Raw genomic sequence first — 144,179 nt, forward strand, 5'->3', positions numbered from 1 at the left:
CTTTTAAATTGAGCAAAAGGCATAAAATTCTAATAAAAACTACAGTTCACCAGATACTGTACACAAAACCTGAACATTTGTCATTACTTACGGTTACTGTTAATAAAGATATTACATTTGCTCTCTTAAAATGTTCCCATATGAGACTTACAGTCAATGAAAACATTCTTTCACATCCTATTACGATACAAACAGTACTACTACAGTTGCCAGAACATTGAAATCCAACTGGATGTGTCATTCTGCTCAAATCCAATCTTGTGGACTTGGATTTGTTTGTATGAGAAAAAAAAAAATTATATATCTCAGTCAGTTGGTATCAGTTTTATTTAATGATAAGTTAACTCTCAATTCCCCCAGTAGAAGCCACCTACATGATTTAATGGCCATGACTATAAAGACTATGTGGGTAACCCCAGCTCTTATGTGGCAAAGTAATCGCAGGTAGGAAGAATTTCTACACCAAATGTTAGTGCCATTACTCTGACTCACTGTGACCTTGATATAGGAAATGATATTAAAACATAAATCCACACCTTAGGTTTTGTCATCACATGTATACTATATGTTTTGACCATACACACAAGAGAAGAGTAGTGGTTGTGATGGTGACTAAAGTAATTGTAAGTGTTTGGTAAGAGTTTATTAACATGTTGATGTGCAATTGTGATGAAAATGTATCACAGTTTTAGATTCAGCACATTTTCTGACCCAAATCACTATTTCTCCTCCTGGGCTTTTGCATAGGTGTCAAACTTAGAATGAACACTTATAATTGGCAACACAAATTAATAATTCAGTATGCTTCGACTCAGATCTTATGTTTACACTGTGCAACCGAGTCAGAATATGTAGCTAAAGTGGACTTGCTAATTCACACACCACATAAATTACTGACCATGACCATCAGACAACAAAACAACATTAGCAAAAAAGTTTTAGTTTAGGAGACCACAGCACTTTTTGTTGGATATGACTTTTACTTAAAAGGAAAAATACAAAACTTATCTGGAATATAAGTACACTCTTAAATCAATTGTAAATGCAAATGCAGAATTAACATTACATATTGAATAGTATCACTGTGGTGTTGCCCAACAATACATAGTGTTGTGCTTTATTATTCTGTGGGCATCACTACAAAGTGAACAAGATTCAGCTCAGTGCTTATACGGCAAGAATTCATTGAGGCATTCATCAATTTTTACATTTCATCCAGATGACACTGGCACCTCTGTTGAACGTGAAAACAAAAGCAATGAATGCATGCCAAAAGCAATCCTTTATATAAACCTTTTCATCAGTACTTCAGATTACTAGGAAAATAACCAATGTTCCAGCTGAGGCAACAACTCGTTCTGAAGGCCGACCAGTTAAGATATTAATACAGCACACTGTGTGTGTGTGTGTGTGTGTGTGTGTGTGTGTGTGTGTGTGTGTGTGTGTGTGTGTGTGTGTGTGTGTGTGTGTGTGTACGTACATGTTCTAGTCTTTTTTGTCTTCAGAACAAAAACATCTCTGTGTTCCGTAATTTTAAATTGTTGCAATTTTCATCAACATAAGCCACACACTAACTACTGCTTCTTTGATTGCAAGTTCAGTGATTTAAGTTAGACTGTAAAAGTTGTTGGCCAGCCTTGTCCATCCTGTGGGAAACTATTGCTGAGCCGTGTTACAACAGAATTGTGTATCTCACAGCTGTGTGTTATCAGAGAGCTCTCAGGTTTAGCTTGGTGGGCATGAGCAACACACTGTAACCTTCCTTCCTCCACATCTGACATCTTACCTAGATTATTCAGACCAAAATAATAAATACCTGACCCTAATTGATCGCAGGAACATTTGAGTCGATAAACGTAGAAGTTTGTAAATCCAACTGCTACCACAAAAACATACATTTTTAACTGACAATGTTGAAGTTGAGAATAATTACTTTTCACGCCCCTTTCCAGTCAACTTTAAACACAATGGAACATTCTCCCCTGTTTATTTCTTGTAATTGGAAAGTTCATCATGCTTGAGATTCATTACTCCTTTGATGTGTGTCTTCTGAGGGGAGAATGGGGGTTTCCCTTTTCCTAAAGAGCAGACAAGGCATATTTCATAGTTCACCATTGTTCCACATCTATGGTGCAATTAAAAAGTTACATCTGAGATGATTTCACACATCCTAAGGGCTTAAAGGGATTGGTAAATTGTAAGATAACAAACTACCGATAGAGGAGGAGTCAGAAAGGTTCTTTAATTTCAAATTGTTTGTAAACCTGAACTTTCGTCTGGGGCATTCATCATCCAGTAATCAAATGTTAAAAGAAGTCAGCAGAAGCTTTGATGGATTCATCAGACACACTTTGATGTAAGTCACACAACATTTTTTTCTCATAAAAAATCATTTCTGTTTGTCTAGAAGAATGAAACAATCTAATTAGACACTTCAGCAAAAGCTCACAGAGAAAAGGTCTCATGTAAAGAAAGACAGCAGGAAACGAAGTATAAAAGTGTTTAATCTAAAAGACTGAAAAACATGAATATCCTTTATTAATATAATATTAATAGAATATTAAATCGAATATTAAAACAACTGAAGGCTTATCATGCTAAAAAATTGCCAGCAAATTAAAATATTGATGTATCTCAAACATATGCCTTAAAGTTCCCATCCATGGACCATGGATCATGGTTTTATGAATCAATACAATTAATGAGACACCCACCTGGATATCTCATGGAAATGAAATCGATTTCCAAGCAGCGCATGATTAGAAAAAGATTTATTTTTACCATCAATCTAAATATAAGGTTTATGGAAACATGCTTTATCCTTAAGCTGTCCACAGGATTATAGGTCATTTTCAAATAAGAAATAGATTTTCCAACAAATTCACCATTCAAAGCTTAGCTATAATTAGTATATCCTTAGGTTATGCTGTCACAGTTAGGAGCATAGTTTTATAAGCAATGACAAAGAACTATGGATAAATAACGTTCAATGAAAAAAGGCGATGGACCGAAACTGGAGTCTAGAGAAATGTGGGACTCCCAACTGCCTGACTGCAGTGATGCTATTCCAGATACTACAACCTGCCATCCTGAAAAATGAAAAGCAGCTTGTTGGATGGGCCAGTGGTACAACATTACATTTAGTCATTTAGCAGAGCATTTATCCAGAGCGACTTACAGTAAGTACAGGGACATTCCCCCGAGGCAAGTAGGATGAAGTGCCTTGCCCAAGGACACAACGTCAATAGGCACGGCCGGGAATCAAACCAACAACCTTCTGATTACTAGCCCGACTCTCTAACCGCTCAGCCATCTGACCCCCCATGGAAATACAGTGTTACTTTCAGGGACCAAGTATACAGTATTGTGAAATTTTACTTTTTATAAAGTTTGTCTTTGATATAGGCTAAGTACTCTGTTTCTACACAATGCAGAACATAATTTCAGTTTGTATGACTATGATAGCACAAGAAAGTACATATTGCTATCTACTTCTATCAAATAGATGGTTTCTATAAAATGACTAAAGAGTACTATTTACTGCTCGTCATGACAAGGACAATATCTATGCATGTATTGTATAATCAGTTAAAGCCACTCTAACTGTGGATGTATAATTGTATAAACACAGCAACGAAAATGTGTTATGAAATATGACTTCTGCACCCGATTGTTATCATGGCCTATGTATGCACTAATCAACCAGGGATGTGCAGAATAAGCAAACACGTTCACAAGAAACATTTCCCTGGAGGACATGATCCCTGTGCCTATGCTGTGTATGCTACAGGGATATTCCTATATTGTCTGTGGGTAATAAACATGACTAATCGCTCCAAACTTGGCTGGGTCCCCTGATATGTGCCCTTTGCGTCTTGCTGCGAGCTTAGTTAGGTGCTTCTCATCCTTCTGATTTTGTACACAAACATCACATTTTCTACTCACAACAATCCTGGTCAATTAATTATTCATTGGCAAGCCTTCCTCTCTTTGGTGCGGTGCATACAAATCTATGCAGTAATGACCTATATTGCATTTTATAGGATAGAAACACAAGAGACTTTTTCATCTTCAGAGCCTACCAGGATATGAACGATTCCCTGGTGTGACCTCATCCCTGACTGTGTCCTCACCCCATTATCAAGAAGTGACCCAGATTTGGGAATCTACTTTTCAGTAGTTCAGAGCCAAAATGGAAGTGGTCCCTCATCAGTAGTCCTTCACTCTTGTCTAGATGGTAAATAAAGGAGCCAGCAGGGTAGCGATCAACTCCTACTGATTGATCAGAAGAAAAGCTTCCCTTGAGGTAAGCTTTAAATCTCGTCACAGTCTTCGATGCTTCTTCCAAAACACTCTCTCACACACACACACAAACACACACACCTGCTGTAAAGCTGGTGACAATCAGCTGCAACCCCCACGGGCAAGTTGGAGTGGGAGTTTTGTTTTTGTGCATAAGAGTGTGTGAGATCAGTGGTAAATCCAATGTAATCTCCGTCTAAGCTACAGACCTGCTCTAAAAAGCCCTCCTAAGCAGGAGATGGTCCGTTATGACTGGGCCTTTCATCCAGAGGAGGGAGATTACATCTGAGCAGCACTCTCCTTTCAAAGTTCTGCTTCGAGTTCAAACAGTGTTTTATTCCAGTCACATCCGCATGAAGGAGAGACATCAGAGGCCTTTCAAAACCAACACTTATATAATTCTGGAGAAGAGACCTACATTTCTCAAAAATAAACTGGGTGTATTAGTCACAACTTTTCCACCTTGAGTAACACCAGGGATTGATGAAAAAATAAGTTTGAGGTAGTGGAGATGTATGTACCATTCATTCACTGGGATTCAGAACATATTCAAAAGTCAGGCAAGTACTAGACAAAGCTCTATACATCTTGCACACCAAAGCACTTTGTAATATTATATTCTTTTTATTGACTTTTACCAACACACATAATCCCAAATCATATTCACTCTCTACACGGTCTGATGTTGCCCCTGGATCTGATGTGATAGAGAATAGATTGATCGTGTACAGGGGCACACGGAGACAGCGACAGACAGGCGCTCGCCGGGGAGCACCCATGGCCTGCTGTATTGATGGGAAGTTTTTTTTTCTTCTACGTGAATAATGACGGAGGCCTGTCGCTAATGATTGATGATGGAGCAGAGCAGCGGTCGGAGGGGTTTTCTCTGCTTCACCGCTCATCTGTCTCTCGAACAGCTGTCATGCGTCTGCCAAGGGGCTGAGGGTGCGGCAGGTCGCGAGAGATTCTGAACCACGCGTGGTCTCCCATCAGACCGACCGACAACATCGGAACCGGCTGTCGAGGGGAACTCGGGCTCAGCAACACCGTGTGGAGCTGCCCAGGTCTGTTCACTGACTGTTACTCCTAGCAATGAGACTTCTGCGGTTTTAGTTACAATTGTTCTGTTATGTCCAATTAGTCTTGTAATCACGCTGTTGTAATTGCAGCAGCAATTTCAGCTTCGACTACAAAGCAACATCCGTCGCAGCACATTGCTTGCATCTACACTGGGTGATCTTAATCTTTAGTTCTATAATACTTCTATTGTGTACAACGTTTTTAGTTTTAACCTCACTGGATGTAATTGTAAAACTGGTTTAGCCTATTTGGGATTAAGGAATACAAAGAACATGCCGTTTGCATAAAACTTGTAACCATATCCACATGGTAACAATTGTGTGCGCATCAGATAAGTGCTCACTGTCTGCGAGCTGGGTCGGACTGAATCATGTGGCGTTATTAGGAAACGTTACATCCACATCCTGAAACCCCATTTGCATCTCATTACAAGCCTCATATCTCAGTCAATTGAATTGCATTTCAACAGATTATTGACATTACCTGTAACAGTGTTTCACATTGTCTCATCAACTCTGTCTCCTCCTCATGCGGCCTGGGTGTCCTGTCGTACCGGAGCCGAGGTTGTGGTTTTTCCCAACATGCCGCCGCTGCGCCCAGGAGTCGTTAAGAAAGAGCTCTGACATGCGGGCTTTGTGTTGTGATATTAGCAGTGATAGCAGCGTGACAGCGTTGACGGATGGTATAACGAGAGTGTTGGACCAGTGACTAATGCACAGAATGGGGTGTGGCAGGCAGGTCAGAGATGAGTCGAGAGGCCTGCTTCTCACATAACCTTGAAGACAAGGCCGTAGCCATGGAGTCAACATTGGGGGGGACGAAATCTGCTGGGGAGTCTGAGGGTCACCCCCTGAACACTTTACGTTTAGTTATGAAAATGTTTCCTTTTTTTATGATAATTTCGGACAGCGTGCGTGGTTGCCTGTCGTAGCGTAGCACATTTATATTTTATTTATATTTTTATATCAATATATTGGGGGAGGCATTTTGACCAGATTTGAATATTGGGGGGGATGATATATATATCATGATTGCGGCCCTGCTTGAGGACAAGGCCAGCGACTTGGACGGCACTCTGAATATGAAACGCGCTTCAGAGACAGGAAACCAAGAGAAATCATCCCCTCTTGTCTGTTAAGACACAACAAAGCACATCTCTCCTTTAGAGAGTGTGTATCTCTGACATAGGGACAATGGAACAGAAAACTCATTAGCCTTGCATATACTGGGTCTTATTTGTCACCTTCTGGCAGCCAGCTACCTGTTCTCACCGAATACCCCCAGGTTGCTGGTGAAGATTATTTCTTTGTCTGAAGGGAGAAAAACACATTTGTGTGTGAAGCTTTTAGTCTCTTGGCCGTTCCTCTGATGGCAGTCTCACAAAGCAGTGCTGATGTCAGTCCATTTAACAATTTGCAGGATGTTTTACTGATGTGGGAATATTAAACGTTAAACTATAAAAAATGTATTCCCTTTCTTTCAAGATTTTTTTTTTTTTTCCTTGTTCACAGATTTTTTTGGTCTGCTTGCTGCCGAGTGTCACAGAGAGTCCAGATATTTCAAGTTAAGAGCACTGGTTTCTGAAGGAGCGCTCATGAGAGATTCCTGTGTAATTCTACCAGGCAGATGAATAGAATGTCTCCGTCTGCACTGCTGTCAATCCAGTAGCTTTGAAGTGTGCCAACTTCACAAGAAACCCCAACAAAAAGAGGAAAGGAGATGTGGGTGTGGATCTGGGGAGAGAGAGTTGATGTCTGTATTCAACATGAGAACACGAGCACTGTTTCTCCTTTACTTTTCAGCACAGACTTTATTTATGGCTGTAATGTACAACTGTGCTGGCAGAGGAAGAGATATGTGCCCAACAGCCTGTCAATATAGAGCTATTGCAAGCACAAAAAGTTATTTTTATTAGAGTTTGTAGGCATTCAAATGTGTTTGTGCTGGTTGTGGAAACATGAATGAGTTGGATAAAAGAAAAAGACAAGTTAGAAAGAACAGTTCACAACCTAACATCTGCAGTACAAATGCTGCAGGCTTCAGTCTCTCAAGAACACCTCAGACAATACTGTTCTAAAAAGGTCAAAATGACTCATATTTCAATCAATTCTCAACATTTTATTATATATACAATATTTGAGTATATTTGTTTCTCGGAACACAATTAATGAAATGGCATGCACACTTTTTACCAAAATATTCGAGCCAACTTGCAACAACACATAAGCAGTCAAAATCACAATGATTGCGTGTCAAACAGCAAAAAGGCTTACCTAATATGTCAATACAAATATATTAGTTTTATAGTGTGTCAAGTTGTCTTTGAACTCCAACTGAAAACACGGGTGTGGAATTTACCTTTCCTTAAAGCTGAAGAGGAAGAAGAGCAAGACTGACTAAAAGGAAAATACATCCTATCTAATATACCGATGGATCCCCAATGACACATTTGCCAGCAGGAAAAGCCTGGCATTTAACTTCCCAATTGACAGTTCAGAGGAGGAAGCACAATACAGGATACCACAGCATGAGCTGCTATTAATATTTGACATTTCCGTCTTTGAAATAAACACTGTTTGTTTTGCTTTGTTTTTGATTTCTTCCTCTCTGAAATGAAACAACACTGCGTTTTTCTAGAGAGGCTGAGAAGGCACACAGCAAACTGAAAGGCACAAATAATAACCTGCTAAACCCTGAAAGGATGGATGCAAATGGGAGTTTTAGTCCTAAATACTCATTATTCCTTGCTGAAATGAGGATCATGTCGGAGTTAGAGCCATTGCATCAAGTGTGGTATTATACTGAGGTAAAGTAGCAAGCCTCTTTCATGCGCTGTACAGTCAGAGTAAGGTTCATACTTGACCCACTACAAGGTGCCCCAATTACAGTCCCACAGTGTCTCTCACACCTACACGGAAGTCATAACAAATCACTGAAGGGAACAAACAGTGTCTCGTTGTCGGTCTAAGCCTGAGTGAACGTTTCCTACTATTTAGTGTCATTAGGACAGCCGGCATCCCTCTCCCGTTGGATAGCTCATCCCAGGGCCTCCTGTGAACCTGTCAGCAGCCTGGTTGATACCTCTGTTAAGTGACAGAGGTGGACTGAGACAGACTCGGGGGGAAGTGGTGCAGGGCTGCAGCAGAGTGGATTGGAGGGGCTGAGGCTGTTTCCTCCTTTCCCAGGGCTCCTGGGCACACAGGAGGTACAGATGATAGTGTTGAGATGAAGACAACAGCACTTACTCCACGCCCGGGTTCTCGGCTGTGCGGTTCAGTGGGAGGTAACGTGGCAAGCTGTCGCATCGGTCCGGAGATGCCCCAAGGTGACCAATCACGGGGCGAAAGGGGAGCTCGAAACAAGCGTCTCCCCTGCGGTGACAGGGTCTGTCTCTGTGAACGCATTCCAAGCCAAATAAAGGGACTTGCACACACCCTTGATGGCCAATTTACAACAGAAAGACCCAGTATGTAGCTGTGATAAACAAATACAACCAGAGGACCAAATGAGAGTTTGAGATTCACCTTCTCTTAGATAACCGTGACTTAATGACAGGGCCTGTGGAAACCGCACTTGTTCACAGGGTGAAATGGGATCCCTCCCTGAATTAACAAAGAAAGAGAGAAGACTGGAGAGAAAAAGGGTGAAAAAGAGAAAAAGGGAAGTAGAGAGGGAAATAAATCGAGCGTAAGAGGGAAGGGACAACACGTGGGGGTGGGGGTAAGGTGGGGGTAGGATGGGGGTAGGGTGGGGGTGGGGGTAGGGGTAATGTGGGGGTAGGGTGGGGGTGGGGGTAGGGGGGTAGAAGAGGTGCGCCCCAGCCCACACCATTTCAAACGGAGAGCTACAACTAATTGGATCGAGGTCCTTAAAATTCCAGTCAGACAGAGAGACACACAGCTTAGCAACCTGATGTGTTCCTCTGTCCCGCACTGTCATTTAGTATCCCTCTCAAACACGGGATTCAGGTGGATCCTATTGGGATGCTGAGGGAGGGAGGGGTTTCCATGCTGCTAATGAAATCATTTCAGTTCAGTCAATTCTACACTTCCTATCTACTCACTCAATTATCCTCCAGGTGGCCCATTCTCACCATTCACCCAGACCTGGCTTAATGGGCTGCCAACTCCAGCTCAGGCCAATGTTACATATTTTCTGCATATGTATCTGCCAGTTACTATTTTTGCAAGGTGTTTATCATGCGCCTGGTTCTGGTTTCCACCCCCAGTCTTGCTCCGGCTGCCAACAACTTGCCAGATCTGAAATGTCTCACTTTTTAATTTCACAACTGTTTCTGGCAGGAAACAAATTTCACAAGGTGTTCCATTTTAGCATGACCCCAAATGAATAACAGGGTTCAACAAACCGACATTCACACATTCCCTTGAATCCAGGGTTGACATGGCCCTCAATTTCAACTTCTCCAGTTAATGGATCCTAATAGTGGTTATACTATCACCAACCACTTATACTGTCTATCTACATAGGAATATACAACAAAAAAGGACAATAGTTCAGTTGAGTTTGGCAGCATTTTACATGAACGTCACTTTAACTACCATGTAACTACTTAGCAATACCTAGTGTAACAATATTGTAGATACAAATGAACTGCTATGTAGGGACCATTTATTTCTAGCTTTTACATTTCCACAACCCAGAGTTGTAGGTTTCTGAAAGCTACTGGGGAGTCAGGTGGCTGAGTGGTGAGGGAATTGGGCTAGTAATCCGAAGGTTGCCAGTTCGATTCCCGGTCATGCCAACTGACATTGTGTCCTTGGGCAAGGCACTTCACCCTACTTGCCTCGGGGGGAATGTCCTTGTACTTACTGTAAGTCGCTCTGGATAAGAGCGTCTGCTAAATGACTAAATGTAAATGTACTCATAGACCCAGTGTCATGACGGTACAACTGAGGAGATGAAGTCACACAGGTGAGGTCAGTGACGTTATTTTGGATATTCACAAGAGACAGCCGACCGTGAATGGACGTGCCACCAATTTAAATAGGTTTTCACGTTTTTCTTTAAATAAGAAGGATTGGGTAAACAACTCAAAGCCTGCTAAATGTATTTGCCTGTTTAGTTGCTTTGTTGTTTATAATGGAGAAAAACATGAAATCAACAGTTCTAATCATGTTATTAGCATACGCAAACATTATTTGGCATTGTGTTATGGTTTGCCAACACATATCCTTCAAATAGCTTTATTTACCTAATTTATGTTTTTTCATGTTTGATTACAAACAAATCAGTTGGCCCTCGTTGCGTTGTTTTCATGGGATTAGGAATTGATTTGATGGAAATGTTTTTTAAATTTTGATTTACAAGAAAGTACACATAGGCTGTCTTTAAAACACCCTCATTTGTTTTTGAGCATGTGTTTGGGCTACCCAGGGAGCGTTGTTCTCAGTAAAGTGAGGACGGCGCTGACAGCAGAGCCCGTGTGAGACGACCATCCTATCTCGATGGATAATGAGAGAGGGGGGATTACGCTATTTCTGTCCCGTTTACCCAAGTGGGTCAGAGGTATGTGAAAATGAGTCTTATCACAGCGAGAGAGAGAGAGAGAGAGAGAGAGAGAGAGAGAGAGAGAGAGAGAGAGAGAGAGAGAGAGAGAGAGAGAGAGAGAGAGGGAGAGAGAGAGAGGAAGTGAGAGAGAGAGGAAGTGAGAGAGAGAGAGACTGGCCTGGCTCTGTTCTTATAGCCTTTCATCAGATCTTATTCCAGTATTGATTGATAATGGTCTGAAGGACTATATTTGACCCCCCTTTCATCTGAGTTGATATGAATAACACATAAATTTTTTCGTGTGGCAGACCTTATATCTGTTTTGGAGCAATTCACGTGTTCCGTTCGTCAAGATGGGCTAGCTGATCCTCTTGATTGACTTCCTGTTAGCTTCCTAATTTCAGGCAACGTGATGGGACTCCATTTCAAGGGGATTAATTGTTACTAGGAATTCCAAGCAAGACTGAAGGCTCATGGTGAGGGAATATTCCTAGCAGGTCATATTAAATCCCTTTTAAGTGAGTCATTGACTTTAATTTTAAAAAGAGATAAAAGACACAGGTGAATAAAAACGTGAATATAATTCAGGTCATTGTCGCAGACAGTATGATCAAGATTGTATTCAAAAATGACTTTTTATGACCATTTCGGTTTTATGAATCTTTGAAGAGATACTGAAAATAGGTCTTTTGCTCATTTTATTACTGTTCTAATAAAATTTGGAAACTGTTTCTGGTCCTTTTAGAATTTAATCTGACTAAATATACTATTGATTTTAGTTCCTGACAAGCTGACTTCCTTAAGATGTTTTTAAGTCATACAATCTTAAAACTCCTGTTTAAACGCAACTGTCAGCCAAAACAATTCCCCAAATCCCGCTGTTTAGGCTTCTGTTTGGTGGTAAGATTTCCATTTTATTCATTTATATATTTATTTGTTTGTTTTTTTTAAAGTAAAAAACATCTCATCTCTGAGGGGGGGGGGGATTTTGACAGGGCCTTTGCACCACACTGGGGATGCCAAACCCCCACCAGCAGCAGCTCCACATAGGCGCACGCATTTCAAATTAAAATCACACCCTCTTCCTAGGGGAGGAGGATACAGGTCGCACAGGGGTCAGCTGCTCATCATCCTGCTTGTCTTCAGTTGACTTCAGCAAATATCCTCACAGTTAGTCTTGTCAAAAGGATACAGCAGAGATGTAAACATTTTGGGGCAGTTCTGCTTCTGAGAGTTGTGTCTTGTTTTGGGGGGGGGTTCTGGAAAAAAAGTGCTGCGGTCCAACGCTACACATTTTTTACGCAGAATATTCATTCTTTTCTCTTTCTACATTTCTTCGAAGACGTTCTAAATACCCACATTGAAAGTCCAACTTCAGTCCCGCTAAGTCACTGAACCCCAACAAGACACTATCAATCGACATGAGGCTCGTTCCCCAAAGCACACTCCCTCATTGCTCTCAACACAAAGATATCCTCATCTGCCTCGCTGTTCCATTCAAGGTTTCCTGTTAATTCAGGTCGTGTAAACCCCCGTGGAAGGTTGGCTACAAGCAGAGAGCCACACTTGAGTGTTAGAGTGTTAGAGGGAGTCAGGTGGCTGAGCGGTGAGGGAATCGGGCTAGTAATCCGAAGGTTGCCAGTTCGATTCCCGGTCATGCCAAATGACGTTGTGTCTTTGGGCAAGGCACTTCACCCTACTTGCCTCGGGGGGAATGTCCCTGTACTTACTGTAAGTCGCTCTGGATAAGAGCGTCTGTTAAATGACTAAATGTAAATGTAGAGAGGGAGGCCAAGCCACGAAAGACTCTTTGACAGAGGTGAGGTAGCTCATTTTGTCCACATAAAAGGTTTCTTCAAAAACATTTGTTTGTTGTAGAAGAGCTAGACAACATTTTGCTGATTAGTACGATTCTCCTCCAGTTGGTCTCCTCTGAGCTGAAGCCTGGACCTTCTCCCCTGTAATCCACTGGGACCGTTTGTTACTCTATTTAAGTGAAGTTCTTACAAGGGGATTAGCCAGGCTAGTTTAATCACTTTAAAAAAAAGATAACTTTTAATTAGTTTTTACTGCCTCAGACAATTGGTATAAGAATCTGATGGAATCTGTGTCTCGTCTGAACATCTGAAATACTATTAAACATCTGTAAATGATTCTGATTCTGATTGTGATCTAAAAAGCAAGGTCACTCTGGTTGTCAGGATTTCAGAAGAGGATAGGTGAATATGAAAATAATGACAAGAATTCTATGGGAAATCAAATCTTTGATCTATTTCATCTATTTAATTTACAACTTTAGTTCTGTCTTTCAATTTACCATGCAAATTGGTTAACAAACCACCAGAGACAGATCGTTAAACGGGTCCTAGAAACATTTGGCTATTTCAGATAGTCCCTCGACTATTTTATTTGGGTCTCAAACCATTAATTTTGGATGATTTCAGGACGATGTGCATTGGTATACACTGGTCTGGTGGGGAAACAACAATCTTGCATATAAGGCACCCTTATATAACTGCAGACAGTTGGGTGTGTGCATACTGCTTGAGATGGTGGTTGTAATCTTCAGTCCCAAGAAAATCCACTAGGGGGTGCACATTTAGTGTCATGGCCATAGAGTGGTTGTTTAAGTAGAGGCCCAAAGTGTACCTGTTTTCAGTTGTGCAAACAAATCAATTTCATTCACTAGATCAATACATTACACTATCCTTGTCACAGTATTTGGTAAATATACAAAATCAATAAAAGCAATATATTCTTTTTAAACTGATGAATGTGAAATGTTAGATCACACAGAACATCACACTAAGGAACAAAACTTGAAAGCAGAATACATTTGAAATAGAATTTGAGAAGACTTGGATGCATCTCTTTGCAAACAAGATAAATTGAAACGTTCTAATTTGCAAATTGAGATGTCTGGAAATAATACTGTCAACCAAATCAGTCGTTGGGTTAGTGGAATGAGAAAGAAAAAAAAAAAAGAAAAAAAGTTTGGCACACTGGCCGGTCCTCTGAGATACCAGCATTATCTCCTTCTCTGCCTTCCAGCCTCTGAAAGAGGATTCAATAAATATGTGATGAAAAAAAAAAATCTAACACCTTCCCCCTCTGAAATCCTTGATCTCCAGAGGAAATTAAATGGGTTAAAAATGTATGCTCTGTCCTACAAAGAGCAAGACTATGCACGGTCTATATACGTGCGGCACGTAAGTGCTAATCTCTCTCTGCTTCTGGAGAGAGACAACTTCCACCACAAGGCTCAGATCCTGGCCCTCAACAGACGTCACACACAGGAATCTCAATCTTTTTATTTTCCTGCACAGATACAGCCCAAGTCATTTCAGAATCAATTAGGGCCGGCGCCCGTCCGGTCCCATGTGCTGAGGGGATTAGTTAGCCACTTGTTCAGCGGCACTCAGCACTGCCTGTTCTCAGCTTTACATCGTCAGGCTTACTTTACACATGCAGCATGGAGAGGCAATTCGAGGCAGAGACAACAACAGATGGTGAACAGACACGGTAAAAGCAAACCTTCTTCTTGTCTCTCACTGTCAACACACGCGCGGCCAAATAACGTCCCTTTCTATGCGAAAGGAGCACGAGAGGGCGTCTGTCGTAGAATCTCGGTCTGCAATCGAAAGACTCTAACTTTTTTTCATGAATTATGTATTTTGTGTTAGGATAAATTCTTTGTGAAAACGGATTAGCGGATTACAGCTCTGTGACACTCGTCTCCGAGGCGGTGGGGGTCAGGAGTTCAGCTCTGCCCGGGGGAACCAGCCTGCCCGGTCCCTTCCAAAGCCTGGCCTGTGATTCTGTGCCAGTGAGGCTGGGTTGCCCACCAGCCAGCCAGAGTAAGAAGCTCGGTGCATGGCAGGCGATAAAGACACCCTGTTGTCGGTCGATAATAGAAGTGGATCCTGGGCCTGAGTGACTGTCCAGATTCCCTCCTCAGACAAGCACACACTCTGCCCACATGATCGGGTGAGAGGACAGGCACTTGGTCAGACATGCTCTATCTTTTATATCTGAGCTTCGATTTAACAGAACTTTCCAGAAAAATCCAAGGTGCCAGTTAGCTGCTGTTTCTGATTCTGGCTGGAGAGATTTAGCTTTTGGCCCACTGACTGTAATATTGTTATAAATGAAAACATACTAGTGCCACAGTGCTTGTTTGTGGCTCACAAGACCCATGTCTCCATTGGTGCAGCTCAACATGGCGGCGAAGGCGTTTATGTATTTATTCATAACAAACGCAAACCCCTCATCCAAATAACGTAACATGTGGCACTGCATGTCCTTGAGTCCTGAGCGACACACAGGCCGATCTTCAACTTCATACAACGCCTGATTCTCGAGATAATCGACTTGCGCACACAAAAACCAAAAAACGGAAGAGATTCCAGAAATTATAAGTTAGATAATGATCCAAACTGGCAGTCTTGGACAGTGTTATGAGGGAGGTTCTATATTTGTTCTTATTAATTTATTACATAAATGACAGTACGAGTACATTTCAAGGTGCAACCTACATAACCCAACAATGGAGCGTAGATTTAGCATGTGTTATAAAATCAGTTAACAATGAGTCAGAGGCATCTGCAGGTTTCTATATGTGTGGTTGGCAAGCATTAAATACTTCATTTTAAGTCTTTTCAAAGTTGGTGTTTTTTTGTAGGTTTACTCATAGCTTTCTAGCTGAAGGGCAGACCAGGCTTGGAGGAGGGTGTGAGATTTTGCCCATACTCAGTAAACCGACTGGAGGAGGGCCAATTGACATGGATACCATCGCTCCAATACTGATGGATTTTTCCATTTGAGCTCGTTATTGACTGTCTCTCAAAGTGGGTTTTCTGAGTGCTGTGTACCGGCAGAAAGGATGCGTCCTGTGATCACAGCATGGGATGTCCCTGCCTGGAGACCCCAGGAGGGCTGCTTTACCACGGGATGTTAAACAGCAGCGGACTAGGAGCCGAGCACCCATGGCATTTGGGGGAAACAAGGGAACCATGCAACAATTTGACACATTTACATTACATTTAGCAGACGCTCTTATCCAGAGCGACTTACGTCAATGTCCCTGTACTTAGTAAGTACAGGGACATTCCCCCTGAGGCAAGTAGGGTGAAGTGCCTTGCCGAAGGACACAACATAATTTGTCACTGCCGGGAATCGAACCAACAACCTTCTGATTAATAGCCCAACTCCCTAACCGCTCAGCCATCTGACCCCTGACACAACACCATGTTCACCGTTACTTTCAGTGTAACTGACGTACATCCGGTGTGTCTCGTGTCTCACCTATGCGTGCAACCACATGCTGTTTGGAACAAACTCTCTCCTTCTTAAGTGGGTTTGCAAGTCTATTTAGTTTCTCAATCCTGATTGCGCAAGACTCGACTGAATTGAAGCGCCACTCGGAACAGTCAATTAGCCTGGAGTACTTTCAGTCAGTCACCATGTTGCTGTGAGGTTAGTGCATTAATCACAGCTATGCCAGACGAGTTCTGAACATTAAGCAAGGGTGTCTCTCTCACAGACCGGCAGTGAGAAACAGAGCCCTGCAAACAATGACCATTCCATCAATACAATTTAACCCGCATGGCTCAAGGGACATCCATTAAAAAAAATTACAGACACCCCAGCTGGATTTGACATATGGCAATTTGTGAGGATTTCAATTTCTGCAAATTATCATGCATGGTTTCTTTCAGGTAAATTGCAGTTTTTCTCTACCCTGTGTTTAAGCTGTGTGTGGTCCGATAGCCTTCCCATCAGCCCATCAGTCAAACAGTAGTACAAGCTGCTTACTATTTTCATCTCGAGACACTTAGGTTAAGTAGCTGTTTTGGTTGGAAGTAAGGCTTAAACTCTTGAAAAGAAGGAGCCACCTGCTAACCATTGTTACCCTCGGGCAGCCCAGCAAAGCCATTGAAACGCTGGGCCACCGATGAAAAGGTGCCTCCACACAGCGAATCCAAACAAAATGACACAAGGATCAAGCCCATAACATTAAACCTGCAAAGTAAATGGTGAGTGGTACAGTATCTTATTATCTACCTGCTGCTGCTCCACACTGGGCAATACCTCTCCCTTAATCTGCTTATATCCGTGGGGAAATGTCTTAAGCTGCACTTGGAGTGCAAATTAAAGCCTTTCCCATGATCCCCAGTATGTGTGATGCCCTGCTTGTATCCTTGGAGATTCCCGTGTGGATCAGTATCTGGATCTGTAAACACAAGCTCACAGACTGGAGGCCTACTTCACTACCAAACCCAGCTCAGCATGTGACCTCACTCAGTGGGGATCTGTAAGTAAGAGCAACAAATTGAAAAATGGTCTAACGCGAATTAAATTGAAATCTGTATCAAAATCAACTAAAGCGTTGGTCAGGAGAACAGTGCCTTCTCTGAACCACAACATTTGTGTATTTCTAATTCTTGTGGTGTGTGTGTGTGTGGCCCATTTCTTAGTTAATGGCCTTATGAGTCATCAAAAGCCTGGCTGCCCATGTCACTCTCAACATGGCCGTGATCTCCCATCACCACGCACTGCAGTTTAGTAAACAGATATATGCTTTGACGAATCAGTCCTCGGAAACGGCCGTGTCACCTCAATCTGATGGTCCCAACTTCAGCTGCCAGACATCCCCTCAAGTGGCTCATATCAACTAATGAAATCGCGTAGCTGTTGCTGTCAATATTTGAGCATACATCCAGCTATAGGAACCATGTGGGCTGTGCTGCCTTGATAAGGGACCTTGGTAGTGATGTACAGCAACACTGAAAAACAGCAGATGAGGCCACACTCAAGTCTTTATTCTCCAGTCCACTGAACAAGCAGCATATGAGAATCATGACAAGGAAACATGGAATTTGAGAGGTTGTTCAAGGGACTTCAACTGACTCAAGATTCTGGGGGTCAGATGGCTGAGCGGTTAGGGAGTCGGGTTATTAATCAGAAGGTTGTTGGTTCGATTCCCAGCCGTGCAAAATGACGTTTTGTCCTTGGGAAAGGCACTTCACCCTACTTGCCTCGGGGGAATGTCCCTGTACTTACTGTAAGTCGCTCTGGATAAGAGCGTCTGCTAAATGACTAAATGTAAATGTAGATTCAAGCACTTCACCAGTAAAAGAAGCCTGGTTTTTACGAGGCAGCAAATATACCTAGACTTGTAAGAAAATAAATGTGTTTCACCCTTTCTCTTCCCGTCTGTCTATTCCGCCCCAGAAAACTAGCTGGGTGATGTTTAACATTTGAATTCATTATGGTACATATGGATCCAATCACTGAGATGACCACAAGCAAGGACGACCAAATGAGATCCGCTGCACTCTAATGTGAATATTAACTCAACTAATTGGATTTGGTTCTTAAGCCTTATTCACATGGGGATGGACAAAAAGGCAAGTTATGGACGATCTCTGTTTCTGAGCTGCTCCATGGGATTAAAGAAGAGGGAAAAATTAATTGAATTAAAATGATATGTGCTTTAATCTTCATGGGGAGAAAGCCTGGCAGTAACCTTGCATGAAAAACCTAGTACATTTCATGACAATAGAGTACGAGTTGTGCTAATTGGTAATTTGTGAACTTGCATAGAGAAGGAATCGTGTTGCATGGTGTGAGGATTTCTCACTGACAAAATTAGAGAAGCGCATATCTAAAATGTCATCTATATAGTTAAAACTTCCCATGCGGATCAGAGTTTGGGAGGAAAAACACATGATTAGATTGTAAGTGAACAGCAAGGATCTCAACAGTATGACATACAGTATCATGCAGAAATTAAACCTAAAGATAGTTTGTGTGTGGGTGATGTGTAACATGCTCTCTTTTAACACTGACAGAGGACGGCTACCACCTTAGAATCCCATGCCTTTACATGTTAGCTAACGATTTGATTTCCCACACTTCATAATGACACAGAACACAGATACAAGGCGTTGACTGACACTTCCGCTACACTGTCATTGTGTGCCAGTACTTTGACTGGCATGGTGCGTAATCCATAGAGCACCCACACTAAGGGTTTGTGCGTTCAACTTTACCACATACATTTATCTACAAAGTGCACAACCTGCCCTTCAATTATACCCATTTTGTCAGAATGTTCTGTTTCGTAATAAAGATATTACCCTCAAAACTTTAGACTTCCTAACTTCAGAGTTCAACTAAGATGAAGGAGTCAGGCAAAGTTGAGCGTCATATCTTTCTCCCACAGCTCAGCTCTCATTAATATCAATTTCATAGTCGCAGCCCAAGGGCAATGCTTTCCTAAAATGTGTGTTAGGTTTGCAGCCACATTTCAACAGACTTCCTCACATCCAAAAGGTCCTTAGAAAACACTAACAAGGTAAGAGAGGATTATCTTGTGACTGTTTGACCACACACAGTCTCACAGTAATGGAATATTAGAGTTAATATAAACAAATTTGTATGTGTCTGACTTCTGGTTGAGCGGAAAAGTTTATGTGAACAGAAAACAACATAAATGAGCTCTAACCTTGATGGCTTCGGAAGGAAATGATAAAACAGTAAAGCGTAAGTGTGCTTGTTCGTATCCATCCTCCCTCACAAAAGGTCATCACATGCCTGCTGCAGACATACACTGTAGTGCCTCAAGGTGAATAATACATGTGGAAAAATATAGCAAGGAGGAATGGATCGGTCAAAGTGTTGAAAGTTCATGCTTCCATTGTAGAAAGTATTGCAAATGTGGATTTCAGGCCATATGGGCATCCCTCCTTTGTGTGAGCCCGTTCTCTGCTGTGGTGAAAACCCTCAGCCTCACTTGTCTAGCGCTCTCCGGGTCAATGTTGCCCTTTTTCTGTCCTTTTATATCACAAGTGCTTTTAGCAAAGATTCATATTTTGACAGCAGTGCCTGCTGTGCATTCCAACGTGGTTGCCATGGACACAGTAAGGTTAGAGAACGGGGGAGGTTGCATCCTAGCTGCCACTTATCCTCTCGCAGAAGGATCTGACTAACGGGGGGAACATGTTGGGGTTTTTTTTTTGTCCTGAAACCTGTGTAGCTATGTAGGGCCAAGGGTGTGTAGCTGTGAAAACGCTCTCCAAGCACCAACTGCCTGGAAAACCAAACAGATTCACAAACAGCGAGCTCCGGAAACACATCTGAGGCTTGCTTTACAGGTCACGGCAAAACAAGCAAAGCCACACCAACTTGACAGTGAACCCCTCTGTTTCGATACTGCTTGTCGGATTTGAGTTATGCCTGGGTGGTTGGGTCACAGATTACTAACAGTTTGCACTTGAGATATTTAATGTGTAATAATATGGATAAAGGTGGATTTTCCTCTTTCAGTTCCTGCTTGAATTCTGCCTTGAACTCTGCTGTGATCCATCATTAAAAGGGAATTCAAAGGAATAGAGGAGTAAATAATGATATCTTCATCACAAGCCTCTAACGCTGCAATCTCTGCTGCTTGCCAATGAATGCTTACCCTCTTAAAGGACCTGTTTCCTTTTATATCTGTCCCAGAGAAATCTCTGTTTGAGTCTTACCCACTCATCCCCAAGTGATTATGTCAGAAGGTGAATTATTTTGCTTTTCTCATTTAACAATGACAGTTTGCACTTGATTTCACATTTAATTTCAACCTTGCAAATGGGCAGAAACGCCTAATCTAACATGAGAGCACAGCAAAACTACAGAATCTAATCTTTTTAGACTTCATTATGATAGATTGAAAGGAAGTCCTCTATGATGGGTTGCATGGCATGTAATGATAGCTAATTTAGCCTCCATGCTGACTGATGGGATAAAAACTCTTGAATTGAGATCAGAGTGGGATAAATCGTAATGGACATTGAAATAGAGAACAGAATTGCAATGCTGATTATAGGGTTAGAGCTTCTGTGCTACTTTGTCGTGATCCATAGTGGAGACTTTGCTTGTTACAGTGCTACAATACTACAAGCCTTTCATGTCCACTCCTTGAAATTATACAAATATGTATGTTGCTGTTTCTTTGTGAAATACTGCACTGACCTTTATTTTGAAGGGTAGAATTTAGTTTGTGGACTTTGTGTCCACCCATACACCAGGGAACCGCAAATGAGTTGGAATTGGTCAAAAGCTACGACATAAGAGTAACCATGGAGACGCTCTGAAAATTCGATGTTGTGAAGGAAGCTTGACAGAATCAAGGCTTAGTTGAGAGACAGACACTTGATAAAAATTGCTTTTTCCCCCATGTACTTCTATACGTCTCTGAATTATTCTTTGTGTTTCCCTGACCTCGATTCCTTCGTTTGCAGCTATGATTAGGATCCCCAGAGGAATTGGCTCTGATGCTGTCTGCTGTGAGCCAACAAGGCTCAAGTTCTCTGGGCTCTCTGGAGGCAATGGATCCCTCTGGATGTGGAAATAGATTTTCAAGTCTGGCTCTAATTGTAGCTGGTCTATGTCCTGCCTATGTCATGGCACAATTTTCTCCAATATTCACCCCAATGTCCAAAGCTGCAATTAGTTACTCAAACATAAATGCATCATACCAAAACCTCTGAATATGTGTCTCTTTTTAAAAGTGTGCGCAATCTCACTCAGGAACTTACAAGGTTACAGGGTTTGTGCTATACTAAGCGTAATGCATTGGAGGTCAGTGAAACCATTAGACCTCTAGACTAAAAACAGAATAGGGAAACGTGATTCTCAGGGCTGTGTTGAATAGCCTCTTTATTATTTCATATAAAATGCACATGTATTTTAGGCAGAAATTGAAGCATTGTTTCACGGGCTCACATTCAAAAACTATGCATATTGATTTTGATGTGATTTACATACTTGTAAACAGTCACCATAGAGATCTGTACAGGGCAGACAACCCTGTTTCATACTCAATACACCCAAGGTTGTTGATCTTACAGTGTAATACCTGGGTCTTTGATACTGGAGAGGGGTTCCATCTCCAAGCACTCCCTCCATTGCTTCTTAAGTGATGCAGTCAGTTCCAACCAGTGACTGCTAGGTTTCACCACCCATTGACAAATGACCAGAAGCTGTTGTTTATCAAGCAGGTAATTAGGCCATTACCCATGACACAGCTCTTGGTACAGCGAGGCTGGTGATACTGATGGTGGAGACACTTGCACGCCCGAAGCCACGCAATAACAACACAGGGAAAAAAGGGAGAGAGGAATCAATATGATATTACCTCAATTAAACTTGCATTACCAGTAGTGCTGGAGCCTGAGGTATGAGAACTGGCAGTGAACAGCAAGCAGGAAACATGCAGGGCAGCAGGTGAATACTTCATAAGAATGGAGATACCTTTAAGGGTAAACCCCCAATATATTTACTCAGCACTCAGCAAAGCTTCTGTCGTGGGCTAGAGTTGTTTGATCCAACATGTGGCTTGTTCAAAGAAGCACTGAATTAAATAGTATCCTCAATGCACATGCTATCTGACTGTTGGATCATTACATTAATTATAAATATGGAAACTTCACTGCCGACCAGTCAGTTTAACCATTTGAGGTCAATTTCATTCATTTACTGTACAAGTACAACATGTGCTAAATGAGTGCTTCATTGTACTGTGTGTATATGAACATGTATATATGCTGTATACATTTCCCTAAGAACCCCTTCTTTCTAAACCATGGAATACACCAATAACAACATTAATCAATATGATTTAGATGTTGTCATTTTCACAACAATATTATTCATGAGAAATTTCCAAAAAACCCAAAATTTACATTCATTAAAATGAGGTTCACCTTCTTTCACACAAGCCCTGAATTTTGTCCATTTCAAAATATTGCTCAACCTACAATAGGACTTGATAAATGGCCAATTGTATTGAATGATAAATGGTCCAAATTGGTTTTGGGTTGCAACACAATGGAGGTATTACTTTTTAATTTGATTTATTACACATTTCTCTGAGCATATGTGAGGACAAAACTAGGCTCACACACACATACGCACAATAAGTAACAATCATCTGTCTCTTAAGTGACAATACGTCAAAATACATGTAAATAACATCAAGTACTGTATGTTACCAAAATCAGAGACTTTTAAACAACTTTGAAACATAAGCAATTTATCCCCAAGACAAGCTGACTCGGCAGAACTGCAACTGCAGCACTTTACCTGTGTTTGTTAAAAGGCCATCCAGGGACTACAGCACAGGAAAACATCTCCCTCCACACATTTACTCTCACACCCCTCTCCAGCTACAACTCGTCAGCTTAATTTTCTCATGAGAGATAAGGCACGGGTGGTCCACTGAATAGCTTTCAAAGACAGTCCGTCGAGCCTGAAGGCAAAGGAAGGAACTGATGAGCTGACCAATGGGAAAGGGGGAGAGAGTGGACCAGGAGCTCACAGAGACCCACGTCCAGATTCTCCTCTCTCTGCTTTCCTCTGCCTTTGATAGGAGCTGCTACAAAGCAGTCAGGGAGCTTGAAACAAGCTACACATTAATATTTTAAAAAGGGCATCGGGTACTTTGATGTGCAGACCTTTATGCAAATTTAGTAGTAGTACGAGTCCCAGTAGAGATGGTTTAGCTTTATTCTTTGTTCCTGCTTTTTTTGGTGATAAATCTAAATGAACTTTTCACACTCCCTGGGAAACCCTGCGAGCAACAAAGAAGAGAAGTTGAATCCCTCCGCCTCCACTTTGTGTGTGTGTGTGTGTGTGTGTGCGTGGGGGGGGGGTCTCAGTCTATGATGTGACGAAGCTGCTGTTAAAGACACAGAATGATGGACTGCCATCGATAACTTCGATAATGAGTTCATGTGAATCAGGTGTACTTGAAGACATTCACTTGGCTCAGTATGCGAATGTCTCCCTCAATGACTCCTCTCAATCCTTCTTGGCAAGACAGCTTTAAAATCTATTTACAGGCATTTTAACCACAAGCTTGAGAATATATTATCTTAGCAGAGGCCACATTTTAACCTACTGTTATTCTGTTTATGAAAAAAAACTGAAGTCTATCTTTGAGAGGCTATGTCTAATGCAGTATATCTCAAATGTCAAACATCTCAAATGTCAATGTGAGCAACAGTCACTGATGTAAATGTGCTCTTTTCATGATTGGTTGAGGGAGTTGAGGCCCACCAAGAATAAACCACTTCCTACTCTTATTGAATTGTATTACTTATGTATGTATTTATGTAACTGCAAGGTCATGAGTCACACCATCTTAATAATCAGTTGGGGAAATCTTTATGGAATAAAATAATAAATATTAAAGTCCAGTTACATGCTAATCAGAAACTGTTTATGATTTTACAATTATCTGGAAAAGCTTGAAACTTTCTCTCTCTCTCTCTCTCTCTCTCTCTCTCTCTCTCTCTGTGTCTCTCTATCTCTCTCTCTGTCTCTCTCTCCATCTATACGTTCTCAACCCCCAAAAAATGGTGTTACAGAAAAATTTGAACAGTGTGAAGCCATGGGCATATGCAACACCCTTTGCTGAGTAAGGCTGTCTCAGAATAATTTGCTGACATGATTAGATCTGTGTGGGTTTAGGGTGCGATCCACGGCGCATCCTGTCATACGGAGCTCTCAAGGAGGTTTGAGGTTCAAGGAGTTTGTGTAGAGTGATAGTATACCTGGTACCATGGGGCCTATCTTCGGACCACATCCTTATTAACCTCCTGTCACCCAATGAAAAGTTAAGCAGCAGCTCTAGCTCCCTGCTGTGGGCAATGCCTGCCTGAATTCAAGCAAATCTTCTGATGTGCGGCAGTTTGACATTTCACCCAAGGACCAAGAATGACACATGAATAACTCAAATACTGTATATCCAACCCAACTGGATAGGCTTTGTTTAAATGGATTTGTTTAAATGCTTTACCTTTACAGCAGAGAATTGTTTGGGTGAATTAATGGATTTATTTTCTATCTGGAAAAAAAATCCTGATTGAGATATGCGGTAATAAGAGATTGCAATACGAAAGCACTGCAGTGATGGGATCCCATGTAAGAACGGCTGTCTCTTGCTCTGGCTGTCTCTATCTTCATCTCCCCCACTCACTGTTGCTCACTTAGCTCTATTTCTGGTGTTGCCAGCTCAATGATTGCACAATGTTCAGCTGCCTTACGCACACACATCAGTAAAAGGGGTCCTGATCAAAGGGAATTTGCTTCATGAACGCCAAAATCAAAATATTAATATGCTGTACTCTGGCAAGATATGTGGCATTGCTATATTTAGAACAGAATTTGAATTCGAATCAATGTTTAGCGACAGGGAGGCAGTGAAAAACACTATGCAGTCATAATTATCCATCACCAAAAACCAGGAGAAGATCCTGTCCCACTTGTCCTAGCTCTTTCATGCTGGTTCTGCTATGTTATCTTCTGCCTAAGTCTTTCACTACTAAGTACCATCCTTTCCGAACACCTGCTGTAGCAGGTTAGGATGATTTTCTCATTACAAATGATGGCGTGGAGACTTGCAGAAGAATTGCACTATATAATGCTTTTCATTCTTGTGGTATGCCTTTGAAGAAACCAAATGCCATTTGAGCACATCTGCATTGCTTACTTTTTTCCCTCATGAAGACAACAGACTAAACAGACTCCTATGGGCTCTGGCACAGACTGATAACTACTTTTTTCTTGTTTAGGACCCAGTGATCCTCTCAAGAAATCCTTGGTGTCACTGAAGAGTCACAACAAGTGGCATCAGTAGGAATGTTTGGTGTGGAGCTGGGTCTATACATTGGAGTTGAACACTAGGCATACATGTTGTATTCATCTGAAAAGTTCATTGGAGAAGGATATTATTCTTAAAATATGAGCTATGGCTTCTGGGACTGTTATAAAAGCTTTAAAGATGACAAACCATCTTTATCTTAACAAGCATAAGCTGCATGTTCTACTTAATCTTCAAAGCAATATATCTGGGGCTATTATTACTGACAGTATCTGAAGTACAACTGTTTGAACTCATAGAAACAGACTATTCACAGCTACAGTGCTAAGTTGAAAGTGTTTACTCATGCACCTCAATTTGATTACATTACAAGGAGGCACTCTCATAATTTCTAAATTGCTGAGGAAACTTGGCCTAATCTTTTGAAAGAGTAGCAATGCATAAAGAAAAGAGAGAATTGCTTTGATGTTCAGAATGAGATTGAACTCTCGTCCCTCCCTGAGGGAAATGCAGCATATCAAACATGTTTCTTGTTTATTAAATGTTCAGATTTAGAGCTTGAAGGTGCTCTGAGGTATTTGATCATTGACAATCCACATCTATGGTCTTGACATACTTTTTAGAGGGTTGACAAAAAACAATACTTGAGGAAAATGCTGTTTTTTTTCTTTCTTTCTTTTTTCAATCAAGTGTGGGCTTTTGAAAAAACATGCACAGACATTAACTGCAAAAAAGGTGCTCTAAGTATATAAATAGCAACGAGGCCTTATAGGCTACACACTTGCTGTTTCTGTTACGATGGCGTAATAATATCTTGCTGTTGTTTCTGGTCTGCACCATAGGCACACTTCATGAACCATTTTGCAAATCTGCAACGCAACCAGTCAGCTCAACAATTTTGTAGCTTATACATTTATATGTAGTCATTTAGCATACGATTTTATCCAAAGCGACTTCCAAAAGAGAGCTTTACAAAAAGTGCATAGGTCAGTGATCATAAACAACAAGATAGCCCCAACACATTGTGGGTAGCCAAAACATGAAGCATAGGCTAGTACATTGTGAAAAGTGCCAATGGGAAGAAACATAAGAGCATGTAGTTAAACAAGTTACAATTAAATATATAGGGATTCCAAGAGGCATATGAATTAAAGGATGGTTGTTTTAGTTTTACTAATCTAGTTTTTACAATTTGCTTAAATCTAACCACGGTAGTTAGCGGTTTGCAGTAGGCCTACATTTTGCCAGAATATTTTGACCATTTTAAAGTTATAATAATACAACTGAAAATGATTTATATTATATATTTTTTGCAATGGCACCAGAGTACTTATGTGCCAAAAGAAGAAAATAGAGAGAAAGGGCAAGGAACAGACATTTGAATTTCCTGCAATATAAAAGCCTACATTTTTCTTTAAATGTTTTTCTCTGATAATATCTGTCTTATACTACCTGTCATTTATTCTCGTTGCATTGGCAATATCTGTGTTGCATACTTGTACTCAAAGCAATTGCTCTGGGATTTATAAAATTGTGCTCAGAATCTGATGCTGTCATGAAAGTGCATCGAGTTCATTACTGCTGTATCTTCAGACAACGCCGTGATAACCTCTCTCTTTTGACTGTCCTTTACCGCTCTCTAGTGTCCATTAATGTCACCTACAAGCTTTAAACTAGAAGCTTATTTGGACCTCGTCGCTTTCCGTACTACGTTGCAGTTATGTTGACGTGTGGTTAGTTGAGAACTAGCGTTGGTTTAGGTAGCCTAGCTAGCTAACTAAGTAGACGAATGTGTGATGTTGTCGCTGTCAACTACTCAATTTACTATATCTGTTGTAGCATTCTATCTTAGCTTCTCCATTTTCATCAAACGGTAATTTATAGACAATTATCAACAATGGCAGAGGCCTGGGAAGAAATCCGACGACTTGCAGCCGATTTCCAGAGAGCACAGTTTGCAGACACTATACAGAGGTAGGTAGCGCCAACGAACTAGCTACATTACAAAGTACTTGTACACATGCTAGCTTGCTAAGTAGTCATGTTTATATTAGCTTATCTAGCTAGCATCAAATAAGTGTCATTCCAATAGTAGGCATGTCGTTAATCTGTAATCCGAATGTATGTGGTAGCATGCTACCTGGTTAACCAAATTCCCCATAATGTAGAGCAGATTTATATTTTGCTCAAGCATATCAAACCTAACAGCTGCTAGTTAGGCTAACGATGTCCCCAGTCGAGTTGACAAGTCAACTGCAACCTAGTGTCAAAGGAGCATGTTCTCGATGTCCACAGGCTGTCAGAGAGGAATTGCATTGAAATTATTGCCAAACTTGTGGAAGAGAAAAAGTTGGATGTGGTGCACACACTTGATGGAAAAGAATATATCACCCCGACTCAGATCAGCAGGGAAATTCGCGATGAGCTTTATGTCCACGGAGGTCTGTACTCAGTCGTTACCAACTCTTGATGATAATACGTATTGCCACAATTGTTATTGTGGCAATAACAATCTTTTTTCTTCCTCTTATTTTAGGCCGCATCAACATTGTCGACCTGCAGAAGGTGTGTCAGCAGTTGTATATGTATATATTATTTGTTTATCTATGTAAAACTTAAATAAGATTCTTACGTTTTAGGTTTCACATTACGTGTGTCATTGCAGTAAAATAATTACCTTTTATTTGTGATTGTTTGCAGATTATTAATGTTGACTGGGTCCATGTTGAAAGCAGAGCCAGTGACATAGCAAGATCGGATAGTGTTCAACTTGTGTTGGGACAGCTCATAGATGTGTAAGTGTTTCTGGATGTGAAAAGCATCAGAACAATTTCCTCTCAATTAAGTTATGAATGATTGTGAATGATTGTCTGCCCAAGATGTTTATGTGTTCACTTGCTTCCAGGACATACCTGGATCGTCTGGCTGAGGAATTGAACGATAAACTGCAGGAGGCTGGAATGATGAGTATAGCTGAACTATGTAAGGCCTATGACCTACCAGGGGATTTTCTGACTGAGGTGAGTCAATTAACTATTGTGTCATGTGCCACTTCTTTCAAGAAAATGAGCCTGTTTGCAAGTACTTGAACTACAATGCACAGATACATACCCTGAAGTCATACGCATCCTTTCATATTCTGTTTAATGTCTCTGGTCTGTTCTTGCTTCTCCAGCTCATTCATCAACGTTTCATTATTATAACTTTTTTTTATCTGTGTCTCCTAGGAATTGTCCAAACGCCTTGGGAAGATAATAGAAGGCGAGATGGATCAGTATAATAGGGGTGTGATATTCACCCCAGCTTTTGTATCACGCCACAAAGCTCGCATTCGGGGGCTGTTCAGTGCAGTTACAAGGTAGAGTATACATATTGGCTTGTATCTGCTGTTGTATTATCTTAACCTACACTTTTAAGTTTGTAACATAACCTTATGTGTCATGTCTTTGACTGCAGGCCAACACCAGTCAGTAGCATGATTGGAACATTCGGTTTCCAGGAACATCTCTTATATTGTAAGCAGGTCTAGTTGTCTTGTGGGGTATATATGTTTCGGAAATTATATTTCATGAGCCTTTTGTATGTGCCAGAAAACCTTGGTTGAACATGTTTTGTTGGTGGTTTCCCAGCTGTCTTGGAGGAGCTGGTGAACACGGGCCGACTGAAAGGCACAGTGGTGGGAGGCAGGCAGGATAAAGCCGTTTATATTCCCGACATCTACTCTAAAACCCAGAACTCATGGGTGGACTCCTTCCTCAGGCAGAACGGTTATTTAGGTACTCACATCTAACAGGATTGCATAAATGAATTTTGTCCAAATTGTTTAAATATTCATTACAGTCACGTCTTCCTGACTGAGGTCAGTCACACCGACGATCTTTCTATGTTTCTCATATTTTCTTCTTTTTATTTTAATCCGCTCAGAGTTCGATGCCTTGATCAGGCTTGGGATCCCTGAGCCAGCGACCTACATCAGGAAGCGTTTCAAGTCGAGCAAGCTGCTGTTCCTGAGGGCCGTGTGTGTGGGCCAGGTCATCGTGGACCAGGTGGAAGCCTCTGTGGAGGAGGCGGTCAACTCAGCCACCTGGACTGACGTGCAGGTCCGTTGCCCAACTTAACTTGTTGACGTTTCTTTAAGGAGTCACATTAGGCTGACGAATCGGATTTTCAACTGACCAGCTCGCCATCTTTTTCTCTTTTGTTGTAGTCCATGTTGCCCAGCTGTCTGTCTGACGAGGACATAGGCATTTTGATCAACCAGGCCATGAGAAACACCAACGTTCACTCCTCTGCCCGAGTGCTGGGAGGCACTGTGGTCGTCAGTGAGAAATTCATTAGCAACTGTCTCTCCCTCTTTGAGGAGGCCATGCAGCATAAAGCCCAGAAGGTAGGCCTGGTTATATTATGGTATTGTAGGGATGCTCATAATTAACCGTTAACCGACAATACAAATGTTGACATGTTAATACTAGCGGTTTTATCGGTTTAACAGTTTTGCCAATTTAGTGACAGTGTTGCAAGATTTAGCAACTTTTCACCTCCCCTAGTGATAATAATAATAGTCGTGACTACCGTGACTTTTAGGTACTTTGGCAACCTCCGTTTTCGTTGAGTGGCAGCAAAGTAATTGTAGGCTTGTTCTGTGTTGTGTGTTTTAATGGAATTTTTTTAAATGGGTTAAATATTGTCGTTTAATGGTAGTTAACGAGCATCGATTTTCAAAATGAGCATCCCTATATTGTTGTATTATTGACGTAATAATCCGACGTGATAAAGTTCACAAAAAAGCAACCCGGCGGTCTTTCAGGAGGTGAAGAACAACCCTGTGTTCCTGATAACCGAAGAGGATCTCAAGCAGTCGTCTGTAGTAAGCGAGGGCACAACCACTTCCAAAAAAGAGAAGAGGGAGGCGGAGAGACGGAAAAAGGCCACAGGTAGAGATGACCTATTTCTAGATTCCCCTCATCCTTTATCTTTCTGTGCCATTGGCATTGTGGACTATTTTGGTTGAACTCTGCCACTCCTAACGCATACTTTGCTGACAAATGAAGATTATTAAGTTATAAAAAATAAATAAAAAGTTTGCATCCTAGCGTGATTTGAAGATGGATGAAAAGCTGACCTTTTTCCTAGCACATGTCACATTTGTTGGTTTTCAGAGGGCAGCGGCAGTGTAAAAGGTGGTGGAGGCGGCAATGCCAGAGAGATCCGGATACGAAAGACCAAGAAAAAGGGCAAGAGGGACGATGACAGTGATGAAGAAACAGCAGTCACCCAGCAGAGTACGACAGAAGCTCTTTGACATTGCTGCTGTGTGTTATCAGTGACCTAATGACAGAGAATGTGAGCTTGTTAAGCCAGAACACTGTAACAAGTTCTTAATGGCTGCTTTGGCAAATGTTACTCCCTTAGGTTATTAATCCTGTCATCAGAAGACAAAGGGAGGTTTAGTTCCTCTGGAGTCTAATTACATTTTGTGTAACTCTTTTGCAGATCGTAACAAACAGACAGAGGTAGGGTTTATGACAGCGGAGGAGATTGCAGCTGTCTTAGAAGAGCGGGTTTGTGACTGCCCTGAAGACATCTTGTCTGAACTGGCAGAACAGTTAATAAGGTACAAGTCCCTATTAAGCTGACTATGAGTGGTTATTCAGGGGTTGACATAAATTTTTTGGGCCACTTGTCCTTCGGTCAAGTTAGACATATTTTTACTTGTCCAACACCAACATGTACTTGTCCAAAACTAAAATATTTGCTAACGTATAAAAAAGAATTGATCAATGTTATTTTATAACTGATTTTATAACGGCTGACTGATTTAAATCTGAATAAGTTAAGAGACTTAAAGTTGATATATTCGCGAGGACACGATTGGTGCCGGCGGGCTACATTCACGGCACGAGCAGTAGAACGCGTGGATCCATTCATAAATGTGAGGATTCATTAAATGTCAGACTGTAGTTGCATTATAGAAAGACAATTTATATTTTTGCTTGCACTGATACTAAGAAAGTATTTTATTTATTTATTTATTTATTTTTTTTGCTTGTCTGTTTGGGCAAGTTCAGTCTTCATTGTACTTGTCCCTACAAGTATTTTTACTTGTCCTGGACAATCGGACAAGCCTTAATGTTGATCACTCCTACTGTTGTCTGCCTCCCCTTGTGAGAAACGGGTTGTTAGTTATACACTGTTAATCTTCATCAATGCCCTTCTCCTAAAAGTCAGTGTGCCTGCCTTTCAGCATCATGTGCCTTAGCTGTGTGTGGTTCTGTTTCAGGCCTTTGAAGAAGACTTATCAGGAAGTGATGCGGGCCGTGTTCCTGTCCTCCACCTGCTCCCCGTCTGGACCCACGAAGAAGAGGAGCGTGAAGGAGCTGCAGGAGGAGCTGGCCAACCTGTACAACAACATCCGACTCTTTGAAAAAGGGACCAAGTTCTTCTCAGGTTGGTGAATCTTTAAGGGCAGGGTACGGAAAAACTCCCGTTATCGACGTGAACGTGAACCGAAATATCCCCAAACGTAAACATCACCTGAAATGCTTTGATCGCACAGATGAGACCCAGCTCACTATAGTGAAGCACATCCTGAAGACCGTGTGTACAGATGTCACCAACATCCTGGTGAACTTCCTGGCAGCAGAACTCATGATGTCTGCAGAAAGCCCAAGCTCCATCACCAATGAGGTCAGCTCTCCCCGTGACACCCTCCTCACCCTCGCCATCCTAGCAGAGCTAGTTGGCGGTCTTGGCAAGGCTGTGGACACATTCTTATTCCATGTGTCTTTTCCCTGTAGGTTAGAGCGAAGATCCTGGGAAAGCTGCAAGAGGAAACCAGAGCACCTTTGATGAAGCTGCACAACTGCTTGAATGGCAAAGTGAGCACAACATTCAGTTGTGAAAGTTGCAGAATGCCCATGGATCTTTAAGTATTGACGAACAGTACTTGACATATCTACAGCTGAATGTACTTTCCTCTAATCAATGTATTTTTCCCCCCTCCCTCTAGTCAGTTGAAGATTTTCTAACCAATTTAGAAACTTCTGCAGAGGTGTGTGGATTCATGCTGAAGAAAATAGACAAGAAAAAAGAGAGGTAAAACTGAACGCTGTGAGGAAATGTTATTCAGATCAAACGCATCCATACTTAAACAGATGTATCCCTCTTATCCTCCATGGCCGTGTCTGAGGCTCCGCTGTGTTGACTGTGTGCACTCTCCCCCCCTCAGACAGGCTCTGTTCATGCACAGGCAGGCTCTGGTGGAGCAGCTGAAGGACTCGGACGACCCCGCCCTGGTGCTGCACCTGGCCAGCGTGCTCCTGTTCCAGGGCAGCACCAGCTGCATGCTGCACGCCCCCGGACGCTGCGTTCCCCAGATCATCGGGACCCTCACCGGACGCATACCTGACGTACGAACCCCCCGTCCCGTCTGTCTGTCTGTCTGTCTGAGTAGCAAACCTTCAGCTTCCGTAGCACCCAAGCATTTGGATTGTGTTTCTGTTTGGTGGTTTTGACGTTTTGGGTTTCCTTTGGTGTTGTGTTTCAGGAGCAGCAAAGGCTGCTGTCCAGATGTCAGGTGCTGGTGGTCAAGCAGCTGGTGGGCCAGGATCAGGGCCAGGGAGGTAGCCAGGGGGACCACCCAGAGGAGGGGGACGAGGCACAGGCTATCCAGAAGGAGTTGGTGGGGCTTGTGGCGGAAGTGAAAGATCTGGTCATCACTCCGAAAAAGACTGCCCCCACAGAGGAGTGACCGAACCTGTGTCGTGACAGAAATGTTGCAAATGAATGATCACGTTGAATCATTCAAAGGTTGTCTTAACAGAAAAAAATTGTTAACTGTTTTAACTGTTCTCTATAGGAAAAAATATATGAAAATATTACATGGTATCATTGAGAAATGTTAATGGCCCAGTCATTTAAAATGTCCTCTAAATTCCTTTGTGGGATGTTTCTTGTCATAATTAACATGAAAATCCTCAGTGAGGTAATAATGTCACTAAAGATTAAATAAAATGTTTAAAAAAACTGGACCCCATCAATGTGTCCATGCATCTGTTTTTTGTGGAATATTGACTGACAACAACTAGACGACAACTATATCATTATTTTTATGTTCTTGAGCATTACTTTAAATATCACTAGTGCCCTTCACAGGAGACAAGTAGGCTACTCATTACAAAAGATGATGCTTACCTGGCAGGGAATGGTTATTATAGGTATGTAACTTCCCCATCCCCCCCAACAATGAAAGTAAACTCTAAATAAAAAGTTACAAAATATTCAGGAAATAAAATAAACGATTTACGTTGCCTCATTACATAATCATCTCAACAGTGACGTTTCATCAAAAGGCTTGAACGTATTGTTCATCTCTGTTTCTGAACAATTGCCTGGAAGCTGTTTTTCTGTGGAGATAATTAACCGCACTGCCACACGAGTGGGTGGCCTATAATGTATACATTTCATACAGCCTCTTACTGCATCAACAGAGGACAAGGAGGTATACACAGGCACGTGCCTCACATTGCCATGGAAACTGTGAGATGGCACTGTCTGGAGCAGTCTTGTGAGAACCGTATTATTTATCTCCCCTCTACTAGTATATGGCCTCTTACTAGGCCTTAAAATCAATGTCTGATACCTGGACAAGCATGTAATGGGATATCGTTGTTACATCTACAGCAGAGTTTGGTTATTGGGGTCAATTTACTGTAGGTCTAGCCGCTGTCTGTAATGGACCCGCCTACAGTAAGTAGGAGAATGCATAGCCCATACTTATTTAACTTGATTGAAGCGTAGTCAGTACTTCAACTTTTACCAGTCTTTTTAAACATGAGTATCTGTAGCCTACTTCCACTTGTGTGAAATATACATTTCACTGTGTGTACGTTTGCCATCTCTGGCGTGTAGTTAGGTCTAGGCGTACTGTTCACCGGGGCTGCAGCACGAACGATTACAATGACCGTTGTCTATTTTGACTGAGGAACTGTTACCGTATTAAATGCACGTTTGTCTTTAAGAAGAAAACCCTCCAAACTCGATAATAGCACATCTACCGTCCTCACACCGCATCACTTGAGACACCCCCAAGTTGCTGTTGCTTAGTAATAATGTTCTAAGCTATGATTAAAGTGAGCTTCAAAGCCCTAGGCACGCTCATTAGTCACCGCAGGCAGAGTAATGAATTCCATAGAGGAAGCTGATTAAGAGCACCATCTTTTATATGCGCGAAGCTGAAAAGAATCACCGTAGCCCAACAGTGAATTCATTTGAGTTATCTTTATCTAAGTGGACCTGGTCAGGTTGCAAAACACCAGCAAGCCCAGTCTCTTTGAGGTTAAATTACGACCATCTAATAATCCACTGACCTTTCCCAGTCATCAGTTTAGGGTGATGTTGGAGCCAGTCTGCAACCTCAGTTGCTCTTGATGTCTCCCATGTGTCATCAGAGATTACCTCAGCTTTCATGTGTCTTTTAACATGACATAAAAATACAAAGCTTTGAAAGCTCATCTAATGACCTGTTTACTATCCATCCCAGTCAAATGCAAGCAGAATTCCAATCCAATATCCAAAACCTGTTTTGCACATCAAACAGAATAAACCTCCCAAAATAGTGCATCATCACCAGATATGACTACTAATAGTCTTCCTCCACCCTTTCCATATTCAACATGGTATTTTGTAACAGGTGTGACCAATGCAATATTAAAGCATGGGATTTTCTGAGGCAGAAAAGGCAGACTTATGGAAATTAGCTTACAGGGACATCATGCATTAATGCACACTGGAAATATGTCTTCCATGCACAGCCCCTCAGGGGAGAAAAACACAGGATGTTTTGTACCTCTGAGTTAAGACAAACCATTTGTGATCCAAATACTAATTAATGCTAAGCCTGTATTGGAAAAAAAACAAACACTTGGCTTAAACAAAACTGCCTCATTGTATGTAAAACTCGTACTGCCTCAAAATATTAAAACTTTGACAACTTCTTACAGTCAAAACAGTTAGGCAATAATGATTCAAGGACATAATTTCAAAAAGTTTTTTTTAAATACAAATCCAGAGAATTTTCACCATTCAAGTTATGCATATCAATCTGACCATGAAAATAATCGGTTTTCAAGGAGGGATATTTTATTAATGCTCTAAGAAACATTCATTATAATTGAGTCAGAATGTCCATGAGAAGACAGAAGTAAACCAAACATGAGTTAACATAACCAGAAGTAATCACACAAGACTGTTAAGGTAAGAAATGTCTACTTTTTATTACAGTTAAGTACAGTACACTGAAATTGCACGTTTTTCACCAGATATAGCAGCATTCTGACTGGCATAGACTAATTAATAGGCACATACAAAACATTTAAATAGAAATACCAATGACAAAATGTACACTGGCTGTCTGAATGTGACAATATTCAAAACCACTTAAGCTGTTAATGTACATGCTTTGTAAACAAATTCTACACAGCAAAAATTGTACTGTTGTAGTCAAACAGCAATATCACAACTCATCTTGATTTGAAAGGCGAGCGAGAGCAGATGAAAAAAAAAGGCGAAATTATACTTTATTATCCTTTTTTTGGCAGTGAAGTGTATGTCTTCCTAGTCCAGTGTTAAACCACAGAGCGGTGCTCCCCACACACGTATACAGCGCTGGGCCGGATCCTCCTCTTAGTGTGCCCTGGTAACTGAGGGAGAAACTTAAAGTACTTGGGCATCATATCAAGGCAGGCGTCGCGGAACTTCTTAATCCGCCAGTAGTAGATAAGAGGGTTGAGGGCCGACTTGAGGTAGCACAACCAAAGGAGCCACGTGCTAATTTCAAAGAAAGTGTCCTTCAGGTAGAAGCCGCTGCTGAATGTCGACACCAGGCTGTAAGCAGCAAACGGAGCCCAGCACACCGTAAACACAGAGAACAGGATGAGGATGGTGGTGAAGGCACGCGTCTTAAAGCTCATGTCTATCTTCATCTGGAAGGGCCTCTGCAGGCTCATCAGGCCCAACTTGCTGGCCTGGCTCAGGCAGATGCTGTCTGGGTGGCTGTGGATGCGGATCGCGTTGTGGCGGATAGTGTTCAGGATCCCCATGAAGGTGTACAGCATGACCATGAAGGGGATGAAGAAGAAGACCAGCATCAGGACCAGCACATAGGCGTGGTACCCTGGATGACTAGTGTAGCCAAACACGCACTGAGGGGCCCTGGATGGGATCTGAAGGGATGGATGACCTATGGCCAGAGGGAAGGACAAACAAAGAGAGAGGGTCCAGGTAATCACTATGAGCACCTTGGCCCTGTGAGGGCTCAGCTTGTCTTGTTTCTGGACTATTATAAGGAACCTGTCTATACTTATTATAAGCAGTATAGCCACACCCTCCATGACGAAGAGCCAGAAGAACATGGCCGACACCCTGCAGAAGACATCCCCGAAGATCCAGTGCGTGGTGATCACTGTGACCAGGGCGAAGGGCATGTTGAGGATGGCCAGCATCATGTCAGCGAAGGCCAGACTGGCCAACAGGATGTTGATGGCTGAGCGCATGGCAGAGCGCTGGTAGACCATCAGGCAGACCACCACGTTTCCCAGCAGGGCCACCAGCAAGATGGAGACGATGACGGTGCAGAAGAACACCTGGAGAGGCACGCTCACACCCTGCACTCTCTCCAGGGCCTCGGTGGTGGGTGTGACCGGCTGCAGAGGGGCTCCAGAGCCCAGAGAGACATTCTCCATGTCCTGCTGCCGGCCCTGGAGCAGCTGCTCTGAGAGGTTCAGCAGCCCCACTGTGACCCAGCAGCAGAGGCTAGCGTTGGTCTCCCTGGCCTCCACAGGGTGAATGATAGTGGAGTAGACCATTCTTCCCCCGGATGAGCAGGCATCATCACAAGAGCTCTCTCACCAAACATGCCTCAAGTGCAGGTTCTCCAAGCTGGACCAAGGAAGCCAGCATCTTCCTACGCATGAATGATCCTGAGGAGAAAGAAATTACGAAATCACCAAGAGATCTCAAAGAAACACACGTCTTTATTCCTTTGCACACCTCTTAAGTGTTTTAAAATGTATTTTTGTTTATAATATATGCAATACAATTTGTCAAAATATAAAAACATGTCTGCAGTCTTAAAATTCCATTATATAATTTATCATCCTGGTAAAAATCATCAGGGTTGTAGTAAATCAGTCGCTTCAGGATGAGGAATGTCCCAGTTCCATTGCAACTTCAGCACACACACTACCACACAACACCCACACTACCACACATAAAAACAACCTAGATAAGTCATTAATTAAGTACTTCAAACAAGAGCACCGTCCAGGCACATTCTGTGGTTCATATCTTTCAACAGAGAAAAGAACGATTGAATGCTACAGGACTTTGGTTTAAAATCACAAAGATCCCTGTAAATCTGAATTATTCAACATTGAAACAGCGAATGGAGAGATATGTCACGCTGTCACGGATCAGAAGCCAATGTTCATCTGGGGACAGGTGAAGACTGCAGTAAAAAGCTTATCACTTGTATAAACACTGAACACTGTTGTTTCAGACCTGCTGGTATCATTTACAATGGCAACACAGCAAATGTCACACAGTAAATGTTTTAACCATTTGCCCTCTGGTGAAGTGCATTGGCTTTAGAGGATGTGCTTCTACATTGTATGGAGTTCACTCTTTGACTGCGACATTTAAATTGTTCATTGTATTTTGTCATTTGTTCTCTCTCTCTCTTCTAATTTTAGTCCACGGACGTGGGTTGAAAAGACAGCGATGAAGGGATTATTATTAGACTGGCACACAAAATATTCAATTGGATGTATTTCAATGTCTTTAATTTGCCCACTGCAGGAATAAAAATGTATTGACAGTCTGTCTGAAACATGGCTGGGAGTATATCTATCCATTTCAACATTTCAAAACACAGTCAAAAATCTCCCAACCACTGAAAGGAGGCAAATAACCTGTTTTTATTAAGATCAACATGAAAGAATGATAGACTAGGAAACACCAGATTTGTATCCGCCAATACAGCTTAAGTAAACATGCAAGTTTGTTTTGCTGAATAGACTCTACCTTGACAACAACAGACACCCTTGAGTGGTGAATAATAAAGCCAAGAGTGAGGACGGAAACATGGATGTCTGCTTCCTCAAAGCAGTTTAATCAGGAGTCTCTCATCCTTCACAGCCCTGTTTATTCCATTTTAACTCTCAAGAGGTTGCGAAGGCAGACCCAGGATATAGAGATGGTTGATAGCTACTTCATGTGTGTGACTTCGAACCTGAATCAATCCCAGATTGTGATGTAAGTGGTAAATTGGCTTGTCTGTTGACACACTTGCAAAGGTAAATAAACCCTTTTTCCGGATTAATACAAAGGTGTGCTTCCTTTTTTAAGACCAATGAACCCAATATGTCTGTCAGCTTTATGAAGCTGAACAATTGGGTCAACCTTTTTTAGGCTGCATTGGAAACATGTTTGGTCTTCCTGCGGTTATTTCTGTCCACATTAGGGTTACTTTTCAAAGCTTTAGATGAATCACACAGGGTCAAATGAATGCAGTACAGTAAACTGAGTTGAAAGCCTTTCATGTCTAGTCGCTCTACCTGTATCCACAGAAACCATAGTAACTGACAAAAGCCCTGTACCTTGTAAGTCAATGATAACCCTGTATGTAGCCGAGCAGGCACAGAATATAGCAACTGGCACCCTCTAGATTTTAGTGTAACGATATGTTCTGCGTTTTGTCTTCCAAAAACCTTTCATTAATAACAATAACTACTTTTGAATAACAGAACCCAGTGGATTCATTGGGTTTCATCAGTAGGGATTGGGCTGGAATGTTGGATGTGTCAGCCAGTAGAGCAAGAGTCTGAGTTTAAACAGAATATTAAGGCTTCTCTCAGATACACTGTTTGCCTAAGGATGCTGATTGAAAATGTGGAATACTGTTGAAGAACAGCATTGTTAATAATAAATCAACACTGGTTAATGCAATGCAAGTCCAATCACCAGTCGTCTATGAAAGGGGTTGTGGGATTTAGAGAATACCAACATCAACATATTTTATGATCAATGAAGCATGAAGTCTGCATTTACATTACGATATTACACACAATAGCTTACAGTAAGGAAAACGTATTAAAAACTTTAGATCTACATTTTGGCTGTCCTATTTCTAAGCAATACGGCTATGGGTCAACAAGATGGAATACGAGTTTTTTGTCCCTACTGATAAATATTGGGTTAACTACAAAGAAGGGAAATTAAATGTGGGCATAGGTTTACTAAAAAACGATTGAAGTCCAACTTCCTTAGCACCACTAGAAAACGATAACATTTAGATATTTACCTCAAACGGTGTCCAGAATTGCCCGCTGCTGTGGTAAAAATTTTGCAGTTTTTTTCAGTCATTCAAAAGCCCCCCTTCGGATCCTAATATCTTGCCACCAAGTTGTCAAAAACTGTTCGAGTCTGTTTTAACACGCATATTATTTAGCCCTAATCATTACATAGAGGGAAAAAAAAAACATTAATAGGGCGACAATCGGCGAAGACACCCACACAATTTTACCGTGTAGAGAAAGCCGCGTACCCCTCACGCAGGCTTTGTCTCTCTATTGAATGAAAAATAAATTGATAGCGTGTTGGGAAAAGGCGATGAATCGCTTTGAAATAAACGTTAAAACACTGCACAAATCCAGGTTAAGAATATTTTGTCATCCAGCACAATCTGAACGGGTTTCTTCCACTACAAGGGTAGGCTACGATGTACTAGTTACGGACTACAATCCCTGCAGCCCCTAGCTGACGTCCCCGTAGCCCAGTAGTATGGGAAAGATCGGATCCCCTTCCACGCCCATAACGGTGAACTCCAATCGAAATCCAAATACGGCCTCCGGAGGCGGAAGTTTGGTTGCGGTTGTCTACAGGGCACGTGCAGTGATGTTGTTACCATGTAGGCCTACAATATAATAAATAGAATTCATTATGTAAAAAAAAAAGTTAAGTTATGTAAATAAGTTGGGTGTTCACGTTGTAGGCTACCTTATAGACAAAAGTGTCCTATCTGTTTGTTTTTTTCACTGTGTTCTATGCTATTGTTTATATTTAATGCCTATAGACGTCTAAAAAGATCTATGCAAACTACAATACATCGTATGGGGCAAAAACACAGCTTTAAAATAGCCTAAGAAAAGCGTGTCTGCCAGTCAGAATGACATCATTCTCTAATGGCGTTCCATTCTCCTCCGCCACCATCTCAGAAACTTCACCGGGGAAAGAAGTGTGATGATACAATCTCTTGTTTCTAGGCAGCTGTTCACTTCGTGCCTGTCATGTTCACACGCATGGTAGCTTTGCAACTCGCACCAGAAATATCGCGCACACATGACATGTAATGCCCTTATGTCACATCCTATATAAAACACAATTACAAGGTGGGCTATTATTGAAAATATGATATATTCCATTGATACAAAAAATGTATGTACATCTAAATTCTAATTGGCTTTATATGTTCTTTAGTTATATCAACAGGATGACAGAACCACTTTCCGAGAACATGCTAAAAGGAAGACAGTGGTAGTATCAGTCGCATTAAGGTATTATTCCATTATAGTTCGATTGTCGTCAGTGAACTCATCAAAGTTGTTTAACCATGAATATGTATCATCAATTATGGTTTCCTACAGTTCATTAATTGCATATTTCTCACATTCTGCCTACGTATTGACAACCCAAATAGATGACATGCAGTAAAATCTCATTAACCAACCATTAAATACATGTTGTGCAAGTGATTCCTCAGTTTTAACAATATGTCTAGAAACATCTGAATTACTTACTCTACCATAACATTAAATGAAAAAACTAAAAAGCACTACAAATTAAATAATCTTATGGATTCATTAGTGTAGAACTGAACTGAAGAATATGTTGTAACATTTTCGGTGACCAAACCATTTCTCATTGAGACATTTTGTGACAGAACACTGATATAAAAATTGTGAACATGAAACAGAACAAAACTTAAAGTTTAATTTTTTCAATGTTAATTTACAGCAAGGATCATCCTAACTTTGTAGGTTAAATATGCAAAGGCTCTTTAAATTATGTTGCAGGATACACTGAGTAATACCATGATGTTTGGAATAAATGTCTGTAAATAATAAACATTTGTACATTTTAAAATATATTCTTACGTCTTAGCAACAAAGACAACAGCGCACCGATGATTCAAACACTAAACCTTGAAGCAAGGCAGACAACCTTGGTTTTATACATAAATAAATAATTCATAAGACACTTGACAAACAACTTGGGTGGTCTTGAAGCCAGGAATAATGCATGTTGGTCCTAATTATCTTTGATCTGTTTTGTATCCTTAGTCTTGGGCGGTATGATCTTCACTTCGAAGGGGATGAAGAATTCTAAGAGCGCTTGTGAGTCTTTTGGATCAAGACAGTACTCCTGAGCGATCTTGTCCGGAGTCCATCTTTGGGGTTCTTGTTTGTGATTATTGAGAACCGTGAGGGCTTCAACAATGGACAGTTTGCCTTTGGCAACGTCTGTGATTTCAACAATGCCATAAGGAGACCCTGGCAGGCTGAACTTTAACTTCCTGCGATCCTTGTCTTTCTCCTCAGTGACTTGCTTGGGATCCTGTAGGGGTAAACAGTTATAAAAAAACAACTACAGCAACAATGCAATTACATATTGATTGTTGCCATCTAGATCAGCTAGTTCTAAACTGTTGTGTCTATAAGACAATTAACTTGAAGAACATTACGATCTTATTAAAACTACAACAGTTTTCCTTAAAGTGATGATGCTCGTCGCATATAGCAGACACAAGGTTTCAAAGTTGACATTTCTGATCCACTGAAATGTGATTCGGGCGAACAAAATACAATTTGTAATAGTTTCGACAAAGAGTTCGTTGTCTTTTAGTCAAGCTGACCTCTGTCGTTGGATCTTTTGATTCCACATACACAGACTTCAGCAACGATAAAAGTGGATCATTCCTTTTATGGATGTCTTCCGTTATGTCTGTGACTGTAATAAAAGAATACACAACACAATTACCGTAAAACAACATTACTTACTATACTATATTTGGGGGATGGGCATGGTAATGGCTTAAGTTATGTAGCCTGACATGACCCTCCGATGCAGATAGCTAGCTTCGTGTTGCTCAAGTTCCCCAATGTCAATACGCTTACTTACCCTCAGTAGTTGGAGCAGGAACAATGTTGACAGAATGCCGAGGTGCTGCAAGAGGCTTTTCCTTCGATATTTCTCGGTGTGCTCTGTTTTCTAGATTGAAATTTCTAAACATGCGTGTTACTCGTGCACCCATGTTTGACATGTTGTTACCAAATCTACTGCTGCTGTAGTTGAACTCCGGTGTTAATAAAGCTTGCCTGACGTTTAAAACGGAAGCCGAGAAGCTTCTTCATATACTTTGTAAATGTTACAGCGACATCTGCTGTTAAGAATTAGAAAACGCATAGACATGTGTGAAGGAATCTAAATGGCAACAGGTGGCAGTATTTATCAAATATTTTGGAATGATTCAACGTAATTTCCTTGATTAGCTTTACCGTACTTCATTCTGAGCGACTGTTTATTCAAAAAATTACAAAAAGAATGTAGGCCGATTGTGGATGAATGTTTGCACTTAGTTGTGACAAAACAGTTTTCAATTAATGGAGAGATGTAATTAATCGAAACTCAATGTATAAGTTGCGTTAAGTCTTACAAAGTAGGCCTATTACATTACATGACCGGGCGAGCGAGAACGTATGGCCTTGATCATCAGCTAAATTGCTGATGATCGCTGCTCTGGCAATTTGGGCTATGCTGAACATGGGTAAGGAATTTATGTAGTTCGTGACTTTTGATTCCTTAACATCATTATTTAATGACGATACAACACAACTGTGAAACTTTAGAGTTTATTCACAGAGGACAGTTCAATATCTTCTGATTGTTTCTTTGACATACTTGATTGACATTTTAAGGACTTAATTCACGATAGCAGTGGGATAAAACAGCTTTGAGCTTCACTCCGCTCATCTAGTTAACAGCACCTCGCTCACTTGCATTTGGAGGATTCAAGCGTCAGTCTAGACCGTGTTGACCTGCACACTTTTTTACAGACAATGTCTGGGAATGTGAGACACAGAGTAACAGAATCACATGGAGCAAAGCCGTCTTCTCACTTATGCAAATCATTATTTCTCATGTTTGGCTTTGGGTGGTGAATAGACTTCATGACGTATTTATGAATGATCAGGGGGAGATTAAAACTGCATTATTCAAATACTTCTTAATTGTTGGGAATTAAATGTTTGCATGCATGCGCCTTCTTGATGTCAGTAGGTCTGAATGTGAATAAGCTGTATGTGAATAACAGCTACTTTGGTCACTATTACATTGTACAAAATAATATGTGAATACATGTAGTTGAACACACAACATTGTTTTCCTGTTTATTACTTACCAATCCTCAACACTTCTCCCAGAAATCACTTCTCCCTTCCAGAATACATTTCTGACAGTGACTGTTAACCGTTTCCATCCCAACCAAGATACATATCCTAATTGACTTGAAAAGCAAGAAGTGAATATTCCTTGCGTGCAGTTAAGATCATTTGGTTGAATGCTACACCAATAGCATGGACCCCATAGAACACGTTTCTGAGGTAAACGCTCACATCCACTAGACACACACACATACACACACACACAGCAGGACATACACAAACACAAAACACAACACACGCACAAAGAAAATTGCAAACTGTAGCCTGCATGGGTTCTTTATCAATTACAAAGCGTAGAAAATATCACCACAAAAATACATTTTGTTTAAACATATATACAAATGTATGCATTATACAGGACGGTGACGACATACAGAGGGACATATCTCTGTATTTTAGTGGCGGGCCTTGAGACTTTGATATGCGGCAGGAAGTCTAACATACTGAACACATTCAAGTTCACACAAACTCAATTCTACAGCTCCACAGAAGCTTATCACCTCAAAGATGTCTGGCTTTATCTCAATAATCGATCAATTCCTATTTGGAATCAATTTTCTAGCTCAGAGTGAAGTGTGATTTGGCATATTCACCCATTGTGTATAAGAAACAACTGTCAAGGAAGATTATCTGTTGACATGACCCCTTGTCTGAGCATTTTGAGGATATCAACACTGATAGTGAGAGCAGGAGGAATAGAGATACAATAAAATGAGACTGTCGACCAGGAGGACAGCATAAAAACACCTCTGGGTGTGTAGACTTCTACCTCTTTGGAATCGTGTCAATAATACAGTCAAGAGCAGAAAGAAGGTGACTATGTTTAGGATTAGAAACAGCCTGATGTAGGAGGCTGTGCCAGACAGACTGTCACTCCTTGCGGTGGCCACCATGTGAACTTCCTTGTATTTACGTCCCTTAATGAAGCCCCCTTTTCGGCCTTTGCGGTTGTCTCCGTAATCCATAAAGGCCCGTGAGTCCCCTTCACCCTCTTCTGGACTCTCTTCGTACACTCGCTTGTTTGTCTTCTGTCTCTCCTTCTTCTCACTCACCTCGATCTGAGCAAAGATATCTGGCATGTTCTCAGAGAGCTTGTCCCCGAGGTTCATTTTCTTGCCCCCTTTGCCTTTGCCCTGCTTCTTGGAGAGCGTGAACATCCTCTCGATCGCCTCCTCCGTCTTCTTCTTGTCGGAGAACTGGAGGAGGCGTTCCGCGGTCTTTCGGAAGCTGGCCGTGTTGAGCACACGCCCCAGGATGTGTCTCTCCAGCTGCTGGAAAACAGGCTTGGCATGCTGGAGGTTGTCCTCCACGACGTTGACAAACTCTTCCACCTCCTCCGGAGGGCTGTCCTGCACTCCTGCGGTTTTCTCAAAAACAATCTTCTTCTGGTCCACCAGCACCATCGCGAACAGAGGCTTACTGGTGACTTCTCCGGTGAGCAAGTAGATGGTGTAGGTGTGCTCCTTGGTGGCCAGGTAAATGTCAACCCTCTGGGCGTCGCCACGCAGGCTGAAACTCTGGACGTCCACCCCAGGCCCAAAGAAGATGTAGGCCACCCTGGTGTGGGGCTGCCTTAGTGGCATTGTCACATTCACATAGTTGGAGCCATTATAGGGGTATCCACGAGGGTAATTCCAGTACCCTAAAACTGCTTTGTTGCTGAAACCTGTGTCATCCATCCAGAACATTCTATAAGAGTCCTCTCCATGTTTGACAAAGGCTCCGTGCACACCATCTATCTTACTCTCCTGGAAGGGCAGGTCTGTGTTGTGAAAGAAGGCGCTCATGGCCCTGGTGGGGCTGTCGGGGTCCAGGTGGATGTGATCCACCAGCACCAGCAGCTGGGGGTGGAGGAGCAGCAGGTTCCTCTGGAAACCTCGGATCTTGAGGTCAGGGTTGTAAGCCGACTGGGCCTCCCCCCGGATGAACACCATCCCCTGCCTTTCCAGCGCCGCCTCCACCCTTCCCTGAGTATCCGCTGCCAAGCCCACCTTAAACTTCAGCCACTTGGAGTCACATGCCTCCGTCACCTGCCCCTCCCAGGGCTTAAAGCAGGAGTCTGAGACAGCAGGGCCGAACAGAACCGCGTTGTTGAGAAACGTGTACTTGGGCCCGTACAGCGCTTCCGTGATGAAAGGCACACCGTTGGGGGCGAAGGTGAACGTGTTCTGATCAGGGTGCTCATGCCCTGCGTTGAAGTTCCGCCACCCTTTGATCCAGTCTTTGTACTTGTTCCTGTGGACGATGTCAAATATGGCACGTCCTCCCAGCTTGCCCGACTTAAAGGAGAGGAACGAGCGGTTGGCGCCGGAGGGTTGAGCGCTTCCGTAAGTGACCACCCCCCAGTCCTCGAAGTAGTGGAGCCTGGGTGTGCCAAAGTCCGGAGGAGGCTGAGGAACCAAGGTAGGGTCATACCTGCAGACAACACACAACACTGAGTTTGAGACTTTTTCGTATTTCACACAACAAGGATAGTTCATGGAGACAGAAAAACGGATTGTTCCTGAATTTACAGAAGCAGTGTCGACCAGCGGAGAGAGAGGGAGACTCACCAGATGAACTCTGTGTGCAGGGTGCACCATCTCTGGCCTCTGCCCGCCTGGCCCGGCCCCTCCACCACACGGTTCTGGTGGATCTTCTCAGCCAGCCAGTTACCGCTGCCGTTCCGCATCACGTAACGATCCAGGAACACCAGCTGGCTTTCAGGCCCGTAGAACCAGTTATAGTTGGAATCAGCTATCGCCACTGTCCGCTGGAACCCTGTTTAGACGTGGAAGGTCCAGGTAAAGAACTTTACAAAATATAGGTAGTATGGTATTTGGTGTGAACACAGCATTATGCTTCTAAAACGTCAGTGGCATTTCAACATTGATACATTTTCGCGACACAGCGTCATGCGAATTTTTCGCTTGAGTTGAAAATCGCGATAGAAAATCGAATAGCGTCATTTGCGCGAATTCGTGTATTTGCATTGACTTGTGATCTCACCATGCAAAAAATTCGCTTCACGTTCGGTGTGAACACAGCATCATATTAAAACCTCGAAGTTGGGGTTTGCTTTAGTGATGTGCAGGCTATGTTCTCAGAACCCAAATGTTGATTACATCTTTATGGTTGAATTGAAAGGAACCTGCGGCCCTGCTTGTATCAACCAATCTCGTTTTACTGCACATCAGCCGTTTTTGTTTTGCTGCATTTCCAGAAACACACGGTTCTCATTAATTTTGCTGACGCTAAGGACCTCTAAGAAAAGAGAATAGCATTTAAGTGTGAAAAAAGGATTTGAAACCTGGTAACTGGTACTAAACATTTGACCACAGTAATTCCCTTGTTAGGATAAAACAACAAGAGCACTGACCAAAAGCAGGCCTGGGAGTGGGGTACAAAACATTGAGGAGTTCAACTCATGATGCAGGGGGGACAGTGTTTACAGTCTGAGACGCATCATCCACCCCCTCATTATCTGCACACAAACACACACACACATGCTGTGAGAGCAATCATCCTGGAACTCAGGAGGTAGTTTCAGGATAATGTTCCCCTTTTCTGTCTGTCTGAGAGAGAAAGCTGGCATTGTAGGTGTGGGTCCAGGGCTCCCCTGGCTGAGGGCAATTAGAGCAGCTCTCCGAACGCCGTCAGAGCCACCCAGTCACAATACAGAAACTGTTGGCAGGGGGCTGTGAAACACCCAGACCCGGCCTCCGGGTCTCTCCCCTGCTCCTGCCCTCCCCCTAACCTTCAGACCAGCCTTTCAGGCCCGCCAGGAGAGGAGCAAAGCCAAATCTTTGCACTGCCTTGACAGGCATCGAGGAAGGTTGTAACTGCACGCATGCTTACATTTACATTTAGTTATTTAGCAGACGCTCTTATCCAGAGCGACTTACAGTAAGTACAGGGACATTCCCCCCAAGGCACACAATGTCATTTGGCACGGCCGGGAATTGAATTGGCAACCTTCAGATTACTAGCCCGATTCCCTAACCGCTCAGCCACCTGACTCCCAAGCTTCCCCCATGTGAAGACAAAAGAGTAGTCACTCTCCAGCAGTGGGCTAATGCTTGTTTGATGCCTAATCTGTTCACCACACAGGCAACATGGATGATGCTGGGTGCAGGCCAGCTTTCCCAGATGCTCACAAAGGAATAAACACTTATTCACGGTCTGCTGACTGGTGAAGTATTTATTTGCACCTCCCCAATTTAGTCCTATGAGGTTACTACAGTACATCATGTAATTAATTAAATAAAGGTACATAGGTACAAAGGTTCCTAAACCCGTTAATGAGTAGCGTCACAAATATGTGATCGTTCGAATGTGGGACCCACAGCGTAACATCACAAATATGTGATTTGAACACTTCCATTGATTATTTTCCAACACATAAGCCAGAGAAATGAGGGTACCTGGCAGGACGGTTCTGTAGAGGAAGGCAAAGTGTCTGTGGAGCCAGGGGTGGTCAAAGTGTCCGATGGAGAAGTGGCGTTGGACCAGGAACATGTACTGGAACAGAGAACGTGTGGTGTAGGTTCCGTAGGCCACGCCTTCGTACAACGAGCCGTCCGTCACATCCTGCAGAAGAACCATGGATTTCTCCATGATGGCCAGGACCTGCTTGGTCCACAGGTAGGCCTCCTGGAGGTATCCTGGAACAAGAGAGAGAGAGAACAGCGTGAAACATGAAATACTTTCGACCATGGGTAGAAACTGTAGAGTTATAGTCCTTAAACCTTGGTGAATTCAACTGTTTCCACACAGCTGAAACCCAGAAGAAGATTAACTGTGACTAGTACTGTATGTTAACCTAGCTGTCTCTAGCTACTGAGACGTGAGTCAGTTATGGTACTTATTCAGCACTAATTCCTATTTAAAAACACGACTCCTTGAGCAGATTCATACTGGAAAATCGAATTCCTCACGGCATGCAACGCACACTGCCAAACTCTTGTCATTTGAGGAAAGTATGACACTACCACACCAGTAAAGTAGTACTGAAAAGCTGGATTCAAAACATAGTTTACTATGAGAAAAAGAAACCACATAAACACTCGAACCACAGTTCCTTGAGGATTCCCTGTACCTCGATGGTGGAGACTGGCCACGCCCACTCTGAGTAGTCTGCCCCAGTGTGTGGTTTGGGCTAAGAGACCAAGGGCGGACACAGAGCAGGTATTTACCATCAAACAGGAACTCCTGGGACAAAGTCCACATTTACACAGACACCGTTTCACTACGCTCACACACAGCTCCACACTGTTGGGACTGTTCAGCATTTTCCATTATTAAACTACAAGCTCAAGTAAGTCTAGAAAACACACGCAAATCAAATTGAGTCAACTAAATTTGAGCAAAAGTTTAAAAAAACGTAATTCCGCTAAATGTATTTGATCATCCGTGTAATATAGTTAATCAAAAGCTGTGGCAAACTCTATGAACCTAAAACATTGTACCCACGGCTTCACCACTAACACTAACGCTCGGTTTTGCAGTCCAGCAAATTCCTCAAGCAGCGATGTTGTTGGGTCTAATGATGTGGCTAGTTTGTCTAATGACTAGCAGACGGAATAATGCTGCTGTCATACTGCCCCCGTCCAAGCTGCTAGTGATGGTTGACCCTGTGGAGACCCGGAGTCTCCTTCGCTATACATTAAGCCCCCTACATGCTGAGAGCCAGGGAAGGCCTTGTCTGGTCGCTCCTTAGCAAACCATCACGCTCTGGTCAGGAGGAATGTGAGAGGTCGGGGGATTTGCTATTTTCGCACTGCTCTTTGCCCTAGTCTGTTGCTCAAATTCTCTCACAAGTGATGCATGGAAACAGGCAGGAAATGTCTGTATGATTCAGGATGTGTGATATGATATGTTATACAGAGTTTTAGATACCTAGTAATGTTGCAATAGCGTGAATGTGAAAATAGTTTGGGAGTTAATAGGCTTTACCCAGCTGTAAAATCTGGGTGGCCATAAGGCAGCAGGTCTCTACGTCAGCCTCTCTCAGTCCTGGTCCTAGGGACCCCCTGTCCTGCATGTTCTAGATGTTTCCCTCTTCCAACACACCTGATTCAAAAAGAATGGGTTGTTATGAAGCTCAGCATAAGCCTGATAACGACCCGTTCAATTGACGAAGGTGTGTTGGAAGAGGGAAACATGCATTGAGAAAGGAACCAGGATTGGGAAAGGCTGGTCTAGGATATTGATGGATAAATTGCAAGCATCACTGTCCATATAATATAATTCTAATATCGTTCAAATATCATTCTGTCAGGACCTCTGGATAAGTGAAGCTTTGCCAGAAAAAAACAGCTGTTAAAAGTGCAAACTTTCTCTAAACAAATGAAATGTTCTAGAACTTTTCTATTGTACATGTCTACAAGTTTTAGAGATTACCACAGCACCTAACTTTGGTTTCTTTTATGTGTTTTTATAAGGGATGGATTGTATTTTCTATCCATCAGTAAGAATGGTAAAACAGCTCAGTATTCAGGTTAAGCTCCACTCGTCAAGGAATTTCCACGTAAGACAGTTGTGAGCTTTATCCATATTGGCTTAAAGCTAGCTTGGATCTACACAGGGATCTGTCTTGTGTGATCAACTTAGGGAGAGAGTGGATCAAATGATAAATCCCAATGTTTCAGATTGCTGTAGCAGTGCATTCCTTTTCATGTTGATGCTTGGCGGCTGTCCCCTAAATAGGGTTAGGGAACCCTAACCCTAACATCATACCTTTTGCACAGAAAATTAATGATGAATATGTGACAAAGGATGGTTGTAAGTTAATACTGGCATGAACATAGGGAAATATTTTGGTCTTGAGTTCAAAAAACAAAAAAGGTCACTGGTGATTTCTCCTCAGTCTTCCTTTTCCTATCCCCTCCCCATCCTTATCATAAAAGAGCGACACTGTTACCAAAGTGATCTCAATAAGACTGCTATCAATTATTTCACACTCAGTTCTTCTCATCCCAGAAACGCTTCCTCATCTACCAAACTGGGACTTCTGGAAACAGCAACAACACTTCACCTTCAGTTGGCCTCTGACAGAACACACAGTCCAAGATATTCAGGAAATTGAAACTAAACAATAAAAAGGAACCACTTAAAATAAGCAGGAAGTCATATAAAGCCTTTTCAACAGTCAAATACTCCACACAAACTCAACGCACAGACGCACGGTGAAAGAAATGTCCCTGTGGAACGGTGTGGAGAGAGTCAGTGCTGGAGAAACAATTAGGAGGGATTAGGAGCAGCTGGGATAACCCCAGGCTGGCTCAACTGAAATTCCAGTCAAGAATGTTATAGTCCTGAGGGACAAGGGGTTGGCAAGCCCTGAGGAACCAGTTTCCCTTCTGTCAGATCAAGCTGGAAAGCTGCCCTCCATTTTAGCCCCACGTGATATAGGAAGTAGACTAGAGGAAGGAGGATGTGACAGAAGAAATAAAGTTGCCAAGACAGGATATTCTACAGTACAACGAATAAGCACTGTACCGATTTATTGGTCTTGTTTATACTCCCGAGTTGGCTTTCTTACTCCCTGTATCTTGACCATACAGAGTTCACGTTAATCTTCTAGCCCAGTAAACCTTGAGGCCCAGTTTCCCAGACATGGATTAAGCCTAGTCTTAAAGTAAGAGCAAAATTCAATGAAGATCTGCATTGAAAAGGTGTTTAGTCTAGGACTAGGTTTAATAGATGTCCGGGCCTGAGTTCTTAGGTTGGTTTAGCCGCAGTTCTATGGGGCGTATGTTAAGCCCTGTGTGACACTGCTAAAAAGGGCTATACAGGTCAAATCTGTTTTGATTGAAATGGGTTATACTGGAGGTCTGTACAGGTGATACTTACCCTGGGTCATGTAGACCAGGCTACCCGTGAGCAGAGCCACACAGTTGGTGGGCTGGTGGTTGTGCAGGTACTGGAAGCCCCAGCCACGGACGTACGACTTCTCATACATGTAGCGGGTGGCGTTGCCGATCACCTGCAGGAAACGCTCCTGCTGCACCTTGCTCAGGTACTCGAACAGGAAGTCGTAAGCTGTGGCGAACCCGACCAGCGAGTGGGCCATCGGAACCTCATCCCAGGGGGCGTCCTTGACCAACCTGAACGACAGAACGCGACAGACTACTGAGTCATGAGAGCGTGACACAGTGGTCTCATGGTGTTGATACAACTAAACACCCTGATGTCACCCAGGGTGTCAGGTGGCTGAGCGGTTAAAGAATAGGGCTAGTAATCAGAAGGTCGCTGGTTCGATTCCCGGCCGTGCCAAATGACGTTGTGTCCTTGGGCAAGGCACTTCACCCTACTTGCGTCGGGGGAATGTCCCTGTAATTACTGTAAGTCGCTCTGGATAAGAGCGTCTGCTAAATGACTAAAAATGTAAAATGTAAATAATGTGTGAAGGGCTGTTACAAAAGCGCCGTATGCAACTTCTGTCTGCCTTGTAAGACACTGACAGAATGCTGACTCCACTTGTATTTTTAATAGCTGCTAATTGTTCTACGGGTAAAATAGTACTGACCCATGCATTACTACAACTCCACACCTGTTTAAAGGAGTTTTTTTTAAAGAGTTTTTGTGTGCGTGATTATGTATAGATTGACTTCAGATGTGATCATAAAAGTACCCATGCAACCTGTAGACTCAGCATTTGCACCACTGTGTGCTACTGTTGGTTTGTGCATTTTCATCTTCAGTTCAAATATCTAAGGAGCTTCCTTTTAAAGCGTATTGTTCACACATAGCAAAAGACATGGGGTTATACACCAAATCCGTCTGGCTTCAATTTGCCCATATGATGTTGCTCATTCATCCTTTTATATCTGTCAATAGCTACTGTTAGTTCAATTAATCTGCCTATAAGATGGATGAACCTGAAATGTAACAAAAAGGACCAAAGATTTTTAAGCTATAGTACGAATCCATCAGAAATGAGTCATAGATTCTTTCGACGACAGGCCTTGGTTCACCCACCAAGTTTAACGCACAATAAAAGGACTTCTAATGACAGAAGGGTGATTATGTGGCACTGCTTTGCAGGGAATTGCATTATGCCAAAACACACAATATCTCTCTTCGGTATGTTTGCATGAGGAGTGTGTAAAATCTGAACCAGGAACCAGAGCGCCACAAACTGAAGTTTCCCTGTGGTTGTAAGGTTCCCCTCCACAACTTGTTGGAAACGTAATTGAAGGCCATGATTACCACAATTGAATGATTTCTGGAGCCACTTTCAAGGTTCCCTGTGAGTCTTGAAGACCATAATGAAAGTATGGGTGAAGCAAGAACTCACACTGTGTGGTTAAAACGTGAAAGCATATGTTCACTGAGTGTTTATTCCTCTACTGTGGCACAATCATCAATATTGAAGAGAAATGTTTGCAAATTGCACTAATACTAAGCTGTTTGTAGAAGTCCTAAAAATAAATCTAAAGGAGGCTACAATGCTTTGAAGGAGGGCCATGATATGGATTATGACTGGGGTATGACTGGGGTATGAATTGGCTGAAATATTTCATAAGCACCATGACTAATGCTGATGGCGACATAGCAAAGCCTTGCTCTGTGTGTCATCCTTATACAGAAATTCAGATTCAGATTTTTTTTCCTTTTCTAAACTCTGACTAAGGTCTACTAAGGAAGTGAAAATCATGTTTGTAAATGATGCGTCATTATGTTAAGTCAGCAAAGAGCCGAAGGCTTGGAATTAGAACAAAAGATCCTTGGAAGGGACTTAGAGGTGTGGTTATTTCTTAGATCTTCAGTATAAATGTAGGCTTTCTCAGAACTTAGATTTCAGGAACACACACACACTGACGTTAGAGCAAAGCAAGAACTTCCTTGGTCAGGTTTGTGTGTGTGTGTGTCTCAGTGACCCGATACCAAAATCCTCCATCAACCTGCCTACACCAGGCCATTCAGCTCACATATGAACATTTCATTTCCTTTGAACGGGGGCATGTTCCGCAATGAATTCAAACAGCTGCTAAACATATTTCCTGGACCACAGGCCTATCAGACCACAGACACATGAACAGTCGCACTCCTGAGTCTGGACGGACAGACTGTTAATCCACCGAGGCAGAGGGAGGTTCTGGTATTCAACCTCAGTGGTCAGATCCATAACTGGAGTACTAGGTGAGGAGAGATATAGATATATCAGGTGTAAACTCTCCAAGTAGATCAGTTTCATTCACGATAATGCTAAATACATATACAGAGCTGCCGCCTGCGAGAGAGAATATAATAGATGTCTCCAAAGGTGGGGGCTGTATTTTGGGGGAATTTAAGGGAGAGACACGAATATCCACTCAAGCCTCTGGGTGACTGTCTCAAATTAAAAACTCAAAATGAATTGATTATAAACTTGGTAAAAACATTCCTGATACGTTTTGGAAAAGTTTATATTCTTGTGACGCACTGATAGCTTCTGAAATAGACTTGCCTTTGGGTTAGGATTACATCATTTACTTGGAGTGCATGTTGATACATGCAATCCTTCTCATGTTGCAGTGAGCATGTTACAATGAATAGAACATAGATTGTATCGCAGCAGCAACAACAACAAAACAGGACTGTGTCGTTAAGGTGACGCAGAAAAATATTAGAAAACAAAGACAGAAAATATACCAACTAGGCTGAGCTGCCATCCTCTCCATATAGTCTTTGGCCAGGTCCAGAGCTCCGGAGCGGTGTGGGTAGAGCAGGCAGAACATGGACAGCACCCCCAGGTTGTTCCCGTAGACCTCGTTCCAGCGGGCGCTGAACTCCGCCGGGCTCCAGGGGGGCAGGTACTCCTCCGGGTGCTCCAGCATGGCCTCCCCGGCGTCGCGGATCCTCCGGGCCATCTCCCGGTGTGTCCCTGCGGCCGCCGCCTGCAGCTCCTCCACCTCCGCCTGGCCGAAGTACAGCATGGGGTGACCGTCGTAGTTCCCACCCATGAAGGGGATCCCTGCTGCGGGGTCCAACTCCACCAGGACCGGGGCCATCAGGGGCCACAGCAGACTTATGAAGAACACTGTGGGGGCCCCACGGGTGTAAGCTTGCATCCTCACATCAGAGAGGGCACCGTGGCATTTCCAGAGGAGCTCAGCTGAGTGAGGACGGGGAGAAGGGGAGAAGGGAAAAGGGAGAGCAGGAAAGGGTTTGAGAAGGCCTGCCCATATTCTCCCAAGATTTTCTTACAAAGGCACTGCATTCCTGGAATAATTGGATACAGCTGTATTCCGGATCATTCTGGCCTTCCCTTCTGTTCTTAGAGGTTAGAAAACTTCCAGCTCAAAATCCTCGCAACAGACGACGCGACACTGTCGTAACTAAAGATAAAGTTCAGATCTCTGTTACTAAAACACAATGCTTATATTCTCATTCTACCCTAGAGAGTAGAGGAAGGTGTGCTACCTCACCATGAACAGTTGCTGGCATATCATCCTGAGGCCTTATTCTTTGTCCAACATTAGCCATGTATATTTAAAATGATAAAAGCCCTGGTTGTCTAAACGAAACATCCTCTGCTGGACTGGCTAAAGCAAAAATAGTGTAGGCTATGTATCAAATGACACAACACACTACAGAGAAAGAAAAAGTTAGTCATCTCAGTAAATTCCATGACATGACCTTAGTAGTCCTCTTGGCATTTCCCTGATGGAAATCATTTGGTAGTGATTAGAGAGGTGTCTAGACATTGGTCCACTTGAATGGCAAGCGTTTTCTTTGGTTCAGTTTGTTACACTGTATACCACTGCCTATAGAGGAACTAAAAGATAACATATCGATCGTTCCACAACTCTAGATTTGACATTTAACCTCACGAGGTGTCACATTCCAGATAGAGGCACACAGTATGTTCACCTGGTCAACGTAAACCTTGTTGGGTGGACCAAGTTGTCTTTGAGATAACGCCAAACACAAATTAATTGAGGTAATAAAGGAATCCAAATCTATCTTTGAGAGAACGTCACAACGGCATTGTAAAATCACCTTGGAATTATACACAGTGTAGAAGAAAGACTCTTCTTCAGAGCACCAGTGGCTCATGCATTAAGCGTTGTTTGACAAAACCCAAATTGCAGGGTTTACATCAACCACCGAAACCCATACATTGTACTAGCGTTTCCTTCGCTGCCACTAAGCCTTACCTAAACCAAATAACAGCATATAGTAGCCTGTGGATAACAAAGTTTCAGAGCCACATCTCTTTGATACCTTCAGGAATTCAGATACATGTAGGTTATCTCGGGAATTAAAAGTGATTTGCTCAAATGTTCTGAATATTAAATATTGTGTGTCTGTCCCATAAACAGACAGATTTACGGAATTTATTTCATTATTTAATTTATAGTCAATATGTGATGAGTAAAAACGAAATGGCAAATACTTTATAGATATTTTATCATCTATAGCCTACACCTAATCTCAACCGTTTCGTCTATGAAAATGATATTGATAATTTTTCCGTTAGAAAATGTGTGCATTTCACGCAACAAATAAGCTCGGTCGGGGGCTTTCCAGAAACTGGAAAATTACTTACTTTACCTGTCAAAACAGTTGCCTTGAACGTGTGCTCCAGGCGTAGTACTCCCCACAAGACGTTTCCTGCATATCAGAAAAGTAATCCTCGCAACATTTATCGATATGATGGGACTTTCTAATACTGAAGAAAAGTTACACTAAGTGCAAGGAGAAAGCTTGCGGTTCTGGAAAGGACGTCATGAGGAGGGGCAGTTGAGGAAATACTTAAAGGAGACAGAAAAAAAATCACTGGTTGCACACTTCCAGCCCGTCAGGTAGCATGGCAGGTCTTTCCAATCTCACTGCATTAGACATAATCATGTAATCAATCACTCGTGCACCTTTTGAGTGCATGATGAGTGCATTAACTACAGTATGACAGCCTTAATGAAATAACGTGGGTTTTTGTGCCATTGTAAATAATCAGCACAAAGCATTATGGTAATTGTTACAAAATTGTAGAACATCTTTATTTCATACACAGTACATTGAACACTTTCCCTAATGACTGAAACATAAGGCAATGGGTTAAAGTTTTACAGGTCAGATACGAAAGAATGAGTATGTGAAGTACAATCACTAAAGCTGCAATGCAACCTAAATAATAACCTTTTGGCTGCCACTCTTTATCAGCTAATACAGTTCTACCTGTCAGAACAATAACGCCAAAAGAATATTTAAGACATGTCATACAAGAAGTATGCTTCTAACAAGTGCAACCATTCAGAAGTCGGTTTGAGCACATCTCCAATTGGTACTGCATATGAAGCATAAGTATTCTACATTTTTTACACAATCACTCAAAAGACCACAACATGTACTGCTGGACCAAAATAACATACAGAAAACAAAGAGCATAGTCTTCTTTACCATTCAGCATTACAGTTTTCATACAGTAGGAAGGACTTATTATTGTATTCTTTTAAGAGAAAGGCGACACCAAAGAAGAGCAAGATTGTGCCATTTCTTGTAGGACAATACCTTTAAGAACACCTTCCACCAAACTGACACAAGGGTACACACCTTGAAAGGAATATCATGTCACTGACCAAAATCCATACAGTTAAACAAGAACCCTGATAATACATACAGTAGTTGTATAATAGTGTTTACTGACACAAACCAACACAACAATACTGGACATAACGGACTTCCAGGACACACACACTCCTGTGACTATTTGAAGTTGCATTTCAACTCGGATCATATTTTTGAGGTAAGCAATTTTCTGTAATGTACCGAGACAATATCCTCTGCGTTTGGAGAGATCCTACTTATCCTGGTTGTTACAGCAGCTATGAACATGTACAGTACACTGGTGGATGGACCGAAGAGGTAAGGATTCAACCGTAACACCAACTACTCATCTTCATTACAAAAGGGTGTTTTTTACATTAAACAATGAGAACACTATGCTTTAGTCAATACTGTGTGCTGCTGACACACACACACACACAAACATACATTATTTTGGCAAGTCACAATTACGCACGTACAATAAACCACCTAACAACGTTCAGATGTAGGCAATGATGAAATAGTGGGGGGAGGGGAGAGAGAGAAATATAGAAATTGAAAGAGAAGAAGACATAGACGGACTGTATCACGGTGCTTTACATTCACATGGTGTTTCACATGGTGTTTCTAAATGGGAGTGTGACTCCTGTGCTTCATGGAGAGGGTGGTTCAGGTGAGGAACTACAGGAAACATGGAGGCACATTCCTCTCCTGAGGGCTGAGGGAGGGAGGGCTCTTAGGACTGACTTTGGACCATCTTGAGCAGGGAGTCTGGAGGCCTGGGGTAGTAGCCTGTGGTACACGGCTTGTTTGGTGAGAATCTAGGAAACTTGTAGTCCAGGGGAAGGTCTGTCAAGTCGAGAGAAAGAATATTCACCAATAATTCAATGAAGTCAGTCGATACAGCTTATAATCGTTATACTGATGTAGTTATATTGGGATTGGTCTGTGATTTGTTCCTTTTGGAAAATGTACATACTTTTGGGAAACCAACTGGAATTGTGAAACATCAAAATATATGGGGGCAATGGTCACTACCCAAAAAACCCAGACAGTGTTGCCCCTGTCAAGAAACCAACACTGCCCCCTTCACTCCTAACAACCACCCAGTGAGAGATGCAGGGGATATATACATGTTTCTTTTAATAAACCTTACTATACATTGCCCTTCAAAATAAAAGTCTCCTAACTCCTGTCTCCCGTACCTGCGATGGCTTCCACACTGGGGATGGCCATGGTGCTGTACTTGTGAAGGCTGTGGCAGCACCATGTGAGCCTCTGGCTCTCCTCCTCCCCTTCAACACTCTTATGGGTGTCGACAAAGTAGGAACCCCACTGCTCCGATGGTGCCGAGGGAGACTTCATGCCCTGGTCCTAAACAAAGATGGGTTCAGGAGTAAGATATATAAATGAGAGAGAGAAAAGAGGTGAGGGAGAGATTAGGGGTGAGTGAGAGAGAGAAGGGGTGAGTGAGAGAGAGCAGGGGTAAGTGAGAGAGAGCATGGGTGAGAGAGATTAGGGGTGAGTGAGAGAGAGAAGGGGTGAGTGAGAGAGAGCAGGGGTGAGAGAGAGAGAGCAAGGGTGAGAGAGAGATTAGGGGTGAGTGAGAGAGAGCAGGGGTGAGAGAGAGATTAGGGGTGAGTGAGAGAGAGCAGGGGTGAGAGAGAGAGAGCAGGGGTGAGAGAGATTAGGGGTGAGTGAGAGAGAGCAGGGGTGAGAGAGAGATTAGCGGTGAGTGAGAGCGAGCAGGGGTGAGAGAGACATTAGGGGTGAGTGAGAGAGCAGGGGTGAGAGAGAGAGAGCAGGGGTGAGAGAGAGACAAAGTGAGAGCTAGGGAGAGATAAGACTATAGTGACCTTCCTCTCAACTCTATTACTTATCCACTGAGTGTTGATATGTGGTTAGGGTTACGGTAAAAACTGCAAAATAGCAAAAATATCTTTCTTAACAGGATGTAGTTAGAGATAATAGATTAATCAAACCAGTTTGCAAGCTATACACTGTCAAATTATTGCATCATTTTAATGGAAGACATTGGGCATTTGGTTCTATGTAAAACGATTTACTTTGTTTAGATTTCCTTTACCAACAAGAAGTAAAACCTGAAATTAATACAAGTCCAGAGTGGTCAACATAATTTCTCCATTCACATTTTTATCGTTTATCATCACATTTTTATCATTTTCATGATAACCCAAAAGCACATACTGTAGATGCGCTAAACTGGTGTTAAACGACAGAAACATGGTTATCATCTGTGAAAAAAACGTGTATGATTGTCTCTGATACAGGATAACGCCACTAAAACACACAGGCCTGGTTATTCTTGTGAAAGAAACTACTCCATAACTCTGAAGCAGAGGGGACGTCTCCACCATCTTATCACACTTGGCCACGATACAGATTCCAGTCAGGAAGTCAGAAGATAACCAGTGTCCATTAAACCAGGGGAACACAGAACAGAAACCTTGACATCTACTACTGCAATTTCAATGTCCCAACAACTTGAACTATAGTCAAGTGAGAAGTCTTAGAAAGTAAAAAGAGAGAACTATACTAATCTAAATAGCATTAGAAGTAGGAGAAGGAGAAAGGTTGAAACAAAGGAGGCCATGGAAGATGGCCTCTTGAAAAAGGCAATAATGTGTCCGTCCTGATCACGTTCCAGGTTCACAGGCTAGCCCAACTCCCCTCTGTCTGGAACAAAACATCCTGCAGCCTGATACCTCTGGAGGAAGGGACTGTCAAGACCCAGGCTTTCAGCAGGCCCCGGCCTGGCCAGCGCTGAGAGAGACACGGGCTACTGCTGGGCGATATCCCATAGTTGTGAGCATTTCTTAAAGATATATTTTTGGGTCTATAACTGCCTGTATTATTTTATCGACAGAGATAGTTCATATGGAGAGGACATGAAATGTGGGAGAGAGAGAGAGAGGGAAAGACAAGTTGTGAGGATTTCTTTGTTGTTTTCTAGTGGTGTATCAGTTGCCCTTAAATGTGTTTTCTTGTCGTTTCTCTACAAAGCCTTAAGCAACGGTAATCTCACACAAGCCTGTTGCAGCATGTCTGGTTTCACTGGCTCCTCCATTAGATTTGAAACTGTAATGATATGGAACCACCACGGTATACTTACCACATAGTAATTGCTGAAAGCATTTACAAAAGGGCTCACCGAAAGAAGTATTGCGCAAACGCACATATGCACTCTCACAATCTACAGAGGGTATGTTGTGGCACTCAGCCAATGAGAGGGAGGGAGGAGGATTCTAAAAGCTAGGCAGGGGGAAGGTGGGCGACTGCATTAAACGGAAACAGCTGCTCGTGTGAACTCACCTCAAACTTTCCCTTCTTCTCTAGAGGCTCCACTTGGGCCTCGTTGGACTTGGCAGCCTGGCTCTTCGGGACGCCCTCTCCTTCCATTTCCTCTGCGATCATCACCGTCTCCCATTTCCCAAAGCTGCTAGCTGGGAACATGTCTGATCGCATGCTATCCCCAAAGTATGCCACCTGTAGGGCAGAACACAGAGAGGAATCACATTTAGTCATTTATCAGACGCTCTTATCCAGAGCGACTTACAGTAAGTACAGGGACATTCCCCCCGAGGCAAGTATGGTGAAGTGCCTTGCCCAAGGACACAATGTCATTTGGCACGGCCGGGAATCGAACTGGCAACCTTCAGATTACTAGCCCGCTTCCCTCACCGCTCAGCCACCTGACTCCCTATTTTAGCAAAGTTTCTCTCAGGGAGGAAAGTGAGAGGAGGGAATATATCAAAGATCAGATGCAGCCAGCAGATGTTTGTTTTTCCCCCAGATACACGACTGTCATCAATACACAATGTCAGTTACAACAGGAACACATTTGAATGTGTTCATGTGAAAAACAAGATAGAATACATGAACAAATAAAGAGGCAATAGCTGATTTACTGATTGTTATTGACACATAGGAAATCCTTAATTTCGTCCGCACTGATAAAATTATACAATATGCAACTTGGCTGAGTTCCTTTGCTCGCAGTATTCACATTCAATACTGCTGACATGTGTCTTACTAAGGTCCCTAAGGGAAAGCTAGACCAGACACGATGAGACTGCGAAACTCATCACTTCTCCTTCGACCATCACGTCTCTTTTGTACTCTATACGAATGGAAAGAAAAACAGGTTTGGACAGGCGTATTGCAAGACGGGCTTAGCTGGTTCAAAGTTAAAAGGCATCCTCACTCTGAAAAGCAATTCACAAAAGAATGTATGTGAAACAAAGTAAATAGATGAATTTACAAAACACAACGAGAGAAGGAAAGACTACAAATACAAATTACTCAGTCACATACCTCTCACAGCCTTGTATGGAATGTGAAAGGGGTGTTACACTGTGTGCATACAGTACCTGTGCACATGAGTGCGGAGGGAGGCGTCTCTAAACGAGACAGACCCCCAGAAAGAGAACGAGGTAGTCAGGGGGGGTGGGGGGCTCCTGGGCCCCTCAGGAACCCCTTCCACTCCTCAGACCATTTGCTGTATCTACGACTAGGCTCACAACCCCTAAACAAACAGGCAGGGCAGCCAGACTGGCCTGCTAGAGCTGGGAGGCTGGGAGTCTGGGAGTCTGGGAGGCTGGAAGGCTGGGAGGCTGGGAGTCTGGGAGGCTGGGAGGCTGGGAGGCTGGGAGTCTGGAAGGCTGGGAGTCTGGAAGGCTGGGAGGCTGGGAGGCTGGGAGTCTGGAAGGCTGGGAGGCTGGAAGGCTGGGAGTCTGGGAGTCTGGAAGGCTGGGAGTCTGGGAGTCTGGAAGGCTGGGAGGCTGGGAGTCTGGAAGGCTGGGAGGCTGGAAGGCTGGGAGTCTGGAAGGCTGGGAGTCTGGAAGGCTGGGAGGCTCGGAGGTGGGCCGGTGGGGATACAACGAGCTCCAGGCATCAGGTTTCCACCAGACTTTCCCAGAACTGGCCGTGACTTCAGGACAGCTCGAACCAAACTAGAAAGAACTGCTGGGGACTGCACTTCTTGTGCTTTCCAGACCCCCACTCCCTAAACTGCCAGAGGCTTCGGATCAGTATGATAAATATTTACAGGGCCAGGAATTCTAGCACAGTGGCAAATTATTATAGAGCAGCTTTCATGGGGCTGGAGACGGTATCATTAGGCTGACTTGGGACCAGACTGAGACGACTACAAAACAGACAAATTATCATTATTATTAATTGTCTGATTTCAGGCTACACTTAATCAACTTTAACCGTTGATGAAGCAGAACTCTAATTATAAAAATTAAAAAAATATCAAAAACCCTTCCCCCCCCGTTATTATCTACGTCCATCTTCCCCCTGGTAGAGCACCCCTCCCCCCGTCTGAGAGCCATGGCCTCCCTGTTATCTCTGCCTCACTCAGGCCAGCGATTAGGCCCCTGGGTAAACAGACCTGGAGTCAGGCCAGCCAGGGGCCAGGCCTTAATGACTTCTTTGTGCTCCGCTGTGTGGGGCCTGGGGTGCAGGGTCGAGGCAGGGGGGGAGGAGACAGGGGGGGAGGAGAGATAAGGACATAATCCACCTTAAATATCTAAGTTGACGACAGTAATGCCCCTGATATGCAGGTAATGAAACTGTCATGTTACGACTAACGTACAGCAAAGCCGTCTCAGTAGGTTGTGGATGGACTAACAAACTCACAATGACTCGTACAGGAAATGCAATATCATAAACTGATTTACTTGGCTGACAGAATGTTTTTAAAGTGACAATGTTTTTTCTGCTGCACTACAGGGGTACATATCCAACTTTATTAGACTCAAACCCCAGTTAACTAAGAAGTGCGATGTTATCTACACGTCTGAGCCGTGTCCTTGCTTGTATCTGGACCCGAGCAGAGAAAAGTCTGTAATCTGACTTGAATGCCTCCTATTCAGCCCACCTGTTGTAAGTCCTGTCAGGTGAAAGTGGAGAGCGGTCCAAAACACGGGGCCTCAGGTCACCCTGGAGGACTGCTTTTAAGCAGCGGCGCTAAGTGCAGGTTGTGCAGGTTGACACTACATTCCGCGAGAGCTTTCTGCACGTGGCCGGGGGAACAGAGGGGGCATTGAGCCCCAGGCCGGGGAGAGCGGGCTAGGGGTGAGGAGTGCGGGGCGGGGGCCCGGAACGTGGATGAGGATGGGCGGTCCTAGGAGCACCCAGGGCCGGCCATGCCCGAGACTGGGAGAGAGAGAGGCCTGTCCGGGCTGGAAATCCGTCCTTCCTGCAGGCTGTTCACTGGCTCCAGCTCCCGTTAGGGACTTTGTGTCCAGAGCCCCCTCAGCAGGCATCCAGCTGGTACGCCAGCCTCTGTCCACACTCCTGCCAAGGTCTGCAGGTGTTCAACGCCTTGCTCCTACCTCCCTCACATCAGTGTGAATCTCTCCCTGAGCTGGTTTATAGAGAAGCTCTGATCTACGAGTGCCTGTCAGGAGCTGAGGTCACTGTCAACCTGCCAGCCAGCCTGTAACATCCTGGTGGTCTGGGTTATTACAGATTCCTGTACTACACAGATTCCTGTCAGCGACACTTGCGAGTTTCCTCAACGGAACAGTCAGGCACATGTAAACGAGAATCGTCATTTCATTCTAACCACAATATAACAGTTTCTTCCCCCAGTGTTCAGTGCCACAGCTGGTGTGCGGGATCAGACCTACCGTGGGTTCAGGTTTCCCCGTCAGGCTCTTCAGCAGCTCGTGGAGGTGGGGCCAGTTGCCCTGGGAGTACCAGCCAGGCTTGTCCAGGGAGGGCAGGCCCTCACTCTCCTCCACGTCGCTCACTGTCGCGGGGCAGACAAGCGAACGCACAGTCACCACAGCTCACCTACACACCGCTAAATACATTACATTACATTTAGTCATTTAGCAGACGCTCTTATCCAGAGCGACTTACATTTACATTTAGTCATTTAGCAGACGCTCTTATCCAGAGCGACTTACAGTAAGTACAGGGACATTCCCCCGAGGCAAGTAGGGTGAAGTGCCTTGCCCTTGCCCGTGCCTTGCTTACTAGCCCGATTCCCTCACCGCTCAGCCACCTGACTCCCTATAAATACACGAGCAGACGTGACCACACGCCTCGGCACACCACCACACCTCGCCCCCCCCCCCCTCCCCCCCCCCCTCAGCTCAAGCATGGGACACAGAACGGGAGGGAATGGGTTCTAACGATGTGGATTACGTTCCACACCGCTGCTTAGTGGGATAAACTGTGTTATGGTATAGAAATGAGTGCTGGGGAAATGAGCATAATTATGGTCCCTTCCATTCTACTCATTTCCTAGGCAGATTTGATGCGGATTCTCTCTCTGCCTCAGTCCTGACTGGTAAAGATTACAGCAGCCATGACATCAGCGAAACCAGGAGAAAACACACCTGGTCCCATGGAGGGCAGAGGGGACTGGGAGGAGGGGTAGAAGGGCAGCTCTCCTCTTCTACCCCCCTGGGTGCTTCCCAGAGGCTCTGCCTGGACCGCTTCCTCTTCCAGCCCCCTTCTCCTCCTCTTCCAGCCCCCCTCTCACCTCCCAGCCCCCTTCTCCTCCCCTCCCAGCCCCCATCTGGGAGTCAGGTGGCTGAGCGGTGAGGGAGTCGGGCTAGTAATCTGAAGGTTGCCAGTTCGATTCCCAGCCGTGCAAAATGACGTTGTGTCCTTGGGCAAGGCACTTCACCCTACTTGCTTCGGGGGAATGTCCCTGTACTTACTGTAAGTCGCTCTGGATAAGAGCGTCTGATAAATGATAAATGACTAAAATGTAAATGTTCTCCTCCCCTCCCAGCCCCCATCCGGGAGTCCCCATCCGGGAGTCCCCTTCTCCTCCCCTCCAAGTCCCCTCTCCCAACCCCTCACCGCCAGCCTCCCTCTCCTCAGTGAAAAAACAGTGATTAATTGACTGTATAACTCTGAAGGCCACATGAAAGCTTGATCCAAATTTGAAATGAGGCTGGTGGAATCTCAATTGCACAACAAGCCGGATCATTACTCTCCCTGCAGACATGTCAGGGAGGGTCCAGTACATTCCACAGCACACATGACAAATATGACCAATTGCTTCAAATGTACTCTTGTACTCTGAGTGCTGTTCTGTACCCTGCTGCTGTTGCCAACTGCAACACAGGACAGCTCCTCTATACACCAGTGGAACAGGATAGCTCCTCTATACATCAGTGGAACAGGACAGCTCCTCTATACACCAGTGGAACAGGACAGCTCCTCTATACACCAGTGGAACAGGACAGCGCCTTCACCAGGGTCATGCTAAGGTTAAATAACCTACAAATATTGTGACAGAAGAAAGTGAAAAAGCACAGGCTGACACACACACACACACACAGTAACAGCTGTGAGGGCATGGTACGTAGAGAGACAGGGGAATGAGAGGTATGTGGTTTCTGCTGCAGTTCACGGGACACAGAACAGAAACACACTCCATCCGTACAAACACCAGGGCATCTATTAGCATGTCAGATCTGGTGGCGTTTTCCCAGTAAACCAAGTGAGGCTGTATGCGCTGGGTAAATATTTAGAGAGACCTGGCAACGCCTGAAAAATGGCTCTGTAGGTCCTGTTTAATAAGAGGTACGTCCTGATGGATGGACCGGCACTCCGTTTTAAAACTATTTAAAGAGACACTTTAAAACCCTCATCTCATCGGTCACAATCACAATCCACACACAATTTGTGACGTACAAGATAAAAAAGTGATATTGAAGTGAAATGCTGAGGCCAGTGTGGTGCCTCTACAGCTGAGAGTTAACGTTTGTGAGGGCCTTTCTGCCAGCGTGGCTCGGCTCAGAGAGGAATATTTGAGTGACTGGATCATTGTGCTTCACACATAATGCATCTCTCCTGTGTTATCCCTGGCTGTAGGAGAGAGAGATAAACAGACAGACAGAAGAAGAGGGTGAGAGAGATACATAGAAAGAGCAAGTGAGGGGCAGAGAAAGAGTGAGACAAAGAGACAGAGTAAGGGAGACAATGAGAGAGAGAGCTAGAGAGACAGAGACAGGAGCGAGAGCTAGAGAGTGAGAGAGAAATAGAGAGTGAGAGAGCTAGAGAGAGAGACATAGACAGTAGAGAGAGAGAGACAGAGAGAGAGAGACAGAGAGTGAGAGAGAAAGAGAGAGCTAGAGAGAGACAGAGACAGGAGAGAGAGCGCTAGATAGTGAGACAGAGAGAGAGAGCTAGAGAGTGAGACAGAGACAGAAGAGAGAGAGACAGAGAGCTGGAGAGTTAGAGAGCTAGAGAGAGAGAACTAGAGAGAGAGAACTAGAGAGAGAGAACTAGAGAGAGAGAGCTAGAGAGAGAGAACTAGAGAGAGAGAACTAGAGAGAGAGAGCTAGAGAGAGAGAGAGACAGAGAGCTAGAGAGTGTGAGAGTTAGAGAGAGAGACAGAGAGCTAGAGAGAGAGAGAGAGAGCTAGAGAGAGAGACAGAGAGCTAGAGAGTGTGAGAGTTAGAGAGAGAGACAGAGAGCTAGAGAGAGAGAGCTAGAGAGAGCTAGAGAGCTAGAGAGAGAGAGAAAGCTAGAGAGAGAGAGAGCTAGAGAGAGAGACAGACACAGGAGAGAGAGACAGAGAGCTATAGAGTGTGAGAGTTAGAGAGAGAGAGATAGAGAGAGAGAGTCCAGCTGAAGCAGCATTCCTCAGCAGCAGCAGTTCAGCTCCCCTTACAGAGCACACGTCTACATGCAGCCCTGGGATCCCACACCAGCTGTGTGGGAAGATTGACAAGGATAAGGGTTGGATCAGATACCCACTGTGGATCACGGAGAATCAAACGCTATCGGCCAATAAGAACCTGGCTAGAATCTGCTTCCTGTGAAAGAAAGCAGTACTCTCACACCATGAGGTAGTGGCTGGGGTGAAGGTCTGTGTTATAGTGGTGGGGGCTAGGTGAGGGTCTGGGGTTTGAGAGGGAACTCTCTTTTATTATTTCTTAAAGGGAACCAATCTTCAGTAATCTCTAACCTGAGATTCCTAAGTAATCATTCCACTGGGGTGTTAAATATGCGGCTCTTCAGCTAATACTCTCTCTGGAGTATTCCACAGCTAATACTCTCTCTGGAGTATTAGCTGTGGAGAAGAGAGGAAGACCTGGGGGGGGACAACCCCACGCTGATATTATATTATATATTTTATCTTATATTTTATTGTATATTTAATTCTATTCTAAGCCCACTTAGTACTGCTAGTTTATGTACCCTTAGTATAGTTAGTCCACATATTTAAATTTTAGGTATATGTTTATTGTATGCACCTTCCTGCCAAAGCAAATTCCTTGTCTGTGCAAACTTTCATGGCGAATAAATTCCATTCTGATTCTGATTCTGATGCTGGTCTGGGCAGTGGGACGGCACAGCGGGCAGAGACTCACCCAGGGTCCGGAAAGCTCTCTGCTGGGGCACCAAGGAAAAGAAGCCTGGCTTCAAGGCGTTGGTGATGATGACGTCAAACAGCTCCTCAAAGTCCTTCCTGCAAGCAGAGCAGGAACAGAGCGCTCAGTACGGACGCAGCACCAGGCCTGGCACACACGGACATGGATCGTACATTACAAAACCATGGAAAATAATATTTCCATGGAACGGTTCTATGGAGAGTTGATGGGAAATGTTTCCATGATGTGGTGCACGTAAACAAAGAGATGGATGGGAATAGTCGGGGAACCATTCAAACATGTGGAGAGGAATGTAAACACATCAGGGCGAGCACAATTACAGAGATTGTAACACACTGTATCTGGTGATGAACTGGGAGCAGGGTAAGTCACACAGCAGCAGAGCTGGACCGGGCCTGGACCGGGGGCCTGGACCGGGGGCCTGGACCGGGGGCCTGGACCGGGGGCCTGGACCGGGCCTGGACCGGGCCTGGACCGGGGGCCTGGACCGGGCCTGGACCGGGGGCCTGGACCGGGGGCCTGGACCGGGCCTGGACCGGGCGCCAGGACCGGGGGCCTGGACCGGGCCTGGACCGGGGGCCTGGCTAAGACTGACATGTCTTTAGGACCTCTCACTGTGGCCTTATGTGGGTGGCAAGCCTATACTAGCCACAGCAAAACACAAATCAAGCATAGCATTGGGACTGGAAATGAGTAGAATAAAGGAGATCACAAACTAAGGAATTGTATGCTGTGGAATAAAATACTGGGGGAAAAAAAACAATAATACGGTTAAACCCAAGCAAAAAAACAAAAAAACAAAGTGGTTCTAGTCTTACATGCTGTATTCATTTCCGTGCAACATATGGGCTACAGCACTGTTTTGCTGCCCTGCGAGAAAGGCAAAGTAGGGAGGGCTAAAAATAACAATAAAAAGCAAACAGATGACGGCACACAGACTGTTTTGATCTCAACGTGCTGCCCGCCACGGCTAAAGAGGCACCTATTCCCACAGAGGGGTCTAGACCGAGGGTGTGTGGGTCTGGAATAGCCCTGGGCTTGTTGTGTGACTTCTAACAGCTCTCTGGCCTTGCCCTGCTAGGGACCTGCCTTCTGCCTGGAGGCCTGAAAGGTTGGGTAACTCTCCCGACTCTCTTGAGAGAAGCGTGGGGATAAGTAATCATGCTATTACTTGGAAATCAAGGATCACAACGCAACACCTTGCATTGAGGGCAAAGTGCAAGCGTGTTCTGGAAATTGTGGGAATTCACCCGAAGCTGGGTGAGCAGGAATCCGATTATCCTGCCTGAAGGATCAGGCTTTAAACTAAGCAACGTCAGCCGTCAGCTGAATCACAACCAGACCAACCAGCTCGACAGCAAAACATAATTTTCCCTAAACCAGTGAGCACAGGAAAACATTCTGATTTGTTCTGATGCAAATTCTTCTGCCGAGATTTTTTTGGCTTGAAATATTTTGCCTTGAATTTGAACAGCCTGAATTTGGTTCCATTTCAATTTCTGAAGCTTAAATTTTTTTCTTTAATTTCTCGGATCAGACAAACAGCTAACCTGAGTTTCTGAACCTTGAAGTTTTGGATTTTTTTAAATTATTTTTTTACATATTTTTTTAAATTCATATTTCAATTTTAAATATTTCCCTCACCCTCCCTCCCTCCCTCCCTCCCTCCCTCCCTCCCTCCCTCCCTCCCTCCCTCCCTCCCTCCCTCCCTCCCTCCCTCCCTCCCTCACCCTCCCTCCCTCACCCTCCCTACCTCACCCTCCCTACCTCCCTCTCTCTCCCTCTATTTAGCACAAACAGACACACAGCCAAGATTCTGCTCCACGTGGCAGCTGCCTGGGAGGTGACACATGTTGCGGTGTTAAAGGTCGCGGGTCTGGGTTCAGGGGTGAGTTCCACAGAAACCAAACCAGCATGGAGGAGCGGGGTGGAGAGGTGAAGGAACAACAGAATGGCCTGGCCGTGCTGTTTGACAGGAAATGAAGGGGGGGGCTGAGCCACAGTGATCCCTCGAGATGGAACTGGGATCCAGAACCAACAGTTCACTTTCAGCCCAGCTCCAACCCCCCCCCCCCCCGCCGCCCCCAACCCCCCCCCCGCCGCCCCCACCCCCACCTCCTCTCAGTTCCCAGCAATGGTGATACTGATGCTAGCGTCAATTGGATGTGTGTTGGCTATGAAACCAGTGAAGGTTTGGATGAAGATGGTCGTGAAGTCTTGTGTCTTCAGTGGGTAGAGTCAAAGGTTTGAATTACGGGTGGGATTGGGGGGGTTTGACCCCACTAATTGAGACTTGGACCCCCCCAAAAGAGGTAAAAACAACAGGTCGTTCTTACCTATATCGTTCTTACTTGTAATCGTGACCCCCACCCGATTGTCATTGTATCATTCGCACTCTGGGTAGAGTGTTGGTGGGTGTGTGTGCGTTTGGATCATGGGCAGGAAGACCACAATAGAGCAATTCAACACACTTCATTGCCCACCAGACCAAGTGTGTAAGACGGTTTAGGCAAGAATAATAAGCCTGAACCACACTGTGTACACTGAAGCAAGGAGCAGTGGTGCTACGTGGTCCAGTCCTCTGGGTTAGCCCACACAGCTGCTCAGTGACGAGCCTACGGAGAGCCTGTGGGGACAAACCAAACGCTGCACACATTCCATAGTGAGAGAGACCCTCCCTTGCGCTCCGAACGTCGGCTGGGCTAGTGGGAAACTGCTGCTGTCTGCACATTGGGAAGCTGAGGGTGAGTGTGTGGTGTGTGTTTGTGTGTGAAAACGGAATGTGAGGGCGGTGTGGAGTGGGAGTTGGCGTAGACAACAGTAGAAGCTGTTTCCATCCTGGTGAGTCTGGTCTTGTCCTGAGCAGAACCCTACACACTGACAGATCATAAATGCAGCTGGTCTGTGAGGTGGGATTTATGGCTGCGGTAAAAGCACACAGTGTCCTGCGGGGATAGTGTGTGGTCTGGTCTGGCCTAGTCTGGCATGGCTTGGTCTGGTCTTGGCCTGGGTTGGTCTGGTCGTGGTCTTGGCCTGGCCTAGCCTGGGTCTTGGTCTGGCCTGGTCTTGGTCTGGCCTTGTCTGGCCTGGCTTGGCCTGGTCTGGCCTGCTCTGGTCTGGTCTCCTTACCCCAGGACGTGATCACAGATGAGCCTGCAGTAGTCGCTGTGAGAGCTGGTGATGAGCAGGAGGACCTTGCCAGCGTTCTTCATGCAGCGGAGCCAGGTCTTGACGGCGTCGGAGCAGGGCTGCAGGTACCTGCCTGGGTCCCGCTTCACACTGGGGAAGTACGTCCCAGCATCCTCTGAGCACACGCACACACACACACACACACACACACACACACACACACACACACACACACACACACACACACAGACAACATACACAGTTAATATATTCTGTCAACAGATCTTCACACACAGATGGATGCTTTGACATCTCAGAAACCACATTTCCAATATAATCAAATAATCAAAATGTAATGATGTGGGCATGTGTGTCTTTCATGTGATAAGAAGGCTACATGGAGGAATTGTGCTGTGTCACATCCTGATCAACAGGGTCAAAAGACACACAGTGAACTCCCTTTCCTGCCCTCCCAGAACTGTTTGAAGTTTAGAGGCTTCCAGGCCAGCCAATGGTTTGCATTAAAACACCAGACCGTGCTAACAAGCAGCAGGCAGCACAGTCTTCGACCTTGACACACACACACACACACACAATGACTGGACTCACACATGGTGTACGTGTGTGTGAGCGTGTGTGAGTATTTGTGCGTGCGAGTGTGTGCGTGGCGATGCTCTGAACTAATGATGTAGAACACAGACGGACACATTTACATGTAGTCATTTAGCAGACGCTCTTATCCAGAGCGACTTAGAGTAAGTACAGGGACAATTCCCCCCGAGGCAAGTAGGGTGAAGTGCCTTGCCCAAGGACACAACGTCAATTGACACGGCCGGGAATCGAACTGGCAACCTTCAGATTACTAGCCAGACCCCCTCCCTAGCCATCTGTCTCCCTAGTCACACCCACTCGTTCAGTATAAAACCTCTGGCAGCCTGCTCAGGGGTGGATGAGGGGGGATCTCTGGGTCACGTTCCTCCCCACAGAGTCAGGGTGGCTGGGCAGCGTTCTGCTTCAAGCCCCCTGGCTGCTCGCTGGCACCACCTGCCTGCCTGCCTCTCTCTGCGCTTCAGCAGACACTGAGACACTGCAGAGCTAAATCTAGCCCACTCTGATCTGTGTTTAATAAGCAGACACAGTCAAAACATCTGTGTTGTCCTGGAGAGCTGCACCCAGCGGCACCATGAATAACAACAGGTATGTTTATTAGAACAGGAGGGAGGCTTCAAACAGCACAGCTACACAACTACCAATTAGCACATGGTTATTTATGAAAAGAGGAAACTATAAAAAAAAAAAACGTTGTCTGGGTGTTTTCATTATAGTGTTTTGTTACATTGGAACAGCATACTTGAGCCATTCGATTTCAAAAAGTCTAGACTTGGAGCAACACCCCCTCAGCTCTACGATCACACAGTGTTGGCTTGACAATCTGTCATATCGATGAGTGGTAGGGGCCATATTTTAATTAAACACTGACACGCTTACAACCTTATTAAAACAGGAAGTGGACCTCTATTTGCCCTGCAGCTGAAGAATGTTCCCAGTATGTGAGAAGTGGTGTGGAGTTTTTTCACGAGCAGGAGAAAAGGCGGGTGCAGATGAGTGGAGAGAAGTCATCGGACCAGGTGTTTAACCCAGGCACCGAGCAGGACGCCCGCTCACGGAGCATGCTGTGTGTGTGTGTGAGACAGAGAGACGGTGTGTGTGTGTGTGTGTGTGTGAGACAGAGAGACGGTGTGTGTGTGTGTGTGAGACAGAGAGACGGTGTGTGTGTGTGTGTGTGAGACAGAGAGACGGTGTGTGTGTGTGTGTGTGTGTGAGAGACAGTGTGAGAGAGTGTATGTGTAAGAGAATGTGTGAGAGAGAGACAAGAGTGGTTGTGCGTGAGAGTGTGTGTGTGAAAGAGTGTGTGTGTGAGTGTGTATGAGAGATGGTGTGTGTGTGTGTGTATGAGAGATGGTGTATGTGTGCCCGCAACAGAGAGAGAGAGAGAGAGAGAGAGAGAGAGAGAGAGAGAGAGAGAGAGAGAGAGAGAGAGAGAGAGAGAGAGAGAGAGAGAGAGAGAGAGAGAGAGAGAGCTGGACTACAGCAGAACAGACACCACCCACCCACTCATCTTGTACCCTTCTCCACCTATGACAGAAGGCTGGCCTCCCCAGAGGTCACAGGCTGCCAACCATCACATGGGTTATGCAACAATCACAAATTAGCTTCATTAGAGACCAAAAGTGTAAAGTCTATCTTTCACAAGTGAAATGCTGCCTGCTAGACTATCACAATAACTGAAGGTTGTCTAGATTTTCTGTCGTTTTTTATTTTTTTTAATAAAATTATTGGTCCCACATTTCAGTCGCTACGAAAGACTTGAACCTGCTGCCATCTTGTGGTACAAATACAGAGTTGCTTTTATAGGTGAACGAATACTTGGCTAGTGTACAGTAAGAACACTGCAGATAAAAGAGCAATCCCTCACTCTTACCAGAAGGGTGCGACAAAGCACAAAGAAAACAATCACAGATTCCTCCTGCATGATTCTGTACTTGGATATGACCACCAAGAAATCATACACTACAGTGTAAATCAACAGAACTTCAAACACGGTTGAACAAAGCATATTGAAACTTAACTACCGGCAGTAAAGGGTTAAAGGAGGCCTGGGACCATAACTTCACCAGTTTCCTCTGGAGTTTTCCCATCCAGTTAATGCGACCAGTAGGTCAGCCAGCTGGCTCCGGGTGGACCATGACACAGCCCAGGCCTTTCTCTCTCTCAGCTCCTGAGCAGCACGTCATATCGTACACCGACGGCCACTCAGATCTGCACTGGTACACTATATATGTGGACCCCTACAACATTAAACCTACAGGAGCTTTAATGACATCCCGTTCTAATTCCATGGGCATTCATATGGAGCTGTTCCGCCCTTGGTGCAGCTATAACAGAGAGGATAGGGAGTCAGGTGGCTGAGCGGTTAGGGAAGCGGGCTAGTAATCAGAAGGTTGCCAGTTCGATTCCCGGCCGTGCCAAATGACGTTGTGTCCTTGGGCAAGGTACTTCACCCTACTTGCCTCGGGGGAATGTCCCTGTACTTACTGTAAGTCGCTCTGGATAAGAGCGTCTGCTAAATGACTAAATGTAAGGATAGATTATGAGGAAATTACCACTTTAGTCCGTGAGTGAGTGATAGTATGTGCAAGTAGACAATATGTTGGGTGTGAATATGGAAGTGTAAGGCATGTCGTGAGCCTGGGGGCAGGTGGTCGCTCGAGGCAGGTCCTGCCTGGGACGATGCCCAGCATCTGGGATCTTCACCGCCAGCTCTCTCGCACATCAAAGCACTCTTTACAGGATGCACAAACAGTTGCAGTGCAGATTGGGGCAGAGTGCTGGACCGTTTCACAAACAGACACGCCACAAATGAGGGTAAAATGAGCTAAATGCACGTAGCTCATTTTTCTTATCATTTTTTTTCATCAGAGAGAAAGGCGTAGGCTGTCGAAACGCAAATAAACATTATGGATTCATGCTGTCGGCTTGACAACAGTTGACGACAGCAACATTACCTTGGGTATGTAAGTGGCATGAAGTGAATCGCAGGCTATAATCTATTGAGGGAAAAGTTCCGACCATCCAGACCAACTTTGCATTGTATGTTTTTCCTGAAGAAAATTTACTGCAGTGAGATCCACTGAGCAGACTTGCCGTTTATAAAAGACTGATTGCTATATTGAGCCTTTCTCTATCCTTTTGGTCAGTGTCAAACAGGGACAGGCTTAATTTGTGACCCATCGTCGCAGTAATGTTAAGCCTCGATAAAACCCAAGGCACCATCGTTTTTGCTGGTTTGTTTAATAGAGCAAGTTGGCACAGACATCTCTCCTAAAAGGTAAAACACATAGGCCTGCATTCTATTTGTGTCTGCCTAATTGAAGACTCATCACCATGCAGTATCCGTCAGTGTCTGGGTTTAAATAAGAACATACAAGGGGTTAAGATGTAAAAAGAAATAAAGAAGGCTCAACTAGAGACATTGGAGACTGGAGACTTTCCAGAATACGTGATTCAAAACAGCAGCAGTGTATCACAAGGTGACATGGCGTCTGTGACCATAACAACCTTTTGGCATGAAACACATCAGTGGTGGACAACAGACTCCTTTCAAAAATACATCAATTTCGATTCTATTTTGCTGATACGATAAAAAAAAAGGAATAACAAAAAATCTGCCTCAAAGAACAATGGCAGTTGGGATGGAAGGGATGGTGGTTTGGGACATGGATGAGCAGTTTGGTCTGTGAGACTCGACTCTAGATGCCTAGTCACTTTCCCCTAAAGGCAAACGTGTGGAAATTGCAATGTTATTATATAAAACCTAAGCTATATTTAGACAGGACATCTTTGGAAAAGAATTGGGCGGACCTATATTTGAGGATGTTATGTGAAGTGCATCCTATAATGAAACTGTTATAGGGTGAAAATGCATTGTGTCTTATGTGGCAAAATATTTTTTTAAGATAATACTCAAAATGATCTGAATAAAAAGCCTAAAATTCTGTTTCATGACTGCAGGAAACATGGGTTAGTCCTAGGACCTTTACACCACACTTTTGACTCATTTTTCCTATTATAAATCATTTCAGGCACCACATACGATATACGATAGCTATCCAATGTCTGTTTACTAAAGTTGCTGCTCCTACCAGCTGTAACCCACTAGGCTGGAAACTGCTGATGGAAGAACAATGCAATAAATAATGAAACTAAGTTTGTAAAGCCCTAAAGTAAAGGATGTGGAACCAGGTCCATCTTAACCACAGCAACTAAAAGTGTGGCACTGATGGTGATAAATGTTTCTCCAGCCTAAAGGTACAATCAGCGTGAACGATGCCTCCACATTTCTGGTGAGATACGCTCAGCCGTGCCCCAGGCAGACAGCTGCTTAAATCTACTGGATCTAAAGGAAGAGCAGAGACTGTAATCTGGATTTCCCAATGTGACAGACTGTTGATGTTTTGCAACATTTAACTACGGGTTAATTAAAAGTGATTTCAATGTGTTTTCAACAACCTGTAGTTCGCCATGGCAACCAGCTCATACTGTAGCTAAGTTTAGTGAACCTAGTTCACACCCCTCCCCTATAACAGTATGGGAGCCATAATAAAAACATTATAAGAAATGAGACAGACCACAGATGGAAACACAGAACTATATAGCAAGAATATGAGAAGATCAAATGTAACTCTGATAAACAAAAGTCTGCTTTCATCCAACATTAATAAACATTGCACAAAAGCAAGTGATTTACATCCCATTTCTGGGTTCCGAGCAGTGAGCTGTTCTGAGTGGGAATGAACATTTTGTGGTTGTAAAAACACGGCATGACATAGTAGTCAAAGAGAAATTTGGTGCTCATTTTGACAACTGAACCCAGCTGCAATTCCATAACCTAACAGTGCTCTATGTATCAACTTTAAGCAATTGTGACATTTTAGACAGATTCCAACTTTGAAGTCTCACACCCCTGCCTGGCCTCTTAATGGTTGCATGTTAGTAAAACACTGTACTGAGACCGAACACAAACACGCTAAATTACTGTTTCTGATCAGACACACGTGTACAGCCCTCCCTAGAAATCGTCTACCAAGTAACCTGGCAGACTTGTTCTAGAAGGGCCACCAACTGCTAGTATTTAATGGCCCTCTCTGTTCTATTTGGTTTTGTAAGCCATAAACGTTGACTGTTATTGTTGCATGCAAAACAGAGGCTTGGCTTATCTTTCAGTTAGCATGGCACAGATCAAAGAACAAAACTAAATCAGGATATCACGCGGAATGTCAGACATAACAGTGTTTGTTCCCACCCTTCGAAGGCCGATGCGTTGCCATGACGTGTTTCCACGGCTGCGCCCGTCACCGTCCTAGCCCGTTTCAAACGGGAACAGTTCGACTTAAACCCCTTCCCCCTGCCCTTCCTGCACACAGCAGCTGCATCATTTCAGTCAGGTGGCTGAGTGGTTAGGGAATCGGACTAGTAATCAGAAGGTTGCAGGTTCGATTCCCTTGGGCAAGGCCCTTCACCCGACTTGCCTCGAGGAGAATGTACCTGTACTTACTGTAAGTCGCTCTGGATAAGAGCGTCTGCTAAATGACTAAATGTTATTTCAGAGGGCCCTCTCACTGTAATCCATATAGCAGATAAGCCTTTAAAAGAAATAAGAGCGACAGGCTCCGAATCTGTCATCGTGAGTGAACATCGATTCACGCCGGCTGGGACTGAGAGGCTAGTGCAGTCTTGTAGTCTTGTCACTATCAGCTCAGCCACTGTCCTCCTCCTAGCCTGTTCCTGTTTATTTGACCGTCTCTTTACAGGGCGGTTGTGGCCCGCGCTGCGAATGTAAACCTAGACCCTTAAATAACCCTCGAGCACAACTTTCCAATGACGACTCCTTAAGGACCTGACCGTGTGCAGCGCGGATGACATCATGGTACAAGTTTAAGATGTCGCTGTGCAAAGCCGTGAAAACATGGAGACAGTTGCTATGACAACACGCGGCGGAGCATGACCATGCTTACTTTGAGCAGGTTGCAGATTAAACGCCTGCTTATGAGTCTTTATAAAGTGAACTAACACCGACCATCAAAGACCATAATTATGCAAATTCATGATTTGACAGGCATGCTCTGTAGAGTGTGCAACAACGACCAAACATCAACATCCAATGGCGTCCAAAAGGATGGGCTCCAGAGATATGGATGACCACCAAGCATTTCAAAAATGTTCTTGAGGACAACATGGTGACACTGGTGTCTGGAAGCGAAGCTTATCACTTGAGATGAGAAAGTTCAGAAGAAACACAGTTGGCTCATTGACGACTTTTTACAAAGATGTTGTTTTCGGCGCTCCCAGCACAGAGAAACACACACATAACAGTATCTGTGTATACACACATAACAGTATGTGTGTATACACACGGTTATATCAACATCTGACATGTAATCATGATATCAAAATATAAAAGAAAAAGGCAAACTTTGCAAAGGATATAGAGGCCACGTTTAAGCGTATGAATGGTCAAAGTTGTGGCAAGTTTGATGAGCACATACTGGTATTTTTGCATCTTAATACCATGTTTGAAATAAATTGGCTGGCATGAAGTAGTCCAAAATGGGATAAGCAGTACTGCCAACAAAACCAAGCGCACGTTAGCTGTTTACTGTCACAATTAAACATAACATTTCTTCAGCCGGCTCCTCCCAATCACTGTGTAAAATGGAGGCCACATTACCTGATACTTACAGGCAGCACTCTAAATGTGCCTTAAATCTTAATCGTGACAATAAAAGAAAAGTTATTCCTATGGAGACCATTCTAGACAGGCCAGTTTGTGTCGTTTCAGCGCAACACGATGGACACTTTGAAGTCTTTACAGTGATTACTTTAGGGGAAGGCTGGTTAACTAAGCCTAGCCACTGGTCATTACAGTACAGTTATAGAGCGCTAGCAGTAACAGAGAGCTGAGTCAGATCTCTCGGTCTCCTGTGGCCTCACCCACTATAGGTTTATTCCTGGAGCAATAAGCTCAATCCTTCTGAAGTGGGGGAGAGTGACTTCATGATCTCCACCTCAGCTGAGTAACCAAATCCTGCTACCTACTAAACAGCCAGGTCTGTCTCAGTTTCCCTGCCGTGTCACCTTTAACCCTTGTGTTCTCTTCGGGTCATTCTGACCCATCAGTCATTGTGACCCACCGTCGTATTGCAACAACTTTACCGCATACAAAAACCAAGTGAAGCATTTTCTTTTAACCGTTGGGCTGTCTCAGACCCCCCCACATTGTAAAGGTTAAAAGAAAATTATTTTTATTTGTTTTTGTATTGGGTAAAATTGGGTAAACACAACGATGGTTCGTTATGAACCTTTGGGTCATGTGACCCGAAGGCAGCACAAGGGTTAAGATACATACAAGTCGATCATCACAGATACTACATAGTCCCATGTGGGACCTTTATCTATTTATTTATTTCTTGCTGTCCCAGAAGTGAAGGACGTTGAGAGCAAAATTTCGTTTTCATGCGTCACCTATTTACCTTTTTGTTTTAAGCGGAGGCTGTGTCAACATCCATCTTTTGCTGTCCCCACAACTGTGCAGAAATAGCTGTTGGACACAAGAAGCACCCATTTTGGGGAACAGAGGGAACCTCAATGTTATCTTTAAATGTAATGTTCTCCACGCTTCAACTCTTTTCCAAACCTGTCCTCTCTTGCCAGATTCTTTATCTTGTCCCTGGATGCTTTACTCTGTCCATTCTTAAAACACTTACAGTTGACAACACAAGCCACCTTCCCATGGGAGTTACTCAAACTGCAAGAAATAATGTATTAATGCTATCATCTGCCAAATCACAAAGAACTGAAGGAAAAATACTTTGCATAGTACCACTTCCTTGTAGCAATAGGACTAACACGAAAAATGAGAAAGTTATCAAGATCATTTAGGGCCATCCAAACTAAGTATGGGAATAGTTATGAAGGCCCATTTAAGCCACTCTAATGACAATAATTGCACTTAATTCTGAACTAAAGTATGTGCACTTTTCCTACCTAGCTACGTTTTAAGCCATAGTAAACACTATCCATGAGAGAAGTTCTGCTCGTGACCTGGCCCCCATTCATTTGCTTGGAGAGACGTTTGCCAACTTTTTTTACCAGACCTCCTTCCAAACGTATTTGAGTGGCCCAAGGATTCTTCCCAGCCAACACCTAAAATAGAGAAGAAACCAAGAAAAACAAAAACACACTTGACCTGACTGAGACCAGAAGGGGAAATCCACCCGTAGCACCGCATGGTTAGGACGGGGGCATGCTGGAGGCTAGCAGGGATGCAAAGCACTGGTTTCAAAGCGATCTAAAGGGTGGCTCACCGGATACTTGTGTGTACCACGTAGGCTAAGGCCTTACCACATCGGCTTGGGTTCTCTGGCATCTCTTGCAGCCTGTCATCCCCTCTCTCTCCCTATATTTCCTGTCTCTCCCTACCATCACTATAAGGAAGAAATGCCCCAAAAATACCTCTTAAGGAAAAAAGCTACATCAATAAAATAGGACTGTAGACATTCTGACACAAGTTGAATGCCACAGCCATAAACAAAAATGAGAATATGGATCAAAACTAAGTTAGGAGGCAAGCAACCCAAACTGGACCAACTGTTTCAGTGTATGAAAGGTTATTCAAGCAGTCAGAAATACTATTCCTTTTTGCAAATACCTTTGTTTTTGTACTGTTCAGTACAGGTAAAATACTCCAGTGGAATGGGCATATAAACATACTGTGGTCCTATACGTTCTTTACTATTACACAAAATCCCAACAAAGATCTTCAAAGCTGCTTGCATCAACTTTCTTTTTGGTCAACCATAATTATTTAGAGTGGAGAGTAATTCGGTAAACATAGGAGCTTCTTCCAGAGAAAAAGAAAAGTAAAAAGGATCCTGGCTGCCCAGCATAGTGGTTTTGGCTTCCCACACCTTTCTCACCACAAACTTCAACACAAACACCAACTAAGGAGGGAGTGAGAGAAGCGATCGGACCTACAGCTGTCCCTCACAGAGCGCTTTGGCCTTGAGACATCCTGGACCTGGACTGGAGCAATCTGACCTAAAGAAAAGAGCGTAAAGAGAAGTGTAACCATAAAAACACTGGTACAGGTTTTAATATGACCATTAATCAAAGGTTTACTATGACCCTGACATGAGAACACATGGTAGGCTGGCTTCCACATGACAACAGGAACCTAAACCCAACAGGATACCAGTTTTCCCCAGATACCACTTTTATGACATGTTACTTCTTGTAAAACGACAGAAATAATCCTGTAAAACACTGATAAGCTTTAGCTATGCATTAACCTGGGCTAAATGCACAGCACTGCTAAAATAGGATAAGTGTATACATTCACAAGTACAAATTTCAAAGCGCTGTACTTTTCATTTGAGACTGTATGGATTACTTAAATAGTGTTGCAAATAACCTAGACCCAAGTCAGAATGTCGAAATGCAAAAACACAAGCATTTTGGGACAGGTCAAGTTTAGTTTGGGACGGTTCATTTTGCACTTCGGGACGGTACTGGGACAGTGAGGAAGACAGTGAGTTGTGAGCCCTGACTACAGCTGTGCAAAACTACATAGTATAAACAATCAAGCGATAGTGTTACAATGCAATGATTGAGAAAACACTAAGGGATTTGCTTGAGAATCCACACAAGCCATTTATTCAGAAGGAGTGACTAAGGTGGGTGTGAGAGGCACAGTCAAATGGAAAAGTACCAGTAATTAAGGCTCTACTTCTGTGTTGTGTCCTGCCTAGATTGAGATAATTGACTCCAAACAATCCTTAGCATTACCTGGCCCCAAAGAGAACCTAAAATTAGAGTCAAATCGGATTTGGAAAAGCAACCTGGATTGCAACAGCCTAAGTGTGGGGGGGAGGGGGGGGGGGGGAGGTGGGGGGGGGTGTCTGGCTTCTATTTCCCCTTGCTCAGCTTACCAGCTTTTCAGTATATGTTAATGTATATGTTTCAGTATTTCAAAATGTGCGTTTGTCTTTTTTGTACAGAATATTGAAACAAAGCGAAAGATACAGTTCTGGCTTTGAAGTTCTTATTTTGAAACACGGTAAGCCTCAGGTTGGTCTTGATTCTGACCATGGTTTCGAGACGTTTGTCTTTGGGTCCCTATAATTGCACCCAAACTCCAGCCTGGAGGTCTACCATCAATGCTTCCATTCATAAAGCTGGAAGTGCCTCTTAGTGGCAGATTCGGTTTATTAAAACGTTAAATCTGTATCCCAGTTACTTCCCAGCTGAAACAAGCTATCTTTAGCGCTCGCCATTTTCAACTCTTCTCACTGGCTTCAGTCACATCATCAACCTGCAATTATTTACTCCTTCCTCTTGGGCAGTGTGGCATCCTCAAATCACCAAACGGAGACTAAAGATTCTAAACACAGACAAATGTCTCTCGCCCAGACTGCCACTGAGACCCTGTGGAACGGAGGTAAACAATCAGCTCTAAGACTTTCAAAGGACTGTCTGTAAGGACAGCCTGAAAGGAAATCTACAGTTTTCAACATCACCATACCCACACTCACAGTGCTTCTTTGTCAGGACTGATCCCAGGAACTGTATTTCGGATTTAATCCAATTTACAAGTATGTGCTTATGTGCTGTATAATTTGTTTTATATCATTTTCTGAACATTGTAATATGGAGCATATAGAAGGCCTCTTTGTGATTGATGCTACAAGTCACCAGTCTACAAGTTGCTCCTGATAATCAGAATCAGAATGGGATTTATTCGCCATGAAAGTTTGCACAGACATGGAATTTGCTTTGGCAGGAAGGTGCATACAATAAACATATAGGGACCTAAAATTCAAATATGTGGACTATCTATACTAAGGGTACATAAACTAGCAGTACTAAGTGGGATTAGAATTGAATTAAATATACAATAAAATAAAATAAAGTAGGCTATGATTAAGTGCTTTGAGATTTCAAAGACGCTTTGAAAAACTGTTTACATATTAGACAAAACCATAATGACACCACAACACTCGTTCAATTAAATAGAAAAAGTCTATCAATTAGGTTCAAAACACGTCTCCAAGTTTATCTGAGAGAAGCGACAACCCAGTGGTGGTGTCCTGTGCAGAGGTAATGGGGTTACCAGATGCCTCTTTTCCCATAGTTTGTGACAACCCCAGTCATCCCCATCGTAATTAAAACCAATTAGAGTGATTTAGTCATGTCTGGAAACAGGCAGCAATGTCAGTTTCAAGAGCATTACTGTATGTACAAAACAACAGTTACGTCAGAGCCACTTTGGGACCCTGCTATGATTCTAAGCAACAAGAGGGGCACCATGTTGTGGCTGGGGAATGATGAGTTAAACAGAGTTTCCACCAACCCCAGGAAGGACTACGGCCAGTAGAGTCAGGTGGCTGAGCGGTTAGGGAAGCGGGCTAGTAATCTGAAGGTTGCCAGTTCGATTCCCGATTCCCGGCTGTGCCAAATGACGTTGTGTCCTTGGGCAAGGCATTTCACCATACTTGCCTCGGGGGTAATGTCCCTGTACTTACTGTAAGTCGCTCTGGATAAGAGCATCTGCTAAATGACTAAATGTAAACGTAGTATTAATCAACTATAAAAGGCACAGTCCACCATTCTAGATGAACGGAACATTCAGATGCATTAGGATTGGCTTGACGATGTACATTTTATCGTGTCGTATATGGGTGATGGCATTTAAACTATTACAGATCATTCTGAACCGCGTGAGGTCTTTCCAGGTCACAGGATGTGCATCTAGGTATTCATTTGCATGAAATGACACAGTATTATTTTAAATGGGGAGGACAAACCATAAGAAATATTTAGAACCCAAATAAAAAATCTTGTAATGCCACTGCGTGGTAAATGCAGCTTTCATGGGAAAAATGGAATGCTTGGTCCATAGCCAACCTAGCCACGGGCAACCTTGGTAAACCCTTGGAGTTAAATGACACAGTTGCGGGGGGTGGAGTCAACACTAAAAGACTTTGCAAGCTCCTTAAGGCCTGCTAAACTCAGAGTTCAAAATTATGTATAAAAAAAAACACAATTTAGGGTTCTGTATACCCATAGAAAATCCATGACTTGACAAATTCCAAAATATCAATACAATTTCCAGTTTGGGAGGGAAATGATGAAAACTGACAAACATGCAACACACAAAATTGAAGGTGGGCAATGAAATAAAGTGAACAAGCTATGTGTAACCTGAGTCTCCCTGTCCATTTTATAGAATTCCATATTATCCTGGTTTACACATTTTTACAGGTAGTAACCCAAGGTGGAATCTACAGTTTTGAACAGAAGTCTGGGAAAGGAAACTCTGCCCCCTGGTGTACCGATCTCGCACTGCGGTTTAATAAAGCACAGGGATCACTGAAAACTACATAACATTTACATTTAGTCATTTAGCAGACGCTCTTATCCAGAGCGACTTACAGTAAGTACAGGGACATTCCCCCGAGGCAAGTATGGTGAAGTGCCTTGCCCAAGGACACAACGTCAGTTGGCATGACCGGGAATCGAACTGGCAACCTTCGGATTACTAGCCCGATTCCCTCACCGCTCAGCCACCTGACTCCTTGTACATAAGCATTGCAGTAGACTGTAACCCCAACCAACTTAACTTTGAGTCACTACCTTAGTTACTAACGACTAACGAGTAAAATAGCACATTGCAGTACATTGATATTGCAGTCGCCATGCAACAATTTTCTATTAGCTTAGTTGAAATGTCGGAGGTCTCTCTGGTTCTCATAAATGTTAGACATCAAACTCTCAACAGTTGGGCCCATCTACTTGTGTTATTTATGTTACTGGGGTATTTGGCTGCCTGGACAGCAATCTATTTATTAAGGAACATGCTCACTCACTTTGTCACTTTGAGACATTCCTACTACTGTGAGCCATTGGATTCAAGTTCAAGTCTTTTATTGTCAGATGCACAGAACAACACAAGGTCAGACTGGGCACTGACATTTTTAGGACAAGACAACGAAAAGCAACCTGGCATAACATAACAGTATTAAACAGAGGAACCATATTTGTTTCCATCTTCAGTCACACAAAGCAACTGAGGAAAACTGTGTCTAAACAATGAAATATTGCATATAGCTCTGTACATCCCTATCATACGCATTTGAAAGTCCAACAAACGTCAAATAACTATGCTAGCTGAAGTGTCTCTCTGTGGTGCTCCGCTGAGGAAGCAGGAGGAGCCCTGCGTTGCTCTAAACACCACGTGGGAGACGGCCCATCATCCTAAAGAGACCAGCCGTCTCCGAGGACATGGCACCCTTCATTAAAGATGACATCACAGCAGGGAGGGGCCATCCATAGTAAGTAGATGGTGTGTGATGATGGAGACTGGGGGTGTATAAAAACCCAGAGCCCAGGGTTAAGAGCAGCAGCTGCAACTCAGACAACAGGCTCCACGTCTAAGGATATACAGCTCTGCAGCGGACCCACATCTTACCCCCCGTTCTTTGGAGACTAAACCCGCAGGTACAGTAGTCGTCCGCCCTTTGGTCTTCTCTCTCTGATACTGTGACCTACTGCTGCGTCTTGCTAGCTGGGAGTGTGTGTGGGAGAACGTGAACACGGTACATTGGGTGAGGGGTTTGGCATAGCTGTGATGCTGATGGTTCGTTGATGATGAGAGGTGAGCAACACGTGACACAGGGAGACTAGACAACTTCATTTGAGGCCTAAAATGTTTACTGGGTTGTACCTCTTTGCTAGTCTAAGCAATCAAAGCTGGCTGCTCCTGTATATAACCTTGAAGTAAGCAGCACTGACAAGACCCTGACTAAATGTACTGTATATACTGTATGTATGAAGATGTCTGAAAAAAGTCTGATTAGATTTGGCTGGTTTCCTTCCTAGGTTTAGCTTCTGAAGATGGACATTAGGGTGACAAGTGTTCTCCTTGTCCTCTTGGCCGTGGTCGAGGCAACACCAGAGAGATACTACCATGTGCAGAAAGTAGCCAAGCATGCTTACCCCACCAAGACTCAAAGTAAGTCCTATTATCTCCTTATCAAACGTGAACCTGGTCAGTTATTTACTATGTTAAACGGGTATATTTCCTTTATTTGAAACACTTTTCAAAAGCACTAACAATATTCAAGGTAGTTTTTCAAGGAAGACTGTTCAATGTAAAAAAAAAAACTACCTTTGAAGGACTTTTTTAGAAGGAACTTAAGAACATTGTTAAATCATGAAGTACAAAACCGAGATGTACCAAACACAAGATCATGATTTATCAAAATCCTTTAAAAAACGATATGTTGTCTAAATGTGTGTAGGCCTTCAACACAAATCTTTTTTGTTTAGTGCATACAGTATTACAATAGCAAGTGAGCAAATAAATTAGATGTATTGATGTTTCTGATGATAGTCACTTTACCAAAGAAGATTTAAATTTGTATTATACCCTTCATAGCAAAAATTCTTGAATTTAATCCATGCAGTTTCTGAAGACGTGAGAGCCAATGGCAATTGTCACCTCTGTATGCTCAGAGGGTAAAATCTTGTAAAAATCTGTAAAATCTTTATCCTCAAGAATATACAGAGTACTGTAATGACATGTCAAAAGCCCAATGTTGAAAGTGAGTGTCAAAAAATGTTCTGATGTGGTTTTAATGGTGTGTGTCCTTCAACATATAAATAGAAAAGTTTACCACAAAGTGAACAATACGAGCTGTCGAGCTTGGATTCTAAAACAGATGTTACCACGTTGCACTGGGCACACCCAAACAAACCACTTTAGCTGTTAAAACTGCACCAAAGCAAACACTAGGATGGAGAGAGACATCTTCCTATTTGAAGTGTGACAAAAGTAAAAGAGACATTGTCGCTCAACAGACAAATTACACCAAATCCACAAACCTATGTTATGTTTTATATGGCACAACATGATATAACATATTCTGCTCAACAAAAACTCAATTGAGTGTAGGTAGCATGACAGACAAATGACACATTTGACTGTACCTACTTTGAAGATCATACGCAAGTCCTATGCTACTACAACTATACTAAACAACATCAAGGGTAAATTGCTGACTACCCTACTTCCTTAACCAAAGTTCTTATTGTCACCTCCTGTTTGTGGGATTTGCCTCGGATGCCAAACCTAGTTCTGGCACACACTGTGCCTGTGAGGTTTTCAACATACTCTTTTGTGGCTTTAAAATTATATCCCCGTTTCTTAGCTTTTCCTTCTTAAATATTTCAATGTACTGTGGAGGATTTCACAACACAACAAGTGGTGCTACTGTCAAAATACAATATATTTGTGGAATCCTTATGGAGTCTTATTCCATGCAGAATCACATAATCACTCATAAATCAAATGTGAAGAGTAGGTACATACTAGGGATGCACTGTACATTTGTCAACAGTATTTTTAGGAAAAATCCTCCTCCTGACTTGCTTCAGAATTGGAATCCCAACAACATCCTATGTTGACCTGACCTTTGCATACTTCCTGAGAGTTCAGACTTAGGTAGTATAAATCATTCAAGGTGGTGCAAAACACCTTAAAGACCACTAATCATATACCATTCTACAGACAGTTTGAGTAATGAAAGGACTCAGCATAGTGTGGCCATCTTTAACTAAAATAAAAGTCTACAGTAGCTGAATGTCTCTGCCTAAACATGGCAGATATGACCTCCTGGGTTTGTGGGAAAATCTCAGTAGACCGCTGCGGTTCCGTCAACACAGCCGTGGGATGAGAATTGACTCCCCACAACCTCTCCATAATCACAGGAAGGGACAGCGTTCCCCTGGGTTTTAAATCAGGTTGCGGTGTTTCGGATGGAAATACCAACCCTTAGGTTACTTAAGGATCTGAGAACTGACAGAAAGGGAAGTGATGGGGTTTACAATACTGACAAATCTTTAAGTGAGAGGTGGCGTCTTTATGATAAACAATTTTATGCAACGTTACAATCTGTGTCAATGGGACTAAAAAAGATGAATCGATGTGCAGCAGCAACTGGTGCATGATAGAATTAGATATCAATATGAGCATGGTCATTAGATTCAAAGCTTTCCCATTCAACTAAAATCAATCTAGGGGCATCACAGAGAACAATATAAAGTCGTCCATGGAAAATACAGCTAACATATGAGCTACAAACCAATCTTTTAACAATAAAGTAATTTTGATTTCTTGTGTATGAAAGCCTAAACCACAATAGGTTTAAATATCCACTTAATCACATTTATCCATTCTTCAGCTGTGGCAGGTGAGCCTGGAGCTCCAGGTGCCCCAGGTGAACCCGGACCAATGGGCCCACCTGGACCTTCTGGGAAGAGTGGCATTGGACACCCTGGACCAAAGGGTCCACCTGGGCCCTCTGGACCAGCCGGCTATTCTTCACCTGGTAAGCCTGGCAACCCAGGTGGACCTGGAAAACCAGGTAGCAACGGCATCCCTGGAGAGAAAGGCCATACTGGTGCAACTGGAGCTATGGGTCCAAGAGGATCACCTGGCTCTCCAGGAAGTCCTGGACCAGCTGGACTCTCCTCTGTGGGCAAACCTGGCCCACACGGCTTACCTGGAGGAATGGGGCCAAGAGGTGAGCCCGGACTGAAAGGACATCCAGGTATCCCAGGTCTGCCAGGTCAGAAGGGTGAGACGGGACATGGTATCCCTGGAGCCAATGGCGCTAGAGGACCAGTGGGACCAATGGGTCCTTCTGGTCAGCCTGGTCAGCCTGGAATTGGTAAATCTGGTGCACCTGGGTACCCTGGGGAACCTGGGAAGGGTGGCGCACCTGGTAGAGACGGAGTTCCTGGATCTATGGGTATGCAAGGGCCAAAGGGCCACACTGGGGCCCCCGGGGTGGGAGCACCAGGAAAGCCAGGTGAGAATGGTACCCCTGGTATGCCCGGGGGTATGGGAGTTAAAGGTCCCCAGGGACCCGCTGGGCAGCCTGGTTCACCTGGAATGCCAGGTGTTGGAAAACCAGGTGCTTCAGGGCACCCAGGTGACAGAGGCGCTCCAGGTACATCAGGAACCACTGGTCAGAAGGGAGAGCCAGGCCCAACAGGTTTCACTGGTCAGCCAGGTGCTACTGGGTCAATGGGCCCTGCTGGTCCACAGGGTGCTAGAGGTTTCCAGGGAGAGTCAGGTGTGCAGGGACCTAAAGGTGATATTGGCTTGGTGGGAGCCCCAGGGGCAAAGGGAACCAAGGGTGACCAGGGAGCTCAGGGTTACTCAGGTAAATCAGGTATCCCAGGTGCAGGCGGCCCTGCAGGCGCAAGAGGTGCTACTGGGCCTCAGGGCAACAAGGGTGAGCAGGGTCATACCGGCGCTACAGGTATTCCAGGCGCCATGGGCATACCAGGAGCAAAGGGACACACTGGTGCCCCTGGCCTTCCAGGGCAGAGAGGTGATAACGGCATCCCAGGGGCGATGGGACGAGTCGGGCCATCAGGTCCATCCGGTCAACCAGGGGCTAAGGGCCATCAAGGTCACCCAGGGCCCCCTGGGCCTGCTGGGGCCATGGCCAAGGGAATCTCTGGTCCCCAGGGTCCACCTGGAGTTCCTGGGTCAAGAGGTAACGATGGTATCCCAGGCCCTTCCGGTCCTCCAGGCCCACCTGGTCCCCCTGGTGAAATGGTCTACCATCACGAGAAGAGCATGCCCATAAAATCCCATGAGATGATAATGCCTCACCATGAGATGATGAAGGCCCCTATGTCAGCCTTTAGTGCTGTTCTGACAAGGGCTTACCCTACAGCTGGGTCACCTATTCAGTTTAACCAGATTCTGTACAATGGGGAGCACCACTATGATCCTGACAGTGGCATGTTCACCTGTCAGGTGCCAGGCCTTTACTTCTTCTCTTATCATATGCATGTCAATGGTGCTAACGCATTGGTGGCCCTCTACAAAAATGAAGAGCCAATGATGTTCTCTTACGATGAGTACAACAAGGGCTTCCTGGATCAGTTGTCTGGTAGCACTGTGCTCATGCTGCAGGCCCATGACACAGTCTACATCCAGGTTCCTGATGAGGAGACCAATGGTATATTTGCAGCAGATAATGTTCACTGCTCTTTCTCTGGCTTCCTGATTGCCTCGACGTGATAACTGACTAAACAAAACTTCCAAATTAACAAAAACAAAAACAACTTCTTACAAATAGTACTGTTTACAACTGGCAAAGAGTTTGGGTTGTAGAATAAAAGCAAATGAACAAAATATTCAAGTTTTTTCTCAGGCACAACTGCAAAAGAAACATATTCTATTTTCTTGCCCAAAAATTGCACAAGCAGAGGCAGTCAGGCCCAGTCATAAACGGATTGGTTTGAATTTATTCCCTTTATTAAGAAATGTGTATTAAGGAGTTTCAATACACACGTCAAAGGGTTTAACATAAATCAAATGGTGCTCTAAACTGCATGTAACATTTACAGCAGATATTTTGTTTTCATTGTGTTTAATAAATGTTTCGTGTCTGAAAGGTTTCACCTGTAATATATCTGCAAAAGAACTCGTGCTTTTGCTTTTGTGCTGTTGGTAAAACAAACTAAATGTCAAAATATATCCCTGAGGATGCAGTATGGTATGTTCAACTTATTGACCAAAACAAAGAAATAAAGTCTTGATTCCAAAGATATAAGAAATACTTTGTTCCTTGCTTTGTTGTGTTCCAAATTTGCAATTGAAATGTGAGAGTTTGAAAGTTGTAGCATACTTTGGACTCTAGGATAACTTTACTTTCCCATTGTCCACTGTTGATTTGAGGTTTTAGAAAGGATTACGTTATGCATTTTGAGTGAAAGAGAATGCAAAATACTTACATTTACATTTTTAGGCATTTAGCAGACGCTCTTATCCAGAACGACTTACAGTAAGTACAGGGACATTCCCCCTGAGGCAAGTAAGGTGGAGTGCCTTGCCCAAGGACACAAAGTCATTAGGCACAGCCGGTAATCGGGAATTGAACTGGCAACCTTCAGATTACTAGCCCGATTCCCTAACCGCTCAGCCATCTGACTCTCCAAATGCTTACCTTTAAACGCTGATGTGTTGTAATTGTGGTCGATTGCGGCCAACATGTCTTTCCAGAAATCTGAATTAACCTCATTTCCACGCTGTTTACAAAAAGGAGAAATTATTTAAAAACATGTAGAAATATAAATGAACCGTAACTATGTAAGAAAACAGTCTTGTGAGATGTTTACCTTATGCAACATATCCACTACCCTTCCACAAAGAAGAGCCCCGGGCAGGTCAAAATAGTTGTCATAAAAATAGTATTTTGCTGCAGAAACATGGGACAGATAATTTTTAGGTAGACGTTTTTAAATGTCAGATACTGTCCAAATATTTGTATTACAAGAAAACAGAAGTCTTATCTGAAAAGAGGTTAGAAGGAGGAACACGTACTAGATCTTGTGAAGGATGTATTGAGGCTATTGAAATGCTTCCATTTCCTTTGGGGGCCATAGTGTTTGATGATCTCCTCTGTGCTGAGGTCAATGGTGCCATGAGTTGCTCTAATAAAATACATAAACAAGTCGGTCAGGTTATACAGTAATGACTTGTGTTGACTTGTCTATCATTCACAGTGAATACTAGTCTACCGTAAAACAGTCCCATCTTCTGCCAGCTTTACCAGGTTTCCATCCTCAAGGTCCACCACTAAGCCTTTAAAACTGAAGAAGAGAATTGACGAACATATGTTATCAATTGTACTGATTATATATTACAATACATATACCATGTGCATTATCTAATACCCACTTGCTGTAATTGAGGCAGCCATTTATGGGGCACCTCTTATTTGCAACCTATAGCCAGTGTGTGTGTGTGTGTGTGTGTGTGTGTGTGTGTGTGTGTGTGTGTGTGTGTGTGTGTGTGTGTGTGTCAACACACAGTTCACCACTCCTCTGCTCATGACTCACCAGAAATCCCAGGTTGCTGGGGTTAGCGTCAGAAGGTCCTTGTCATAGCCTTTATGCTCCACCAGATAACTGGCAAAACTCTCATAGATCAGCTATCAGGGGAATAACATTAAATTGTGGGTTACTATGACTTAAATAATCTATCCACAGGTGGAGTTGTTGCATTTAGCTCATTCTCTTATAACATGACAGCAAGTGAATGGTGACGGAAACCCCTTGTGGTAGTCGTGTTATTTATAAATTATTTCACTGTTTTATAAGCTGAAAGATGTCATCAAGACGCAGTGTCACTGCTGTGTGATTCATCCTAGCCACCATGGGCCCCGGTGACCGATTTAGTGCTGTAGCATAGTATATGAATCCTAAAGCACATCACTCAATTAGCACCTAGTTTGCCTCATGTGGAATTGAGGGTGAAACTGAAGCTCGTTTTTTATTTACTTCAACAGTGCAGTTTACCTTTAGGCAACGTGAAAGACCTAGTCACGAAGAGCAGCAACTGCATCTTGCTAAATATGTGAACATACTGTCGGCTACAGCTACATATCCGCTAACTACTCCTTTCATGGATCATTCTGCAAAGCTACCAGAACGGCAGAATAACTGGCAATGGATGCAACATGCAAAAATTCGGCTAAAGGCTAGTCGAACTATCGTCTGCATTGTCAGTGAGGCTACAGTAACGAGCTACAGTAACTCACCCTAGACGTCTCCTTCAAATGGTATCGACAGAGAGTGTGATCCAAATCAAAACCAATAACATCACAGTCTGAAAGGCTAAAATATTCACTCATTGTAACGGGTGTGCTCTCTAATAAAGACGAAGCACTGTACATACAAGAACTTGCACGCCTGCACTGTGCGCAGCACAACTGTATGCGAGTGTGTCAATGTCAATGACGACTAGCCGCAACCAATGTATTTGCCGCTACGACAACACGTGGGGGCTGGCACAAAAGGAAAGGGGTTTCCTCAAAATATCTTTGGCGACCGTTTTTAATGTATCGCAGTTATAAGATTTGAAAATTAATCACATCCATTAATTTTCATAATGTAAAGGCTTGTGGCGTGTCTGACTTGTCCTCCCATAAAATGCAGACTACGGTGCGTATTGGTACCGTAATTTTCCATGTAGTAGCGCATTCTTTTCAGTTTTTTCTTTTCACTTCACAAATGTTTAGCCCATGATTAGGCTACACGAGATCAAGAAGAAAAAAGTTAAGTTAAAAAGTTAAAGTTAAGAAGAAAGTTAAGGCTGGGTAGCTTATGCCGTATGTTTGATAAATTAACCCAAATCGTAAAGCTTCAAACTAAAACAAATATATAAAAACTTTTACCACAAATGGTACCTTAACACTTGTTTTTCCTGTGTAAAATGTGACCTGCCCTGTGATGAGTGGTATTCCCGACACTCCTCCTCCACTGAAACCAGCAGCAGGTGGATGATAAATGCACCAGGAAACGCGGTGTTTGAGACAAAGCTTTGGCTTAGGGCAATGTAGCACTTTTTTTCATTGCAGTTGAGGGTGTGTACCTGCGATTTTATGGTCACCCAGTCCAAAGACCAGCCAATGTGGTGCGGGAGCTAACAAATCTTTCCGATAATGGAAAGTTAACTATAGCCAGCTGTGGATTATAAATGCTCAAAGGGACTTCTATTATTCTTTCTGTCACAAGCTATAGTGGGACATCGTGTTTTGTTTGTTTAGTTTGGTTTAATATTTAAGTTTTTGGAGAGATCTTTACAATGGAAATACGAGAAAGGATTTTGTTTTGCTGTCAGGCGACCTTTCCATGTTTTGATAAACAAACCTCAAACACTAACAACTCACTAAAAAAGAAAGAAATCGTGATAATTAAAAATGATCATGCGATGGAACACACCACTCGAGTTTTGCCACCAATACCCCCGGAAAGACCGGCGTATATTTATATTGCTCTATACGACTACACCGCTCGAACGGAGGAGGACATAAGTTGTAATGCCGGGGACAAATTGGAAGTGTTGGACAAGAGTGCTGGAGATTGGTGGTACGCTAAAGCGCTCACCGGGATTTCAGCTGACAAGAAAGGTTACCTTCCTGCTAATTATGTGGCACCGGTGGAAAGTCTTGATGCTGAACCGTAAGTAACCTATCCTAGATATCATGTTGAATGTAGAATTGTATGGATGAGTTGTTGTGGCGTATGTAATTGAGCCAGGAGGAGAAAACAACAGGGTAAACCTTTTGTGTGGTTGGACCAACATTCCATTCGACTAACCTTTAGATATATACACCAGTAACATAAATAAAAAGTTGACACTTTTAACACTAATGCTGTTGAAAATAAAGGGCTATCACTCTCTGAATGTTAAGTGAATATACTAAAGTGTATGGTCAGACAAGTTAATGATTGTCAATAACCAGGAAGCACAGTGGGGTTAATCATTTTCAGAATCCTGAATAAAAATACTTATATAAACCATACATTTCCAAGCAAGATTGTAAGCACAATCAATGTTTGATGAATATCTGCATCCTACAAACATTGTTGTGTCAACCAAAACAGGGCTGCCTGGAAAACTGTAGACAGAAACAGGTTAAGCAAGGGATCTGGGAAATGACAGTGAAGAAACACTTTAATGTGAAAAATACTTGTCACATTCTTACATGATTCAAAATTACAAATGTTATATCATTTAAATTTTACTGTTCAAAGTAATAAAAAAAAAAAACATTCTTACGTCATGTCAAGGACATGTGTTGACAGTAGGGGTACATGCTAACAGTATACAGGTGTGACTCAACAAGACAAGATGTGTTCCATCTCTTGTAGCCAGCTTCAACAGAGTTGTAATTTCCCTGTTCTACTTTTCTTTAGCAATACAATTTCTCATTTCAGTTTAGACTTAAACAAATATGTCACCTCAGATGGCCGGTGTTAAATATCTTGTTGTTGAGTCAGTATTTTGGATGAATGCAGATTCCACACTGTGAGGCCCATCAATAAATATCAACCTAAACTTTTCCCTACATACCACCACCTGTCTTACTGGTTGCAGTGTCACAGTATGTCCTTATTTTTCTTTTCAGATGGTATTTTGCTGACACTAAGAGACTTGATGCAGAAAAGCTATTGTTGGCAGAGGGTAACAGCCATGGGTCATTCCTCATTAGACAATGTGAGAGCCAGATGGGGGAATTGTCACTTTCAGGTAATCTTATCACCCAACCACACACACACACACACACACACACACACACACACACACACACACACACACACACACACACAATGAGGGGTTGTTGTAGGTAATAGCTACTGTACCTGGGTATCTTGAGCTCATGTTCTCCATAGATTCTGGTTTTTGTGTGTGTGTGTGTGTGTGTGTGTGATTGGTTGGTCTCAATATAAAGTGGGAAAGCTTCCTCATTAATAATCTCTGCTGTAGCTAATCACTCTCTTCCAATCACCTAAGGTGATTCATGATAAAAGATCAGGTTAAATAAATAGACACATAGACACTAACCCTTGCTCATACAGACTGCACACACACAGGTCTGTTCCTGTCCAGTCCAAGGAGAGATGCCTATTCATTAACAGCAGGGCTGTAAACTTTGTTTCACTGTACTTTACTCTAATCAGAAGTCTATCTGCCTGGCTACCACTCATTAATATATTTCTAAACCATAAGTTCTATGGCATAAAAAGGTTTTCACATCAACTTTGCCAGTTCCCCCCTGATGTTCTATCAGTTTTGAATACTTGCTTAGGTTTTCCCTTAACCCTTGTGTTATCTTCGGGTCATTCTGACCCATCAGTCATTGTGACCCACCGTCGTATTGCGACAAATTTACCTCATACAAAAACAAAGTGAAGCATTTTCTTTTAACTGTCGGGCTGTCTCAGACCCCCCACATTGGAATGGTTAAAAGAAAATTATTTTTATTTGTTTTTGTATTGGGTAAAATTGGGTAAACACAACAATGGTTCGTTATGAACCTTTGGGTCATGTGACCCGAAGGCAGCACGAGGGTTAAGGAGATGTTAAGATGGGAAGGACATAATTGCATGTCAACAGACCTTGTGTGTTTACTGTGTGTTTGTAGAAACAGCAATGTGCTGGCACTGCTCTTGACTACACTACTCTTACAACTGTCTCTTTGTCTTTCAGTGTTGGACAAGGGTAAGGTGAAGCACTATAAACTGAGAAGATCGGACAACGGTACCTACTTTGTGTCGAGGATCAGAAACTTTGTAACTCTGAGAGAGTTGGTTGAACATTACTCAAAGCATGAGGATGGTCTTTGTGTGCGACTAGGCGAACCATGTAAAAAGGTAAAATTATCTATTACCTTAAACCGGAGACAATCAATGGTATTTTCTTAATCGTACTTGTGACTCTCTGGTCTCTGTGTTTTTGATGTCAATTTTTGGACCATACTATGGGAATTTTTCAGACTAAGACAATAAAATAATTTGGCAAATAGGGTTAGGAAAATGTATTTTCAATAAAATCCTTATACTGTACATTGCAGAGGTGCTGAAAAGTCTTGTGTAATGTACTGTATATTTGATAAAGCCCACATTCACAATTATTCTTTATTTAGAGTGTGGCGCCTCAGACCCATGGCTTGTCCTACAACACTGCTGACCACTGGGAGATCGAACGCAGCTCTGTAAGACTGTTGAATAAACTCGGAGCCGGCCAGTTTGGAGAAGTCTTCGAAGGCGTATGGAACGACACCACATCAGTCGCAGTTAAGACCCTCAAACCAGGTAAACAGATGAACTCTTTAGGTCGGCCTGTTATTTCTGACCTGTGATGGAAAATGAGCCATAGCCCTTTTCTTAACTCAGTGACGCTGCAGCAGAGACGCTGCGTTTGGTCAAATCCGAACATGTCAGAGTCGCGTGTCATCGCATCTTTCTTTGACCATCTCCCCAGGCTCCATGGATCCTAAGGACTTCCTCAGAGAGGCCCAGATTATGAAGAAGCTCCGACATCCTAAATTGATCCAGCTGTATGCTGTATGTACGGTGGCCGAGCCCATCTACATCATCACTGAACTGATGAGTAACGGCAGCTTGCTGGAGTACCTGCAGAGTAAGACACACCAACATGCCCTCTGACCCCTAAAGCACAGCGCATCCACCTCTTTCAATCGAACACAACTTTGATGCTACGGCGCTTGTCATAGGTTAACCAACAAGAAAATGTTTTTTTTAACTTTACGACTAGTTTTCTTTATGGTTGTAGACACTTTTATTATATGGTTGGAGATTATTATCTGAATGAGGAAATACTGCATACAAGTGTACCAGTTGAGGACAACAGAGGGATCCTGGATGTGGATGTCTCTGCTGGGAAATATCCACATTCTTTATTGCATAACTACATAGCAATGAAGTGTGGAGAGACTGGAGGGGGTTGGGTTCTAATCAGCCCACATGTAGCCCCTGGCTGCTATGACAACATGGGATAACATTGAGGAAACATTTTTAGCCCCTTCATTCTGTGAATTGGCTGAGTCATCCTGTGAATCGTTGTCCAAGTTCTGTCTTCAGGGTACTCTCTCTCTCTCTTTCTCTTAAACTGTCTCTCTCCCTGTCTTTGTCTCAGTTTGAGAAAGCACATGCTTCCAACGACACCTCCTTGCTGTCAGTCTTTCTGTTGCAGTGGCTTGAGTAGTATGAGGACATGAACAGCAGGACAGGCACCAATGAGCACAGATGTCTCTGTGTGTGTGTGTGTGTGTGTGTGTGTGTGTGTGTGTGTGTGTGTGTGTGTGTGTGTGTGTCTGTCAACCACAAGCTAGCAAACAAAATTAATTTGAAGGTGTAGAAGGAAGAAAAAAAGGAAAAACTAATATTTACAGGTTCCTCGTATTATTAGGTTCCAAGTTTTTTTGGGGGTCCATGATCTGATGTTCGTTCTCCAGTGACTAACTTCACAGTAATAATCTCTCATACAGTATGCTGGGCCCTGGCATGAAAGATGCTGTGTCATTGCGCATCAGAGTGATGGTCAACTCTGGATACGCGGTCATGTAGAATTGATGTCTGTGTCCCTGAGACTGTCTGGAACTGCATCCCCCATAATTCAACAGTGGCACAAACCCCCCTGGCCTGGACTCTTTCAAAGTCACAGAGTGTAGTCCATTGCACTGCTTGAGAACGCTCAACTTTCGAAACAATTCTTGGATATATCAAACCTTGTGATTTTGAATGAGGTTGGAACATCTGTCGCCGTCTCTCATGGTCCTACACGTTCTTCTGTCTCCCTCAGAGGACAAGGGTACGAAGCTGCGGATTTCTGACCAGATAGAGATGGCCGCCCAGGTGGCTGCTGGGATGGCCTACCTGGAGCTGCAGAACTACATCCACAGAGACCTGGCGGCCAGGAACGTCCTTGTGGGGGAAAACAACATCTGCAAGGTGGCAGACTTCGGCCTTGCCAGGGTCTTCATGGTGGGTCTCACTCTTTAAATGTGATTTGCATGCGCTTTGTTTCGATCCGTAACAGTGAAACGGTGTACCACAGGATTTTAATTGAATATTGATATTATTTCTGGATCACATAACGTTAGTTTTTTTGTTCTTCTCTGCCCATTAGGACCAGAGTGACGAGAATGTGTATGAAGCCAGCGAGGGCACCAAGTTCCCTGTGAAGTGGACCGCACCAGAAGCCATCCACGGAAACAAGTTCACTATCAAGTCGGATATCTGGTCCTTCGGCATCTTGCTGTATGAGATAATGACCTTTGGACAGATGCCTTACCCAAGTAAGACTTTAACACTGGTGTATATATATATATATACACAATCTGATTGTCATGCTGCAAAGTGTATGAGTCATCATACTCAAGTTCTTAACTGCAGAGATTTTCCGTAGTAGAGTGTGCGGTAGATAAGGGTTCTAAAACTTTCCAGTTATTGTATACATGTCAACTCCTCCAGAACTCCCCTAACCCTAACCTCACACCTAACCCACACCCTAACCGGCTTGGATGAGTGTTTTACATGTCTCTCTCATTGTTTCTGTCCTGCAGCCATGACCAACTATCAGGTGGTCCAGAGGCTTCCCACAGGGTACAGGATGACTTGCCCACCGCACTGTCCCAAGGTGATGTACGAGATCATGGTGGACTGCTGGAAGGAGAATGAAATGGACCGGCCCACCTTTGAGACCCTCCAGTGGAAGCTGGAAGACTTCTTTGACCTGGACGTGAGTTCCTATGACGATGCCAACCGTTACTAGGACACCACAGTAGGCCATAAAGCTCTGTCTATGCCTGTAAATGTTCAAGCTCAAGATGTGGAGTTATTCCAACAATGACAACGTTTTACATTTATAGTTGTTTGTACACAGCATATAATGGCATTCATTTTTGTGTCATTTAATGTTTTGAGGGTCTATTTATAAGAATTCTAGCAGGTGAGCAAACACACTTTTCTAGGGAGTTGTTGTCCAAGAAATGGAAAATGATTTGTTTCAAAATTCAGGTGTAAACAAACCCTCTAGATTGACCAGAGCATATCAAGATGACTAGTATATACAGAAACCACTGTTATACAGTCATCAAAAGACTGTATGGAGAAACTGGGGAATCTTTCCGACCAGTGTAAGTAGTTTCTGACACTCCCTACTCCTGCTTTGTTAGTTAACTAAATGCACTTTGTAAAGGGGGTGATGCTGGGCAGCAGCTAAAACCTGTTTGCCTCTGGCACATCCCACTTAACAGCCGCTCTCAGATAAGCTGTGAAACAAGCCCTCCAGTCGATGAACCGGTTTGGTGACACAGCATAACAGACATACTTCCACAGTACTCACAGCCACTTGTGAGGATGAGCCAAGTTGTGTTCATATGGAATCTCTATAAGTTAGTTTTGTTCATGTCCCAAGTGCCACACACCCGACCAATACAACACGTGGGTTAGATATGTTGTTATATGTGTTGACCGTGACACCAGTCGGTGACACTTCTGGTGATCAGATCTTGTTGTGCCCTAACCTCTGTGGTAGACGTCTCAGCAGTTATGCGGTTCTGATGTCATGGAAGTAAAGAACAGGACAGACAGCATGTCTGCCCGTCACACTAGTGACGGGCAGACAGACGGCAGCTGTAGAATGTTGGAATGTGACGTCCTCCTTCCTTTCTGTATGATGAAGATCTTGTATAGTCCTCTGACTGATGACACATTTCTCACATGACTGGCAAGAGCACAATTTTAGTTAAGCGGGGGGTGAAGATGATGACAATGTTGATGACAATGAGGACGATATGGGCTTATCATTCCGTGTTTTCCAATGTTAAAGTGTTTGTAAATTTTTCTACAGGAAGTGTTAAATTGATTACATTATCCACATGAGTGTGAGATTGTCTTCTTTAATGCATATAAATGATTCAAAAACAATTTTCGTTATTTAATTTGTTGGATTTTAATTATTGATGTATTACGAGCCTTGTTGCATAAAAGTGTCTTTACTGGGATTGCCAATGCCAAATGCTACCTAAAACCTTTTTACAGTTTAATAATGTTATAATTTTTCATCATAATAACAGACCTGGATTGGTCAATGTGGCCAATTTATTGTGACGTTTTCTCTATTCCAATAAAGTACATCGCCACATGGTGGTGCTCACGTTCTCCATGTGTTTGAGCGTTCAATCATTTCACTTGCAGTCTTGATCTGAAACCCAACTGAACATAACAAATCCAGACACCACGAACCATCGGAAAAGGAAGACAAATACTCTCATAATTCTCTATATATCCTAAAAAATATTTTTCAAGATTAACTGGGATATTAATTCCTTTGTGCAGAAGTATCAACTGATGTTTTCCTTTTTTCAAACCATTCTCCACTGTGAGCTGTGTATAATATAGCTGGCTGGAGGTTCATATAGACTGTTGTAGCTTTGATGACCCCTGTGACCTTCTCATGAACATCTTGTGCCATCTTGGCGTTCATCTAATCTTTTGCAGAATACCAACATAAGGTTACTAGAATTACTTGGAATGACGAGTATCTGGCTGGTCACAGATAACTATACAAATAATGCGAATAACCAGCCAGTTTAGCTTTTTAGTTAGAAGTCAGGACCATAGAAAATGTAGAAGATGGAAGTTTCACTCTGCACATTTCGTTTCCCCTGACATGTCCTGCTCTGAGAACATGGGCATCAAGCACACTCAGTATGTGGTGTGACATGGCTGTCTGGGAGGACAAGGCTGCGACTGGATGAAAACCTGACCGTCACCTCTTTCCTCCACTCACTGCAACACATTCTGTGAGGCACAACTGCAATCTGCTTCAAATGGCACCCTAGATCCTCTTCATGCTGTGTGTCTGTACAGTCTCTGCTTTTTACCAAGGACTCTCGATTACGTGTTTCTGATGCGAAGGCCTTTCAGTGATGCATACTGTATAGCAGGCTAATGGATCAGTAAAAGCCTCTGTTCCTCTCCACTTGGTTAGAATAAAATTGGTATTGAATAAGAATGAACTGTGCTGTAGTTCAGAACCATGTTGTTTGGAAAATAATGGCTATGTCGTTGTAAGTAGCTTAAAAATGTGATCTAAAGTAAAGTAGGCAATGGCTTGAAACATTGTTATGATGAGCTAGATCTGAGAAAAAAACAATTCCAAATATTCCAAATGCGATCTAAATGGTTAGCATCATTTGGCTATGTTGTTAAAGAGTATAAGTAGCCACATGGCATAATCAATCTTCCTATATAAGCATCTGAAAAAGCCCAGGGTTGGAAATCCACCATGGAAACTATCTGTCTATTCTTGTTAAGAACAGTATTTCTCCACGTTTAACACTTTATAGCCTATGTTTCCCTGTACATCCCTGTAGATTCAAAGGAGATTTGACTGTGGTTATAAATTACAAGCAGACAAGGGTTGATTGCCCCTCAACAGGAAAAAAAGTGGATGAGACAGGTTTAGGGAGAATTATTCAAATGAATTGTTCTTGTTTGCAGACAGAGGACGGGTGGGAAGATGTGATGCAGAGAAAGGGATTGATAATTATTTTTCCAGCCAAAATATTTATGTGTACAGAGTTAATTCCTTCATCCATAGAGGCAAGCTGAGAGTTTTTCACTATGTCCTCCTCTCTCTCTCCAGGCCTTGGTGATTGACTGTGACAGAATCTCAGTATGGGAAGAGGAACAGAACGCATTTATAGCACAGCTCAAAACAGAGTTTAATTCAGCTCTGTGACTTACATGTCTTGCGTCAGCAGTATGAGTCCCTCATATAAAAAAAATCTATTTGAGGGACAATAAAACTGTATTGAAGTTAAAATCCCCTTTTACGGTTTAAAAATTGAAAAAATCTTATCATCACCATAAATCTTTGATTTTGTGCTTGGTTTTGAATGTACAGTTTACAAAGTAATTGTCTCCTGTAAGTCCTTCAGTCTGTGGATTTGACATAATTTAAATATGTAGCGTAACTCATGACGAACACCATGGTAACGTCTTCATCGGGGAGAGCTTCAACCTGGGTTTTTGTATTATTGGTTTGTCTTCTGCATGCACTGAGTGTTCTTCTCTATCACATTTGGTGTGTTTTTTCTTTCACAAACTCAACCAGTCATTTAAAGTTTTATCTAGAAATGTCACTCTATGTCTGAGGCCCAGAGAAGAAAGACAATCAGGCTCTCTCTGTCACCATTCAAAGGCTGGCCTTTGCTTATCATAGAGAAAAGGCAAATGAAGGCTTTTACTGAAGTTCTCTAACGTGCTGGCCAAAGTGGAATTTCTGTATTTTGGAATGAAAGCACTGGAAATGCACTACCCTTTTGTAATGTAATATAAGTAATAATAATGTAATAACCTTCCACAGTGTGTCATACCAAATGTCTAATTTCTAAATGTTCGGTGGCTATACGGCTCTCTAGGCTTTTACCAAGCCAACTCCCGTAGCTGAGAAAATTGTGCCAATTAAATGTGTTTGTGTTGGTCAGATCTTCCTGTTCAGATGGCATTCAGACATGCATGTGCATTCTCCCTTCCTCTCACAACAAATATTTGTTTATCCCAACCTTGATGAAATCAGAGGTTCTGTTGACATAAATCTAGAGATGGAGGTAGAACATTATTAACCAGTCATGTTTGTCTCCAGCTTTACAACCAAGAGTACGTACCAATACTCTCAGACCTGCACAGAGTTGGTACCCTGCCTGTGAAAGTGGTGGTCAATATCTAATCCTGTAGAGTTCTTTACACTGGATTTATTTGATCAAGTCATCTGGGACTGCAAGCAACACACCAGCGACTAGCTCTTTGAATGGAGTAAAGGAAACCAAGAACACATATCCTCCAACAATTGAATTGAAAACTGCATCAACTTTATTAGGAAATATAGATACATCAGTTGCAGCTTCAAATCTGAGTACCAGTGGAACAGTGGAATCCTCACACACATAACTCACCACTCAATCAGTGAGGCTCTTCCATTTACAGGTAATCTGTGAATGTGCGATGATCCCTGTTGAGTCCAATTCATGAACGTCCTGTCTGTTTAGGGTTCTGAAGCGGAGGCTGAGTGTAATTATGTTAGTGGCGTGGGGGTCAGGGCGGGTTCACAAGGGCAGCCTGGGTGGGGACAGAGTCTGTCTGCGTGGGCATCGTGATGGATGGACTCCTCCTCGCCTGGTCACATTGATCCTCCAGGCCCTAATGGCCTGGAGAGAGGGCCAGGCTGGGAGCTTCTTCCTAGAGACGGATGGCTCTCCTCCACAGGCACAGGTCCCACCATCACATCTTCATCAAGCATCGATTGGATTCCAGCGAGGATAAACGTCTCACGGTGGCAGTGGCCGGTGGATGAGTTTCGGACGGCAAGCCAACCACGTGCTGGCTTTCATTAGCACAGCCACAGTGGTCCTGAGCCCCTATTAGGGACTCTTATTTAATTGTCTGTCCTTGTTGTGGGTCCAGAGCGGACTAGACTAGACAGGTGCTGCCTTTTCTTAAAGGTTACCACCAGTAAAACATTACAGCCTGTGGTAGGCTAGGCTAGGCATGCTGGGCTGGGCTGTGTGCCACACTGATGTGATCTAGTCTGCTGAGGTGAGTGGTTGCTGGAGAAAGTGACAGCTATCTCCCATAATGCTGCCATGACTGTAATATGAGCGTCTGGAATGGCAACAAATGTGCACTCCAAAAACAGGCAATTTAATCAAAAGGTGCAAATGAAGACTGAGTCACTGGTGTGCATCTGTGTCATGCAGCTGGAGGATTTGTTTACACTGTCTGCTTTCTGGATGGTGTATGTGAACGATGGACATAATCTCTTTTAGTCCTTGACATTTACATTTAGTCATTTAGCAGACGCTCTTATCCAGAGCGACTTACAGTAAGTACAGGGACATTCCCCCCGAAGCAAGTAGGGTGAAGTGCCTTACCCAAGGACACAACGTCGACACGGCCGGGAATCGAACTGGCAACCTTCAGATTACTAGCCTGACTCCCTCACCGCTCAGCCATCTAACTCCACTTGGTTGACAACATTTTCAGTACCAAACTCAGCACCTTAGGCTGAGTCACTGATATGCAACATAACTCAACATAATTAAATCTCCTGTTGTGGTAGTGTAACATTTCTTCTTATGTCAACCAATAACTTGTCTTGAGATGTTTCTCTTAATCCATTAAGACCAAGGTCTAATCTGAGTTTTAATACTCCTGACCTCTCCCAGGATCTCTGTCTTCCGTTTAAACATTCAGACCACCCACTCCATTCACCCACACCCTCAGTTAAAGATCAAAAATCTCTGCATGTTAATTGGAATTACATTAGCCCATTTATCAGCACGTGTCATAACATTTTCATCTGTGATTTAAAACGGAACACTGTGTCGAAGAAGAATGTCTCGATGGGGAATGGGGAGTCAGGTGGCTGAGCGGTTAGGGAACTGGGCTAGTAATCCGAAGGTTGCTGGTTTGATTCCTGGCTGTGCCAAATAAAGTTGTGTCCTTGGGCAAGGCACTTCACCCTACTTACTTGCCTTGGGGAGAATGTCCCTGTACTTACTGTAAGTCGCTCTGGATAGAAGCGTCTGCTAAATGACTAAATGTAAATGTGTCTGTCTCCAGGTGAGGGGGTGACGGCGAGGGGAGGGGCTTTGTGTCGTCAGTCCAGACCGAGCGACAGCTCCAGCACCCTGCACCTGCGGGGCGCTGTGTCAAGCTGGTGCCCTCTGTGTGTGACGAAGGCCACCTGCTCCAGCCACAGGCCGGCAGCAGACCCCTACGGACCCCCTGGTATAGGGCCGTGGCTCAGAGAACCCTCCTGTGTGCAGGAGAGTTGTCCTTGACACTCTCTCTCTCTGGTCGTACTGAAGCCCCCAGATACGGGACATGGCCTGGACGCAATTTAATCTTTTTTATAATTTTTATGTATATATATTATAATAATCTGAACGTGGGATGTGCTTCTTGTGTCAAGGCTTTGTTCTCATGCAGAGTGATGGCAGCAAAGGGTGCAAAATTACCCGGAATCCCACTGTGTCACCATATGAACGACGGAGGAGCAATCTGCTGCTAACTGGATGAGATCAAAGACAGGAGTTGAGACTTGTAGAAAGAGTTATTTTAGAATATAGAGACAAAAATACTCCCAAGGTTTACCATGCTAAAAGCCACACTTTTCTGTCAACAACTTAGAATGACTCTAGTTTTGTATACATCATCTACATCTTAGGTTTGGACACTGCCACTGTCAGATATGAGCGATGAGTTTGCCTTGCAAGTCCAATCTGGAATTTTCTCTGAAGAGTGCTGTAGGCTCCCAATACTAGCATGACAGTTTGACTTTATAAAGCGGCTATCAACTTCCTCCCACTTGAAAAATAAACTTAACGATAGATGTTGATCAACAGAAAGTGTTTTCTTTCATAATTAGACCCCTGAACAAAAGCCAGAAATGTTCCACCCCTGGACAATAAGGTATCTTTCTTGCCAAGCACTCTATGACATTGACACAGATGTCCAAGTCTATCAAATGGTGTTCAAGGACTGCCATGATCATTGACGAAGCTGGCCAAGAAAGCACTCGGATATTCTAATCTGTGAGAGCCTGTTCTCACTTTGGATAAAAGGAGAGTGCCCTTCCTCATGGATGTCCTCTCATTTTTCATTTGCTAGAATGAGCTGGACACCGAACAGTCTGTGGCTGAGGAGCAGATGCCTGTCTTCAGTCTTCTTCAAAGACCTCTGGTTTAAGGTCTGTTGATGCTCAATACATTTCTCTGATGGTGAAAATGACAGCTTAGACCAGCTACATGTGTGTGTGTGTGTGTGTGTGTTTGTTTGTTTGTGTGTTTGATTTACAAGCAAAGAGTAGAAAGGGAAATTGGTGCTTAAAGTAAAGGATATAAATAGGAGTGTGTGAGGCCAAAATCAAAGGGATATTGATGAAAGCAATCTCTGCTGGATGTTTTCCCTCAACCTGTACATAATTGGACAAGCAGGGCAACTGATGAAGGCTGATTTGTCACTTAGCTTGTTTGAGCCCTCAGAGCCTGGGTTTTATCCTCAAACAGCCATGACTGGATCTTAACAAAGGATACTTTACAGGAAACCCTGATCTCAAGATACAATTCAAGCTTTAAAGAGAACCTGTTTGTAACACTCCAAAGCAAGGTGGACTTACTGATCAAATTGTAAGTTTTGAGACCCCCATCTCTTATATGCTAAAGCCTTGAGCTGTTGGAAGATAATTTTCTTGATGTTTCTCACACATTTTATATTTGACATTGTATTAATTTAGGAGACACAAGCCCAGCATATTTGGTTTCATTATATGAAAACGCTGTCCAGTTTACCCCTTTCCTATCAGATCAAGGGGCATAGTTTTGGTTGTATGGCTGATAATAAAATAAACATCAGGAAATGTCTTCTATGTACAAGCACGGAATTCAATACAAAATTGCATTTACCTCACTTGTCAGCATACTTCTATTTTAGCGTTGTTGCTTGAAGTGTGCAGTCTTCGACTGAGCCTCGTCGGAGCTACGGCACATGAAAATTCTTCGCAACCTGTCCCAGGACATTCTGATGCTATCAATCCTGCTTCTCCTCATTCCACTTCATTGTCTCTTTATTTCTACACTTTCCTGCATGGGGAAGCTTGATTGATTTAGCATTACAGGCCTGGAGACAGGGAAGTTGGGGAGCTAGGCAAAGTGTTTGGGAGCATCGCATAAAGTCTGACACAGACAAATTACTCTCCTTCCTCAGATGAATCATTTGAGGTTTTCTAAAATTGCGCTCGTTCCCTCTCAGACAAGTGGCCCCGTCATGCTTCCTCAGCGACCTGATAATGTGGTGACACACATCTGTTTTCTTTTGGCCCACATTACTTAGCCTAGGCAGCTGCAGGAGAGGATATCCTAACCTCCTGGAAAAGAAGGGACATTTCAAAGGGACTGCAATGAGTGTGTCAGTGTGTGTCAGAGGAGCACAGCAAAACTGATGATCGACCTTTACATTTACATTTAGCAGACGCTCTTATCCAGAGCGACTTACAGTAAGTACAGGGACATTCCCCCCGAGGCAAGTAGGGTGAAGTACCTTGCCCAAGGACACAACGTCATTTTGGCACTGCCGGGAATCCAACTGGCAACCTTCTGATTACTAGCCCGCTTCCCTCACCGCTCAGCCACCTGACCTTTATAAGGACAACACTGTCTGGAAAACAGTTCCTTGACCAATCCATATTTTAGCGGTCTGTCACACTGTGTATGTACGTCAGAGAGAGAGAGAGAGAGAGAGAGAGAGAGAGAGAGAGAGAGAGAGAGAGAGAGAGAGAGAGAGAGAGAGAGAGAGAGAGAGAGAGAGAGAGAGAGAGAGAGAGAGAGAGAAAAGAGGGTGAACTTTTTTTGTAGACATAGACCAATCTAACCTCCCCCTAAAGAAATATTTATTTTTCTTCTAATCCTAACTTCAATTTGTGAAGCTTAAACTTTTCATAACGAATCATCACACAACGATTAAACCGACAAGTGCACGCTGAATCGTCTTGACACACTCACAGGATAGTTTAACTTGTTATAGAAACAGGACAGTGGCGCTGATTCACCCTGTGTGCAGATTAGTCACTGGGAAGAGAGAGGAGTCAGAGGCAAACTGCTGGACAGGGACTTGGGGGCAATTAGCAGAACTGACACCATTTTGTATGCTGAGTCTGCGATGAGTTTGTACAGAGAAACCCTGCAGGCAGAATGAGCCCCTCTCCTACTAATCCACAGCAAGATTTCCATTTTTAATGAAGTTCGTTTATTTTGGGGCTAGAGACTGCTTAAACATTTCAACATTTCTACCCCCGTTGCGGAAAGATTAGCTACATTCCACATAAAAGGTGGAGAGTGGAGTGAAGGCTTACTGCAGACACAAGGCACTGGGAATCTTCACACACACTCCTTAGAAGAGCCGTGGTACGTTAAGACTTTGGTTCATACGCAGTCAGCAGGATTCTCCAAGCTTCCGTGATTGTAATGAAGACATCTGACAGCTGTAAGTACCAGTGGCAGTGTTACAGAGACCCCCTTCACAGCATCATTCTGCTCTATTTACGAAAACAACAAATGCATGCAAAGCAAACAAAGTCTTTCGCTAGCGCCTTGTCCAATTTACCTCCACACACAGACACTTACAAGAAGCAAGCTCCTATAAATCTTGTAAAGACTTCAAGTGGACTGTTCAGCAGTCCCAAGTGCATTTCTAAACCCTGGTCCCCAACGAACAGCTGGCTAATCTACTGGTCGTCTGATTGGGACCGTGGGGCTCCATGCAGCAGTATCAGTGTGTGACAGCCCAACGCACATTAGGGGGGGTAACTGGAAGCAAATAAAACATCAGTGCAGTTAGGGGGAGATAGAGAGGATCAATGGAAGGGAGGAGGAGGAGGAGTAGAGAGAAAGACAGGGGGGGTACACAAAAGAGAAGAGAGAAGACGTGAGGGTGAGGAGAGGAGGAGAAGAGAGGAGATGAGGATTTTAAGAGATCAAAATGGAGGACATAGCTTTTCCTCCCTCTACAGGAATTAGTGGTGGTGGGTGGGCTGAGAAAGAGGCTGGGCGCTGGGCAAATATGCCTACCGGCCGGGCATGGAGGAAGGGTCTGAGGGGGGTGGGGGGCACCATCTGTGGTGTGGAGAGGCAGGCTGTGGCCCAGCCCCTGGACACAGCGGCCAATCATAACATGAACCGCTTCCTCCTCGCCCCTCTCCCCCTCGACGCTTTAGACAAACTATTGGCTGAATGGAAAAAAACTAAACATCAGGGAAGCTGGATGTTTTGGGCTGAAGTCCCAAACAACAGTCTTAAATAAGAGCATGGACTTGTTTTTTTCCCCCAAACATAGATTTGTCACTGGCTTGTCATGTTGCTGGGGGTTCCAGTTTGAGTCCCCCTATACCTCCTCACTTACTCTGATTAATTTATTTTCAAATATGACATGGATTAGTGTAGAGGCAATAACTTATGTTGTCACAGCCCTGAGCCTGCCTACGTTTCCTCAGTTTTTCAAGGTTCATCAAGTCTGCTCAAGATGCTACATCTACAGATACTGTATATCACAATGGTGTATCAATCACCAGAATGTGCTTTTAAGTCAATCAATATTATTCATGAACCTGTGGTAAATAACCGCGATTAATTCGAGCGGAGGTGAAGCATTGGCTTCTACGCGATAGGGCTCTACTGATGAAGCGTTGGCTGTCTCTTGCGCTACCACTGGTAGATAGTTAACTGAGCTGTTTCGCTTCTTTTTGTCATGTGAAGCTCAACTTTGTCCGCCTATAGCTGTATCTTAGCCGTAGCTGCAGTGTTGTCAGTCACTAATGAGCTTAAAACTAATTGAGCTTGATTGGGCGGGCCCTTTGCCACATCATTAGAGTGATAGATCGAATTGGCAGATCAGACGAGAAAAGGCGGGAAGCACTTAAGTCATAAAGCAAGGTCGTTTTCATCACGTGACTGACTCATTTACAGTGTTTGTTTCCAGTTGCCTTAGTGTAGCGTGCGGAATGATCCATTTTGAAAACACAGTGCAGATATTTCACTTCCATGGGTGACCATACACTTGACAGGCGCATTGTAAATTGAAATTGAAAACAACGGGAGCCATGAATCAATATGTATTCACGCTGTGCGTGGATCCGGATCGGAGGAAGATTGCATCAGTGCAGAGCAGGTTATCACAAAGTTGGCTGCTCCGAAAGATTCTCGTTGCAACAAATGTAAATCGAAAGTAGGCGGATAGTTTAATTTGAGCATGTAATGCACACTTAAGGTACATTTAAAACGACCTTAAAACCTCTGATGAAGCTATGCTAATATGGTTATGATTTTCCGTGGAGACCTTTAAAATGTCACAAATAGATCATTCCCGAAGCTCAATGAGCTATATGCAAGTTTATTATCCACTTAAGGATCTTAAGAAAGGATTAGCTTGCACAAACAATCAGAAGATGCCAGGTAAGATTTCATGAAACGGTTTCAGCGTTCCAACTTTGTGATCGGTGATAAAGGCGAGAGAGATTGACTCACTTTCATATTCAGCATAATGCTACTGTCGATTACTACAAATGGCTAAGGCCCAGTACCCCTCTTTCCTCCATTTAAAGGTAAGGCATTAGACAGGCCTCGCTCAGAGAATAGAAGCACCATTACTGGTGTTTATGATGCAAAGGGAGTGGAGGGGGCTCCGTGTTGATGCAGTTTTTGCAAGAAGATTTTGGGGAGCTGGAGATTACACTGATCTAATTAATTACCACCATAAAAACGCCGAACATCGTTAAAGTGTAATTCCATTAGAGTTCCTCATTCCACCAATGTTAATTAGCAGACTAAAGCGAGAAATGTGAAGCATTGAGGGACGACACTGACACACACACACACAAATGAGTCTGGAAGTGCTATGTAGAATTAAAATCAGGTTAAAGCCCCACTGCCATGACAGAAAGAGGAAAGCAAGGAAGAGGGGGAGGGGGGGGGGGGAACAGCAAAAGAAAGTGTTTCATAAATTCACTCGAGCTAAAACACAGTTTAAAAGCTTCTATACAGAACTATTTGTGACTCCCCTGCATGTGACTGTTGCATACTGTACCAACACTCTGGTAGACTGTAAATTATTCAGCCAGAATATGCAATATGGGAAGCCATCACAGACTATACGCAGACACCACTCTCAGGCTGCAGAATCCCAAACTACTTCTGCGACTTGGGAACACTTTGGAGTTGGTATTTGAGCAACAGCAAGCAGGAATTGCTGTTGTCGCCATCTTTGGAAACTCATTACAAGCAATAACTTTGGGATTCATTCCAAGCGGCCATGACAACACCTGAACCTAAGCCTTTCATCCGCATAATCAGATAAAATACCGTCATTAATCAACTCCCATCTGCGGCGTTAGAACGGAAGATAACCATAACAAGATCATCAACCATAATATTTACGTATCAGGGAGAAATATTAATCAGAATACAGTGCCTATATTCTGAATATTGTGTATGTCTCCATTTGAGACATGCTATGTCTGGCAATATAGTCAAGACCTTCAAATGAAAGTCAACGTGTTCGTAACACAATATCTCCTCGTACAGGCGATGCACTTGAAACTTGTCTGTGAGAACGTACAAATCGTTTGAGTTAATTCTCAGGAATTGTGTGGCGCACTCCAACCAGAAGAGATCTGTGGGCTTAATTGACAACTCTTTAGGAGCGCCTGTGTGGAGTGGCCTGGATGGAGAGGGTGTAATCAGGGTCCTTGTCTCTCCGATAAGGGAGGCAGCCCTGAAGTCTGACACACTCCACACCCTCACATTTGCTTCTGCTGTGGCCTTCAGGTTGAAGAGGAACTTCAGAGGCTTGGAGAGCCTACTTCTAAACCCAGCCATAACCTAAACACCCAAAGGTCATTATGTCAGGGAGGGAAATGCTAGAGTATCAGAATGAAGTGATGTGCCGGTGGTGGTTCTTGCCTGGGTCAACAAGTACTATTCCCAACTAGGCACTAGTCCACCTGAGGGATTCAGAAAGGTCGCCGAAAGACAGTAAACAATATTGCTTTGTCTCGTAGACCTCTATCTCATCAGACTTTTATCACTTTCTCTGTCTAGTTGACCTTTGGTGGAGTCTCCAAAACTATTTCTTTTAACAGATTTTGCATTGAGTCCTGTTGGATCCCTGAAGACAGGCGAGGCTGTTTCTGAATGATTAATGCGGGTCTTTGTTCTGCTTGAAGAAGCTTTTCTTACAAGCCCTATTCAGCCAGAGATCATGGGAGGGGAGATCACTGACAATACCTCAGGAATAAATAAAAGCTTCAGGTTCCTCAGTCATATCTCAGAGCCTATTCACTAGAAAAAAAGTATTTCATTACGCACAGAGAGAAGCACCACAAAGTACTTTTATTTTTCTGATTCTAATATGTTGAGGTTCTTTCGTGCTCTCTTTCTCTCACTCTGCCATTTTCAATTGTCTTAAATTTTTTAGTTAACTTAATATAGGCAATGGCCTAATATATAGGCAAAGGCAGATACAGTTTGTTTTAGGACCAATGTAGGCAAAATACATTTGTGATCTAGAAAATGAAGAAAGCATTGGAGTATATTCAGAGACAGCAAAAATGTCATACAGATATAAAAAGGTGTAAAGTGATTTCAAGGTGAGATTTTAGTCTTATTATTTGACACCACTTTGCAGTGCACAGTTACGGTTTAGTACAGTTCACATCCAATCTAAGTGATGAGAAGTCGGCAAGAAGTCAAGTGTTGATTGGCTGTGAAATTAGATTGCTCAAGTGGCACCATTCGTAGGTGTTACTGGCCTGGGATTCTGGGCACTGACTCCAGAGCAAGTGAGCGAGACAAGGACAGGGACAAAGACAGATAAATAAACAGAGTAAGAGAGTTAAAGAAGACTGAAACAGGCCCGCAACAGACTCTGTTCTGTATTTTAGATGAACAGCAGGTGGCCAGGGAGACAATCTTTACACTGCATGATCACAGACCAGGAAACAGCGATCTGTCCGAGGCAGTGATAGAGAGCGTTTATTGAAGATCCCATTCTGCCCAAGGCGAGGCCCAACTCTGCCGGCCCTGGTTAGTGAGAGTGCTCTCTCATTAGTCCTCAAGCTGAGGTGTGCAATATCGATGGCAGGAAAGCAGGACAGGCAGGGGCAGGCTGTCCATGAATACCTCACCATGTGCCTGCCCTCTCGCTCGCCACTGATGGCCCATTTGGCACAGCCCTTAGAGTCTTAAGGTGTGCTGACTTCACTCCTTTATAATCTCATGGAGAGGCTAAAGCAACTTTTTATGCGCTCCGAAAATTGCGTCAGACTGACTTCACTGGCATCAAGTCAATTTCACAAGACATCATAAAACTCAATTTCCAGGGGAAGAAACATGTGTTTGTTAATGATGAATCATTTAGATTCATCATCCTTTGGTGTCTCTTGTGAATGGGATGTTAAGTTTTCAGTTGGATTTGGAAGTGCATTTACATGTTTTAGTCATGTGATCTCCCTAAAATAAAAGGTCAGCACCTATTAAGAGTCACAATGCTCTGTGGAGGAGTACAGTGTGTGAGCTTTTTACAAATGAACCTCCTGACCATCCCATGATCAAAGGCCCTGTTCTTGTTGCATTCAATGATACATCAAAGTGATGTTTTGAGACGGCTCAGAATATAAAGAAGAGAGAACACGGGGATGCTAGGTTTTACAAGGACACCTTTCTGAAACTAGTTTCTTCTCCCGCTGGATATTCCCATACCCCATGGCTCCCTCCCATGTCTCTGATACGATGTGGTGAGTCTCGCTCAGTCAGACATTTTGGATGAAGGTGCCAAACAGCACGGTGTGGTTATCTATTATTGTGTGTGTATGTGTTTGGGAGGGAGGTGTTTTACAAAGTGTCTGGCTACAGGGGAGTGCTGTTCCTGCTGCTGTAGACTGGAGGCATGAATCCACCTGTTAATTGTAGGCTGAATAAGAAAAAGATCAAATGTGACAAAGCAGTCCCCCACGCTTCTCTCTCTCTCTCTCTCTCTCTCTCTCTCTCTCTCTCTCTCTCTCTCTCTCTCTCTCTCTCTGTCTGTCTGTCTGTCTGTCTGTCTGTCTGTCTGTCTGTCTGTCTGTCTGTCTCTCTCGTTCTCTCTCTCTCTCTGTCTGTCTGTCTCTCTCGTTCTCTCTCTCTCTCTGTCTGTCTGTCTCTCTCTCTCTCTCTCTCTCTCGTTTTCTCTCTCTCTGTCTGTCTCTCTCTCTCGTTCTCTCTCTCTCTCTCTGTCTGTCTCTCTCGTTCTCTCTCTCTCTCTCTGTCTGTCTCTCTCTCTCTCGTTCTCTCTTCTTAAATGACTCCTGGGCTTCTCTTTTATGTCCTGGATTCTGACAAGCAACCGTCTAATCGGCCATGCTTTCATAATGATGGGAATTCTGCCCGCGCAGTTAACTCCCTGCTCCGCCAGTTTCACTTGGACTACATGTGCAGGGAAGTGAAATGTCAGAGATGCAGAGTGAAGAGTTCATCAGTGTGAACGTGCAGTTAGACTGTCTGCCCACGAGTGTGGTTGTAAAGGTGTTCCTGCCCTGTCCTGCCCTGCATGTGCACGTTCCCTAACACGTGGAAATGGAGAGGTATTCTTTCCTTCTCTGCAGGAAAGACAGTTCACCTCTCAGCATTTCCAGGCACGTGACAAAAAATGAAAATAAAAAGGCAATTTGAATAATAGCCTGGACTTCCGAACTCGGCGACTGAAACGGAGGAGGGCTTTTTGACCTCCGCTGACGTTTTGCTCCCCCCACTTTGCAGGAGGTCAGGGACCCGTCCATCTTCCACACACGCCCCGCATCCGTCTCTGTCTGAGGGGGGGAAATGAATTCAGCTGATTTGCACAGAGACTCTCGTCCCAGCGAGCGCAGACGGGGCTGCGTCTCGTCATCACGAGCTCTGGCAGGAGCAGCACGTCTCAGAGAACCCTCCCCTGCCCCACCGCATTCCTCCGAGCCACGGGGACGCCAACCGTTCCGCCCCCGGAGCCTCCGAGGAGAGGGTCACAGCCTGTCATCCGTCCATCTCCTCCGCACCCCCGGGTCCCCTTGGCCAACCTTGGAGGGGCCCACACCTGCCCTCCCACAGGACGGACAGGGATGGATAGACAGACACGTCGACAGACAGACCCAGGCAGACAGAGGCACAGAGGGACCTGTCGCTACCCTATGCTAATGGAGTCAGTGTGACCAGGAGAAGGAGGGGAACCGCGTCCACGCTCAACAAGCTCAGGGGACGGCCAGCTGATTTCTCTCCCTTCCATCCGCAGCCTTCATTTTCCACACTACTGGAAACAGGACACCGTCATCTGTTATTGAGTCCCTGGCTCGCATCGCTCGGATCGGCTCTGCGGGCTGCTGCAGCCGTCCCTGTGTGCTGATATTGAACGCTGTGCTTCCAGCTATATGGCCTCAGCTTCGTTTCAGAGAGACCGTAAGTCATACCTAACGGTGTGCAATTACCAGCTGAAAGACATTCCTCTACATCCATAGCTGCACTTTGTTTGGATGGTGCAAACGAACTTGAACTCCTGCAAGGGTAGATTGAGAGTCATGGCCACATTCCTGACAACCTAACTTTAACTTGAAGAGGTGGTAATAACTGGGCAGGCGGGAACAATTTGACCTCAATAGCTTTTCCCCCAATAATTTATTTCTGCTCCAGGCATCGATTAAAGCCATTTAAGAGGATCGTTACTATTCAAACCTGGTGATGGAGCATTATAAAAAGAAACCTTGACAGACAGTTTGCAATTCAGTGGATGAATCAACATAATAAAAGAGCAAGACATCCATCATCGCTCCAATTACCTTTCAGGCAAAATTAGAACATGTCACAAAGAAGGTCAAGGTTGCTTTGGCATGTATGTCTGTCACCTGTAAATGACCAAGGAGAAGGTTCCCTTTCCCAAATGTTCCGGTTCGTAGCGGCCGAATGTGTATGTCTTTTAGTGCCTGGTCATTTCACACACTCCAAGGGAATGCTAAAGAAATACTCTTAGCAATCTCTGTGAAGACTGGATCAGAACACTGCTAAATCAGTACCTAAATTACTCTTACGTTGACAGGTCTTCAAATCTCAGAGGAAATAAATGTGATATGTTACCTAGGGTGAGCATAATAATATACACGCTGGGTTCTTGGCCTTCAATGACTGTATCATGTGATAAAAAATAAACGTCACACAGAACTTACAGGAGTGCTAAATCAGCGCTGAATATGGTGCTTCCGTGTGAAGCCTTAACCCTTGTGTTATCTTCGGGTCATTGTGACCCACGTCGTATTGCGACAACTTTACCGCATACAAAAACAAAGTGAAGCATTTTCTTTTAACCGGTGGGCTGTCTCAGACCCCCCACATTGCGAAGGTTAAAAGAAAATTATTTTTATTTGTTTTTGTATTGGGTAAAATTGGGTAAACACAACGATGGTTCGTTATGAACCCTTGGGTCATGTGACCCGAAGGCAGCACAAGGGTTAAATACATCCCTTTCACTAGCCTCGCCATGCGAGAGGGGTTTGTTCCTGTCCTTGTCACATGGAAGATAACCTGACACGGAGTCAGGTGGCTGAGCGGTTAGGGAAGCGGGCTAGTAATCTGAAGGTTACCAGTTCGATTCCCAGCCGTGCCAAATTGACGTTGTGTCCTTGGGCAAGGCACTTCACCCTACTTGCCTCGGGGGGAATGTCCCTGTACTTACTGTAAGTCGTTCTGGATAAGAGCGTCTGCTAGATCACTAAATGTAAATGTAAGATAAAGGTTTAGAGGGAAGCGAAGAGGTGCGTTTCTTTGTTCCCCTCCTTAACCTTGCTCCCTTGTAGAGACCACTGCCTCAGACACCAGATACTTTTCCCTCCCTCTCCTAATTACATTTTTCCCCATCTCTGGACCGTCACTGGAGTAAACCCCTTTACCTTCACCCCTCTGCCAGCCCCTCCCATCTCCTGATTACCAACACAACCAATACTAGAACAGACTTTATTATCCTTTAACTGAATACACAGCATGTATAAAACTATATATATATATTGTGTATATATATATATTGTTTTATATCAAATGCAAACTGCCACAGAGCAATTTGCATCAAGTTAATTTACACTAACAATGTTTAATTGCTTCCCAATGCTAATTTTCCCCAATAAAAATAAAGCCTTTAATAAGCTTTTGGCTCAATTTCCCCTTTTACTGGACTATTTCCTGCAGTATAAACGTCATTATTTCAATTATGAAATCAGTGCAGCCAGACAAACACTAGTCAGACAAATTCTCACTTTGAGAACCTCTCTGACTGGGGTAAAATGAGAACTTCTTGCAGAATAGGCAAATGGACTCTTATACTGATAATTTTATAAAACATAAACAGTCTTCGCCTCTGAACTGTATGATAGGTGTGCAGAGCAGTCACACTGGCTAACAGGCGGGTTCATGGCACACATGCAGTTTACTGCCAATGGACAGACAGACAGTTTGTAAACTAAACTAACTACCTTCACTCTGATGAACATCATCCCAAGGTCTGATACAAAGAGGCAGATCACCAGACAAGAGCACACACACACACTCCCATACACACACACGCTCCCATACACACTCACGCTCCCATACACACTCACACACACTCAACCAAGAAGAATCCACACAAAAACTATTCAGTTGGTACACACCATCTGAAAAGACTGAAAATATATTTTGAGGAATCTGGGTTGAGAACATGCTCAGAGCAACCCTGTGAAATTTCTCAACTGCCTCTCTCTGCATCTTTGTGTTGTTGCTGGAGATAAATAGAAAGCTTAGCAATGAGGACAATCAATGAGTTCTGGAATTTCCTGTATGGAACAGCCTTCTCCGGTATATAAATCAGGCCATTTCCAAGGGAAAACTACGTTTCATTTTTATAAAAATAACCATATTCCTCCAACAGTATCAAACAGACAAGACTCGATTTTCCTTCTTTCTGATCAATAAACCGACAAATGAATTAAACTATACTTAGGAGGTAAAGATAAAACCATTAGGCTCGAGGGGGGTGGGAGGGAGGGGGGTGGGAGGGGGGGTCTGTGATATGATAAAAGTGTGTCTGTGAGCTACCTCAGAGTGCCTTCTCATGTCCGACACCTTGAATTACCCCCCTCCTGGTCATTAGAGAAGAGACTAGAAGAATGTTTGAATTGGAAATCTATTAATCTGCTTCTCTTGTATTGATTAGTTGTGGCTGCACCTCTGAAGATTTTTGCCCCCATCTGGGAATAAGGTTACCGATCACTAGATCCAAACTTGTTAGGGCTCTGGGCTCAGAAGTGCTTGTAAAGCCCTCTATCCAAGACATGCAGCAGGCTAGTTTATCTTTTGCCAGCCACAAGAATAAAGCAAATCTGCATGTTATTCCTCTGCACTGATACATTACACAGCAGATGGTTTTGTGCTTTACAGTGTATTATAGTTTAGTGACTGACTACTGCAATACTGGGAACCATTTAACTTCATTCCTATGAGGGAGAGAGAGAGAGAGAGAGAGAGAGAAAGAGAGAGAGAGAGAGAGAGAGAGTAAAAGAAAGAGAGAGAGAGAGTAAATGAAAGAGAGAGAGTGAGAAAGAGTAAAGGAAAGAGGGAGGGAGAGAGAGAGAGAACGAGAGCGAGAGAAAGAGAGAGGGAGAGAGAGAAAGCACACTCCAAGTAATGAGGCTTCAAACGGAGCCGCCTGGCCGTCTGTTCATCTCTTCCTCCATCACGTTCCCTCCTTTTTTATTTATTTCCTCCCTAATGTCTTTCCCTAATGACGGTGGCAGAGGAGAGGATGGGCTTCTCTCCTGGGTCGGCCAGACAAATAGCGTCTCCTTCGCAACATACTGATAAACACATTGTGTAATTGTAGCACAGGATTTATGGGCCTGTTCTTGGGTTGTTTAACCATTTTTTTTTTTCTTCTGGTCAAATTGAAATCGTGTTACACATTGATGTATGTGTGTTCCAGTGGTGCTGGTGCTGGTCCAAGGGCAAGGCTGGTTTTACTTTCCTATTTGTAAATGACAAATGTTCTGAATGAATACATCAAACTAGATCGATAAAGAAGATCATGATTATATCCTCACAGACCCAAATACTGGCCGTTTGCCAAACCCAGGTATGCTTCCTTCCAGCAGCATTTTCTAAAACTATTTGACGTGTTCTGATGTTAGTTTCCTGGTGTCTGGACAATCTAATCTGTCTCCACTTTAGACCAACATACTCACTCTATTGTACTTGCTTATTTCTTGGAATGACATTAAACCTCTGTAGACCTACCATACCCTGAAGCTATGTAGTAATTGAACACCATTTTTATGGAATCAGGCTGTGGAGACATGGCTCTAAGGCTTCTTTATGTCTGAGATGGGGACTTGGCTTGGCGATAGGAACAATAAAAAACTCAATATGGTTCCTTTGACTCCAGCCACATACTTGGTGATAACCTGTATCAGGAAATTGAAAATGTGAGATATAGACACTATTTTAAATCTGCTCCTTAGAGATTGAAACATTGTTTAAATGGATTCGTAGGTTGTGAACCAAGTCAGTAGTATATACATTTGAGTTTGAGGGTTTGATCGAAGATTCCCCCTCTTAGTCTAATGTTTATTTTATGGCTGATATCTCATTTTCAAATGAGACAATAAGTACCATTATGCCCAACAAATGGTGTATCATTTACTCTACCACCCACTGGCCTGGATAATTAAACATCCACATGAATCACGTTTCATCACAATCTGGAGACACAGATCAACTCCACCGTTAAACATTAACGTGGAAACGAGTGTGGAAACGTTTCTCCCCAATTCGTTATCATATTTTGCTGTTTGTTTCACAGGTACTTGGATTGTGGTCAAATGAGATAAACAGGGTCATGTCTGCAGTCCTGAGCACAGACACAGAGTCATGTCTGCAGTACTGAGCACAGACACAGAGTCATGTTTGCAGTACTGAGCACAGACACAGAGTCATGTCTGCAGTCCTGAGCACAGACACAGAGTCATGTTTGCAGTACTGAGCACAGACACAGAGTCATGTCTGCAGTCCTGAGCACAGACACAGAGTCATGTCTGCAGACAAAGAGGTTCAGCCACACAAAGGAAGAGCAGACAGACAGAGGCTTCAGGACATGTACCCTGCTGGTTAAGGCAGATGAAACCTAACTCCCCCCGAGTGGGGCTCTGTGTGGGAGGACATCTTGCGCTGATGCGTTCCCCTGCTGTTGATGATAATGGTACGTCGGCCCCTTATTGGCCCGTCAGCCTTTACAGATGTGCTGCTCTCTCTCCTGTAGGTCACCCTCAGGCGGCTGCAGCTGTCTCTCTCCCTCCCACCAGCCTCTACCCCTCCCCACTAGCCTTCTCCCTCCCCCCAGCCTCTCTCCCTCCCCCAGCCTCTCTCTCTCCCGCCAGCCTCTCTCCCTCCCCCAGCCTCTCTCTCTCCCGCCAGCCTCTCTCCCTCCCCCTAGCCTCTCTCTCTCCCGCCAGCCTCTCTCCCTCCCCCCAGCCTCTCTCCCTCCCGCCAGCCTCTCTCCCTCCCCCCAGCCTCTCTCCCTCCCCCCAGCCTCTCTCCCTCCCCCCAGCCTCTCTCCCTCCCCCCAGCCTCTCTCCCTCCTTCCCTTGTCCTCTCTCTGTCTCCCTTGTCTGCTCGCCTCTATTGCTCTCCTTTCCTCCTCCTGCCCCTGCCTCCCTCTCTCTGCCTCCCCCAGCAGTGAGCCAAAGCCAACTACAGCCCTCCTGGTCAGTAGCCACCTGACATGAGCCCTGCTTCCAGGCAGGAGGGGGATGCTCATTTACAACTGTCCCATCCAGACCAGAGGGGAAGCTTTGCCACCACAAAGCGTCTGCTAATCAAAATCCCATTACTGGTTTTTCCTTTGATTTCCCTGAAGTCTGGCTCTCGCAGACTGGGGCATCCAGTGGCCAAGACTGATGGGGTGTGGCTGGGATGGGCTGGGGGCAGGTGATGAATCAGAGGGAAGTGAGAGGAGATCCGGTGAGAGCTGTAATTTTATTAACTGCATCCTGTGATGGATAATCTTCGACTCACCCCCCCAAAATAAATGTCCACTGCATAAACAACTCCAAAAAAAAAACAGAAGGAGTGGGATGATGGTGTTGTTAATGTCACGCTTCACAATACCCTCTCTAATGAGCAAACAACCATGGAGCGATCCATTTTTCTTGAGCTTGGCCTTGAATTCCAAGGGAGGCACACGTCACAGACTGTGCTGCTGGTATTGTGAGGCAAAGCAAACAATGAACCTCGCTCCAACTCAATAGGGAGTCAGATGGCTGAGCGGTGAGGGAGTCGGGCTAGTAATTTGAAGGTTGCCAGTTCAATTCCCGGCCGTGCCGACGTTGTGTCCTTTGGCAAGGCACTTCACCCTACTTGCCTTGGGGGGAATGTCCCTGTACTTACTGTAAGTCGCTCTGGATAAGAGCGTCTGCTAAATGACTAAATGTAAAATGTAAATATAGTTCCCTGATAAGGCAATGCAGAGCTAGAGTGTCACTGTGTTTCTGTCATGAGTATTTTTACTCCAGACATCTCACAGCTCCTCCCTAAGGTGCACACTCACTATGTCACTGTGGGCTAAACTGTGATTCCTTTAGCATAATGCGTTAGCACTCCATCCTGTCGGTTTCTCCTTCAGTGCCAGTAAGATTACTACCATAAGTATTATATTACAGAACAGAGCTGATGCATTGACTCTGGAGAACCCATTGTTTAAAATAAAAATAAACTTGTCTATTTATATATTTTTCACGAGTTGAAATATGTACGTGGGTTGTTCTGTGCTGTGCTGAGATCCATCTTACTGACAGGTACAGATGTCGTCAACCAAAAGCTTCTGTCGTTGTGCCGCTGGGCTCCTGTATTATTGCGACGTCTGAGGAGAGTTTTACATAATTTCACGGGAACAGAAGAGCAAATAAAGTTACTGATTTCTTCCGCGTGTTGACGAGGAGTTATAACTAAAGAAGGCAACGGAGCCAAGCCCTTTGTTCATCCCTTCAATAACAATATTGATCATTTGAATAATGCAACTACCGTTACGCCGCCCGTGCGGCAGAAGGAGCAGCCGAAGGGATGTGTCGGACTGATTACTGGAACAATCAGCTGAACGGAGGATGAACCTGTTTGCTGACTGTATCTTGAGACAACGGCTGTCAGTGTTGATACACATTTACAGAGGCCTATATTTCCATAAACCGCATATGAATTAATGACAAGCATTGACAGCCATGCATAATGCATTAAGGTCCAGAGCAACTCTCTTAGCGTCACTGATTTAAGCAAGTAAACATTTAGTGTATCCACAGAGCTAGCTGTTCTAACAGCTCGTGGTTGCATTTGGCACACACTTTAACACTTAGACACATTTTTTACTGCTACTCAAGTCAATTTCTCTCATCGGGATATGCTGATGCCACCATTTGAGATATTGTATATTTCCATTTCATCTACATGGCCACCCTATCGACTAGACTGCTGTGTTAAACTGTAGGTAGTTCATCCCCAATGATCCAGCAGCAACGCATTGTATATTTCCTAGCATTCAGCACCTTTACAGTACGGGCCAGTAATGCACTTCAGAGTGGCAGAAACTTGCAAATGTTTCACCCTGAGCCTATGAATTACAGCAGAGAGGAATACAGTAAACCATCACTTTATCTCTCCTCCACTGGGGGTCAGAGGAGTCAGGGGGCTATCAGGCATGTCAGACGCTCCAGCCTTTAATCACGGAGGGGTACAGTCTCTCAGTTTGTCTCCAGTCACCTAATCACTTACCTGGGATCAACCTCGCGTCCTGCCAGCCTCCTGTCCTTGGGTGCTGACTCAGCTAACAAATAGGAGTCTGAGGAGGAGCCTGTAAGATCCACGACTCAGCTGATAGATGTGGCTCCATCGCTGCTCCAACAACCCAGACCCGGAGCCTGGATCTAGAACCAGGAGGCCATGTCACAGATTATTTTCAAGTTCAGTGGCTGGTGATTATGGCTTAGAGAAGGTGGATCGAGTCTACCTGTCATGTAGCTATCATCACCACACTCACACACACACACACAGGCAGACCTCTCTAGCTCAACATGCAAATGTAAAGAGTCAGATGACTGCTTGACTCGCTCCACTTCCAGAATGAAATGAAATAGTGCTGATCCCTCTCTTTTCAAGGGGACAGAAACACAGACAAGCAGCTTTTTAAGCTTCCTCAGCTTTGTAGCGCGCTATGATATATTAATCATGTTTTACAAAGGGCCCAAAAATAAATGAAATAAAGGTAGGGAATTAATAAATAAATGGTAGCTGCAGGGCAAGTCGTAGGGGTACCTATGCTGCCAACGTGCAGATATCACATAAGCTATATGCTGCACTTTTGATGTAATTGTTTTCAGGTGTTGCTTTGCATGCCTCATTTGTTGACTGAGTACAGGGTTCAGACGGCCTTGCAGTATTTTAATTGTATAGCACGAAGGCTGGGGCCCTCAGGCCCAGATAGATTTCTCTCCGGGTTGGCAGCAGCTTTCTGAACAATGAGAAGCAAGAGTCTGGGCGAGAGAGGAGATAACACTGTCACACTCTGTGAGGATCCCCATTAGGGCTGTTTAACCATGCAGGACTGCAGGAATCCCTGGGCGTTCGGACGCTGGAGGACGTGTTTCTGGATGAGCTTCTCCGAGAGCGGGGCCTGGGCTCCAGGCAGGGGGCGAATTACAGGGGGGATTGGGGGGGTCTGACCCCCCTAATTAAGACTTGGACCCCCCCCAAAAGAGGTAAAAACAACAGGTCGGGGGGGGTCTGACCCCCCTAATTAAGACTTGGACCCCCCCAAAAGAGGTAAAAACAACAGGTCGGGTTGGTCGATACACGCCCTGGAGAAGAAGTTGATCCCCCACGATTGTCATTGTATAATTCGCAATCTGGCTCCAGGTGTGTCTGTCAGCAGCTGGGCTTCATCTACTAGCTCCATAGAAAGCCATAACATCTTAGGACCTCTTCCCCCCCAACCAATCAGGCTGAACACAATGTCATCATGAGCTGGAGGCTGACGAACCAGGAAGTAGTATTTAATGTCATGTTATCACATCAGCGGAGCAGAAGCCAGAGCTGTCGGGAGTTCTGTTTTTCCGCTGAGTGGAGCTCAAAGGAAGTTGGTTTCCGGCACCAGTTTGGACACTGTCTCCCCCGGACTACTCTAGCTTTATGAGGAAAGGGGGTGTGGGTTTGTTTTGATGTATTTGTTAAAAAGACTAGTGTGACATGTGAGCCAGTCCCCTGCAGACCAGAGAGCTGCTGTTCTCCGGTGGTGAGCCACTCCTTCAGCTCGTGGTCCGGTGAGGAGCACAGGTTGTGTTAAATCAAGCTCCAGGTCGATGCCAAACGACGTCTGTTTCGTGGAGCAGGGAGGGAGGGGGGAATGAGGATGGATAGCCCACCAGCACGAGGAAGTCCCTCTCTTAGCGCTGATGAAGGAGGAACTGAGAGGCATATTGGCAATCCAGATGCCCTCTCTGCAAGGACAACTGTGTAACACCTTGCAAATGTAAACAGAGTGGAGAAGTAGGAAAACGGGCAATGAAAGAAAAGGTCCACAAAGCAGTTAGACTTGTTTTTTTCATGAAGTGTGACAACCAGTGTATAATTAATGCACCCATACAACACATACAGCCACAAGCACTAAATAATTTTTTAAATATTACCTAATTTCCTGAAAAGAAAACTACTATTTCTCGCATAATGTTTTCACCATGACCCAGTGATAATAAAACTAGTCACTGCACTCTCTGGTGTTCTGTACTCAGTTTAGAGCAGTTCTTGTCATTCATGGGTGTTACTGAATATCAGACGGTTTTTCATCTTTTTCCCCCGCCAACATCTCTCTACTTGCGGGCAGGCAGATGGCAAATTGGGCCATGTTCCCTCACAGCTCTTAATCTGTTTTGGCAAGATTAGTTTCACTGCTATTTATGAAGGTACATCTCACTGCATTTTGCCTTAGCACCAGCTTTAACAAGTGAACTGACAAGTAGGCTTTTCTGTCATCGCCCTGCAACCCCGCTGCAACCACATGTGGATTATTACGACTTTCAAACTCTGAGAACAGGCTCACGCAAGTAACGCGAGTTCAGCTGCGTCAGATTCTTTGATGGCTCTACTATCTCTGATCTTCGATACTGTTTCTAAAAAGTGTTGGTTGTCTTCTTCCATATATTCAGCAGTACGGGGTGGAGACGTGATGGAGAAAAGGCTTGGGCTCTTGGGGGAGCTCTGTGTTGATGTTGTGGTTGGTTGCATCTCTCCAGCTCTCTCCCCACAGGGCTGTATATTTAAAGGTCTGGGTAGCGGAGGCTGTGTGACCTCATTTCTGTGGAGGTGATTAAATGGACATGCATGGCCGGACGGGCAGAAGCCCGTGGTCCACCTATGCCGGATTAGGACCTGCTGAGAACTGCAAATATTTGAAATGTCAATCCATTTGATAATGTCACTAGGCCTCACAGACCAGAGTGAGCACAAAAGAGAACATACGTTCCATGCCGCAGAATATTAACACCTTCTTTCCTCTACCCCCCCCCCTTTGTTCTCTTTCTTCCCCTTTTCATGTCTCCCTTGCTTCAAGTTGCCATCTGTGGCTATGAACTAATCTGACCAGAGAGTAACATCTCACATACATGCTTGTGCGCACGTAATCTCTCACTCTCTCTCTCTCTCTCTCTCTCTCTCTCTTTCTCTCTCTCTCTCTCTCTCTTTCTCTCTTTCTCTCTCTCTCTCTCTCTCTCTCTCTCTTTCTCTCTCTCATCCTTTCTCTGTCTCGCTTTCTCCCCCTCTCTACCTCTATCTCTCTTCCTGTCCCCCTCTCCCTCTCTCTCTTTCTCCCTCTCTCTCTCTTTCTCCTTCTCTCTACCTCTCTTTCTCTCCCTCTCTTTCTCCCTCTTTCTCTCCCTCTTTCTCTCCCTCGCTCTTTCTCTCTCTCTCTCTCTCTTTCTCCCTCTTTCTCTCTCTCCCTCTTTCTCTCCCTCTTTCTCTCCCTCTCTCTCTCTCTCTCTCTCTCTCTCTCTCTCTCTCTCTCTCTCTCTCTCTCACGAGGCAAGAGTCTGGGGGTTTAAGATGTCAAAGATGTATGCTCTGCATATTACAGTGGTAATGTGTTAACAGATGGACCTGAGTAGAGGAGGGCTTCCAGGGAACACATTCTCCCTCCACAAGATACTCATTTATATCCACATGAATGTGTGACCCAAAACTTATCAAAACAGACCTGCTGCAGTCAGCCGTGTAGGATGTGCTACACGTTAAGTCACCATTGTCTGAATAATTCATCTGTTGTTGACGTGCACATCACAGGATTATAAAAACCACTTGACCCTCACAAGTCACTTCACTGAAGACCGTGGTTTGAGAAAGACAAATATTTTACATTTAGTCATTAAGCAGACGCTCTTATCCAGAGCGACTTACAGTAAGTACAGGGACATACCCCCGAGGCAAGTAGGGTGAAGTGCCTTGCCCAAGGACACAACGTCAGTTGGCATGACCGGGAATCGAACTGGCAACCTTCGGATTACTAGCCCGACTCCCTCACCGCTCAGCCATCTGACTAGAGAAATATCTTATCATCATGGTATGACATACGTCCTTTCCTTTACACACAGGTTCCTCCTCTCATGTTTTTTTTTCGTGAGATGGCAAACACGACAACAGTTCCATCACGGTTGCATATCTACAGTAAAATGATGAAACAGTGTTGAAAGGGCCTGATCTATGGGCTGATCTATGGGCTGGATAGGGACACCAAGACATGCTGACTGTAGCAGCCTGGAGACCAGGCATCTGTGGTCTTGGTATGATTACATTCTTGGAAAGGAGAGTACCGTTTTTTTAAAGACAGCACAAATGTTAATGTACGCCACCTTGCATTCAAATGGAGGTCATCCATCACTTGGCACCAGCATGAGAAGAGCAGAATTGTGAACTTGTGTTTTGATTTTTTTTTTCTCTCATCCAATTCAGGGCCCAGCTGTGTGTGAATTACCTCCAGCAGAATATTGTTCTTTGTGCACCGAGACAAAGACACTGTAATGTACAAATGATCAGCTTCTGCACCACATTGTATCTGCTTAAAATAAATCTACGGGTCTGTAGAAGGCGGGTGCTTATGATGTACGACCACAGTGGGGTGGAGCGCCGTCACCTTCTGGTTCAACTTCATTTTTTACTCGCTACTGCACGTATAAGTGTATGTTATATATAAAATATTTTTAAAGCAGCATTATTATGTGAAATGGTCTGATGTTCATGTGGAAAAAAGGAGACTGATGAGGGGCTGTTTGTTTTACTGTCATCGGGTAATTAATATATCATGTTTCGAAAAATATCTGGGCCATACAGTTTCAAGTTGCCATTTGTAACAAGTACAGGCACAGTTCCTCTTGACGTTCTCTAGCAGTCGATCTAAACCTCGAATAAATGATCCAAACCTGTAGGAATCATTCCTAAACTGTATGAACCACTATCCTCATTGACAACATACAAAATATAAATACGGATTTGACAAATGGAGCCAAACCAATGGAAGCAGCACTGTGAATGATGATAACAATAAACATATTTATCTTTCTAACGATCACACACAACGAACCAAAGACATTCACAGTTCAAGAGAAACAATGTTGGACATACAGTATTTTTCATGCTGTGTCCTTTATCTGCATTTCGACAGAGATATTCACACATTTGTGGCCTGTGATGACTTTTCCTGAGGCTTGAGTCCTACTGTCATTCATCCCCTTAGTGAAGATAGTACAAACATAATCAGATAAATGAGACAGCGGCTTATTCACAGCACTGTATCGTCAACAAAAGTGTTAGGGTTACAAACAACTTGTATATAAAAAATAAAAATAAAAAAACGACAAAAAATCAGACAAAAAAACTTTTTAAGCTCTAACTCTCCGAGAGACTCACTTCCTCTTCTTAGGAAACAGTGAAACATCAAACATGGCGAGTTACTGCACCTGTTTCTTTTGTATTGGCATAAACATCATGTTAAACTGAGAGAACAACAGAACCATGAGAGATGGCCCGTCTGTACCTTTCAGTCTAACCCAACTTTCAGAACTTACAACGAATTCCCCCGGCCCACAAAAGCTCAGCTTGAAATCCTGCCATCACTCCCAAAGGCACACAAAGGCAACAGAATGATTGAAAGCAAAGACCTGTATAAAACCTGTAATGAGCGTGGTTGTGAAATGTCACTGTGTCAAGTGGTCCCTTCCCTCTGCGAGAAAGGGCTCAATGGAGGATTGACACCCGGGGGCTGAGCCCGAATGGATCACATTTGAGATGCATGTAGACGAAGTGGTCTGTCTCCCGGGCGGCTGGCGTTCACTAAGAGCACACACACAGACGGCTCGTCGTGATTGGATTCAGATCAGGTGTCTCAGAGAGGTCAGGCTCCATGGCGATGGCGGACTTCCTTAGAGACCGTATCCGTGCGCCTCCATCTCTCCCCGGCAACCGTCTGAGTGTGCGCAGGATGAGAGGAGACTGCAGAGCGGTTGCCGTGGTGAGGGCGTGACCCGGCGGGTGTATAGCCTGTCTTTTAGTGTCACCTTCTCTGTTTAACTGGAGGTCTCCATGGAGACGGGCCTGGAGTCTCCCTGTACTCAACTGCGGAACCAGCAGGGAAAGACAAAGAAGAACAAAGATAACTCCCGGAATGGAACTGGAACGAGGCTTGAATATTCACCCTCTTGTCTGTACTTCTGAACTTATGTTAAGGTTTCCAACTAGATCCCTTCTCAGAAACTTTTCCCATCTTTTTTGCTGTGTTTCAGTTTTAATTTGCCTTCATTAATCCAGAAAAGTTATATAAACACTGGACACAATACACAGAGAAATCTCATTAGAAAGATCCGTTAAAAGAAAAATCTATAGGGTCTTTCCTCTGCCCTCTAATTAATCCAACTTCCTCTGGGTAGTAGTCAATTAGCCTCTCTTGTTTTGTCGTTACCATTGATTCTCATTTTGAGGAAATCCATGCATTCTCTTTCTGATGAGAATGGTACAATGCAAAGTCAAGAGAATGTGTGGTCTGTAGCAGTTTTAAAGGAGTTTTCTAAAGGGAAGGACTTTATTTTCCACTGCACACTGTGGGGTCTGAACTCAAACATTTCCAAGATTCTACTGATGCTACCATTTCTATGAAGGAGTCCACAGCCACTGCAGCACATGGTAGACTTCTTATTTTCTTGAAAGAACATGCGTTTGCCTTTCCTGATGTGAATCTGCTCCATATCTGTGACACTTCTCCCTTGTTGCTGCAGTATTGTTTCAGGCAGCTCTCTCTCTCTCTCTCTCTCTCTCTCTCTCTCTCTCTCTCTCTCTCTCTCTCTCTCTCTCTCTCTCTCTCTCTCTCACACACACGCACACACACACACACACACACACACACTCTCTCTCTGTAAACTCTGTCATTCCTGAATCACTTGGGAGATCAAATTGACAGACAAATGAGCCCACCGCCATGCACTCCTCTGCGAAGGCTCTGCCATGTTCACAAACAGTGGCACTATCATTAACCCCTTAGGAAGTTGAACATCGATGTCAAACCTGTTAGAATGTATTTACCTGACATCTGAATTCACAGAACCAACGTTAAACACAAGCGACAGCACTCAGGCCTTTTTTTAAATAATTATACGGTATACGGTGTGGTATTTGATCCAAAGTGTAATATATTATATCCTATTCAAAAATCTTGTTTCTTGTTTTATTTGTTTTGGAAAATTGACTTAGACTATTCTTGAGATTATTTGGAGGGTACAGAGAAAGACCTAAAATGCCAGACATGAGAGGGCGATAGCAGTCTGCATTAGACACTGAGATCCAGGAATAACTGCCAAATTGTTGAAGTGTACAGCAGAACAGAAGTGGACCTAAAGTTATCTCCTCCTTATCACTTTTTTGTTGCTTTTAAAAGTTGTATTTTCCCTTAAGAGCTATTGATTGGATTTTATAGCATACAGTACATTTACAGGGGCATTCGTAGATGGGCACTATTTGTCTCCTAAAAAAAACGTTATCCCCTTCCCTTAGCCAATAAAATGTGACATTATCATTTCAGAGGCATTACTAAGCCAATCAGCATGTGGAACTCACTTCCGCTCATACCTATTTTGTATAACGGTTAATAATATTATCTAGCGTTTATGAGCACTTTGGTTGATTGCGACAATGTTCCTCAACGAGTCATGGTATTTAGAAGTTTAAGACATCAGCATGTTTCTGCGAAAAGGTGCTTGTTATGATTTACAGACCACAGTCCTGCTCCCATTTCCTTTAGTAGGTAATATGTGTCATTTTTTTATAACATTGTGAAGTCTTGAAGTGCAAAGTGAAATGTTAAGTGATGTTGCGGTGACATCCAAAGGAAAGAGATTGGCCTTGTCTGGCAGCAAGTGAATATCCTAACCCTCAACTAGCAACCATGAGCACCTCAACCAAAGTTTACCCGAGTCCTAATGGGACTCACGGGAGAGTATGTTTCTGTATCCTGAGGCAGGGGGAGTCGCCGCTAATTGAAAGAATACAGTGTAGGGGGTTAAATATTGGCCAAACAACCAAAACAAATTCCCCTATGGTTTAAAGGAAGATGGGAAACTGAACAGTGTATTAGCATGAACCAAATAATGCTAATACAAATAGAATTCCAGGAATTTGACTCTATGGGTTCAATCAGAGCAAGAATGGTCAAAGTATGGTTAAATGAAATACGCATTTAATAACATTGCAAATGAATGAAATCAATTACAAGGCAAACATGTTACAATATGAAAGCTTTAAATCTTACCTACTCTACCATGATCATTGTAAATCAGAGAGAAAGCAAGAGGTGAGCAAGGAGTAGGACAGTAGGACAAAGCAGAACTGAGGAGAAAGTCTCAGGAGATGAAGAATCCACAGAACAATGCATTACAATTCCCTTTATACACAAGGACAACTAATCAGACCACATCTTGAATGGGGTGTGAGGGCCATCAAGTTGAGAACGTCCAGAAACTCCAGACTTTAGCATATGAGAGGTGGGGGCAGGTTTGACACCCAGCCTTACAATAGTCCAGATAACATGCTGTCTGAACTGATTCCAGTGCTTTGTGCTTCATACATATCAAGTGATCGTTGCCACTGGCGATTTGATTTTATACTTTAATTTCCACATATTGACCTGGGTGGAAAATTATTGTATTGAGGCCCATTCATTGCTTGTGAGCAGGGTGTCATTAGAGTCATTTTTATAAATGGCCAGTGAACGTAACCTAGCACTTTGGGAGCCCATATGACACAAATATTTTTTTGATTGAACCCGATATTCTGTGATGCTTTGATAAAACACTTTCAGCATTTTATCTGGCGTAATAGTGCATTTTGACCATATTTGATATCCATGGAATCAAAAGATTCACTTGGCATTTTCTGCCTTTAATAAAGAATTACCATTTGAAAATTAATCGTGTTACTTCCACTTTCACTGAGTGACAAAATGAAATCCATTAGTCTATTTTGCTTGGCCTTGCCAGCCACTGTGAGTGTGAATGTGAATACTAATGTCTCCTATCTCCTGTAGGACTGGCCTTTAGTTGACATATCTGTAGGTATTGTGTTGGCTTGTATGTACGCTATATTCTGCACTCAGTGAATTGTGCACTGTTCTTTTGCAACCCATACTCCATATACCTTCAAGTGTACCATAGGCCTAATCCCCATACAGTTTTGCAAAGCTATCGCGCACTATTAATCATCGTTTTTATTTTAAAAGATACAGCAAGATGTTGTGTTGAAGGACTGACTTGTTTCAATGTGTGAGCCATTGCGGAAAATTAAAATTAGGTGTTTGTTGTGTGCACTGAAAGGCTATTTCTAGGCATTTAATAGTGAGATTAAAACGTCAAGTAACTCCTGGTGGCATTTCAGCCATATGCCCCTCTCAATGGGTGCCTGCAATCTCTAGCTCTGACCTTTCGCCCTCTCAGCCAATTAAAGCCTGACATTTGTCCACCCCTTTGCTAATGAACATGCAAATAAACTCATGAATTATGGAAAGGGTTGACAACAGGTTAATTGGCCTAAATTTGTCGTTACTGTTGAAACAGATGCAACACATTGGAAAATGAATGCTGTTTTGCTCTTGTATTGGTATGTCAATATGCTCAGATTTGAGTTTACAATTCACTGCTGATAGCTTGACATGTGTGTGTGTACGTCACAGCACTTAACTCTTTGAGAGGCTATTTTCCATGGTATAAAGTCATCAAATCAATTTACACTCGTTGATCAAGGAATAATTCACAGTTTAATCGAACATACTGTCAGGTGTCTCGCTGGTCTGATCTATGGAGATGTGAAGTGCCACCTCTGTCTCTCACCTTACAGAAACATGCTGCATGAACCACTTTCACCAGTTTCGTTAAAAAGGTCCAGAAACAACTTCCCCCCCCAAACAGAATATATATTATATATTATAACTGTCTGCATTGTCCTCAGGCCAGAATTTTGAACATGGTTTTATTTGCAGAAAAGTAGATCTCCACTGCCTGAAACAGGTGGGTTAGGGTACGCTGTTCTGTCCAACGCCATAGTCTTGACATGCTATCAAGTACAACTCAGTTTTATGCTTGTTTGAACTGTCCAAGACTAAATGGAAAAGGATAAATCTGCCGTGTTGTAGAGGTGGAGGTGAGAGAGCGATAGACCACACAAGGCTTCTGATGTCATTTTTCACGAGGTCTTGACGAGGCCTACCAGGCTGGTGAGTGGCTACTTGGTATACAAGGCCGCTGTAAAATGAAATGGATCTTGATTGTCATGCTCTGTTGCCCCTCTACCAATTTCCTGAGCCGTATTTCTCTCTAATATTGTTAGGGGCCAATAACTCCTGAGGGATAAGTGACAGGGGCCGCTCGAGAGGAACACAATGCACAAAACATGACAGCACACAATACTGGAACAACTCATGCTTTTAATTCATTTCTATCTTTCACAATCTATATCTTTATCGCTAATATTTTCTGACGAATTAAGAGTGGCGAGGCTGGGAACACAGATATGATTATCATTATCACATTAGAAGGAATAAAATGGAGGAATATAATTGAGACAGAAAGACTTTTAAATAGGTTTCAGAATTGTTCTCATCTGACATTAATGAAAGCGCGTGTTTGAGTAATTATGAGTAATTACATGAAGAGGACGTCATGTTATCACGCTCACGATAAGTCCACTAAAATGAACATCTATGTCCTGTGGACAATGATTCAGAAGTCTTCAAGCCTCTGATGTACACGAGCACACACTTGTTAGCAGGATGGTGGTTTCCTCAAGCATAGAAATCCTTTCAGGATCCAAGCATCTATTAAGCTAATTCCCCTCCACACATACACTACCGGAATGAGATCAAATGGCATTAAGTCAGCCCACTTGAGAGATGGCTAAAAATAGACGGCCACATTAACTAGTGCTTGCACACCATGTTGCCCTTTGAACGTCAAGGTAATGACTCAACTGAAATCCCATCAATCTACTGAATGCGTTTCAATATTATCTATCTATGTTATGACACCTCCATAAAACACTTACAACGTCCAATATGCTATCAAATGAACATGTGACACATATATTTCATTTAATATAATTGATTTAACGCTGGTCTTTCAGGACGTTGCAGTCAAATGATGCTAGTCAGCAAGTTTAAACTGCCCAAAGATGTGCAAAGGTATACTCTTTTCTCAGTGTGTGTGTGTGTGTGTGTCAAGGTTCAAGTCCCGTTTCCGGGGTCAGGAGTTCAGTCTCCTGCTCCTCTGTCCCAGAGTCCTTTGCTCTGGTACTGTACACCTCCATCAGACTCATACATCACTTCCTGTGCAGAAACGACAGATGTTGGATGGACCATTCCAGACTGAGGTCATCTGAATGAATTTGTCTAGAATTTAATTGAAAAGTGAGATGATATGTTCTCTTTCACCAGCATTTGAAAAAGTTGCTTTCAAAGTGCAATTGCAATACATGGGTTTTAAGGAGAGGGTGTTCTCAATAGATATACTCTTGGTCAAATGGTTCCAGTAAATGCATTCCTAAGCAGCATCAAGCTCTTTCTCAGTCAATTAAATTCCAAGCTACACAAAGCAGAAAGTAATATCATTATCAATGGAGCGTCATTCTTTAACAAAAAGTTACATGTATCAGCACTTTTTCACAGAAACTGGTTTTAGTAACAAATGACAATCAGCGATTGGAATAAATGTGAGGTCATAAAGTGCTTGCAGACGTAAAGTCTCCTTGATTCACGGGAAGGTGAGAGTGGGATAAGGAGTCCTGTAACTAGGGACTGATTTGAAGTACAATATCGTGTTGATAGCAGCCAAGCCCTCAGAGGAGTGATGGGTTTGGGGCGAAGTGTGTGTTCCATGTGTAATGACAGGGGCAGTCACTCTTGTAGTGTCTGGGACTGGAGGAGGAAAGAACATCGTTCTATTCTCTCTGTGAGAAGCTTGTCATGAAACCTCTCTCCAGGTTTATCAGCTCTCAGACTATTGATCCACCAAGAGCTGGGCCTGCCACCCTGTGAAGAACACTACTTTCATCCGTCACTGCGTTGGATAGGGACGGGAGATGGAAAACACTAGCAACTCATCTTGTCCTGCTCTGCCCAATCAGTCAGAGGTCCATCCCTACAGACACTGAACTCCGTTCAGCCCTGCAACCAAGGACGGATCAGTTTCCCGGCCCCAACGGTCCTCCTGCCTCCAGCCACTTGAAGGATGGCCTCAGGCACTCCCAAATCAGTCCACATTAGTGCTCATCCGTCTTCATCATGCTCCAGTAGAGGCCTTCGGTATAGGACCTCAGCACGCCCACAAGACAAAGATCTGGACCATTAGTCTTGATTCCATATCAGGCGCGGTGACTTCAGATGTCCGGCTGCGATCAAGGACGGTGCCACCTCCGTGGCCTTCTGCGTCCCTCCTGAAACGTCTTTGAGGGATGACGCCAGCGGGCCTCGCTCTTCTATCTCTCATCCCCCACATTCGCTTTACCAGTGGCTGAGTCTTCCATGAGGAACCTGGCCCAACATTTGTCTTGACTCCATTTAAGGTTTGTGACATCAGGTAACCGACCGGAGTCGAAAAGAGAGATTTGAAAATCATTTACGCAAGAAAAAATCTCTAAGATTTGAGAGATATAATTATTGTTTGCTGTTGGTTTTAGAGATTCATGTACATGATATGATTATACCATCTGCCTACACACATACAGTAATAGACCTTGAGAGTCAAAGAGAGTTCAATACGGTCTCTGCAGTGCCCAAATAACAGATTTAATTAAGCTATCAGAAACTGTTGAGTTCTCTGTGAGGAGAACAGTCATTAATTCCTGTCTCTGGAAAGCTAAGCCAGAGCCTTCAAGCTTGGGATGACACGCTGCAACATACTATTGAAATCTCAGTGAGATCTTGAAATTGACCTGCCTTGTAGGTTAATACATGGTCCAACAGGAATAATGTGTAGACTAGACACTCAAATAGCTGATGTGCTCAGGTGCCTTCACAGAGTGTGATACTCTGTGTTGGCAGTAGGAGGGGTTAAAGCACTCAGAGCACAAACAATGCAGGGTGGCAATTTATCTAAAAGTTCTCAATCTCAAACAGAAAGCAAAGGCAAACCAAAAACAGCAAGACCAAATGGAAGAAGCATTGAATGGAGACTTTTTAAAATTAACTTTCCAATTGCCAACCAGCCAAGAGGGTTTGGGTGATATTAACATAATGATATATGGACAGAGCTTGTTTTCATCCCATTGGACGCCATAAAGGGTCACATCTCCAGCATAAAAGGGTCTTGTGAGTTGCTGCTTCTCTCCTAGCGGAGCAGAAGGGTAATTTCACACTTGTTTATACCCCACATTTCCAGTCTGCTGTCACATCAGAACAAATTGATTTCATTCCTCAAATTGCTGAAAAGCCCCGGTTTCCTCCGCTCCATGGTGAAATGAATCATGGTAATGTTTCCTCTAAGTGAAAAGAAAATTAATTTTCACTCCCCATACTGATCTTACTAATAACAGGGGACTGTACAAGTGAGGAGAAAATGGAAAATCATTACTCAGTGAACATTATCTTTATTATTTGTACCCACTCCATGTCACACCAGAACAGAAAATACTGGGGTAAAAAACGGAGGTGGTTTTCGGAAGGTAAGGGGTGGCTGTCTTTCAGTGGAATCCTGAAGAAGGCATTAAAAAGGCAATTGGCCATTGATTGCTTGCTAATGCCATGGGACTGAAAGGGAAGGAGGGAAAATCATTGCAACTATTTTCTTTCGTTAAAAGAAAAAAAGCCTATCTACTCATGCATGTTATTAAAATCGTTGAACTGAAATCCCCAAGAAGTTGCAAGACATTTGATGTGGGATATAGATGAGATCTGGGGAATAAAACTAGAACTTGCCAGAGACTATGAATTAATATACAACAAATTAATGCATTTACAGCAACCATAAATCAAAATGACACCAGACCATAACCACTATTGGTAATGTTGAGAAAATACTGCAGGGAGCAGCTGAACATCTTTGTTTCAGTGAACTCATTTGCTTGGTCAGGGACATATAGATTCTGAATTGTTCTCTATCTCAAACATACTTGTTTGGTTTCTGTGAGTCCAGCAAATGTAACTTTATTTACTGTTATAGATGGCACATGTTTGGAAATGATCTGTTTAACTATTGATTTTCAACCCACCTCAAAGTGTATTTTTCTCCAAGATAAGAGAACCATTTGGGAAATCATCCTATAAAAAAATATTATCTGAACAAAAAGCTAAATTGGTTCATGGCAGCGGTATAGCGAATCGATTCACAGCCCCAACAATGTTCAGACACTTTCATCCCAGTTTGCCAGTGTGAGTGTCTAAATGTATTCCAGGGGCAATTAGAGGCAGAATCTTGGGAAACGTGTGATGAATCTGTGTGAGAGGATAATGCTAGGTGGTTTCATCTCTCATCCCCTCTGCAAACAGTCTGCAGTCCAAGTGTGGCAACCCTGACTGAGACACACATGTACATCAGGGGGTTCATGATGCATGACCAGTAAGAGGGCTGGAGGAAGAGGGCTAAAGCTAACCTAGCTCCCTGTAACTAGCAGTATACTGCTTAGAAAACATCAGTATACAGCTAAGAAAATACCAGTGTAGTATTTAGAAATACCAGTATACTGCTACAGAAATTCATCTTCAGTACAAGAGGTGTGCATTAAAATGGAATGTTAATTCATTTTCTAATGGTCAAGGATACTCCCAGATAGACTGGTTTCATAAACCATGGGCCATATACTTTAAAGACAATATCACATATACACGTCATAGCAAACTAGCACTCTATTTGTATTCAAAGGGCCCATGGCATAATGTAGCAGGCTTGTTGAAAGAAAATAACTATTGAGGAGCGACTGTTGTACAAGCACACTGGGGTTAAAAAAAAATCAACGCTTTATTTTCATGTTTAATAGGATTAAGTTTCCCCATGGCAGTCTTTACCCAGAGGAGTTACGATATTGTTAAATTTACAAGATTAAAAGAGATAAAACTATATTTCTGCACGGAACAGGGAAATCAGACATCAATAAAAAAGGGACTTCATCGCTGCAGGTCCCACACGAGGGCTCAGATCATATCAGACATTATACGCCGAGACAATTCTAAGCAGTCTAACTCACCAGTGCTCTACAAATACACAGCAGCTCAAACAGACCCATCGTTCAGTCAGTGTGGATCTTGTAGTGGGGAGTCAGGTGGCTGAGCGGTGAGGGAATCGGGCTAGTAAGGTTCGAAGGTTGCCAGTTCGATTCCCGGTCATGCCAACTGATGTTGTGTCCTTGGGCAAGGCACTTCACCCTACTTGCCTCAGGGGAATGTCCCTGTACTTACTGTAAGTCGTTCTGGATAAGAGCGTCTGCTAAATGACTAAATGTAATGTAAATGTAAATGTAGTGTTCTCGTACTGTGCACAGTCCTTGTCAGAGCAGAAACAGATCAGAAGACCATATGCTACAGCTGTCGTCACACTGGTTGTCAGGGTCCCTGACACCCAAAGCATTACCCACACCGGGGTAATGCTTTGGGACCTCTGATTTGCCAACGCGCTAACCAGCAACGCCACCTGAAAAGCTAGCTTTTCACTGGTGCAGGTGGACCTGATGCTTCTACTGAGGAGTGAGTACACTTGCAAATGGGAATACACTAGATACCAGACGTGCAGGAATCAGGTTGTTGTCAAAGTGTTCCAGTCTCTCAGACAGACAAGAGGCAGCTGGGTGAGAGGACTCCTTTTCTCACATAGCTGTGGTTGGAACACATCAGTCAGTCAAAGGTGAGCGTCATGTATGAGAGATCAATGGCCTGACAGGAGTTGGTGCAGAGCTATGCAGGACTCTGACAGACACATGAATATTTACAACCTTGCCATTCCGTCTGTCTGTAGGTGTCTAACAGACCTTCCACTGGTTGACTTTGACATACACAGGAGATTATGCACGTAGGGAAGTCAATACTGCTTTGATGGTGGTGTGGACAACACTTTTCCTTATACAGTTGAGACAGAACATTCTGACCTCTGACCTTCTGTTCTATTGGAAAAAGAATGTACTGACTGAACTTGATGATGCAATTCCCTTAAAAAATAAAAGATCTGCTATTTAAAGAATCATCATAAGATCAAGAGATCAAGTCAAGTCCCCAATCTCCTTTGACTAATTGGCTCCATAACCTTATGATTATACTGCACATTTAAAGGAGAAAAATGCACCAACCACTTTTACAGGTAGTTTTATGAAGTGTATAAATATGTTGTTTCCTCTTACATAGGAATTACTCATCTGAGGTACTTGGTCAAATATAAAAATGGAGCTCTTATCCCAAATGAATGTCACGTCTAAGCAGCATGAATATGTGTGTGGTTTTCATCTTCTTTGAAGATGAAATTTACATGTCATCTCTCCATTCCAATTTCAAGTGATTCCTAATTGGTGAGAAGTTGAGGGGCCTTGCACTGGAGCCTCTGTGAGAGAGAGAGAGAGAGAGAGAGAGAGAGAGAGAGAGAGAGAGAGAGAGAGAGAGAGAGAGAGAGAGCGGAGCTTCAGCCTCAATTGGATTAATGGCGTCCTCTCAAGGTGATTACACTAAAGACAAAGGTGTACACGGCAGAACACATTGAAGCCCAAGTGGCTTTTCTCATCCTGTTACCGGGGTAACAACTGTATCGTGGCCGGTATTTCGAGGGGGAAATATTCAAAGTAGAATTGGATTCATTTCTGCAGGAATAAAAATTTATCCTATAGGTAGGAATTTCACAGATTTAAGTTATACGGGAGGCCTGAGACAAACGGGACAGTGTTAGGATGTCTAAATTACAAGACAATGTTTGTCATGGGCTTTTATTCATAGCATCAATGCTTCCTTTAATTTGACAGAAGCTATCCTGTTAAAATATGGGCATATTCATCACACAGGCAATCAGTAAAGCTTCAGTCTAATATCACTAATAGATATGATGGTAATTGTAGACCATTAAACGTCTTAAGCCTCCCACGATATCTGTCAGTGTGTATGGCCATGTTTTGTTTTATAGCTTTCCCCATAATTCCATATTACCCAACTTTAGCAATTTCCATAATGGCTTTTGACATATCCTGACTTTATGAGATGCATTAGGGTATAGAGAAAACACTTATGTGAGTACGGGCATCAATAAAAATCTTTACAGATCTTTGTAAATGTGCAGATCAGTTCTGTGTACTTAGTATTCATGTGTTAAGCACATTTTTTCCACCTAAAAATCATATTAATTCCCAAACAACACAGCAAGATATCCAGTCAAACTCGGCTACAATAGGTGAAACTATGGAAATTCTGATGTACAATACAGAAGCAAAACTGGTACCAACTGTCTGGAACATGGTCCCATGGTATTCCCTGGTACCGGAAGCAGCCAAAATGTCTTATGCTTGACAGATTCAATCTGCTCTGGGATGACTGAATAATTGAAAGTTCTAATGCAGCCCATCTGGCAGCTGTGGGCGCCACAGAGATATTCAGAGTTCCTGAAATAGGCTTTTGGTGACCAACGTTGCTATAGTGAAAATAGAAGCTGGAGTTCTGATTATAGAGCTTTTGTCAATCCAATAAATTGCTAAATTGAGTAAACAAAAGTATACTGACATTAAGATCGCCGCCACCTGACAAACCGACCTGGATAAAAGCTTTAATGTCGCGCTGAGCAACAGAAAGCCAGATGTGAGTTTCAAATTGAGGCATGGTACTTTTATTCTAATATGCAGAATGTTAACACAACACTCTCTCTCCCTCTCCATCTCTCTGTCTCTCTCTCCATCTCTCTGTCTCTCTCTCCCCCCTCTCTCTGTCTCTCTCTCCCCCTACCTCTCCCTCTGTCTCTCTCTCCCCCCTCCCTCTCTTTCCCCCCTCCCTCTCTCTCTCTGTCTCTCTCTCCCCCCCTCTCTCCCCCTCTCTCTGTCTCTCTCTCCCCCCCTCTCTCCCCCCTACCTCTCCCTCTGTCTCCCTCTCTCTCTCTCTCTCTCTCTCTCTCTCTCTCTCTCTCTCTCTCTCTCTCTCTCTGTCCCAGGATAAAGATCAATGCTCCATAGCGCTTACTGCACACATAGTAGGCTACGACTGTGCTATATAAACGAGCCGTGGACCTGACACTTCAAGACTGATTCAGGAGTCTTGACGCATCACTCCCTCCTCCAAGACACACGCCCAAACTCCATACCAGTCGTTCATGCAGGTTTAACGCTACTGGACGAGGGCTCTGGTGGGGGCACCAACATTTTTGGGAACTCAGAGCTTGAACGCACATGCTGAAGCAGTCGGCAACTGCTCCTATTCAAGAACAGAAGAGCAAGCGCACAACAACCGTAATTAGTGACGTAGCTCAATGATTCTTCAGTTCCCTCCTTGAGGATCATGTGTCATTTTACTTTCCGCACATATCCCGCATGCGTCTTGCTTATCCTCAATAAGCACCTGTCTTGGTTAAACGCTTGCGCGCGTCCCAATTTGACTTCTGAAATTATAGTAAGAGAATAGTTTGAAACCGCCTGGAAACAATGAAATAATTCTTAATAACGCTTCGTTTAGCATTTACAAGTGTGTTTGTCTTAGAGACTGCGAAACATATGATTAGGCTGCGGGATGATATGTGTGGACGCTTTCTGACCTCTACAGCATCTCGTCCGCTTTTCTTCTGCATTCTGTCGCTGAGAGGATAGCTGTGTCCCGCGGAGGATGCCGAACAGGTAGAGAAACATATCCCTTTCAGATATTGTCCAGGGTATAGTCATTAGAATAGCGCTTTGTTCCAAAGTGTGGCTAATGAATGAGAAGCTTACATGTCGCTCCGTAATGAAGTTACTCTGTGTTGGCATGTTAGAAGGGACACATTTAGAAATGACTGCTACGTTTATTCTGAAACAGATAACACTAGCTATTACTTACTACTTAAAGAAGGCTGCAGATATGGGCATATCATGTCACAGGACATATGTTTTAACGTGGACATGCACCGTGAGGTGGTTATGTGTCTGCTATTAAGAACAACGGGATTCAAAGGAATCGGCGTTGTTTTACGCAGTGTGAAAAACAAACAAGCCTAAATATTTCATTTGAACTGAGTCATGCTGGAACAGAAAATTTAAGTTTTGACCTGCATGTTAACCCTTGTTCCAGGTTTCGTAATATAGTGAGGTCCTCTTTCTGGGTTAAAAATATTGCACAGTGTTTGCATTGTCTGGATAGAAAAATTGAAATAAATATTTGAATGAGTAAGAATTTTAGGTATCCACTATCCACTGATCTGGTTCTAAACTCTAAAAGTATAACTTTAATATTCCTCTCATCTGCAAATTGTAAAGTGGTGCTCTTCTTTTACTCGTCATTTGTTTTAGCAGCTTACAGCAATCTGTCTTCTTTAAATTCTAGGTGTTTGTATCTGACATGTATCCCTGATATTTCTCTTGGGATTGCTATGCATTTGTTTGAGCTATTGAAACTAAGACATTGTTTTGACTCCAAGGCAAGACACTCAAGCCTACAGTGCAACTAAGATATGTGACTTGATATAAGCCATGTTGGTTCTAGTGCCAATGGAATTTCAGTTAATTATTTTTAATTCATTGTATGGTGTTTGTTTAACAGATGCTTTTACTCAAATCGATGTACTGGGGCAATTTAACCCTGCGACTATGCGAGTAAAAATGTAGTGGTGTACCAATGAGCTATGCAGATCTCTCTATGCTTACTGCCTTGAGAACATGCACACCCTCATCCTTCGGTCTGTGTCAAATCCTTTCCTTCCTTGGTGTGTGTTTACTCCACTGCAGGCTTGTACTCCTTCACATATTTCTCTTGATTAACTTTCATTACCATCTACAGATGCTATTCTCAGTTGGGATCCGGATGCCCATCATTACTCTGCATTTAACTTTCTACTAGAGCTTTTGCAATTAGTTACGTCTCAGACCAAACAGTCTGCGATCAACACTGAGTAATAATTAGTGGTTGAGTGACATGAAATATCTGTCCCCTAGCTGTAATCATAGCTAACATAGCTTCCCCTCAGCCTCTCTCGTATGTAATGTTTGCACCGGAACACTCCGATCGAGAGCGGAGCTTCGTTATGCTCCTGTATTACTATAGAAAACAGTAAGCTAAGGATTTATAGGATGAAACCAATGGTCTCTACACACACAAACATTCAGACTATAACCGGAGGGAGATGCGTTGTTAAAAGGTGTCATTTGAGATCATAAACACCATGATGGCAAACAGCAAGGGGAAGGCGATGTATTGATATTGTTTTATTCATCCTAATGACACCACTGGCAATGGGGGTTTTGGGGTGGAAAGTGGTCTGTCTGAAAGGGGCAGTTGCTGTTGACCTTCTCAAAGTAAAAAATGGAGTGTCCAGCTCAAGCTGATGAAACAACAGACTTGGCTGAAAAGGTTGCCAAGCACTGTACAACTCTCTGGTGGGAGAGAGAGAGAGAAAGAGAGAGAGAGAGACAGGGAGAAGGAGAGAGAGAGAGAGAGAGAGAGAGAGAGAGAGAGAGAGAGAGAAGGAGAAGGAGAAGGAGAGGGAGAGAGAGAGAGAGAGAGAGAGAGAGAGAGAGAGAGAGAGAGAGAGAGAAGGAGAAGTAGAGGGAGAGGGAGAGGGAGAGAGAGAGGAAGGGAGAGGGAGGGAGGGAGAGAGAGAGAGAAGGAGAGAGAGAGAGAGAGAGAGAGAGAGAGAGGAAGGGAGAGGGAGGGAGGGAGAAGAACCCCATCACTCAGACTTTACATCCTCCTTTACATCCTCCTTTACATCCTCCTTTACAGTGCATCAGTTCTCTCATTGCTTCACACACCCGAGGTACGTCTTACATTTGATTCACGTTTGGCAGCTGAAGATGTAATTGGCTGTATCCCATATTGAAGCCGAAACGCAGGCACAGTGTCACCTGTCGTGATCCACGATAGTACAAGGTCAAACAGCAACTAGCAAGGTCTACTTTTAACCACACTTGTTTGTAGAACAACACCGTGGATTAATTGCTTGCTTACCATGCAATTATGCAAAGAGCGGCAAGAGAGAGCGGCAAGAGAGAGCGGCAAGAGAGATCACTGCTGGGATTGAAAGCCCTATCTAAGTCATCTTCCCATGGCTGGTGATATATGGCTAAGGTGACCGTGGTCATTATTCAAGAGCCGATCTGCTCTTCCCCTGTGTTCAGGTCCTCCTGGGTCTGATCAAGTGTGCTCTATTATCCTCACGGTAATGATTTGTGAAGCTCAGGCGGTCCAACATCTGAAGGACAGCACATTTTAGCGCCTTTGAAAACAATATCATAATCCACATCCATTAGCCATATGGGTTTCATTTCCAAGATCTGCCTGATGCAATTTAGAGTCGCCTCCCAAGGGCGTCATGTTGGAAACTTCATGTTTGATTGGATTTCCTACCTCTGGCCTATTTCCCTGTCTTTTCCTGTATTTTTCATGTCAAAAATGTTGAATGTTCAGTGTTCAATATCTGTCTTTTATACCGTAGCAGTATTTGAAACACTTTATGGATGATACAGAACATTAAAATAGTAATTCAAAGCGAACGTACAGATATACCCTGCTCTTTGCACATTGATAAAGAACACTGAATTCTTCCAACCCTCCATCTACAGTTGTGGTTGAAAGACTGTGAATAAAAATTGAGTTTATTCCCCATTCAATGGATCCATATGTACTGCCTCTGCTCTGCTTTGTGTTGTGTAATTGACTTCTGAATGCATAAATAATGACGGCGGACTTGTCTCGTTGACGGATGCC

At 43.6% G+C, this 144,179-nt stretch overlaps 7 protein-coding genes across 10 annotated transcripts; 3 read left to right on the forward strand and 4 right to left on the reverse strand.

Annotated features, from left to right (window-relative positions):
• Positions 1–27,278: 27,278 nt before the first annotated feature.
• On the forward strand, positions 27,279–33,568 carry ufl1 (UFM1-specific ligase 1). Its single transcript, XM_067241619.1, has 19 exons — positions 27,279–27,514; positions 27,836–27,981; positions 28,077–28,105; positions 28,241–28,335; positions 28,446–28,560; positions 28,768–28,898; positions 28,997–29,055; positions 29,170–29,316; positions 29,465–29,640; positions 29,748–29,927; positions 30,348–30,474; positions 30,700–30,822; positions 31,034–31,154; positions 31,821–31,987; positions 32,097–32,227; positions 32,338–32,418; positions 32,550–32,635; positions 32,769–32,949; positions 33,087–33,568. The coding sequence occupies exons 1-19, from the start codon at positions 27,438–27,440 to the stop codon at positions 33,288–33,290; spliced, it is 2,376 nt and encodes a 791-aa protein (XP_067097720.1). The 5' UTR covers positions 27,279–27,437; the 3' UTR covers positions 33,291–33,568.
• A 2,241-nt stretch (positions 33,569–35,809) lies between these two features.
• On the reverse strand, positions 35,810–37,404 carry gpr63 (G protein-coupled receptor 63). Its single transcript, XM_067242146.1, has one exon. It carries the CDS (start codon positions 37,402–37,404, stop codon positions 36,166–36,168), a length of 1,239 nt encoding a protein of 412 aa, XP_067098247.1. The 3' UTR covers positions 35,810–36,165.
• A 4,162-nt stretch (positions 37,405–41,566) lies between these two features.
• ndufaf4 (NADH:ubiquinone oxidoreductase complex assembly factor 4) lies at positions 41,567–43,259 on the reverse strand. The gene is made up of 3 exons (XM_067241915.1): positions 42,776–43,259; positions 42,510–42,604; positions 41,567–42,211 (listed from the first exon to the last, which is right to left on the reverse strand). Exons 1-3 carry the CDS (start codon positions 42,915–42,917, stop codon positions 41,906–41,908), a joined length of 543 nt encoding a protein of 180 aa, XP_067098016.1. The 5' UTR covers positions 42,918–43,259; the 3' UTR covers positions 41,567–41,905.
• A 1,098-nt stretch (positions 43,260–44,357) lies between these two features.
• Positions 44,358–56,743, reverse strand: dse (dermatan sulfate epimerase). Of its 4 annotated transcripts, none has more exons than XM_067241911.1 (6): positions 56,620–56,743; positions 54,715–55,177; positions 51,931–52,184; positions 48,501–48,740; positions 46,650–46,857; positions 44,358–46,512 (listed from the first exon to the last, which is right to left on the reverse strand). In XM_067241911.1, the coding sequence occupies exons 2-6, from the start codon at positions 55,131–55,133 to the stop codon at positions 44,766–44,768; spliced, it is 2,868 nt and encodes a 955-aa protein (XP_067098012.1). In that variant the 5' UTR covers positions 55,134–55,177; positions 56,620–56,743; the 3' UTR covers positions 44,358–44,765. The 4 variants fall into 4 exon arrangements, with proteins under 4 accessions (XP_067098012.1, XP_067098013.1, XP_067098014.1 ...); XM_067241912.1 differs by having other exon boundaries at positions 56,615–56,647; XM_067241913.1 differs by lacking the exon at positions 56,620–56,743 and having other exon boundaries at positions 54,719–54,730.
• Positions 56,744–57,052: 309 nt separating this feature from the next.
• Positions 57,053–92,509, reverse strand: nt5dc1 (5'-nucleotidase domain containing 1). The gene is made up of 12 exons (XM_067241885.1): positions 92,378–92,509; positions 91,677–91,768; positions 91,356–91,427; positions 91,159–91,268; positions 90,954–91,033; positions 90,782–90,863; positions 71,136–71,310; positions 67,986–68,083; positions 64,272–64,393; positions 60,946–61,119; positions 58,818–58,986; positions 57,053–58,461 (listed from the first exon to the last, which is right to left on the reverse strand). The coding sequence occupies exons 1-12, from the start codon at positions 92,468–92,470 to the stop codon at positions 58,349–58,351; spliced, it is 1,380 nt and encodes a 459-aa protein (XP_067097986.1). The 5' UTR covers positions 92,471–92,509; the 3' UTR covers positions 57,053–58,348.
• Positions 85,148–90,394, forward strand: col10a1b (collagen, type X, alpha 1b). Its single transcript, XM_067241552.1, has 3 exons — positions 85,148–85,250; positions 85,632–85,764; positions 87,995–90,394. Exons 2-3 carry the CDS (start codon positions 85,647–85,649, stop codon positions 89,851–89,853), a joined length of 1,977 nt encoding a protein of 658 aa, XP_067097653.1. The 5' UTR covers positions 85,148–85,250; positions 85,632–85,646; the 3' UTR covers positions 89,854–90,394.
• A 674-nt stretch (positions 92,510–93,183) lies between the features above and the next one.
• frk (fyn-related Src family tyrosine kinase) lies at positions 93,184–100,310 on the forward strand. Its single transcript, XM_067241145.1, has 8 exons — positions 93,184–93,800; positions 94,751–94,872; positions 95,833–95,996; positions 96,269–96,437; positions 96,607–96,765; positions 97,948–98,129; positions 98,275–98,443; positions 98,711–100,310. Exons 1-8 carry the CDS (start codon positions 93,424–93,426, stop codon positions 98,917–98,919), a joined length of 1,551 nt encoding a protein of 516 aa, XP_067097246.1. The 5' UTR covers positions 93,184–93,423; the 3' UTR covers positions 98,920–100,310.
• Positions 100,311–144,179: the final 43,869 nt, after the last annotated feature.

This window comes from Osmerus mordax, chromosome 8 (assembly GCF_038355195.1).
Source record: "Osmerus mordax isolate fOsmMor3 chromosome 8, fOsmMor3.pri, whole genome shotgun sequence".
NCBI classification, from domain to species: Eukaryota; Metazoa; Chordata; class Actinopteri; order Osmeriformes; family Osmeridae; genus Osmerus; species Osmerus mordax.

Coding starts and splice junctions, on each gene's coding strand:
- ufl1 (XM_067241619.1), top strand. CDS start 27,438: ATGGCAGAGGCCTGGGAAGAAATCCGACGACTTGCAGCCGATTTCCAG. Junction 27,515..27,835: donor TTTGCAGACACTATACAGAG/GTAGGTAGCGCC, acceptor CGATGTCCACAG/GCTGTCAGAGAGGAATTGCA. Junction 31,988..32,096: donor AGGGACCAAGTTCTTCTCAG/GTTGGTGAATCT, acceptor TTGATCGCACAG/ATGAGACCCAGCTCACTATA.
- gpr63 (XM_067242146.1), bottom strand. CDS start 37,404: ATGGTCTACTCCACTATCATTCACCCTGTGGAGGCCAGGGAGACCAAC.
- ndufaf4 (XM_067241915.1), bottom strand. CDS start 42,917: ATGTCAAACATGGGTGCACGAGTAACACGCATGTTTAGAAATTTCAAT. Junction 42,605..42,775: donor TCCTGCTCCAACTACTGAGG/GTAAGTAAGCGT, acceptor CTTTTATTACAG/TCACAGACATAACGGAAGAC. Junction 42,212..42,509: donor CAAAAGATCCAACGACAGAG/GTCAGCTTGACT, acceptor TTACCCCTACAG/GATCCCAAGCAAGTCACTGA.
- dse (XM_067241911.1), bottom strand. CDS start 55,133: ATGCAAGCTTACACCCGTGGGGCCCCCACAGTGTTCTTCATAAGTCTG. Junction 52,185..54,714: donor ATGGCAGCTCAGCCTAGTTG/GTATATTTTCTG, acceptor TCTGTCGTTCAG/GTTGGTCAAGGACGCCCCCT. Junction 46,858..48,500: donor CTACAGAACCGTCCTGCCAG/GTACCCTCATTT, acceptor ACGTCTAAACAG/GGTTCCAGCGGACAGTGGCG.
- col10a1b (XM_067241552.1), top strand. CDS start 85,647: ATGGACATTAGGGTGACAAGTGTTCTCCTTGTCCTCTTGGCCGTGGTC. Junction 85,765..87,994: donor TTACCCCACCAAGACTCAAA/GTAAGTCCTATT, acceptor TCCATTCTTCAG/CTGTGGCAGGTGAGCCTGGA.
- nt5dc1 (XM_067241885.1), bottom strand. CDS start 92,470: ATGAGTGAATATTTTAGCCTTTCAGACTGTGATGTTATTGGTTTTGAT. Junction 90,864..90,953: donor TAGTGGATATGTTGCATAAG/GTAAACATCTCA, acceptor TTTTGTAAACAG/CGTGGAAATGAGGTTAATTC. Junction 71,311..90,781: donor CAACACATCAGCGTTTAAAG/GTAAGCATTTGG, acceptor GCGTGTGCTCAG/AGGATGCTGGGACGTACTTC.
- frk (XM_067241145.1), top strand. CDS start 93,424: ATGGAAATACGAGAAAGGATTTTGTTTTGCTGTCAGGCGACCTTTCCA. Junction 93,801..94,750: donor GAAAGTCTTGATGCTGAACC/GTAAGTAACCTA, acceptor TTTTCTTTTCAG/ATGGTATTTTGCTGACACTA. Junction 94,873..95,832: donor GGGGGAATTGTCACTTTCAG/GTAATCTTATCA, acceptor TTTGTCTTTCAG/TGTTGGACAAGGGTAAGGTG.